The 144179-nt window shown below is 36.4% G+C and overlaps 2 protein-coding genes and 1 long non-coding RNA gene across 11 annotated transcripts in view; 2 read left to right on the top strand and 1 right to left on the bottom strand.

Annotated features, from left to right (window-relative positions):
- The first annotated feature begins 33745 nt into the window (after positions 1-33745).
- INIP (INTS3 and NABP interacting protein) lies at positions 33746-84753 on the top strand. 8 transcript variants are annotated; one of them, XM_007498149.3, is made up of 8 exons: positions 33747-33985; positions 35283-35367; positions 36483-36555; positions 37484-37558; positions 50036-50067; positions 79162-79264; positions 80327-80417; positions 84008-84753. In XM_007498149.3, the coding sequence occupies exons 4-8, from the start codon at positions 37506-37508 to the stop codon at positions 84101-84103; spliced, it is 375 nt and encodes a 124-aa protein (XP_007498211.1). In that variant the 5' UTR covers positions 33747-33985; positions 35283-35367; positions 36483-36555; positions 37484-37505; the 3' UTR covers positions 84104-84753. The 8 variants fall into 8 exon arrangements, with proteins under 8 accessions (XP_007498214.1, XP_007498211.1, XP_056662597.1 ...); XM_056806616.1 differs by lacking the exon at positions 50036-50067 and having other exon boundaries at positions 33748-33985; XM_007498151.3 differs by lacking the exons at positions 33747-33985; positions 36483-36555 and adding an exon at positions 36359-36404.
- Positions 84754-97799: 13046 nt separating this feature from the next.
- LOC107649582 (uncharacterized) lies at positions 97800-120519 on the top strand. Its single transcript, XR_008913734.1, has 2 exons — positions 97800-97944; positions 120197-120519. It is a non-coding gene; the product is annotated as an uncharacterized LOC107649582 (long non-coding RNA).
- Positions 120520-143868: 23349 nt separating this feature from the next.
- The window catches only part of KIAA1958 (KIAA1958 ortholog), a 238271-nt gene continuing 237960 nt past the window's right edge, over positions 143869-144179 (bottom strand). For both annotated transcript variants that reach the window (XM_056806615.1, XM_016423852.2), the window contains one exon: positions 143869-144179. This exon is cut by the window's right edge and continues 1169 nt beyond it. The gene's annotated coding sequence lies outside the window, so the exon portion shown is untranslated.

Here is a 144179-nt window from a genome sequence, read left to right as displayed (position 1 = left end):
TGAGTTTCCTGACAGCAGGCATTCTGACATACATTTCCATTATTTCTTCTTGAGTAGTTATTATTCCAGCCATTATTGTTATTATTCTAGTTATTATTGTTGTTCCAATTATTTTGCCTATTAAATCCTCCATACCTGTTCAATTGTCTGTAAAACTGACCTCTATATCTACATTCCTTTACAAAATGACCGATTTGATTGTAGAGGAAACAACATTGGGGACCTGATCTTATATCCCTTGGCTTATAATAGTTGTTACTAGGTTTCATAGATCTTAATGCAGCCACTGCCTTAATTTCTTTAATCTCACTTTCTCTAGCTCCTCTGACATTGCCATCCCTCTGGTGCAGGCTCACATCACCTCATACCTTGATTACTGCAATAACCTTCTATTGGGTCTGCCTGCCTCAAGTTTCTCCCCATTCCAATTCATTCTCCATTCAGTAATTAAAATAATTTCCCTAAAGCACAGGTCTGTCCATACCACATCCCCTACTCAATAAACTTCTAGTCGCTCCCTATTGCCCCCAGAATCAAATACAAAATGTCCTATTGGCATTCAAAGCCCTTCAAAACTTAACTCCCTTCTGCTTTTCTAATCTTCTCAATACATCTTATTCCTCAGCGCATATTCTTGAATCCAAAGACACTATCCTCCTGGCAATTCCACAAACAAGACACTTATTCTCTCTGCTCTAGGTATTCTCTGGCTCTCTTCAATGCTTGGGATTCTCTCCTTCCTCATCTTTGTTGCCTGACTGCCTTTGATTTCTTTAAGTTCCAACTAAAGGAATCTTCTTCTTCTGCTTCTTGTTTTTCTTCTTCTCCTCCTCCTCCTCCTTCTTGTTCTTCTTCATCTTCTTCCTTTTCCCAACTTTTTGATGTCTTCCTTCTCTTAATAATTTCTAATTTATTGTATATATAGATTTGTTGTATATATTTGTTTGTTGATTCCCCCACCCTACCCTCTTTACTATAAGCTCCTTGAGGTCAGGGATTATTGTTTACCTGTCTTTGTATCTCTAATGTTTAACACAGTGCCCGGTACATAGTAGTGGCATGGGCACCATAACCCCAAAACTCAGGCAAACTGTAAGCAGGGAAATTCCTTTGCTCCCTTTTGTCCTTGTGACTCCTAACCCAATAACATTTGATAATTCCTATAAAACCCTGAGATTATTATCATCCTTTAGATTTGAGATAGACATAGAGATGCACCTCCAGGCTACACCTCCATACCATCCAGTTGTATCTCAAGTATCCATCTGTCCCCTAAACTATGAGGGTCTTCAGGCAGACCCTGGTCAGATGACCAACCTCCCCCTCCGCCACCAAATGCCTGAGTGTTTACCACATATCCTCACCATGACACAGCATCACATCTCCACTGTTGTAAAGAGTATAAAATCCCCAGAATTGATGGCACCTGGAGGACAGCTTTTCCATCTATGCTGTCCCCCCCAAGGGGTAACCTTTCATCTTGCTATTCCACCTATACTATACTCCTGGTCATTCTCAATATTACTTTATAAATTAATAAATTTCTCCTTTTATTTTTAAGCTAACTTTTGGAGTCTTGCATTCTTGCAAAAGGTATCCTTCTTAAACCCCAGGGGTTCACCTCTGCACCCCACAACAGTAGTTGCTTATTAACTTACTACCTGCCTGGCACATAGGAATCATTTAAAATAAATACTGGTTGCCTGACTAATTTAAGATCACAAAACAGAATTGAGAAGTCAATGCTCAGTGAAAAATTTAAGAAAGTGAAGTTTCCTTCTTGGCAGAATCCAAAGATGTCAATCTTCTGGCCTTGGTACAAAGCCCAGTTGGGTGAAATTTCTCTTTGTTAATGTTTTTATCCAAGGATTGGTTACAGCCTCTAAAGAGAGCATTGTTTATTTCTTTGGCTTGTGTAACCAGTACTATGCTCATTTATTCTTTGATTATTGATGCATTTTACGTTTCATTTTTTCACAACAATACTGATAAATTAGTACAGAACTTTTTTTTGAGAAGTTCAGTGAGCTATATGTTTTTCTTATTATTCCTGTGATAATAAAGACCTTGTAAAGGAAGACATGGTTATAATGTGTTGTTGTTGTTTTATAATTATATATCATGCACTCCTACTTGTTCATAGTTGTCTGATTCTATCTAGGACTATCTCCCATGATAAAAAAAATTAATGAATTTTAAAATTAAAGTAATTAAATATCTAGATCTGAAATGCTTTGTTCTTGAATATTATTCCTGTTTGGCTGATGAGCAAACTATGAAGTCCATTTTATCTAAAACTTTGACACATGACAAGTATTTAGTCAAGGTAGTTCACTGAGTAGCATTCAAAAATGAAGAAAATTAGTTTTCATAGAAAACATGTTGAGATGAAGGCCTGGCTATTCATTTATCCTAGAGTTGTATAATTAGTTGCCTCATACACTTGTTCTTTTATCCCTATATTTAATGTTGCTGTAAATTGTTTATAATAATATAATTAGTACAAAGCATATCATTATAATTCTGGCCATTTTTTAAACACCATCATGGTAAAACACAGGCAAGTCAAAGCAAGGCAAGTGATGCAGAGATATTTTTGTTTATATCAGTTTTCATTCTGGCCTTTAGTGAAATGTGTGGGCAGAAGTCTATGAGACTATGAGTCTAAGTAAGGCCTGTTAAGGTGAATTCTGGGCCCTTAGTCCCAAGGGGGGTGAAAATGCCTTGGATTTACCTACCTACCTTGGCTGTATCACAAAAAGACACTGTATGATTAAAAGACAACAGTAAAAGTGCCAACCACAGTCCTTAAGGTAGTCTGAGTTACAAGGAATCAGATCCATTAACATCAAATGAAACATGGCCCCAGGCCTCAGACACTAAGCAGGTTTTGTTTTTATAAAGGGACCCTGAAATCCTTATAGGCAATGGTTTAAGAGCACTTGACATGAGAATTCCCAAACCTCAATAAAACAAAGCAGATTCACAATGACAGTCTCTCTGTCAACATTCCTCCCAACTGGTACAACATGTACTTATGCCCAACTCATACTTGTGTTATCAGGATTTATCCTCTTCTGCTTTTTAATACAATAACAGCTTTATTTCATGACATCTCTCATATAAACGATATCTCAAAACAACACTTCTAAACTAAATGAAAGGCAAAGACAAAAGATATTTTCAACTAAAATTCTGAATGATATGAAGAAATGCAAGAAAGAGATTCTGAGAAAATAGATTGTGCTAAATAAATGGTTGTTGTCAAATTAAGTTCTAATGTTTATGCAAAACATATTTTTGAGTATATACTAACATGTCAAGATAATTTTTTTGCACAGAATACACACTCAATAAATGTGTAACATGAATATGAATGAATGATTTTTTAAAAAATCACCTTTTCTTGTTACACATAAGTACTTTAGAGATGTTTTGACTTAATAGCATGGAAAAAAATTTAGAAGAATTTTAAAAGTCAAAGCTATCCATTGGCAGATCCAAGTGCAAAGCCAAATTCAATAAAACTTTTCTTTTGTGAAATGAGAGAGAGACTGGCAGATAGAAAGACAGACCACAGAGAGAAAGTTAGGGGGATTCCATCATTTGGAACATTTGGAAAAGTATATTTTAAAATTATAAAGCCTGTCTTAAATCAGTGGCTAGAACTTCAATAGAGATTTGATATATTTGTTCCCTGAATCATATACAATTATGGGTTTCTAATGGCAACTTCATGAATTTTCATCTTGAATCATATAGTCAGAAGCAATTGGCATTTATCCATTTAACTCACCCATTTCTAAAAACCACTAATGTGATCTCTGAATACCTTTTCACTTCAAAGTACATCTCTCAGTACTATGTTTATGTTCTTGCTTTGCAAAAGATGATTATGTATGTTGCTTAAAAATTGCCTATAGGACAAATTTCTTTACTGTAAATCATTTTCCTTTGACTTCTATGAACAAATGTTTAAATATCTGTTTTCTGTCTAACATTTTAATGAGAAAGAACAGAACTAAATGAATTAAGCTGAAATATGTATTTGTGATAAATATCTTCAGGGATATTATGTATGTATGGCTGATACTTCCCAAAGAGCACCCCTCCCAGACGCCAAAAAAGATCAGAGATTGGAGAGCTAGCCAGAGCTAGGGAGTTTCCAACTGGGATGTTTTCTAGTTCTCACCAATTCAGAAGAATGATGAAATTACTCAGTCCCTTGGGAGAGGAGATGGACTTTGACCTTAAAAACTATCAAAGAATGGCATCCATGTAGGAAAAGCTGGGAACCAAGATAGAGGTCTAGCTGGTATCTTAATGCTGAACTTTTTTTTTTTTTGGTGGGAGGGAATGGGGGAAGGCAGGGTAGCACTGGTTCCTTCATTGGAGTAAGAGGAGTCCTAAGAATGGTAAATAATGCTATCCAAAGGTAGAGCAGTCTGGAGCTGCTAGTGCCAGTCAGACATGAAACATCAAGCAACAAATTTGTTGGTGAGACTGATTTAACCTTTCCTCTGCTTTCTTCTGGGGACAGATAATCCAAGAACATTCAATCAAAGAAGCAGGTGAAAGGGTGAACAAGCTAAGACTTAAAAACATTTTTTTCCTTTGCCCAGAAAAGCTGTGCTTCTGGGTTTTAAAGTAGAGTGCTCCCTTTGGGACTATATTAAGTCAATTCCAACTTATATTGGCAGGTAAGGTCCCCAGAGGGTGTCTGTACACTCTTCCAAATCTCTGAATTCTAGGCAACTCTAAGGGAGCCGTCATTCACAAGCCTCCATCCAATGTGCTCTCCATTGATATGAGGGAGATTGACTCCCTATTCAGTCAGACTGGATATAGAGCAAACTCTTATGGGTTAATCTAGAACTGATTAGTTCAGAAGATTTAACATGTTCCACTTTTCTGACCATTTTTTAGGCAGCTTGGTGGTCCTCCCCTCCCCAGGGCTCACCACATTGGTGCCAGACTTTGCATGGAAAACCTAATTGGCTTTAACCCTACAAGCAGCTCAGAACTTCTGAACTGAAGCAATTCCTCATTCAGTTAGTAAATATTAAACATCTACCATGTGCCAGGCACTATTACTACATACTAGGGATACAAATACAACAAAGACAGTACCTACTTTCAAGAAATTTACAATCTAATGAGGGCAGACCACAAAAAAAAGGAGCCAAAAAAAGGAAGGAGAGGTACCCAGCACAGGGGCATGATGGAGAAATCCAAAGGAGTGCAGCTAGGGAGAAATGAGGAATCTTAGCCTCCCCTTTGTTGCAGGGATTATAGGGCTTTGCCCCCCCCCCCCCAAGCCCCTTCCCACTGCTGATAAATTAGATACAATTAGATCTTACAAATGAATATTTACTAAGAGGTACAGTATGTGAACCTTAAAAAATTCTCAGACCCTACTTCATAAGGTTAGGATTGTGAACCTTAAAAATTTCCCAGACCCTACTTCATAAGGTTGGGTTAAGACCATTCCCCATTCCGACCATTCTCCATTTGGGCAGTGAAGGTACTTGAGCAGGAATGTGAGAACTCTACTTCACCATACTTAAGCATGCCTTAGGGGAAGATAAAGTTGTAAACTCTTTGCTGAACAATGAAAAGTACTTAAGCCCATACTTATAGTAAGACAAAAAGTTCTTTAAGCCATGCCTATTTTTGGATATAATACAAAAGGGTGCTAAGTACCTATAAAGGTCAAGCAACTTGTGAATTTACAAGGAGCAAAGAGGTGAAAACTTACTCAGAGATTCTAGTCTACTCAGGTGTGAATTACTCAAAAAATTAGTCTACTCAGGTGTGAACTAAGAATGGTCTGTCCTTTGAAAAACGTCTACTGTGATTGGTAGATGGAAGAATTTAGGGGAGGAGACATAGGAGAAAATTCCCTTTAAATAGGAACTCAGATTCATTCAGAGACATTCAGATTCAGATTGAGGATTGAGCTGGTGGAGTCAGCTGAGATGAAGCTGGCCTGGTGTCACTAGAATCCTTGCTTGAACAGATCTTTTGGTGAGTGATTAAGGACTGACTGATCTTTCTCTTAAGGCTTAGGCCTGCTGCCCTGGGCCAGCCTGCCCTTTTCTCATTATTTCTTTTTTCTCTCTTTCTCTCTTTCTTTAATTCCTCATTGTATTAATTAAAATCTCTATAAAACTCAGTTGACTTGGGTATATTTAATAATTGGGAATTCTTCCCTGGCGACCACCTTATATATTGATTTAAAACAAGACACTGTAGTGAAAACATATTTTCTGCGGTCACAATTTACTCATCCACTTTTATATCTATTACAATTTATATCCTCCACTATTTTAATCACTACAGTTTATGACAACCAACTATTTTAACTATTACAAGTAAGAAGACTGGGCATAAAACCAATTTCCCCAAAGTATGTTCACAAGTACATACAGAATCCAGGGGAATGTGGGCTCAAGCATAGAGAGCACAAATGGCAAAGAAATAACCCATATATCATGATTATTGGAAGTCTTTTTCTTCCTTCATAGAGTTCTCTGCTTAATTGCTACTCTCTGCTGAGCTCCAAGGGTTGGGGTCCTTGTAGCATCCATAGCTATACTTTTCTCTGCCCTGAGAAGGACATGTTTCCAGAAGCCACCTTCTCTTAGATGGCCTAGTTTGTCCTTTTTTAAATCCTGGATGGATGGATTGTTTCTCATGATCATGGCGAGGGAGGGTTTGATACTCCTTCCAAGGCACAGTCTGTTGCTTTCTACCTAGTATAGTTACAAGGGTTTATTTCCTCCAAGCACAAGTGAAGTTCGACTAGATTTTCTTGCATATATATATATATATATATATATATATATATATATATATATATATATACATATAAGCTCAAAGTATGTTAAATTCTTTCAATAATGCCAATACATTTTCCTATATTTTGTCATCTCTTCATATCTCTGATTAATTGATTCTATGATTCAATCAAAGAAGCTTTCATACATGATAAAGTTATCATTTCATTAGTTATATCAAATGGGTTGAGGGTATATGACATCCTTTTTACAAAAGTAAAACAATGTCCCTGAAGGAAAGTGAGTAGCTAGGGAAGTCTTATCCTGCAGATAGGAGTGGAGTGTTCTGGTCCCTAGGCTAATGGCTGACAATCAGGACGATCTTGCTTTGAGAGAGAGAGAGAGGGAGAGACAGAGTCAGAGACAGAGATACAGAGATAGAAAGAATCAAAGAGACAGAGACAAAGAGATAGAGAGAAAGACACAGAGACAATAAAGTCAAATAATTACTTAACAAGCATTTATTATGTATATACTATATGCCAGGCACTTTGCTAAACACTGGAGAAAGAGTTAAAGGTGATCAACTACAGATTCAGAAGGGCATGTAGAACACCCCTTTCTTGATGTTTTGTTCATTTTTTGTTCTTAAAAAAATGAACAGAAACAATGAACAGTTGTATAACACTTTACATATTGTATTTGATCCTCAGAACAATCCTAAGAAGTAAGTGCTACTAAAATCTTCATTTAACAAGTGAGAAAAACTGAGGTTTAGAGTTTAAATGATTAGCAAAGGGTCACTTAACAGTACCTAGCTAATCAGAGTCTGAACCAGCATTCAAACTTAGTTTTTTCTGACCTTAATCCAACATTCCACCTATTATGCCATGGTTTTTCCCTTCCCCTCTATTTGTTTAAGAAGTAACTTATTTGTTCATTTTTTTTTCTGATACTGAGTTATTTAAATAGATTTTTGTCAATCTCAATATCAAATATTTATGTGACTATTCAATTATTTCCTTTAAGTTACTAGTTTTGTTAGTATAAAATTGGGAAATGTCCTTTTCAGTTGTGAGTTCTCTTTTTTTTTGGACGAGAATTTCAATTCTATTTTATTCAAATTTAACAAAACCAAAACAAAACCAGCATTCTTAGATATAAAGCAGAACAGAAAAAAAGATGATTACATGTAAAACTATGTACAGCTTACTTTTTTTTATTTTAAGAACATTATAAATTCAACATGTAATTTTAAAAGCTATCCATTTTTTCTGTTTCCTTTAACCTTTTCCATTCTCTTCTGTGCATTTCCTTAAAAAAGCAAGCAAAAACAAATCTTTCATTGACCTTCTTTTCTTTCTTTCTGAGGGATAATTAAAAAATTTTTTAACATTATTTTTTATTTCATCAATTTCAAACATTATTCCTTGGTTATAAAAATCATGTTCTATTCTTCCCTCCCTTCTCCCAACCCCTCCCATAGCCAAAACGCAATTCCACTGGCTATTACATATGTCTTTGATCAGAACCCATTTCCACGTTGCTGGTGTTTGCACTAGAATGAGCATTTAGAGTCTACATCCCCAACCATATCCCGTTGACCCATGTAATCAATCAGTTGCATTTCTGTAGTGTTTCTACTCACACAGTTTTTCCTCTGAATGCGGATAGTGGTTTTCTTCATAGATCCCTCCAAGTTGTTCAGGATCAATGCATTATCACTAATGGAGAAGTCCATTACATTCGACTGTACCACAGTGTATCAGTCTCTGTGTATAATGTTCTCCAGGCTCTGCTCCTTTCACTTTGCATCAATTCCTGGAGGTCATTCCAGTTCACATGGAATTCCTCCACTTTATTATTCCTTTGAGCACAATAGTATTCCATCACCAACATAAACCACAAAATCTGTTCAGCCATTTCCCAATTGAAGGGAATCCCCTCATTTTCCATTTTTTTTGCCACCACAAAGAGCGCAGCTATGAATATTCTTACACAGGTCTTTTTCCTTATTATCTCTTTGGGGTACAAACCTAGCAGTGCTATGGCTGGATCAAAGGGCAGACAGTCTTTTATTGCCCTTTGGGCATAGTTCCAAATTGCCTTCCAGAATGGTTGGATCACTTCACAACTCCACCAGCAATGCATTAATGTCCCAACTTTGCCACATCCCCTCCAGAATTCATTACTTTCCTTTGATGTCATGTTAGTCAATCTGTTAGGTGTAAGGTGATACCTCAGAGTTGTTTTGATTTGCATATCTCTTATTATAACAGATTTATAACATTTTTTCATGTGTTTATTAATAGTTTTGATTTCTTTAACTGAAAATTGCCTGTTTGTGTCCCTTGCCCATTTATCAATTAGAGAATTGTTTGATTTTTTTTGGACAATTGGTTTAGCTCTTTATAAATTTGAGTAATTAGAACATTGTCAGAAGTTTTTGTAATGAAGATTTTTTCCCAATTTGTTGATTCCCTTCTAATTTTGGATGCATTAATTTTGTTTGTACAAAAGCTTTTTAATTTGATGTAATCAAAATTATTGATTTTACATTTTGTGATTTTTTTTGAGTTCTTCCTTGGTTTTAAAGTCTCCTTTCCCAAAGATCTGAGAAGTATACTATTCTGTGTTCACCTAATTTGCTTATAGTTTCTTTATATTCAGGTCATTCACCCATTCTGAGTTTATCTTCGTGTAGGGTGTGAGATGTTGATCCAAACCTAATCTCTCCCATACTGTCTTCCAATTTTCCCAGCAATTTTTATCAAATAGTGAATTTTTGTCCCAAAAGCTGGGGTCTTTGGGTTTGTCATAGACTGTCTTGCTGAGGTCATTTACCCCAAGTCTATTACACTGATCCTCCTTTCTGTCTCTTAGCCAGGACCAAATTATTTTGATGACCACTGCTTTATAGTATAGTTTGAGATCTGGGACTGCAAGTCCTCCTTCCTTTGCATTTTTTTTCATGATTTCCTTGGATATCCTTGATCTTTTGTTCTTCCAAATGAACGTTGTTATGGTTTTTTCTAATCCATTAAAAAAGTTTTTTGGTAGTTCAATGGATACGGCACTAAATAAGTAAATTAATTTGGGTAGGATTGTCATTTTTATTATGTTAGCTCATCCCACCCATGAGCAATCAATGTTTTTCCAATTGTTTAGATCTAGTTTTAATTGTGTGGAGAGTGTTTTGTAGTTGTGTTCATATAGTTCCTGTGTTTGTATTGGCAGATAGATTTCTAAGTATTTTATATTGTCTAGGGTGATTTTAAATGGAATTTCTCTTTCTAATTCTTGCTGCTGAAATGGGTTGGAGATATATAGAAATGCTGATGACTTGTGTGGGTTTATTTTGTATCCTGCAACTTTGCTAAAGTTGTTTATTATTTCAACTAGCTTTTTGGTTGATTCTCTAGGATTCTTTAAGTAGACCATCATATCATCTGCAAAGAGAGATAGCTTGATCTCCTCATTGCCAATTTTAATACCTTCAATTTCTTTTTATTCTCTACTAGTGTTTCTAGTACAATGTTAAATAATAGAGGTGATAATGGACATTCTTGTTTCACTCCTGATCTTATTGGGAATGGTTCTATTTTATCCCCATTGCAGATGATATCTGCTGATGGTTTTTGATATATACTGTTTACTATTTTTGGGAAAGGCCCTTCTATTCCTATACTTTCTAGTGTTTTCAATAGGAATGGGTGCTGTAGTTTATCAAAGACTTTTTCTGCATCTATTGAGATAATCATGTGATTTTTGTTGGTTTGCTTGTTAATATGGTCAATTATGTGGATGGTTTTCCTAATATTGAACCATCCTTGCATTCCTGGTATGAATCCTACCTGGTCATAGTGAATAACCCTTGTGATGACTTGCTGGAGTCTTTTTGCTAGTATCCTATTTAAGATTTTTGAGTCTATGTTCATTAAGGAGATTGGTTTGTAATTTTCTTTCTCTGTTTTTGACCTGCCTGGCTTTGGAATCAGTACCATATTTGTGTCATAAAAGGAATTTGGTAGAACTCCCTCTTTGCTTATTCTGTCAAATAGTTTGTATAGTATTGGGATTAGCTGTTCTTTGAATGTTGATAGAATTCACAGGTGAATCCATCAGGCCCTGGGGATTTTTTCTTAGGGAGTTCTTTGATGGCCTGTTCAATTTCTTTTTCTGATATGGGATTATTTAAGAATTCTTTTTCTTCTTCTGTTAACCTAGGCAATTTATATTTTTTTAAATATTCATCCATATCAACTAGTTTGGCATATTTATTACCATATAATTGGGAAAAATAGTTTTTAATGAATGTCTTTATTTCCTCTTCATTGGAGGTGAGCTCTCCTTTTTCATCTATGATACTGTTAATTTGGTTTTCTTCTTTCCTTTTTTTATTAGATTGACCAGTACTTTGTCTATTTTGTTTGTTTGTTTTTTTTCAAAATACCAGCTTCTAGTCTTATTTATTAGTTCAATAGTTCTATCACTTTTGATTTTATTAATTTCTCCCTTCATTTTTAGGATGTCTAATTTAATTTTCTTCTGGGGGTTTTTAATTTGTTTGCATTCAAGTTTTTTGATTTGCATGTCCAATTCATTGACCTCTTCCCTCCCTAATTTGTTAATATATGAGCTCAAGGATACAAATTTCCCCTGAGTACTGCTTTGGCTGTATCACATAGAGTTTGACAGGATGTCTCATCATTGTCATTTTCTTCAATGAAATCATTAATTGTTTCTATCATTTGTTCTCTAACTCACCGATTTTGGAGAATCATATTATTTAATTTCCAATTAATTTTTTATTTGGCTCTCCATGTACCCTTACTGATCATTATTTTTATTGCCTTGTGATCTGAAAAGGTTAAATTTATTATTTCTGCTTTTCTTCATTTGTTTGCCATGTTTTTATGAACCAGTATATGGTCAATCTTTGTGAATGTACCATATGCTGCTGAAAAGGTGTATTCCTTTTTGTCCCTATTTATTTTTCTCCATATATCTATTATCTCTAATTTTTCTAAGATTTCATTCACATATTTTACCTCTTTCTTATTTATTTTTTTATTTGATTTGTCTAAATTTGATAGTGGTATGTTCAGGTCTCCCACCAGTATAGTTTTACTATCTATTTCCTCCTTCAATTCTACTAGTTTCTACTTTAGAAATTTGGATGCTATACCATTTGGTGCATACATGTTGATTAGTGATATTTCCTCATTGTCTATACTCCCTTTTATCAGGATGTATTTGCCTTCCCTATCCCTTTTAATCAGATCTATTTTTACTTTGGCTTTGTCAGATATGATGATTGCAACTCCCACCTTCTTTCTATCAGTTGTGGACCAATAAGTCTTGCTCTAATCTTTAATTCTGACCGTGTGAGTATCTACTCACCTCATGTGTGTTTCTTGTAGAAGACATGTAGTAGGATTTTGGATTCTAATCCACACTCCTATTCATTTACATTTTATGGGTGAGTTCATCCCATTCATGTTCAAAGTTATGATTGTCACTTGTGAATTCCCTAGCACTTTGATATCCTCTCCTAGTTCTGTCCTTTCTTCTTTTGCTATATTCTTTTAAACCACTGGTTTACTTTTAATCAATCTCCCTAATCCCCTCCCTTAATATGTTTCCCTTTCTGGTCCCTCCCTTTTTGTTCCCTTTTTGTTTTTTTAGAGTCTGCCAAGTTCCCTCCCCCCTCTCCTTCCCTCCCTTTTTGTACTCCCTTCCCCCCAGTCCCCTTAGTTTTCCCTTCTCACTTACCCTGTAAGATAAGATAGAAGTCAACATCCCAATGGATCTAGATGCTCTTCCCTCTCAGAATTGATTTCACTGAGAGTAAGGTTTAAGTATTACCTATTAGCACTCTCTTTTTCTCCTTATAAGAGTATTCTTCCCCTCCCCTTCCCATGTGTATCTTTGTGTGATAAAGATTAACCTATTTATTTTATTTCTTCAAGTGTCTCTTGGTATCTTATTCAATTCCCCCCAGGCCATTTTTTTGCATATCATTTTATAGCCTTTAATGCCCCAATCTTTTCCTATGATTGATTCTTCTAATTACTATAATAATGAATGCAATTTTTGAGAGTTACAAATAACATTTTCCCCATATACTAATATAAATAATTTGATCTAATTGTAGCCCTTAAAGAAGAGAGTTTGAATAAAAAGAAACATTTTTCCTCTTCCCCCTCTCTTTCTTATTTACCTTTTCATGTTTCTCTTGATCTTTTTGTGTGGATATCAAATTTTCCACTTAGTTCTGGTCTTTTCTTTATAAATACTTAGAAATCTATTTTGTTGAATGCCCATACTTTCCCCTGGATGTATATAGTCAGTTTTCATGAATGTGTGATCCTTGGTTGAAGACCCAGTTCTCTTGCCTTTCTGAAAATCATGTTCCAGACCTTGCGGTCCTTTAGTATGGAAGCTGCCAGGTCTTGTGTGATCCTGATTGGTGCTCCTTGATATCTGAATTGTCTCTTTTTGGCTTCTTGTAGAATTTTCTCCTTTGCTTGAAAGCTTTGGAATTTGGCAATTACATTCCTGGGAGTTGTCTTTTTGGGATTTAGTGTAGAGGGTGTTCTATGAACTCTTTCAAGGTCTATTTTGCCCCCTTGTTCAAGAAAATCAGGGCAGTTTTCATGGATGATTTCTTGTAGTAAGATTATTTGTAGTATGTTTGATACTTGTAGTATGTTTATTTCTGGCTTTTCAGGTAGACCAATGATTCTCAAATTGTCTCATCGTGATCTGTTTTCTTGATCTGTCATCTTGTCATTGAGATATTTTATGTTTTCTTCTATTTTGTCAGTCTTTTGACTTTGCTCTATTAATTCTTGCTATTTTGCAAGATCATTGGTTTCCAGTTGCCCAAATCTGGTCCTTAAGGCATGATTTTCTGTTCTAATCTTTTGGTTTTCTGCTGTAATCTTTTGAATTTCCTTTTTAGTTTGGCCTATACTGATTTACATGGCTTCCAGCTGTTTCTCCAATTGGGAGTTCTTGTCCCTCAAACTGTTATTTTCTCTTTGAACTATTTCCCACTTTTCTTGCCAAAAGATTTCTATCTTTTGGATAAGCTCCAATTTAAATTCTTCAAGAGCTTGTGGGCAATTTCCATTTTTTGAAGGTTTTGGCATTGTTTGAATTTCCTCCTGTATTTCCTCTGAAGCCTGGGTTTTTCCTCTGTAAAAATTTTTGAGAGTCAATGCCTTCTTTTTGTTGTTGTTGTTGTTGTTGTTTTGTGTTGTTTTGTTTTGGTGGTGGATGGAGTTTGAGGCTCCTGGGCACAATTTGCTATCACTACGGGGGGTTTTTCCTTCCCTTTTTAGTCAGAAATCTGAGTGAGATCGGCAGGCTCTCTGTGTATGGAGTCAAGGAGCAAGGATTTTGCCTGACGCAAGCTCTCAAATCTCAGCAGCTTCTTCTGTTCGCTGCTCTTCTCTGTGCCTCCTTGCCAAGAATGTCCATGGTCTGTGCTCCCCAGTCCGCCAGGGTTTCAGGTATAGCTTCTGCTGTTCACTGCCCTTCTCTGCGCCTCCTTGTCGAGAACGCCCACAGTCTACACTCCCCAGCCCGCTGGTGTTTCAGGTGTGACTGCTCTCAGGGGTAGGACCTCGGTATTTTTAGTTACCTCCCAAGGACCTAGCAGGGCCCCTTGCTCACTCCAGGGGTGCCCTTCCCTCACTTACTGATTCTGATGCTCTCTGGCTCTGACTCTGGCTTTGTAGGTGGGGTGGGAGAGGGCAGATCAGCTCACCTTTGGGTGGGAGCTTTTTCACCCCCTTATAATGTGGATATGCCCAAATCCCACATACCTTCAATGCTGCACTCTACTGTAGAGTCCCTTCGTTCTTATGAAAATGGCTTTTTGGGTCTTTTGAGGTAATCTATATCAGTGGGTCTGAGGAGAGGAAGCATCCTGCTTCTAGACTGCCGCCATTCTTACCCGGAAGTCTGTAAGTTCTCTTTCATTTTGATATGAACAATTTAGTTTTCTTCTTTCTTTTAAAAATCAGATTAGCTGACTATTTCATTACTTTTTAAAAATCTGCCACTAGTTTTATTTATTAATATGATCTTTTGCTTTCAATTTGATTGATATCTTTAATTTTTAAAATTTCTATTTTGTTACTTGGAGATTTTAAAATTTGTTAATCAATTTTTTAATTGAATGACCAATTCTTTGATTTGTTCTTTCTTTTATTAAAGAACGTGTTTAGAGATGTAATTTTGCCCCCTTGGAACTGTTAGCTTATCCCACAAGTTTTGGTATTTTATCTCATTATTATAATTTTCTTTGATGAAACTTTCCATTGTTTTGGTAATTTTTTCATTGACCCAGTAGTTCGTTAGACATAGGTGAGTCTCTAATTGTTTTTCAATTCTTTCTTTAATGACCTTTTGGTCAATATGATTTTTATCACATTATAATCACTAAATTATGTTTAATACTTTTTTATTTTCTCTATTTTTGGTGTGGTCTTTGTATTCAGATATATGATCAATTTTTGAAAAGGTGCCATGTAAAGCTGAAAAGTATATAAATCCCTTTCTCTTCTTATTTGGTAAATGCTAGAGAACTATCTCTAGTTTTTCTAAAGTTATATGAAAGTTCTTAACTTTTTTCTTGTTTTTCTCTTAGATTTATCTGGATCTGAAAGGGAAACATTAAGATCCTATCACATAACATTTGTATGACCCAGTGGAATTGCATGTCTGCTCTGGGAGGGGGAAGGGAGGAAGGGAGGGAAAGAAAATGAATCATTTAAACATGGAAAAATATTTGAAAATAAAAAATTATGGAATAACCTCCAGGAATTGATGCCGAGTGAAAGAAGCAGAATTAGGAGAACATTGTACACAGAGAATTATACACTGTGGTACAATCGAATGTAATGGACTTCGCTATTAGTAGCAATGCAGTGATCCAGAACAATTCACAGGGATTTATGAGAAAGAACACTATCTACATTCAGAGGAAAAACTGTGGGAGCAGAAACACAAAAGAAAAACAATTGCTTGATCACATGGGTCAATGAGGATATGATTGGGGATGTAGACTCTAAATGATCACCCTAGTGCAAACATCAATAATATGGAAATAGATTTTGGTCAAGGACACAAGTAAAACCCAATGGAATTGTCCCGTGGCTCCAGGAGGGGTTGGGAGAGGGTTAGGGAAAGAACACAATTCTTGTAACTATGGAAAAATATTCTAAATTGACTAAGTAAAATTTTTAAAAAATAATAAAATTAAAATAAAGAAAAAAGATTGTTTCACAGTTTTACTAGCTATTACTCTCTCCAGTTCAACTAACTTTTCTTTTAATTATTTAGACATCATCCTAATCACTGCACATATTAAGCATTCATTATCTATAGTACCTTTAAGCATAATGCAGTATCCTTGCTTTTTATCATGTCTACATTTACTTTTGTCCTATTTGAAATCACAGCTCTCCCCTCTGTTGTTTTTTCTTTTTTTAGTTAAGCCAAAGCATAATAGATTTTGCTCAGTCTTACATTTTAACTCCTTGTGAATATTTGTGATTTAAGTATATTGCTTGTAAACAAATATTGTTGGATTTACTAATCCAGTTTTTTGCTCTCTTCCATTTTGAGTTGACAATTGATTGTTAATTGTATATTTCCCTCCATCTTGTTCTCTTGTGCTTTTTCCTTTTTTTTGCTTCTATTTGCCCTTTTACAAATAAGAAGGTGGTAGAATTGAGGGAATTTACCTGACACTTAGGATATTATTAGGGAAACAGCCTGTTTCATCCATGTCAAAGCTTTTCTATTTCCCTTAGCCCGCCCTGATCCAAGGTTATTCCTTCTTCCTTTCCTTTTAATCTGTGATATTTAAAATGGTTGAAGTCTTAAACTGTAGTGAGTTAAAATGGTGGAAGATATAAATTGTGATAGATATAAGAGAGGGTGAGTAAATTTGACCGCAGAAATATGTTTCACTACAGTGTCTTGGTTTTTAAATCAAATATAAGGTGGTTGCCAGGGAAATATTCCCAATTATTCAAATACCCAAGTCAATTGGGTTTTATAGAGATTTTAATTAACAATACAATGAGTAATCAAAGAAAGAGAGAGGAAGAAAGGAATAAGTATGAAGGGCCTCAAGCCAACATGGTCTAGACCTGAGTCTTAAGAGAGAAATCAGTCAGTTTTTTAACACTCACCGCAAGGTCTGACTAAACAAGGATTCTAGTGACACCAGGCCAGTTCCATCTCAGCTGATTTCACCAGAGAGCCATCCAGCCAGAGACTGTTCCAAAAGGCCTCTCTCCAGAGCCTCCAGAGGGACAGAGTCCCCTTAGAGGAGCTCCAGCGAGAACTCCTTAGAGATTGTCCTCCAAGAGCTTCCCTTCTCCAGAGCCTCTCTCAAGAGATTCTTCCCAAGCGGTCCTCATCAGAGATCCTCCAAAAGGAATTCCTCCAAAAGGATCTATCCTCAAGAGATTCTGCTTTTTCTTATATAGGGGTTTTTCTCCCATGTCACCTCCCCTAAGTCCCTACATCTACCAATCACTGTAGACTCTTTCGAAAGGACTGCCCATCTAAATTCCTGCTAAGTCGACCAATCTCCTCAGTAAGTCTGAATCAGAAAAAATGCTGCTGTGTCGACCAAATCTTCTCAGTAAGTCTGAAGGAGAGAAAACACAGCTGAGTCAACTAATTTCATCAAGAGAAAACTTGCCTGACCCTTTTAGGTATCTAGCATCCCATTGTATCAATTCTAAAAACAGGCTTGGCTCAAAGAACTCCTTGCCTTATTATAAGCATGGGTCCAAGTACTTTCATTGTTTAGCAAGGAGTTTTTTTCCCCTAAAGCAGTCTTAAGTACAGTTGGAGTAGAGGTCCTCCCATTTCTGATCCTGGCGAGTTCTCACATCAAAATGGGGAATGTTTCTCAGTAGGTAATTTGTTCCAATTAAGAATTCCCTGATGGGGAAATTTTTAACATTCACAAGTCTGAGAGATTTCAAGATTTACAAATCTCCCTTCACCTTCTTCCCTTTCCCTTGAAGTTTGTTTCATATATTTCTATTCCCTTAACTATCCTTTCCTACCCTTAAACCCTCTCTAAACCTTCCTTGTCAATTAACCTTTGTGCATGTGTCTCTCTATAATTAAGTACACTCTTCTTTTATGTAATTCCAATGACAGTGAGATTTGTGGGATATCCATTCCCCAATCCTCTCTCCATATTCTGCACCAGTATTATGTAATTTTCCTCTCCTTCTCCCTGTCTTTCACAATACAGTTCCCTGTCCTTTCTTTTTTGACTTCTCCAAGGATTATTAAGACAGAATCCAATTACCCTTAGACTCCCTGTCATTTCCCTAGAATATACTCTCTGAATACCTTTTCAGGAAAAAAACTAATAACTTACATGGGATACATTCTTAGATTATTGCTTCCACCACAAGAATACAGTGGTTTCTGAACATTCTGACTCTATTAATGTATTATCTAGCTTTGCAAACTATTGTGTCACACTATTAATTTATATGAAGCTTGCAATCTACTGAAAACCTCAGATTTATTTTAGGGAGATTTGTTTTTGTCTACTGCATTCCTTATCCTGGGCTTGTACAATTGCCATTTGGAACCCAATCATAACATTTTTATATTTATCCCTATTAAACTTCATCTTACTTGAGTCAGGACATTGTTCAACTCTGTTGAATCTTTTGAGATCCTAACTTTGACATACAATGTATCAACTATCCTTTCCAACTATCTCTGTATTGGAAAGGATGCCATTTTAGTGTTTACTCAAATCATTAATAAAAATTGCTGATCAAGACAGTATATGATAAAACCAAAGATCTCAGCTTTTGGGACAAAAATCCACTATTTGATGAAAACTGCTGGGAAAATTGGAAGACAGTATGGGAGAGATTGGGTTTGGATCAACATCTCACACCCTACACTAAGATAAACTCAGAATGGGTGAATGACCTGAATATAAAGAAGGAAACTATAAGTAAATTAGGTGAACACAGAATAGTATACTTGTCAGATCTTTGGGAAAGGAAAGATTTTAAGACCAAGAAAGAGTTAGAAAAAAATAACAAAATGTAAAATAAATAATTTTCATTACATTAAATTAAAAAGGTTTTGTACAAACAAAACCAATGCAACCAAAATTAGAAGGGAAACAACAAATGGGAAAAAAATCTTCATAACAAAAACCTCTGACAAAATTTATAAAGAGCTAAATCAATAGTACAAAAAAAATCAAACCATTCTCCAATTGATAAATGGGCAAGGGACATGAACAAACAGTTTTCAGCCAAAGAAATCAAAACTATTAATAAGCACATGAAAAAATGCTCTACATCTCTTATAATCAGAGAGATGCAAATCAAAACAACTCTGAGGTACCATCTCACACCTAGCAGATTGGCTAGCATGACAGCAAAGGAAAGTAATGAATGTTGGAGGGGATGTGGCAAAGTTGGGACATTAATGCATTGCTGGTGGAGTTGTGAAGTGATCCAACCATTCTGAAAGGCAATTTGGAACTATGCCCAAAGGGCAATAAAAGACTGTCTGCCCTTTGATCCAGCCATAGCACTGCTAGGTTTGTACCCCAAAGAGATAATAAGGAAAAAGACCTGTGCAAGAATATTTATAGCTGCGCTCTTTGTGGTGGCAAAAAATTGGAAAATGAGGGGATGCCCTTCAATTGGGCAATGGCTGAACAGATTGTGGTTTATGTTGGTGATGGAATACTATTGTGCTCAAAGGAATAATAAAGTGGAGGAATTCCATGTGAACTGGAATGACCTCCAGGAATTGATGCAAAGTGAAAGGAGCAGAGCCTGGAGAACATTATACACAGAGACTGATACACTGTGGTACAGTCGAATGTAATGGACTTCTCCATTAGTGATAATGCATCAATCCTGAACAACTTGGAGGGATCTATGAGGAAAACCACTATCCGCATTCAGAGGAAAAACTGTGGGAGTAGAAACACAGAAGAAAAACAACTGCTTGATTACATGGGTTGAGGGGATATAATTGGGGATGTAGGCTCTAAATGATCACCCTAGTGGAAACACCAACAACATGGAAATAGGTTCTGATCAAAGACACATGTAAAACCCAGTGGAATTGTGTGTTGGCTATGAGAAGGGGTTGGGGAGGTAAGGGAAGAATATAATTCTTGTAACCAAAGAATAATGTTCTAAATTAACTAATTAAATAAAATTTAAAATAAATAAATAAATTAAGATTGCTGATGAGTACAGGGCCAAAGACAACTCCCTGAGTCATTCCACTATTGATACCTTTCTAATCTAACCCCCATTTATTTATTCCTCAATATGTATATGAAAAGACAGCTGGATTTGGAGTCAAAGCTTAGCTCTGCTATATATTATTATTATTATTTTTTTAATCCTTACTTTCTGTTACTAAATATAATTTCTAAAGCAGAATAACAATAAGGGCTATGCAATTGGAGTTAAGTGACTAGCCCAGTCACATAGCTAGGATGTCTGAGGCCAGATTTGAAGCCAGGTCTGACTCCAGAACTGCCGCTGTATCTTTTGTGCTACCTCTCTGCCCCTGACATTTTTTATTGATGTGAGCTTGGCCAAGTATGATGTATTATCTCTGAGCATTTTTATCCTCATTTATGAAGTGAGGAGATTGGACTTTGATGACTTTTGAAGTTCCTTCCAATTCTAAATCTGTAATCATTTGAGTCTCCTCTGAAGGTCCAATTATGCAGTCAGTTTCAAATCCACATAAGTGTAGTACTGCTCAACCCATATCTCTCTTTCTTAACTACTATACAAAACACTTTATCAAATGTCCATGTCTGTGGCATTCCATTGATTTAGTAATTCTGTCAAATGAGGTTAATTTGGCATGACCTAATTTTGATGATCATTGTTTTCCTTCCTAAGGGATCATAAACCATTCCTCTTTTCCTTTTTTGGAAAGTGGGACATTTGTTTATCTCTTGGCTTGTGGTGTCTTTGCTATTCCCCATGATTTTTCAGACATCATTGACAGTAATTCCACAATTACCTGCACAAATTATTACAATAGTTTATCTGAGCTTGGCCCCTTTAGTAATGGATTCTACATTTCTGCCAGGAATCTGCTATTTCAAACTTGATTCTGACCAATAAGGAAAAACAGAGTTTTAAACTAGAAATGCCTGAGGTCTTGGGAAGAATTTCCTAATCTTATTATTTTCAGAATGAACAAGCAGTTTTCAAATGAAGCAATCAAAGCTATCAATAATCATATGAAAAAATGTTCTAAATAACTTTGTTAGAGAAATGCAAATCAAAACAACACTGAAGAACCATCTCACACAACAGATTGGGCAATATGACTATAAAGGAAAGTGATAAAAGCTGGAGGGGATGTGACAAAATTGGGACACTAATGCAATTTTGGTGGAGTTATCAACTGATCCAAAATTTTCTGAAGCGCAATTTGGAATTATGTCCAAAGGGCTATAAAACTATGTAATACCACTACTGGGACTGTGTCCCAGAGAGATAATAAAAAAGGAGGAAGGACTTACTTGTACAAAAATATTTATAGCAATTCTTTTTGTTGTTGCAAAGAATTAGAAATTGAGGGGATATCCATTAATTGATGAAAGCCTGAAACAAATTTTGGAAATTGTTGATGATGGAATAATATTGTGCTATAAGAAATGATAAGCAATATGATTTCAAAAAAAGCTGAAAAGATCTACATGAACTGATACAGAGCAAAATAAGCAGAACCATGAGAACAGTGTACACAGTAATAGCAATATTGTATAATGATCAACTGTGAAAACTTGGCTACTCTCAGAAATGCAATGATCTGAGACAATTCTGAAACTTATGACCAGGGAATGCTATTCAGGTCTGGTGAAAGATCTGTAGAGTCAGATGGATGCAGACCAAAGCATACTATCTTTCACATCAGTGTATTTATGGTTTTATTTGGGGGTTTTGGTTTTGTATGAGTGTGCTCTTAAAGCAATGATCAGTTATGGAAATGTGTTTTTCATGATAAGACAGGTATGGCCACAAATCAAATTGCCATCTCCCAGTTAGAGAAAGAGAAGGGAGGGAAGGAGATGGTTTGGATCTTATAATTTTGTAAAATGTAATTTGAAATTTATTATTACATGTATTTGGGAAAAATAAAATATCTTTGATTAAAAAATAATTTTAGAGAGGGAAGCTGGGTGGTTTAGTGGATTGAGAGACAGACCTAGAGAAGGGAGGTCCTAGGTTCAAATCTGGCCTCAAACATTTCCTAGCTGTGTGACCCTTAGCAAGTCATTTAACCCCCATTGCCTAGCCCTTACCACTCTAATATTTAAAATTGTGAGGCTGTTTGTAGCTTAATAACTTTATTAAATCAAAGTAGTAGTAGTAGTAGTAGTAGTAGTAGTAGTAGTAGTAGTAGTAGTAGTAGTAGTAGTAGCAGCAGCAGCAGTAGTCATTGTCGTTGTCGTGGAGAGAGAGGGAAAGGTAGGAGAGAGGTAGAGTGATACTTAGCTTTCTTATCTATTGGCCGCCATAATGGGCCTATATCTGCAACCCAGCAACAATCCCCTCTGTTCCTCCATGTGCAGACCAAAGACCTCAACTTCCTGCTGGTCTCCGTTTATAAGCTCTTTTCTCCACCCACTAACTCTCACGTCACATCTCAGCAACCAATCAAATTTTCATAATTTGCCTGGGCCACCCAGGGGAGCAGTGCCTGTGGAATCAGTTTCCTTTCTAGTTGGTTCCTTGATTCTTTAACTTCCTCTTCTGAGGCTCATCTATACCTGAGTTTACTCAGTGGTATTTGACTTCCAGTTCACTGAGAGAAGATGTTAAAAAAAGGGCAACATTGGAGAGAGAGAAATTTGCTTCCAACATCACTCTTCTGCCTTGGAACCAATACATAGTATTGATTCTAAGCAAAAGGTATTAAAAATAATAATGATTTTAGAAAATGTTTCCTCTACCACAACTATGAAGTCAGAGTACAAGTACTTTTGCCTCTATATCATGGGGATCTAGATGAGTTTCATGTATTTTAAGTGTTGGAGCCAGACCTCAGACCTGACTCTAAATCCTGCTCAGATTTCATTTCAGGGAAGTGTGATCTAGTTATTGGAAAAATAGATTTCAAAGAGGTCAAAGAAAAGATAAATAGAATTCCATAGACAAAAACTTGACTGGGTAAAGTAAACCCAAAGATGTGTTACTTTAATGTACAAAAGTCTGGAATCAAAAACCAAATGTTTCTGGTGAGAAAGAAGAGAAGAAGCTATACTAATTTGAAAATACAGAGAATTCATCAACCAAAACAGATGAGTTAAAGTAAAAGAAGTTATTTGAGGGTAAGTATAAGTACTGAAATAATATTAGAAAAGTTCAGTAATAATATCGGCTCATATTTATTTAGTAATTTAAAATCTTTACATTACTTCATATATATTATTTTATTTAATAGGATCATAGATCTAAAACTAGAAGAGACCTTAAAGGCCATCCACTCTGGACCCCTTGTTTTTATCTATGAAGAAAATAAGGTCCTAAAATTAAATTAATCTCCAAAATGATGGATGAAGTTGGAGAAGGTCATCTGATGTATTTAGATTCAATATAAGAAAGTTATTTTCTAATGGAGCATAGACTCCAGTGCTATTATCCCCAACCCTAATTTTCACTTATAGCTTAGATCCCTAGGGAGTAGTTACCTCTTCTCTTTTCAAGGTGCCAAGAGGTAATCATGAGGAGTTAGGGTTTCTCAAAAATAAACTGATTATAGAACTGAGTCATATTTCTAAAAATAAGAGCTATTTGCCAATTGATAGTCAAAGGATATAAACAGTGTGAAGATTAAATTTAACTCTCCCCAATTATAACAATGAAATTACTTAACTCTCCCCTGATTGTGAAGATTAAATTGTAACTCCCTGACTCTTTTTAGAACACCCTACTTAAAGTTGAGTATGGAGATCTGCCCACTTTTAGATCTAATCACCAAAAGTGTAAACATCCCACTTAATCATTGAGTGGGAGGTCTGTGACCCACGTGTGCAATAGTGGATGACAAATCAGAATCGACTGACTGCCTTCTGGGCAGTCCTAGAGCAGAGTGTGTGAACTTTAGATTACTCCACCCTACTTAGTCTAACAAAAATCAGGAAATTGTGAACTTTAGATTACTCCATCCTATTTAGTCTTACAAAATCAGGAATGTCTACACCCATACTTAAGGATTAAGTATTTTAGAGGATGGCCTATGCCAGACATATGCTAGCAAATGACAAGTCAGAAACAACTGACAGATCCCTGGGCTGTCCCAAGTCAAGCCTAAAATATCATTGGTATATGTGAGCCACAAGAAAGTGATGTAAAACCGTCTATACATTTTGCGTCACTTCCTCTCTCTGGCCTCTTGCATGGTGGAGAGGTGGCTGCTGGCTGCTGGCTGTGAGTCAGCATCTTGGGGTGGTGGCTGCTATTGTCTGGTTTTTAGTGGTGAGTTTTCCTTGATACCATACTGGAGGAAGCCTAGTAATCTAGTTCAGTGAGGTGTCTTTTCTGAGATATCTCTGAGTTTTAGGCTGATTCTTTCTATTTTACCTTCTAAACACTATCCACTTAGAAGCTTCTAATCTTCAGAAAACTTGTGGCGGAGGATTTTGAACTCCCCTGGCACAGGTCAGGCAGGAGAAATCCTATACCCTGTCCCTCTTTCTTCTTGATTTCTTCCCTATATATTGATTAAACCACCATATATTTCCAAATTGACTTGGGTATTTTTATTTGGGATATCCCCTGGTGACCAAAAATTAAATTTAGATTAGGTCACAACCCTAAATTATCCTTACAAGTGTAAACTGTGATTAGCAGATGTAAAATTAGGGGAATACACAGGAAGTGATGCAAGAGAAAATGTCTTTAAAAGGGAGTGATAACTTCCTGAAGGAATTCAATTTGTCATGCTTTCGAGTTGAGGTTGGTGAAGAGGGGGAGAGTTAATTAATTTCATTGTTATAATCAGGGGAGAGTTAAATTTAATCTTCACAGCAGGCAGTTTTCAAAAGAATAAACCAAAATATCCATAGTCATGTGAAAACATACTCTGAATCATTATTGGATAGAGAAATGAAAATTAAAACAATTCTGAGTTACCACCTTGAACTTATCAGAAATGACAAATGCTAGAGGAGTTAAGGGGAAAATACATTCAATAATGAGTTCACTAATGAACTGACAGAATGGTGAATTGGACCAATCATTCTGGAGAACAATTTGGATTCATGTCAAAAAGGCTTAAAGGTCTGTAATCCAAAGAGATCAAAGGAAAAGGGCCTATATGTACAAAATACTTCTAGCAGCTCTTTTTGTGGTGGCAAAGAATTGAAAAATTGAGGAGATGCACATCAATTAAGGAATATCTGAATTACTTGTGGCTTATGATTATGATGGAGTTGTTTGTCCTTCATTTTTGAAGTGGACCACTAACATCATACGGTGAAATGGCTTTAAGTGAGACAGGATTGCACAAAGTCATCAACTTAACTCTCTCTTCCAGAGTCATCAAAGTCCAATAACAAGACAAGAAAACTGATGATGGCCTGGGATGTGGTGGACAACCTAGACTTCTTCAATGTATGATCACCTCCAAAGCCCCCTATAGCACCTGCTTCATCTGATTTTTTGGAACAAATTATTCTTATCCTCCCAATCCACTAAGAAAAGTTTTCACATGCTTCAGGTAGATACCATCCTAACTCCCAGACAGGTTTGAAGCCTGTCATTTACCTTCAACTTGATTTAAATGGCATATGATTGTGACAGATTACTCTTTTGCTATAAGAAATGACAAGATGAGTGGTTTCAGAAAACCATGGTAAGAACTATATGTGAATCATGATGCAAAGTGAAGTGAGATCTAGGAGATCATTGTAGCAATAATGTTGTAATGATGATCAACTTTAAAAAACTCTATTATTCTGATTAATGCAATGATTCCAAGACAATTCCAAAGGACTCATGAAGAAAAAAAAGAGAACTGATGAACTGAGTGCAAATTGAAGTATAATTTTCTTACTTTATCTTTCTTGATTTTTAAAAATATGGTCAATACATTTTATATGATACAACTTCCATATGTATAATTTATATCATATTGTTTATATCATAAACAAAATGGGTATGAGAATAAGTGTGGGAAGGAGTGGGATGGAGGGAAACAATTTAGAACTCAAAATTTAAAAAGAAAATAATATTAAAAATAATAAAATGTAGAAATATAATGATTTCAAATATTGGTTAAATCAATTATTTATGACCATGACTGTATGATTTATTGTGCATTATCACAATATTATGATTCTTCCTGTATTTAGAAAGCAAATGTTAAATTGTAATGATTTCTGGCCTATATAGAATGAAGTGTCACAATAGAGAATTAACTTTCCATCTGTGAATTAAATATTGCATTTTTCATGCTTTGAAAATCTGTGATTTTAAACTATCTTTCTTTAATTATACTTCCTGCTTAAGGCAGTTCAAAATTCAGCTGTCCTCCCTTGAGTATTTTTTTAATCCTCCCCATGACCAGCATTTGTAATAGGGGTTTAATAAATGCTTTTTAATTGATGTCTCATGTTGTTCTCCCCATTGAATCCTCCTTCTCTTATGTCCCCTTTCTTCTTTTATATTCCATTTTACTTACAAAATAACTCATTCATTTCCATTTTAATGGGAAATTCATTTTGCCATCCTTCTGTCCACTGCCCGGCCTCTCTTTTCCACTTTCCTCGGACAATCCTCCAACTTAAATATCCCTAATCACATCATTGACCAATTAGGACAATTCTTCTCTCCTCATTTATTGCACTTGAATCTAACACCTGGTCACTCTAAATTCATTCAGTGCCATTACCAGATAGTAGTTAAATATTGCTAAATGCAATCAGGTCAAGAAGGTATGCAAGAAGCCATGAGAGAAAAGAACTGGTCTCTGCAGTTGCTAAATCCCTATCTATCTACAACTTATGCCTATCTATGTAAGTCCTTTCATGAGCAGGGAAGTTTGGAGTCCCAAATTCTATTTGAGAAAATTTACTTTGATCCAAGCTATTTTTTTTTTGAGTCAGTAACATCAAATTTTCCTGGGATCTTAGCTGGCCCTATCTGAATATATTCTTAGGATTATCAGTCTTCCACTCTTCCTATCAGATTCCCTTTTCTATTCTCAGTTCTGTGAGTATAAATATGGTCAGAAGATGTAGATTGAACCTTGGAAGCTTTTTAAATAGCTCCTGTCTTAAGGAAAACAGCTGAACTGCTTAAATATTTTTATCAAATGTTCTTTTCATTGGAATTCTTCCTAAATATGTGAGAATTGTCTTATGTTTAGCCAATACTGTTTCTTCAAATTATATTGAAATTTTCTTTTAGGTATAATTTGTGGATGCTCTATGCTTTAGTATAATGACATTTTTATAATTAATGAGTTTTATAGAGAGCTTACAAAATGATCAATATAAAAATATTTTACATGATTACATATGTAAAATCTATATCAGATTGCTTACTGTCTCAGGGAGGGGAATTGGGAGGGAGTGAAGGAGGGAGGGAGAAGGAAGGAGAGAATTTGGAACTCAAAATGTTTAAAAATGAATATTAAAAAGTTTACAAATAATTGGGGAAAAATAAAATATTATTTTTTATTACTTTAATGGATTTTTATGGAGATATCTTAGATGATCTGTCCTCCCCCAACCAAAAGCCAGGACAGTTCCTGATACTTCCTAATCAGTTCTCTAGTAGGGCTATAATAATTTCAGGTACATTTAATCTTCTTGAATAATTTTTATGAGAACTGTGACTCACAAGTTTTTATTAAGCACCTACTAGATACCAATGCTCAATATTGCCTTCTACAGGAGATCTTTCCTGGTTCTCTTCTTCCCTTCTCTTCCCAACTTCCCATATAAAACAATTAATAATAATAATAGCAAAGATTTATATTTAGCTCTGTTTATGAAACTTTACAAATATCACTCTATCCTTGCAATAATTCTTGGAGTTGGATTCCATTATTATTTTTCATTTTACAGTTAAGGAAACTGAAGCAAAAGCTAAGTGACTTGCTTAGGGTCACATAACCAGTATGCATCTGAGACTATATTTCACCTCAGGTATTACTGACTCTCCAGTCCAGCTCTCAATCTACTGTTCCATCCACCTGTCTAGTTACCCTGTTTCATATATCTTGTCTCCCATCTTCTCAATTTAGAATGTAAGTCTTCTGTCATCCTCTTGGGGAATGGTTAAACAAATTATGTGTAATGGAAGGGGAAGTGATTGAGTCACCTCATATCAACTGATTTTCCCCAAGCTTGAAGAAAGAGAGAGGCTGGTAAGAGAGACAAGGTGTTAAAGTATTAAATATTTATAGTTTTGTGAAGTATAAGGTTCTTTGGAAAAATTTAACGAGAATAGCTAGGTATTGACTGGTTCTTTTGGCTCTTTAAAAAAAAGCAAGGTTAACTCTTTAAGATTTTTTTTTAATTAAATTAATTTTTTTCATGGTTACGTGATTCTTATTGTTTCCTTCCTTTATTTCTTTCCCATCCCCAGAGTTGAAAAACAATTAATTCCACTAGGTTACACATATGTTATCACTCTGAATCTATTTCCATATTAAGAAACCAGAGGAGGTGGCTCTGAGGAATGTTACTTCTGGCGACAGAGAAGAGAGCAGCACTTGCTCTGAGGAATGGAACTGTGGAGGGATACAGGTCCCAGGAGCCCAGCCCTCAGCCCTAAGAGATGCTGCCTTTAGGGGGGTGCAGCACAAGGAGGGAAAAAAAAACATGGAAGCACCACAGTGAGGGAGGAATTTGTTAATTTCACCATGTATATATCAACATGCACTCTGTGTGCCCACTTTGACTGCGGACACTGTATCATAGTGAAAAAAAAAACAATAAAACAAAAACATTCCCGAGATTTAGAGTGAGATTTTGTTGTTCTTGTTCTTACTATGATAGTTAATTGACTAAAGGTAAATATTAAAGTATATGCTCAGGAGATAAAGCTTTAGCAGTTGGAGCTGGAGTATGATGATCTTAAGAGGTAAGGGCTGTGCAAGTACACCAGAGGGATCACTGCTTATGTTCTTCTTATTGTCTCCCTTCCCCTCGATTTAGAATGTAAATCCTGTGTCATCCTTTTGGGGAACAGGTAAACAAATTATGGATGGCATATGGATATAAGGAAATGTTATGGTGCTATAAGAAATGCTGAAATGGAGTTTCAGAAGAAACTAGGGAGATCTTTATGAGCTGTTGCACAGCAAAGAAAGGAGAAACTATATAAATTTGTACTATGATAATATTGAACTGAAATAATGTAAATATCAGTGGATGGTTGTTTTGGGAGAAGTGAGTTACCAAGCATTGATGGTTACTTGATACCTACTGTGAGGATAAGCCTGCCAGGCCTATCCACGGGCTCAGTGCACTTATCTGACTCCAGACTGGTTTAAAAAAACAAAGTCAGGGTTTTTTTTTTTTTTAACCATGGTAAGCAGGACAGGAGGATTAGGGAATAGGATGCCCTGTTCTAAAAAATTCCAGCTATAACTAACTCCCCCCCTTTCTAAGGTCCTTGCAAAGGGATATCTTCGTTTCTTCCAGCTCCTTAGATCCCTTCACTGATTCTCTAAAAATCCCCTGCTGTCTGACTACCTGACTAAAATTCTCCCAAATAAGTTTTGGCAAGGTATATTGTTCTTTGAATCAGGTAAGTTGACCCTTTATCTCAGGGATCAACCCTGGCTGGTTAGGCCCAAGACGGCTGTAGGCTTGCTGGTCTTCCTTCACTGGCTGGAGGGACACAGAACTCAGAGTAGCTGGAAACAATCTCTCAGGAGACTGTAACACAAGTAGATGGCAAGGTATGACCAATGTCAACAGGATACCAGAACTGGTGGCTTTGGCTTCACTAGTTAGAGATCCCTTACTTCAGGCTCTCCCAGAAACAGGAAACCAAAAAGCTCCTGGCGTCTCTCTGTGGGCCCTTTTCTATTTCCCCCCTTCTCCCCCCCTCCCCTGCAATCTAGAACACAGTCTATACTGTTCGGGGGTATATGGTAAGTTCAATACACTGATCTCTATGAAAAATCCTTTCTCTTGCCTGTTTGCACCCATTTCTCTCCTTTCCTTATCATAAGGGGGAATTTTTTTTTTAACACTCTAGAACTCTAATCAATGCAATGATAAAACTCAGTCTACAGAACTAAAAATAAAGCCCACTATTTACCTCAGGCCAGAAAATGCAGAGAAAAATACACTTTGGGGCAAGGCTAATGTGGGAATTTGTTTTGATGTTTTGATATATGTTTATGATGAGGGTTTTGTTTTTCTTTTCCTTCTTTTAGGTTCAATTGGGGCAAGTAGTAGGAGAGACATTATAAATTCACATAAAAACAAATACATTTACTTTTAAGATGTAAATTCCCTTCTGTTGTGCTATAAGAAACAATGAACAGGGTGATTTCAGAAAAAGCCAGAAAGATCTACATGAATTGATCTATAGTGAAATAAGCAGAATTGGGAGAACATTGTATGCAGTAATAGCAAGATTGTATATGATCAACTGTGAAAGATTTAGCTACTCTCATCAATACAATGATCCAGACCAGCACTGAAGGACTTAATACAAAAAATGCTATCCACTTCCAGAGAAAGAACTGCTGGAGTCTGATAGAAAATAAAAGCACACTGTTTTCCACATTGTTTTATTTGGGGGTTTTGGTTTTATATGAGTATTGTCTTACAACAGTGACCAATGTGGAAGTATATTATGCATAACAAGATATGTATAATCCAGGAAAAATGTAATTTCTATTAAAGTTTGGATTTTAAAATATGTTTTTGTATTCTCAGTGCCTAGCACATAGCAGGAACTTAAATAAATGATTACTGATTGAAAGTCAGCATTGGACAAAGCCCTGGGGATGAATACAAAGACAGAAATTAAACAGTTTTTGGCCTCAAGGAATTTCCATTACCAGAAAATGTTCACCTACACACAGTCTCTCTCTCTCTCTCTCTCTCTCTCTCTCTCTCTCTCTCTCTCTCTCTCTCTCTCTGTCTCTCTCTCTCTCTCTCTCTCTCTCTCTGTCTCTCTCTCTCTCTCTGTCTCTCTCTCTCTCTCTCTCTCTCTCTATATATATATATATATATATATATATACATATATACACACAAATATGAGTTAATAAGAGCACAGGGGAGTTACTACTAACCAGAATGGTAGAGATTAATCAAGAAAAGTTTCCAAGTGGCTAGGATGGTGTTTGAGGTTAGGGTTTAAAAAAAAAAATAACACATTAATATTCACTTAACTCTAGCTATGTGACCCTGAGAAAATCATTTAACTTGTTTGCCTCAATCTCCTTATTGTAAAGTGGGAATAATAATAGCACCTCTCTCCCAGGGTTGTTGCAGGAATAAAATGAGATAATTTTTGCAAAGAGCTCTGCAAACTTTAAAGTGCTATATACATGCTATATTATTGTTATTATTTGCACTTCCTCCCTTCCTCCCCAAAACCAAAAATCCTTGTAACAAATATGCATAGTCAAGCAAAACAAATTCCCACATCAGTTGTGTGATGTGTTTTGTTTTTCCATTATGAACATTTGCAAATTATTCCCACTTTCAGAGAAGGTTCTTGTAATGAAATAAAACATTTAAGTAAAACCAGTAATACAGTAACATCATTTGAAAGTACATGCACTTCACATCTGTAGTACCCCTCACCTATTAAAAAAAAATGAAATCTTTTCTCTTTCTCTCTTTCCAAAAGTGTAAATAGAATTTTGTACCCCTGAACTTCATTTCTCAGAATCCCTTTTCCTTCATCCCCCCATTGTGTCCTTATGTTTTGATGATGTTTGTATAACTCCGTCCCCCTCTCTTTTTCTGCCTGTACAGTCTGGGAAGCTTCTCTTTATTAAGGCTATCACTTACCTCTACTTTAAGTTATTGTTAATAAATCTTATAAAATTATAACACTTGGAGTATTGGATATTAATTTTAATCTTATACCACTCTATTATAAAAAATAAATACATGTTAAGCATGTATAGTTAAGCTAAACAAATTCCCTCAGTAGCTAAATATAAAAATGTCTTATTATACAATCTAAAACCATCACCTTTCTGTAATAATGAGCATGTTTCATCCTTGGTCTTTAGCATGAATGGTCATTGTGTTGAGTTCTTAAAGCTTTCAAAGTCAGAAACTAAGAGAATACCCCTTAATTGAGGAATAACTGAGTAAGTTGTGATTGTGTTATATGAAAATGATGGAATACTATTATGCTATAAAAACCAAGATAATAAGTGATATTATTTTATTTTAAAAATTTATTTATTTATTTTTTAAAGGATATTTTCCCATTTTTACATGATTCATTTTCTTTCCCTCATCTCTTCCTCCCCCTCCCCCATCCAACAGGTAATTACATGGGTTGTACAAATGTTGTCACTTGATACCCATTTCCATATTATTCTTTTTTGCCATAGATTTTCTTTAAGGCCTAAACACCAAATTACATACCCATAATACACATAATGATGTCATATGTTTTGCTTTTGCAAGAAATAAGTGATTTTAAAAAACATGAACTTAAATGAACTGATGCAGTGAATTGAGCAGAACCAGGACAATTTATACTGTAACATCAATATTATAAAAATGTACAGTTTTGAGGACTTGTGTAAACTGATGGAAGAATGAAATGAACAGAACCAGATTTATACAATGTCAACAATACTATTAAAGCCAAAAATATGTCTCATTCTTCACATTGATTTTGGAATGAATTCTGAAACCAACAAAGATTCTAAAAGAGGGAAGTGAGGATGGTCTGCCATCTCAGATTGATTCTGGGACACTGTCCCCTAATCAAGCAATTATCTGCAGTCCCTGGTGGACTAAGCAGTCATAACTCAAATGGCAAAAGGGCAAACAGAGAAATCCCTCAAGGGCTAATAAGATCTGCCTCTATTGCTGTTCTGATAACTATCATTTATAGAGCCTTTTAAGGTTTACAAAGCATTTAATACATATTGTCTCCTCTTATCCTTAAAAACTATCCCCATTTTGGAGATGGGGAAACAAATATCGAGACTAAGTGACTAGCCCATTGCTAAGTGTTTAAGGCATTATTTTAATTTAGATCTGGGCCTGAAGTCTAGAAACTCTGAGTTTAAATTCAACCTCATGCACTTTACTAGCTGTCTGATCCTACCAAGCTGCTTCACCTGTTTACCTCACTTTCCTCATGTGTAAAATGGAGATAATCATAGCACTTACCTCCAAGACTTGTTGTGAGGGTCAAATGAGAGAATAATTGTAAAGTGCTTAGCAGAGAATCTGACATACAGTATTATATTTAACATAGTAAATATTACTATATTTATTGTTATAATTTTATTAGTAGTATTTGTATTAACTATGTCTATAGTTAAATTAGCATAATAATAAATGTTTTATACACAACGCTTATATGTGTTAGCTGTTATTATTTTTTATTATTATTCCCGATTCCAGGTCCAGCTCTCTGCGCCACCTAGCTGCTACTTCTCGCAGGTAAACATGCTGGTTACACGGAGTTCTCTAAGACTGAGGCCAACAGAGCCTGCCGCAGCTCTCCTCTTCTATCCCATCCTGGACCATCATTTAGCCCTAGGATTCTCAGAAAATATCACACGCCTATAACTACCAAAAAACCTAACAATACTAACTATTGTCAAATGAAATAAGTGAGGTTGTGAAAACCATATTCAAAGTATCGCGTGTTTGCGTACGTACGTGCATGCGTAGGAACGTACCTACGTGACCTCGCTCGCCTCCGTGCGGCACGCGGTCGTCCGAGAGGGAAGGGGCGGAGGACAGGATATCTCTTGTCCAGTTGTTGCGACGGTTTCCGTTTGGAGCCGGAAGAGCCAGGCCGGTGGCGGGGCTGAGGGACTGGAGAAGCTGAGCTGGGCTGAGTGGAGGGGTCGGGACTTGTCCCGGCGTATGCAGAGCCGTAAGACCCTCCAAAATCTGGCTCCCCAAAGAGCAAGTACTCCGGGGCTTCGCCGCGCACCTATTTGTAAGTAGGAAATTGTCCCTTTTCGCTCCTGCTTGGAGTTGATATCATTTATCACGAATTCTTAAAAAAAAAAAACCGCTCCTCGGGGAAGGAAAGGGGTGTGTGGGTAATAGAGTTGAGAGTCGGAGAAGGAATTAAAAGCGGAAAACGCCACTGTTTATTTATCAGTAATGCAGAACTCGTTCCTTGGGTCCTATCTGTGCCCCAGGTCTGCCCCGTGTGAGGAGGAGGGAAAAAAGCCCCAAGAAAGGGGCTTGGAAGCGTGCCGCTTTGACGGGCTTTGTCGCTGTCCAAAGGGGAGGATAGCAGAAGAACGTCCCTCTAGAGTGAAAGCTCCTTGAGGGCAGGCACTGGTTTCTTTTCTTTGTGATGCGGATATCCCGTATAGTGTCTGGTATGACTTTAGAGCATAATTAGTGCCAATTGAATTTGCGCTCACTTTGCATAAATGTTATTGACCATATAAAGGAATGTTTGGAGGATGAATTTGTTGGACCCAGGGAGGAACACCATGGACAGTTAACCCTTTTCTTCGCCCACTGCATAATAAATGCTTGTTGACTGACAGTGGTGGTGCTAAGGTTTAGAATACTAAATATAGAACAATAGCAGTTCTTTGGGGGGAACGAAAGATGTAAGCAAATGCCACCTGATGAAAGACTTATAGCTGCTTGTCGTTTTAGAGTATTAAATAGTACACTTACAAGAAGATGTTCATGGTAAAGGATATAAATAAATGCCGTATTTTAAGTGATAATAACTGTTTAAAGAGTAATTGGCAATTTAGATATAAAATAGTACAATTCTTACTACTAGATGTTCAAGTCGAAATATCTAACTAAATGCCAAGTGATAAAATACTTGTAGCTGCTTAAGTGACAGACTTTTCCTGATCAGACTGCAGCTATTCAAAGGCCTCAGTTTTGGGGCAATGTGTGAATGAATGGGTGGACGTTTGCTTTGCTGGTCCCTCCCTCATTGACCAGAAGACTATACTACCCTGCACAGATGTGCATTAAACTTGAGCTTGCTGAATATCCTCAAAAAAACCCAAATAAGTTTTAATTGTCTTTACATTCTTTATAGCCAATGAAAAGTTTGGGTGAATGAATAAAAGTTTTGTTGAATAGGATCTCTGATGTACCTAAAAAGCAAAACAAAACCCAAAACACCAGTCCACAGAACTGCTATTGTTGCAAAAGATTAAGCAATTAGTGGTCATTTAAATGAAGATAAAGGAAAGCAGATCTGATGCTTACAGTTGCTGAAGTATGACTTCTTATATATTTATTTACAGGATGTTCTAAACCTAACTGCCTTAATTGCTATTGAAGATAATTAAACAGCAAATACGAGCATGGCAACAAATCCCCCTGGACAAGGTAAATTCATATTTGAATCTTTCTATGTATATATGAGTAAGGGGAAAGGGTCTTAGAATTTTATTTGTAGTCTAAGATGGAAAAAGGCAGAGCAAAGTAAAACTGCACTTAAAGCTGACTTAGTTTGTTATACCAGGCCCCCTAAATATTGTGACATTATATTCAGTGTCTGATGACCCACTTTTATCTATGGGCTAAGAATGTTAACTTTATAAATCTTTAAGTTTGTGGCAGAGCTAGGATTTAATGTTTTCTGTTTGCAAACCTAGCTGTTTAAAGAAGATAATTTTGTTATTAGGCAGCATCCAGAACCTTAGTATTACTAATCTTTAAACTCCTACACATATATGACCCTGTTTTTTTTTTGGGGGGGTTGCCTTTCTTTGAATCCCCCCCCTTTCTTTGAATCACTGTACATAGCACAGTGCCTAGCATATAGTAGGCACTTGATAAATACTTATTCAGTAACTATTGATTGACTGAATCAAATAGACATGTTCCTTGCTTTCAAGGAGATATATTCTAATATGGAAATAATCCATGTGAAAATAATTCCTAGAGATAAATTACAACCTAAGGTTTTTATGACTAATTTTCTTTACTCTCCTTCCCCATTTGTTATTATTATTATTTTTAGGGAAAGTATATTTCTGGATTTGAAGGGTAAGAGCGAAATAATATAGGTTTAAAATTGTAATAATTTCTCAGTGTATTATTTTTAACCTTTGGAATTTTGGTTCTAATCTGAAAAACAAAAGAAAAATTTCTGCCACTTTGGACTTTTCATTTGGAATTTCATGAATTAGTTCAGCCACTTATTTGAATGCCACTTTACATATCGTTCAAGTCCTTATTGTAACCCTTCATATTAATTTGATGTTATTCTTTATAATCTTTATCCTTTGTCATCAAGCATTTTGGGGATATTTCAACTTCCTGAATGTATACTTTAATGTTAGGCTAGAAGTTCTCAATTTTTGTGTTTTAATAGACCAAGGAGCCCCAGTGGAATGGTACAGGGAGATTGGAGAAGGAGGGTAAGAGGATAAGGATTTGTTCATACATAAATTTGTTCACCTTTTATTCCCAAACCTTTTCCCCTTTGCTTCTCTCAGACTAGACATCCGGTCCAAGAGCCAGCTACAAGATAATGGTCATAGAGAAGGAGAGAAAAGGAGCAGGTATAAGGTAAAACTTTCTCTCCTGCTCCTTTTCCTTCCGAGGTCTTTGGGCCTGGTAAAAGTGATATTTGGGACCAAAGATATGGAAATCATTATTCTGTTGATGTGAACATCAGGGTTTATTTGGTGCTGGCTGAAACTTTATTTCCTTTTTGATGTCTTGTGATTTTATAGGATCATGTATTTGCATTGTAGTTTTAAGTCGAAGGAAGGTTTGGGGAGGGTAGGAAGATGATTTTTTACAGAATATTCTATTCTGACTTTCAAAAGTCACTTGTTTGCTTGTTCTATAAATGTGTATATCTACTTCAAAATGAATTCTTATGAAAAAACAAATTTACTTTAAAAAGATTATTAGTTTATCAAATCATTCATTTAGATTTTGGGACTGCCTTGTGGCAGTGTGAATTTATATTGAGTTTTTGTTTCAGTCTACTAACGCCCCAGAATCTTTTTCATATAATTATTGTCCAGTCATGTCTTCCCCATCTTAAACTTACAAAGTTGATTTTTTTTTAACCAAATGGTAGGACTTTACTTTTTTCCCTATTCAACTTTTTCTTACTGGATTTGGCCCGCCATTCTAAACCTTTTGAGATCTTTTGGGATCTTGATTCTCTTATCCAATGTATTTACTATACGTTTTAGCACCATGCCATTAGCAAATTTGATAAAACATGCCATATATGCCTTCATTGAAGTCATGGATACAAGTGTAGCACAAAGAAGGCAATGGCTAGAATCACCTTCCTTCAGGTTGACATCATTACATTAATCACTATTCTTTGGTTGGGTCATAAAGAACTGTGGTGAAAATTTGGAATTATGAGGAGGGTATAGAAAAGGGGGTGGAAAAGCTTTTGATTGAAGGGGTTGGTTGGAAAACTCATGACAAGATGTGGCAGTTTTCATTCTGCGATCTTGGTGTCTTGTAGATTATGAATGACGATTTAGCTCATGACCAACCCCAGGAAGAAGTCATTCAGTACCAACCAAACTGTTCTCAGAAGGTAATTAAGAAAAAAATCATGTTGTAATATTGTTTGGAGAAATGATAGGCAGAGCCTAGATAAAATAGTTGAAACTTGGTCAACTTACCTTTTGTAGAATGTTATTGGGTTATCAGCAGAGTGGTTAGAAATTTAGTTTGTCGTTAGCTCTGAAATAAACGTGATGTTTAGGTGAAACATTGAAGCATTAGTTGGATAATTATTTTGCATTTTAAAATTTACATTGGTCATCAAAACATATACTAAATGCTATACTGAGAAGTAGTAGCCGTACCATTATAACACACCAGTATAATCAATGTTATATCAGTTAATGTTGGCATAGAGTAGGGAAAATTACTGCTTAACTATCTTTGAATTGAAGATGACAGCTTAATTAGGAAAAGCTAGAAATTTTAGGACAATTCAGTTTTTGCCAACACTTGCATCAATTTTATCAACTAATTATAAAAGTTTATTTTGCTTCTCTTTCAACTTCCTCTTGGAATCAACATTGAATTATCAGCAATGTGAAGAATTTAGTGGGGTATATTTTATCCCCATTCATTCAAGTTTCTCCATCACCCTGCAACATACACAGCACCAGCACATCCTGGTCCCCTGGTAGTGCTTCTTCACTTTGAGTTCTTGTGACATCAGAAAAGAAATTACTTTTAATATAAGCCAAAATGAAGCTTAGTTAAAAAATGCAAATCTACAGATGAAAAAAAAATCATGCAAAGCATTTCAAATTAAAATAAAAAGAATTTTTGTTTATACTTTTTCCTCCATTAGTAAAAATAATTGAAGATTCACTATAATTTCAATTCATACTCATTGTAGTTTTTTAAAAAATATTCACTCCTGGTTCAAAAATATTTTCCTTGTCCAATTTATTATGATAATACATCCTGTTAATATATTAGAATTTAAATAGCATGTGGTCTCCAGTAAAAATGGTAGAAAGAGAAGGTAAAGGGAAGTCATATTCATAACAATCTTTGTATTTCCATGCCACTCCAGATCTGTTATTTATTTCAGTATGAATTATAAATTTCTTAACATTTGAGTTATTTTCTGAGTTTCTTTTTTTCTACTTTCTGGGTATAATTTGATTTTTTTAGATGTAACAATTGTTATTTGTTTCTTTTGCCATTTTAGACATTTTATCTGGTTCTTAATACATTTTCCTTTTTTTTTTTAATAAGACATCTATTAATTCTAGCATCAGTGGCTTGATTTCTATCAAATTCTTTTATTACTGATCATGATTTTCTTTCCAGTGTTAAGGTGTCATTTATCCATTTTAAGATGTCTAAGACTATTTTATGTCATTTTTCCCCCCATTTGATTTTCTTTTTTAGCTTTTTCAGATGTTTCATAGTATTTTTTTCATTTTATCAATAATCTTCCTAGCTCTACATTTTGGCTAATTTTGGCTCCTTGTTTTTCTGAGCTGTTTTTTCTTTTTTTCCATAGGGACTAGGTCAAGCAAGATACAACAACTTTAGGATTACTGAAATCCTGAATAATTAAGAAAAAATCTGAGTAATATATAATCTAGAAATTTATTCAATAAAAATGTTCAGTTAAAAAAACAAGAGATATAATGCAAATAGGGACTTGAGAGCAGAGAATTTTAAATTAAAATCTTCTTGATAATGTACTTGGTAAGGATGAATGAATATTCCATAATGAGGACAGACCACTCCAAGAAGAAAGACAGATTTGGCATTCCAAAGGACATTATTCTGAATGATAATAGGTTTTACTAGGAGAATAGATCATTTAGCGAAACCAGAATATGACACACATATACATACATTTGTCCATGCATGCATATATATGTACACACACACACACACACGTTAGAAATGAGTCATGAATTCAGAATTATCTGTCCAGCAAAACCAAATATTTGTATATCACCAAGTATTATTTGAAGATAAGAGATAGATACATGTGAATCTCATAAACTTTGAAGAATTCACAAAAAGCTATGTCTAGCCCCTTGAAAATTAGGCAGAAAAATACATTATTTAAAACAGATCTCCCTTTTTAAATAAGGATAATCTAGTTGGAAATTAAATTAAAAAACCTTCGGAGTAATTTTTGACTAAGTCAATGAATATTTTAGATAATTTTTGAGATAAGAGATAGAGAAAAGTGAGGAAGGGGGAAAAGATACAATAATTACAAAGCAAAACTCCTAAATTTTGAAGAGATAATCAAGAGTTGAAAAAACTTACATAAGTGGCAGACTGGGAGCACAGAAGATAGAGTGCCAGGCCTAGAGTCAGGAGTACCTATATTCAAATGTGTCCTCACATAGTTCCCAACTGTGGGACTTTGGGCAAATCACTTAACCCCATTTGCCTTGACCTTGCCACTCTTCTGCCTTAGAACTGATACTAAGACAGAAGGTAAGGGGTTTAAAAAAAAAAGAAGAAACTTAAATAGGTAATGGCCCAGATATTTTGTTTAGAGTTGTTTTATTCAATTTGCAATAAATGTTAGTATGAATAGGAAAGATTGTATTTCTTTTAATTGAATAGTATTTGAATAAAGAATGGTAGAGTAAAAAGTAAATTTAAATAATTGTCATGATGAAATTGTAAATATCCTGAAATCTCAAAGAAAAAAGGTCTCTGTAAGAACAATTTTTAAACATACCATGACAATGATATGTAGTAAACATACTTGTTATTAACTTACATAGCTCTATTTTGAAAGGTTGACTTAACATTTAATACCTTTGCTAATTTGTGAAAAATATGAGTGGCATTCATGCTAATGGACAAAGGTAAGGTGAAATCAGAAAGCATTAAGGGGATGAATAAGAACATCATATAATGCTAAAAGATTTCATTCAAAATGAGAGTATATCAATCTTAAATGTATTTGGACCTAATTGACAATGAAAGAAAAAACTTACAATATTATAAGAATAAATAGATAAAATTTCCCAACATTATATTATTAGTTTTTAACACTCTATCTAGGTGTACCCAACAAAAAAAATTAAAAATTAGAGTTACTAAAATACTACACAACCTAGATCTATCAGGCATATATAGAGAATACAGTGAGACAAAAAATTATTATATATATATCTATTTTTGGAATTTTATTACATATCCTATTACATAGAAGAATGGGTAAATTTAATTAAAAGAGTAAAAATAAAGCTAGAAATGAGTAATACTGTGAGTAAAATATGGAGGTTCATGTGGTAATAACTAAATCAGTACCTTTGTTAAAAAGGAAATGGTAAAAAACCAAATTATAAGTAATAATGGCAATCTAGATATTGCATATTACAATCTATAAGACTCAAAACTATAGTAAGAGACCAATCTATAACAATTAAATACTAAGAAAGAAATCTTGTTAGTTGATTATACTTAAGTTTAGAAGAAAAACAAAACAGTATTTCAGCAAAAAAAGATAAATAACAAAGATAAGACCAGTGATTTCTCAAGTTGAATATATATAAACATTTAAAGCTAACCAGAACCAAACTTTTTAAAAAGAAAAACAGAATTCATGAATTTTAGCAGTCTAGTAAGAAACAGAATAGAGAATGCAAATTACCAAAATTTTAAAGAAAGAAGAGAAAAATATGTCAAGAAAATTAGAAGTTGGCTAATTTGGTTATGTTTGTAAATTTCAGAATTTAAAAATTTTAAAGAAATGGGAGACTTTTTAAAAAACAAAAACTATAAAAATCAACATAGAGGAAGTAGATTCCTAAATATAACAATTTATAATGAATTATTAGAATAAGAATAAATTTATGCTACCCTGCAGAAAGGCTCCAGAACCAGGCAGAATCACAAAATGAATCTACCAAATTGTTAAAGAACAAATAATTATTATGTAGTAGAATGTTTGAAAACAGAGAAAAGTAGTAGGCTTCCCAATTACTTCTCTCAGATGAAATGGTTTTAATAACTAAAATTGAAAAAGAAAAGACTGAAAGAGAAATTTACAGGGTATTTTCAATAATAAAATTTGGATATTACTGAGGACAGCAGAAGAATTAATCTTCTGGAGTGGTTCAGGAGGGCCAGAGTCTCATGCTCATTCCATAATCACTCTTGTGACAGTCACATACCAAAATTATATAATTTAAGCACTAGAATATGTTTTAGTTGGATGACCTCAATGACCAAAAGAATCTTTGTCATAACATGCCTAACAAGTGACTGTCCAGCCTGCACTTGAAGACCATTCTACTTTTGGGCAGCTCAAATTGTCAGGAAGTTTTTCTTGGTGTCACCCTTAAATTGACCTTTGCAACTACCCTGCATTGCTCTTCATTCTCTCCTCTGGGGTGGAATAGATCAAGTCTAACCCTTTCTCCACATGACAGGCCCTCTCATATTTGAATACAGCTATCATGTCTCCTGAATTGTCTCTTTTCCAGACTACATATGTTCAGTTCCCTCAACAGTTCCTCATACAAGAGGTCAGAGAAGGGATCAAGCATTCATTAAATGCCTATTTTGTGCCAGGCATTGTGTTAAGTGCTTTATAGATCTTATCTCATTTAATTCTCACAACAACCTTGTAAGGTAGGTGGTGTTGTTATCCCTGTTTTACTGTTGAGGAAACTTAAGCAGACACAAGTTAAATAAGTGGCCACAGGTCACATAGCTAATCAGTTTCTGCAGTTAGATTTGAACTCAGGTCTTCCTGACTCTCAGTGCTCCATCCACTATGCCCAGTGCTCTACTATGCCACCTAAGTGACATGGATTCAAGGCCTCCCCAACCTATAATTCTTTTCTGTATGCTCTCCAGTTTCTATTAGTGTCCTTCTTAATATGTGGTGCCCCAAACTGAATGCAGTACTCCAGATGAGGGCTGATGAGAACATAGTATATTAGATTACTTCTCTTCCTAGAAACTGTGCCTCTCTTAATCTGCCCAAAATCAAATTGGGTTTTTGGCTTGCCACATCACATTGCTAACTCATATGGAGGTTATAGTTCACTGAGACTTTCAGGTCCTTACCAGAACAACTACTATTTAACCATGCCACTTGTGAAATTGATTTTTTTATATTAAGTGTAAAAAATTTTTTTTTAAATCTCTCTTGAATTTGATCTAATTGGATTCAGCCAGTGCCCTAGCTTTTTGGATCCTGATTCTGTTATCCACCATGTGAGCTCTCCCTCCCATCTTAGTGCCATCCATAAATTTGATAAGCATTCTACCTAAGCTTTTCTACATGTCTGATAAAATTTTAAACAGCATAGATCTTTGGGGTACTACTCCTTGGAGAGCTCTTACCATATTGACATTATATCTCACAACTACTTTTTGAGTCCAGCCATCCAACTAGTTTTGAGTGCATCTGATTATAATATTATCTAATCCATTATCTGACCTCTTTTCCATGAGAATGATACTTTATGAGAAGGCTTTTGCTAAAATCTAAGAAAACTATATCTACAACATTTCCTTATACTAGTTTAACTTTTCTATAATGAGGAAATGAAACTTGGTTTGGTCTGACCTATTATCAATGAAGCTATCAGATTTTTAAAAAACTATTACTTCTTTTTCTAAATATTTGTCAACCATCTCTTTCCTGATCTAGAATTTTCTCAGGAATAGAAGTCAGATTCATTGGTCTGTAATTTGTAGACTTGGTTTTATTTCCTTTTTTGAAAATCATGTCCACCTTTGCCCATTTTTAAGGTATCTTTCCTGTTTTCTATAATCTTAGAAATTTCAGATAGTCACTCGGCAATCATACCTGCTATTTCTTTCAGACCAAAGTATATATAATTCATGTGGTCCAGATTGACTTGTATTCATTAAGAGCAGTTAAGTATTCTCTTACTAGCTCCTTATCTTGGACATCATCTCTGACATTTGTTTTAGTCTTGACATTTCTAGGATAAAGAACAGTCTCCTTTGTAGAAAATATAGGAACAAAGTAAGAATCAAGCAGCTCCCCCTACTGTCTGTTGCCAGGAAAAAACATCCTATTCATCTTACACTTGGGCCTCTGCCAATGAAAATGCTTCACTTTCCCAAATTTATTTAAAGATTTTATGTAATATAAAACAAAATGCCAAGATTTCACTTAATAGAATTAGACAAAGCTTTAAAAATTAATATGAAATTTATATAGGCAAAATATGCAGTGGAACTCTGAAAAAGAGCATAGATGGAGAGGGAATTGTATTGCCAGGTTTCAGAATATAAAAAAGTAATGATTCAGTTCAATTCACCAAACACTATGATTCTGCTTTAGGTAAGGCACTGTGCTAGTGTCTAGGGACACAAAGACAGCAGATGGTCTTCAAGGAGGTTATATTCTGTTGATAAAATTGTCTGTTACCTGCAAAAACATAGAAAAAGATCCATAGGAAAGAATAGAGAAACAAGACCTAAGGTAATATAAGAGATTAGAGTTAGATAAATTAATGATTTTCAAACATTGGGAAATGGAGTCATCTGAAGAAAAATATATGGGAAAATTGAATTACTGTATTAGATCCGTATTTCACAACACATACTATTAATAAACTATCTGGATCTGTAATATAAAAAGAAACTCAATAAAATAGAAGAAAAGAATAATATCTCAGTTACAAAGGGGGAAAAGTTTTTTTCAAACAAAAGAATTTTGGAGACAAAATCAATGTTTGGAATATATACAAAGACAGATCTTTTTTGCATTACTCACCTACTCAAATGTTTTTGTGATCTTATCAATATGAATGTTCCTGCTGTTGATATAGAAGATTATTGCCCATCCAGTGCAGCTTTTTAGCCATGCCCTCCCATAAGTTTACTAATAGAGGTTTACTATGTTGAAATCTTTCACTTTCTTTTGACATTGTAAAGATAGCAATGAAGCTCATATTCTGTCCAGCAGTAATTCTTTGTCTCAGCACCTGAGGAGCCCATCTTCCTTTTTGTTCATACATTTTCAATAATATCCTTTACCCCACATCTTCACAGTTATTACATATTACAGTCTGCTCACACCCATCATGAATCTCTTCATTGTCCTCTGTTGATATTGTTTTAATTCTTCAAAGTTAAAAGTGTTCCATGAGTTGGCATCCATATGAGTATTGTATTAAAAAGATGAGCCCTTGTTTTAGGAAGAAGTTTGGAGTCAGTAAATTAGCCCTGCAATTTTCCACAGGCAGACCAGGCTGCTTTTTTCTACCTGTTTAATTCTATGCCCAGTTGTGAATTTTGTATGACAAAAAGCAAAATTCCTAAAGTGTAAAGAAAAGAAACATTGAGGAAAATATTTGCAATAAATAGATTAAAGATCTAACATCCAGGTCTTATGAAGAATTGATATTCATGTTTATATAATGTGTATATGCTTAAGAGTAATGCCATCCATTAGAGAAATGGTCAAAGAATGTGAACAAATCATGTTTGAGGGAAGAAATACAAAGTTTTTTCAACCATTTCATTATATAAAAAAAGAACAACAAAAAAGGACCAGGTATAAAATCATGGGCTTGGTTTTTTAAGCATCTATTAAATTTAATAATATAGAAACAAAACTGCCAGTTGTCTCCTAATCTTTTTGTTTTATTTGTCTAATGTTTAATTGTTCTTTCTTTTCATCTATACACATTCATAGTCACTAACCCCCCCCACCTCAGAAGCCCACCCTTTTTGCAAATGAGCATAATCAAACAAAACAAATCAACACCTTGAGCATGTTCCAATATGTAAAGCTCATTCTGTCCCTTTATTCTGCCATCTCTGTTGAGAGCCAGTAAGCATCTTTCATCATCAATCTTTATAAATCATGATTTTTTTACTATAAGATTTCTGTAGCCTTTCAGAGTTGTTTAACTTTACCTCATTAAAGTAATTATGTAAATTGTCTTAATTCTACTCATTTAACTCTTATCAGTTCAAACTTCCCAAGTACAATTAATAACTAAATGAAACATAATTGAGATTTCTTAATCATAGAAATCCAAACCAAGATGAACTTAAGAGATCACATTATACTATTTAGGGACAAAATAGAAAGTTATTCATTGTTACAAAGGCTATAAGAAATTTGGCACTTTAATTCTTTTTTGTACATAAAGGGAGGGAGGAAGGGAGAATGGAAAAATGGATGAATGGATAGATAGATTTCCTATTATGTGCCAGACACCAATGCTAAGCACTTTACAAATTTCTCTTGTGATCCTCAGGACAATGCTCTGATAGACCCTACTGTTAATCCCATTTAAAAGTTAAGGAAACTGAGGCATAGAGAGGTTAAGTGACTTGCTCAGGGTCACACATTGTATCTGAGGTTGGATTTGTATTTAGATATTCCTGACTTCAGACCTGGAACTTCATCCACCAAACCATGTAGGTAGGATAGATTACTATAGATTTTTTTTTTTAACACTTGCTTTCTGTCTTAGAACAGCACTATGTATTAATTCGAAGGCTGAAGAATGCTAAGGGTTAGGCAGTAGGGGTTAAGTGACTTAAATCCAGGGCCACATAGCTAGGAAGTATCTGAGACTAGATTTTAACGTGGGACCCTTTTTCTCCAGGTTTGGCACTCTATTCACTGAACCACCTAGCTGCCCCACTACAGACTTCTTGGAGATCAATCTGGCATTGTACCTTGAATGTCATAAAATGATTATACACTTGAACCCAGCAGTCCAAGAATATTATAAAGAGTATTAAAATGAAAAGAAAACAGAGACCAACATATACAAAAACATATCATAGTTATTTTATTTGTATTACTGAATATTTGGAAGCAACCAGTAAATTCAGCTATGAAGAAATGACTAATTAAATTATGGCATATGGATTATTTTTTTTTTTTTGCAAGACCTGTAATTTTAATAGTGTGGGCAGTTGCAACTCTTCTAAATTACTCATGGTCCTGAAGCTATTGTTTAACATGTTCCTAAGATAACACTTGTCTCCAAGACTGCCTCTGTCTGTTCCTTTGTGGTATAAAAATAAGAAAAAGAACAACAGTGTGGAAGGACTTAAATGAAATGAAAACTAAAAGCATAAAATCAGCATATATAGTGACTATACTCATTTTAACGGAGACAGTACAGCTTCATAAGTACACAGCCAGATTCACAAAAGAAAACAGAACAAATTTATAAAAATTTTGTTTAAAAGCCTGCTTATAGGGCTATGTTGGCAAACCGATGGCACTCATGAGGCTATTCCCCTCCCGCTCTCCACCATGCCTGAAGACATTTCTCTCATGTCCTTCCCCTCTGCCCAGCAGCCCAATGGGAGCACTTCTTCCCTCCCCTGTCTGGGATAAGGGGCTAGCTCACGTGTGACGTGCAGTTTGGCTACTTGGTCTCCAAGAGGTTCGCCATCACTGTTGTAGGGCTGTTATCTTTTCTTAAAATGTAAGTAGTTTAAATATTAGGTTTTAATGGAAAGTTTACCCTGTGGTCTGATTGTTATTATTTGTCAGGAATTTATATTTATTTAAATAAAATTTATCGAGTTTATATTTAACATAACATTTGCCTAGTTTTTGTTCTTCGGTAAAGACTTTCATAACCAGTAGGGGGAGCCTATGGTACATTTTATAGGACTCCTAGAAAATAATTTTTTTTAAGGTATTTGTTATTTATCAGAATCTTTGACAAGTTGTACCACATTTGTTTTAATATATTAAGCTATTTTGTATATGAAGTTTTAATATGGAATTTGGTGAATAAATTTAAACAAATTTATATTTATATCCCCAATACTTAGCATGGTGCCTGTTACATATATAGGTTAGGTGTTTAATAAGTATTGACTGACTGAATATTCTACGTATCTCAGAAATGATTATCATAACATCTGTGTGCAGAGAAAGCAAAGAAATTACATGATTGTTAGTTTGTTTTTACGGAGTAATTCTTTATGTTTTATTTTGACTCCCTATTGCCTCTAGGATGAAATATAAAGTGTTCAATTTCTTTTAAACCCCACCTGATCTCATTTTACATTATTCCCCTTTCAGCACTTTGTGATTCAACCAAACTGTTCTTTCTGTTTCTTGCCCATGACACTGCGTCTCCTGCCTTTATGCTGTAGCACTGGCCATCTCTCATTCCTTCCTTGATTTTACTTCCTTCTTATCTTCACCTCATTGAATACATCTTTTTTTCTCAGGTGCAACGTAGGTAACAGTTTGTACATGAAACATTTCTTGAACTCCCTTAATTACTAAGTATTTTTCTTTCCTAATTACCTTGTATTTATTCTCTTTCTGTCTCTTATTTATTCTCTTATTTCTGACTCTACTTATGTTCTTATCGTTTTCCCCATTAGAATGTTGAGAGTAGGGATTGTTTCATTCTTTTTATTTGTAGTGATGTCCCCTGCACATAGTGATAAATGTTTGTTGATTGATTCCCCCACCCCCACCCCTCCGTGTTTCCAGGTCACAGTTGCCTCCCCACATGCTGGGGATCTGGGGTCATCTTGCAGACATTTGACATTGCAAAATAAATCTAGGATCCTTTGTAGAAATCTATCATAAACGTTTGAGAACTAGAGACTAATTTAGGAAAATCAGAGTCTTAGGAATGGTTATAGAGAGTAGAATAGTTAGTGAAAGGCCTTCTTCTAAACACTTTTGGATTCTCATCCCAGGAATTTACTACCTGGGTGCTATAGGGGAGATTCCTGCTTTGATTGTGTTGTTGGATTAGATGACTTATAATATTTCATTTTTAAAATTCTGTGATGATAATAAAGATGATAGCATACATTTTAAGGATGGGGCACAATTTATCTTTCTTCTTTTCCTCTTCCCTTGGCAGAACTAAATCAGAATAGCCTCATTGTACATTTCTGGAGTAGTTTAGAATTTCTAGGGAAGCCTAGAATTGAATACTCTGCTCCTATTTAACCTTTAGAATCCTAATGTGTGCCTTTCTCTGAATACCAACTTGGGTATGGCTTGCTGAGGCTTTCTTAAGTAAACTTTGGTACCAACTGCATTACCCCTAATGATACTGAGTCTCTGAAACAGAACCTGAATAGTTTCTGTTCAGCTGAAGTCCTGTAATCAGTTGACTTTTTGTAACAAATAAAAGAAAATTGAACATGAATGGTAGCTCTTAGAAAGGAGGGAGGGGGGAGTATATACATACTTCTATATAATGTTGTTTTTAATGACATTGTTTATTATACAGTCAGCATGCATGGTAGTAGATACTATGTCCATATAATAAGATTTAACACTACATATATTTATATAGAATGCAGTCAGTCTGTGAATTAATTTTAAATTCTGGTTGGTGAGATAGTTCTTAGGAAAGACTTCCCAAGTACAAGGCAGTGGTGCTGGGGCTTCTTGGTTTGGTAGAAATTTCTGTCCCAGGGATAGTCTGGAACTTTGCTTTATGCCTGGCCCAGGACCTATAGCAAGAAAATTATTGGTTTTCCTGTGAAAGATCTGAATTAAAGGTGTGATTTCTGATTCTTGCTAGTTGTATGATCAGGTTCAAGCTTCTAAGGCTCAGTTTCCTAATCTGTAAAATGGATATGATAATATTTATACTTGTATCATAGGATTGTTGTGAGGATAAAATTAACAAATGTATATAAAGTGATATTCATATAATCTACAGTTTTTATTAATAGTATTTTATTAATTATTATGGAACCACTTTTAAAGCTATCATGGAGCCAAGTACTGTGGTGTACCCCAAGTACCCCAAAGCCTTTTGAAGTCCAGATTTGTTATTCAAACCTTTGCTATGTGTTATATTCATTTGAAAACTTTTCATTTAGCATTTTTCCTGCCAGTATAATCATATTTTAGTGATTTAGTGAGATTCAGTATGGATATTTCTTTCTCTTAATATGTCTTGGAACCCCTATATGCTATTTTATCCTGTGTGATTCTTGAATGTATCTTTCTGTAAGTCCTTCACTGGGGATTCATCTAGCCCCCCAAGTGCTACGTTGGAACTTTCATCCATTGTCTCTCGTTTCCAATACATTGTTAGCCCTTTCCTTTTTCTTGTCATACATGTCCTCAATTATGTTTTTTAAAATATCATACATTGAAGACAGATCAGTGATTTGAATTTCTGCTGATGAACCAAGAATTTACCACAATTTTTAATCCTTTGTATTTTTGTAACATGATTTACCTCTTCAGAAAGGCAAATGGAAAGATAAAGAAAAGGAGAATGGCAGGGGATAATTTGTTATTGATCAGCAAAAGCAAAGATAGATTTCTGGGGGAAAAACTGATTTGTAGCTCTCAGGTTAAAATGGATGTCATAGGATTCTGAGCTGCAAAGGGTCCTTAGAAATCATTTGTTCCAATCTCATTTTATGGCTGAGGAAAAAAACTAAGGCCTAGAGAGATTAAGTGACTTGAAGGAAAAAGGGTCACTGCAAAGAGTGAGACTAATAAATGTAGAAATGAAGATACTCTAAATACAAAATAGGCATTGTTTTTACTTATGCTTTATTAAAAAAAATATTTTTTGGGATATAGGAAATCAGTGCTTGAATCTTGGCTGCAAATGGGTAAGTGAAATATTACTGCATTCTGTCTTACAGACTTGTGGGATAGAAATTTATTGAACCATAATACAAGGGCCTATTATGAATTTATTCATTTATTCTTGATTACTCAACATTTTATATACATAGATTTTGGTATTTTCTGATTTGAATTTTTTTTCTTTCTACCAAAAGTTTAACTTTCTTCCATTTTTTTCTCTTTATATTTTTGGGGTTTTGTTTTGTTTTGTTTTTCTCTTCTTTTGATAATTGACTCATGGTACCCCCATAACTCAACATTGCATCCTGAGCTGAACTGGATGTTTTTTAACACCCGCTAATTAGTGGATTTAGAATGTTAAAAGAAAATCCCAAATATTCAATAATAATAAATCCCCCAAAATCTTTGATTAATTTGTCTGAATAAAAACAAACATCTTTTGTGATATATTTAATTGACAATATTTGATATAAAATATGTAGTACTAAAAAAACTATACTTAGCTAAAGGGATGCTATAAATTTTTAAAAGAAAACTGTTAATAGTATTGTATGATCTTTATTCATTTGTATAGTTAGATAGAAAATTTATATACATGATAGTTTGTTGAATTAAGATTTATTAGTGGCACTGATATTTGCTATAAAGTGAAAATTTAAGTCTATTCAGAGTCGACTTGTCAGAGGTGACATTTTTACATAAAACACATAGACCAGAATTCTGTTGTGGAATCAGTATTTCTGTAGTTGTTTTGAATAGCCTTCATATCATTTTTGCTCATTGCTAAACATGATATTTTTACTACCATTATAATTTTTTGTGCATATGCAAAGATAACTTGCCATAACAAAAATATTTAGCAGTAGGAGACCTCGACATTCCCCCAAAACCCAGGGTAAAGAATCTTTACCGGTTTCAAGCAGGTATTGTTTAATTCTATATGTTTATACAGTGGCTTAGCACAATGCCTAACACATAGTAAGTGCTGAATAGATAATTGTTGGTAGATTGATCCACTTTCAGGAATACTCATTCAATCATTCTCCAAGCTGTTGGTCTGTCATCCTCCTTCACCCAAAATCTAATCTTCATCCAACCTCAGGCCTTCTTTTATTTGGTATTGCAAATTTTATTTTCTATGTTGAAAAAGCTTCTGTTAAGATGTAATACATTCCAACAAATCTGGATCCTGGGAATATATGGTTATACCCAGGATACTGGGATTACTCTATTTACAGAGCACTATGACCCAGTATGCACATAGTAAACTAATTTTACAGGCTTGAGAGTACCTGTTTCTGAACATTGATTGTCCTCATTATTACTTCCTTCCTCATCAAAGTTCACTTTAAGGGCAAGCTCAAATTAGGCACACCTGCTCATAGCCTTTGTCATCATAAACTCACACTGCTATTGATTGTCTCTTGCTTTCACACTAGTGTGGGGAGGGGAGTGGCAGTTACCTAACCATGCCTTTTCTACCTATTAGAAACATCAAGAGCATGTTCCTTTATCATCTAGTGGGTAATTAACAATTATGGATAATTTAAAATCTTCTTTGCCTCTGCACAGAAGGACCTCCTTCAGATTTTATTAACAGTAATTTCAATCAATATTCCAGAGATTTTAGACATATCAGAGAATAATTATTACTTCAATGAAAATGACCAAATGACCATGTTGTGTGGTACTCCAGTGTTTCTTGCCAAGTCAGAGAATAAGTTATTGCAGCAAAAATACCTGATGTACCATTTTTTCTCATCTTAGAACAGATGCCTGAAATGAAGATTTCCATTCTTTCTGAACAAAAGTAAAATGTAATTACATTTTTAAAAATAGTTTCTTGAATTCATTCTTTCCTTTGTCCACTCCCACTGAGATTACCCTGGATTAGTCTGTTATTACCTCTTGTTTGTTCTGCTCAAATAGCCTTCAGTGACTCCCACATCCATTTCATCCTATTTACTTTCATTTTTTAAACTTTAATGCCTCTTGTATCCACATGGCTTATTCATTTATTTATTTTTTGCTTGTGGAGTAAACATCTAAATTCTTGTAGCCTGGTAATTAAACTCCTTCACAATTTGGCAATAGCCCATCATTTCCACCTTATCTCTCACTCTCACCCTATATCCATACTCCTTTCTGTCAGTGGCTCATCACCTCACACCTTGTCTCAATTCATTTAACTCTCTTCATTCCAATCCGTCCTCTATTCTGACCTTCACGTGAAGCTCTGACCATGTCATCTCCCTACTCAATAAATTCCCCTCCTCTCCCCATGAACTCTTTGATCCAATGAATTCAGCCTCCTTGTCATTCTTCAAACATGACACTCCCTCTCCTGATTGTTTTCAGTGTTCAGAAACATTTCCCTTCCTCATATCTGCCATCTATCTTCCCTAGCTTCCTTCAAGTCTCAACTCAGGTCCTACCTCCTGCAAGAAGCCTTTCCTCATCTTTCTTAACTTTAATACATTCCCTCCAAGACAACTTCCAATATATCCTATGTATATCTGTTTTGTATATAGTGTTTGGTGTGTTAGCTCTCCTTTTGGACTATGATATATTAAGAGTACAACAGAGAGTGTTTTTTTTTCTTTTTTCTTTTGTATTCCCAGTTGTTAGCATGGGGTCTGGCCTCTAATAGGTATTTAATAATTCCTAGTAGTCTTTCCAGGTGTTGTGAGATAATGGGTGTAGAGCATTTGGCACATCTTCAAGCACAATATAAATGCTAATTATTATGATTCTCATCAGCCTCCTGTCTGTTGATGATTTCATTCCCTGAGCCTTCTATAGCACTCTTGTTCAAGCAATTTTTAGAGAGCATTACAGGGGTGTACTGGTGATGATAACTTTTGAAAGAAATGTGTATCCTCACCCTTTTAAGTTGTATTTATAACATTTCCTTGAGTTAAGAAATCAATAAAGTAATACATTAAGTCCTGATTTGTAGCAATTACTGATTTCTTTTGTGTAAATGATCACCTTGAAATTTTATTAAATGCTCTTGTAAGCCTGTTAAAGCTGGTTTCAGAATATTCATGCTTCTATTATTCTCATACTCATAACCAAACTGACTTTGGACTCTTCACCAAGCACACCTTCCTCTTTCCTGTTTACATGCATTTGTCTATGGTATTCTTTTCTTCTGGAAAGTCCCTCCTTCCATTCCTCTTTTTTTCCCTATGTCTATCTTTCAGATCAAAAATCTGTCTTTTTATAATATTATTTTAGAAGACTTTTTTCTTTTAGATTTCATAGACTCTTTATATTCCTTAGAATTTGAAAAATAAATGACTACTCCACATTGAAAGGCAATATTTCCCAAGTTAGAAGGCACCCTTTGTTTCATAGTATAGCAGAGTAGGTCAAGACAAAAGATTTTTAAAAGATACTTTTAGGAAGAATGCAGACATAAGATGAGTTTACAACTTTGAAAAGAAATTAAAAAACTTATCAAACAGAATAATGTACCTTTATTGCAAATCTTTGTGACTTGGGCACTATTGAGACTCAAATTAGAACTTTTACAAGCTTTTGAATTTTTTTATTTTTTTATATTGTTCACTATGTGTAATACTGTTAACAATGCCTGTATACAGAAACACATAAAGTTAATAGTTCAAATTAGCACTCAATTATGAAATTAATTTTTCTTAAGGAACTAAATGGAAAATTAGTTACCAGTACCAGAATTTTAGAAATAGTTTTTTCTTTTGATCTGTTAAAATTTTTTATTGTGTGTACTTTGTATAAAGTATTATTTAGCAATATGGGACCTAAAGAGGGATAAAATGTATTTTTTTGCCTTAAAGTAATTTACAATTCATTTGGAAAAATAAAAGATAGCATGTAAGTGTACCATGTTTGTCTACCTCTCTGTCAGTCTGAACTTTATTCTCTTACCCTCTAATACTAATATCCAATCCAAGAAATAGCTATACACACATATGGAAGCCTGTTGATCAGAGACTTGGAGATCTAGAATGCTCCCAAAATCTGAGATTGTGACCTGTATAATTTAATATCACTGACATAGAAGTTTCTTAGATAATTCTTCCTAGATCACCACATTTCTTTATGACCATACTTAAAGAGTATTGATTAATAGATTGATAATATTCTGGAGGGAGTTAATCTAATAGAATGCATTGAGGATCTGGCCTCGACATTGTTCCAATCGGTAATTTATTAGTGATGTGAATGAAGTCTGAGTTGCCATGCTAATCAAGAATCTTTAAAAAAATAAAAATTTATTGTAATTTTTTTCATTTATATAAGCTACATTTCCCAGTATATCATACCCTTTCCAAGATAGCCATCCCTTATAATAAAGAATTGTTATAAAGAAGAAAATATTTCTATGCTGATCAACTTAATAAAGATTTGAAATAGGAACATATAATAGGTTTATTTGGTAACAGAATCTGGATTTTTAATTTAAAAAAAGGTCTTGACAGGTTAGAACCATGTTGGCTCTATGGTACATATGCTGGAGGGAGCTGCCTCCCTCCCCCTCTCCACCATGCCTGAGGACATTTATTTCTCTCATCATCTGCCCCTCTGCCCAGCAGCCCAAAGGGAGCATTTTCTCCTTCCCCTGTCTGGGTAAGTAGGGAGTGGCTCTCATGTGGTGTGAGGATAGCAGTTTGGGCACTCAATCTTTAAAGAGTTGGCTATCACTGGGCTATAGTCATGATCCAAATTTAATAAAATGTAATAGGATAAATATACGGTCCTACTAGTGGATTCAGAAAATCAACTGTGTAAATGCAGAATGGGTAACTGGGAACATATATGCCTAGACAATAGTTAGGAAAAAAAAGATTTGATTATTTTTTGTTTTTTTAATTAGAACCCTTACCTTCTGTCTTGGAGTCAATACTGGGTATTGGTTCCAAGGCAGAAGAGTGGTAAGGGCTAGGCAATGGGGGTTAAGTGACTTGCCCAGGGTCACACAGCTAGGAAGTGTCTGAGGCAAGATTTGAACCCAGGACCTCCTGTCTCTGGGCCTGACTCTCAATCCACTGAGACACCCAGCTGCCCCCACACTTGATTCTTAGACTGCAGTGCAAATTAGATAAGTCATGATTTGCTCACCTGCAGTATAATCTAAGAGTACTGCAGTACTATGCAAGAGGTATCACTAGATGAAATATACAACAAAATATATACTCCAGAAATTCTCACCTTTTTAGAGGTAGAAATATATACATAAAGTACATATAAAATAAAAATTTGGGTGAAGAATGACTTGTTGCTAAGGTGAAGGTTGGGTATAGGATGTCAGGAGCAACTCTGGTAGGACATGGCACCTGAACTGAGCCTTAATAGGAACTAGAGATCTCAAGAGATGGAGCTGAAGAAAGCATTCTTGAAATGGAAAATGCAAAGGCATAGAAATGAGAGACAGAATATTTTGAAAAGGGGGGTCATTGAGTAGACTGTTTGGTTTAGAACATCAGTTGCCTGAAGGAGAGTAACATGAATTGAGTCCAGAAAGGCAGTTGGGGGCCAGATTTTTAAGGGCCTTAAATTCTTTATTTAGAATATTTTTCCATTGTTACATGATTCATGTTCTACCCACCCACTCCACCCTCCTTCCTGGAGCTAATAAGCAAATCTACTGGGTTATACAGGTATCATTGTTCAAAACCTATTTTCTTGTTATTCATATTTGCAGTGGAGTGATCTTTTAACATTGAAATCCCTAGTCATATCCCCATTGAACTACGTGATCGATCATATGTTTTTCTTCTGCATTTCTGCTCCCACAGTTCTGGATGTGGATAGTGTTCTTTTTCATAAGTTCCTCAGTGTTGTCCTGGTTCATTGCATTGCTGCTAGTAGAAAAGTCTGTTATGTTTGATTGTACCACAGTGTATCCGTCTCTGTGTACAACATTCTCCTGGTTTTGCTCCTTTCACTCTGCATCAATTCCTGGAGGTTTTTCCAGTTTGCATGGAATTCTTCCAATTCATTATTCCTTTCAGCACAATAGTAGTGTTCCATCACCATCAGATTCGACAATTTTTTCAGCCATTCAAGGGCATTAAATTCTTAACAGAGCAGTTTGTATTTTAAATTAGAGGTAACAGGAAGCTATTGAAGCTTCTTGAGCAGGAGAGTGATATAATAATAGCTAGCATTTATTATCATTTTGAGGTTGGCAAAATGATTTACAATATTATCTCATAATTCTCTTTTACAGATAAGGAAACTGAGGCAAGCAAAAATTAAGTGACTTGCCTAGGGCACACAACTATTAAGAGTCTAAGATAGGATTTGAACTCAGGACTGACTCCAAGTCCAGTGTTCACCTGTACTACCTCGCTATGATATGGTGACATTTGTGCTTTAGTAGTTAATTCATCAGTTCTGTAGGATGTATTAGAGGAAAGGAAAGAACAGGAAGGCCAATTAATTACCAATTATAATAGCCTTAGTCAGGGATGGCTAACCTTTTAGAGAGGGATTGCTGGGCCCCAGCCCTATCCCAACCCTCAGACCAAGTGCTGTGCTGGCCCCTCCCCCCAATCCTGTGCCATGCCCCTTCCACCCCCACATGCTGGGTACACTTCCACCCAACCCTTCCTCCATACTGGGGAGGAAGAAAGCACTCCCACTGGGCTGCTGGATGGAGGGGTGGGTGAAGTGAGGAATGTCCTGAGTGAATGTAGAGAGGGGGAGGGAAGTGGCCTGAATACTCTGATCCCCTCCAGTTCTTCTGCCTGTGAGCCACTCAACCCCCCCCCCCCCCCCCCCCCGTGCATTCCCATTGGCTACTGGGCAGAGGGTGGGAATGTGAAAAGATGTTAGGCACAGTGGAGAGGGGGAGGGGAACAGTTCTGCCAGAGTCCCTCAGTTTTCTAGTAACAAACTGGTAGGAGGGAGGGAGTGGCTCACAGAGCCACTTTGGCATGCATACCATAGGTCTGGGTGGTGATGTTTGTTTGAATGAAGAGAAGGAAGCAGATATAAAAGATGTTTTGGAGGAATACCTCACTGGACTTGACAACTTGATAATCTGAAGGATGAGGGAGGGAGAGACCAGTATTACTTTAAGAAAGGAGTTCTTAAGACTTTTTGTGTTTTAGACTCTGACTTAGAATATTTTTAAATTTAGATTTACAAAATAAGATATATCTGAAAACAAAATATACACTGAAATACAGTTGCTGAATTTTTTTAAGTTCGTTCCTTGCTCCAAGGTTTCAAACCTAGTGACTATAAGTTTGGTATTGCCCTAAATGAAATAGAGGAAGTGGATTTAAGAGGGAATATGAGTTATTTTTTAGACATGTTAAGTTTGAAATATCATGGAGTATACAAATGAAGATGTCTAGGAGGCAGTTGGTAATGCAAGACTGGAGCTCAGGAGAAAGAAGGAAGGGGAGGAAAGGGAAACGTTTATTAATAAATTAATTTATTAAGTACTTAATCTGTGCCAAACACTCTGTTAAGTACTTTACAGATATTTGATTCTCACAACAACCCCGGGCTTTAGGTGTCACTATGATCTCTATTTTATAGTTGAGGAAGCTTGGACGTTAAGTTAGGTTAGAAGTTAAGTGACTTGATGAGCCTTACACAGCTAGTAAATGTCTATCCATTGGGTCAACTAGCAACCTCAGAAAAAAGAGGATATGTAGATGTGGGAATCATTCACATAGGTATAATAATTGAACCCATAAAAGCAGAGAGAGAAAATTTAAGTGGCTGTTGTTTATGTCAAAAGTTTTTCTCAAGATTATGTTCACTATAAAAAAAATTTAACATAGTACAGAAGAACACTTGAGTCATGAGAACTATGTTCAAATCCTAATTCTGATGTTTGCTATATCTTCTCTGGGCCTCAGAAAACTCAGAGTTCCTTTATGGCTCAGAACCTATGACCTGATGGCAACTTGGGATACTCCGCAGGTATAAATAGTTTCTACATAGTAAGAAATAAGTAATTCCTTACATGGAACTATCACTATGGCTACTTCTTACACTGGTACAAATCACAATTCTATGATATTTCCTACTGTACAATTTTTGCCCATGGTTTTCCATAAATATTTCATGAGGATCCATCATATTGTAAATCTTTCTATAATTCTTATTTTTAGTGAGGAGAATGGATAGCATTGCAGTACTTGGACTGTTCATCTCATCTCTCACTCTTGGTTCATGACTGACAAGCTTCTTTTTCCAGTTATATAAATATAGATGTACATAGATATATCGCCATATACAAAAAATGTACTGGACTCAGAATTGAAAATAAGGAGGAGATTAAGCTGGATTCATTTAGGAAATTGTGAAGCTCTCTTAATGATTCCAGGCAGTTCATACTGTTGCATGTTACCCAAATGGAAATGGAAAAATGTATGGTAGGTATAAATAGGTATAAAGCATTTTACCAATAATATGTTGTGTATGGGAAGTGGCATAAAAAAAAATCACAAAAGATAGGGATAGATACATACATAGATAAATAGATAATTTATCTTTGGTGGGGGGTTTTCTGGGTTATACATGTTTTATCACACAAAACCTATTTCCATGTTGTTCATAAGTCACATTTGATTTTTGTCTTTGCTGATTTTTATGCCACTAGTAACCTGAAATTCTGAGATAAAAATTCAGTGATTTGCATTCATATATGTAAGACCATCAGCTAATAAAGAGATAGACTTTTTGATAATGTGAGTTGCTTGCAATCATTAAGAGTACAGTTTCACAACTGAGATCAGCCTAATCTCTTCGTCATTTTCAAATATAAACCAAATTCATTGTTCCTTTACACACACCTGTCCAAAGTGTCTTTACTAATAGATGAATTTAATAGCTGCCTATAAGGTTACTTGCCCACCCACCCACCCCCTTTTTTTTTGTTTCCTTGTAACTATTTTGCTTCAGCAAAACTCTTCTATGAATGGTTGATTGTCATTGTCTTTATGATTTTCACTTTCCTTTTTTTTCCAGAGTTGACAGCTTGTAATTGCATATTGCATATTGAGCCATTTTGCGGAATATTGAGGAACCCAGTCCCTCAAGCTTGCAATTTAGGATTCATCCAGGATTCCTCATTTCACCCTTGCTACAATCTCTCAAATATGTCCCCTTCTCTTTTCTGACACTGCTTACCATCCTGGTGCAGGTCCTCATCACTTCATGACTTGATTACTCCAATAGCCAGCATGCCTCAAATCTCTCCTTGCTCCAATCCATTCTCCATTTAGTCACTAAAGTGATTTTCCTAAAATGTAGGTCAGATCATGTCACCTCCCTACTCAATAAACTTCAGTGACTTCCTGTTGCTTCAAGGTAAGAATACAAACTGCTCTCTTTGGCATCCAAAGCCCTTCATAATCTTAGCCCTCTCCTATCTTTCTAGTCTTCTTTCCACCTTACTCCCCAACATGTATTCTCCAATCCAGTGACACTGGCCTCCTGACTATTCAGTGAACTAGCCACTCCATTTCTCAGGTCTGCACATTCTCTCTGATTTTTCCACCATTGAAAAGCTTTCCCCACTCAATTCCAACTGCAAGCCTCCTTGGCTTCATTTAAAGTCCAACTTCTACAGGAAATCTTCCCTAATTCCTCTTAATTTTAATGCTATCCTTTTTTTTTTTTAGAAAAAAAATTGTAACTTATTCTTTATCTAGGTTACTTTGCATATATTTGTTTTTTTGTTGCCTCCATCATTAGATTGTAAGCTCCTAAAGGGCAGGGACTATCTTTTGCCTTTTTAAAAATAGATCTACTGCTTAGCACAGGGCCTGGTACATAATAAGAGCTTAATAAGTGTTTATTGGTTGATTGAAGGTATCATTTCTTCTAATTCATTACCAATTTTGAACCTTTTTCCAACTAGTTGACGATTTGCCTACATATAGACAACTTATTGTATCTGTCTTCATCACTTATTTGATATTCTATAATCATCATCTAGAGCACCTTCCATATTTCTTCTTAAAGAAAGTATTCATGATGTTTAGACTTGAGGCCTCTTTTATTTATCTTAGATTTTTTCTGATAGTTTTTACCCTTTCCCCCTAAGCTTAATATCTCATTGAATTCACAGGGTATTTTGACTTAGATCAGATAACTTTGTCAAGTTCATTATCCAACAAATTTTAGTATACATTTTTTACATATCTCTATAATGATCTGTTTCTTCATAATTCTTGTGAGCAATGCTAGGCATGATGATCAAAAATTTTATGAAATTATGTTTCTTCTATTCTTTAGACATGAAAAAAAAAACAATTCTGCTGACTCCTTTACTGGCCTTTTTTACAGAGAAACTTGGTTTTCAAAATGTGAACATAAATGTGGCTCATTTCCTTAGGGCATCTGCCATGGGATCTTTGTTTAATAACTATTAAAAAAGCACTAACACTTAATACCTAAATGTATATGATTCTGTCCCCTTTTTCTGCCTACCTATGACCTAATGTTCGGGAATCAGGAATAAGATAAGTCTTCATAATCTGGCAACTGAGTATTTGATAATTGGCAAGGCTGATCCTAAGATAGAAGGCATAATTTGATTCTTTGTTTTCTACCTTAAATAGAATCTTGAATTCCACTTCCATTGCCTTGAAAAACCCAGGGTCAAAAAACCATATGACATAGTGGATAAAGAAACCAATCTTAGAGTCAGGAAAACTTGTACATTCCTGTTCTCAATGCCCTAGGCAATTAAGACTAGAATTACAGAGTAGATGGTCATCTATATACTGGAAGGGAAAATTTCCTTATCAACAATTTCTCATACTGATGAAATTAAAGGTCAAGTTTTTTTTAAAAATAAAAAACATTAGAAACCCAAAAGTTAATAACTCCATGCCATTCTATGGTATATGAGTAGGACTTCTATTGAGAATGTTCTACTTCCTCTTTAAATTCAGAATTATTCATTTATTATTCACTTAATACTAAACTTTAGTGTCTTAAAAGATATTCTGACTTTGGGGGTGGCTAGGTGGTGCAGTCAGTGGATTGAGAGCTAGACATAGAGATGGGGGAAGTCCAAGGTTCAAACCTGGCCTCAGATACTTCCTAGCTGTGTTACCTTGGGTAAGTCACTTAATCCCCATTACCTAGTTCTTACCACTCTTCTGCTTTGGAACCAATACACTGTATTGATACTAAGATATAAGGTAAGGCTTTTAATAATTTAAAAAATAATCTGATTTTCATCAGATTATGAATAGGAGAATTTGAAGGATAAATATCTATTAAGATAGTGCCAAGAATAGTTGTTGTTTTTTAAACTAATAGCAGGAATTTGTTATGACACTATGAAATCTTTCTTTTAAGAAAACTAATATTAGGATAGACTTAATATCAACTCTTAAATTTTATGTGTAATTCATTCAACTAGTTTATACAAGGAAATGGTGGAAGCTTATTAAAGAATGTAAGCTTTAATATAGATTTATATAATGAGCAAATGGACATTTTAAAAAGATAAGAATATTGTGTGCACTGTTTTATTTTAATGAGTTCAAATAACATTTTATGAAAGCTAACTTTAAGCCAGTTACTTGCATGGGAATGTCAAAAGAATTCTTGTTTTGTATGAGCAATATATTAAGTTATCTCTGTCTTCAACACCCCCATACTGCTAAGAATGAAAGAAGGCATGATTCGTCGTGACAATTTTTAATGAATATAATCACTTTGGAGGTGAAGTCTTTGGAATATTTCGCATTCATGTGAGTAACAGTATGGCATAGTAAGAAATGAGGTTTTATATTTAAAAGTAAAATTGTCTGTAGGGATTTTCATCCTGAAGCTGTCATCAATGGTATTGACATTTAACCGTAGTCTTTTTATTTCTTGCTATTATTACTCCCTACTTTACCATTTTGGGAAAATCAAAAGAAATATCTTATGTAGTTCATTCTATAACTTTTGTGTGCTGTATAAATGTAAACTATTATTTTAAAATTAAATATTGAAAGAATAGTCATAGTGTAGGGAAATGATAATCTGTCTCTCTTGGATTTAAAATGGAATCTTGTGGAAAAAAATCCTGCCATTTTAGAAAGTAATGCTTTCTATATCCTGTGATTAAAGCTCCTATCCACTATCTATCTTTAAATATCCAAAGTTTGAAACAATGTGTAGTTGCCCAAGTATCATATATAGTTTGATAGCTTATAGTTTCTGCTCCTTTAAAAATTGTGATTTCTTAGATTCATATTTAGATATTAACATCTGAAAATGAGTGTGATGACTAGATTTTAATCTTCTTGAGGTCAAAGATTTTATTTTAATTGGCACCAAAGAAAACTCCATATGTTGAGTTTTTAATAAATAATAAATAAATGTGATCATTTGAGACATATTGTAAGCCATCTAATTGATTATATAATAAAATATTTAGTATTTTATTAGCTTACTAATTGGTCGGTCCTTGAGTTTTTCCTTTCTTCACTCCATTTTTTCATATACCTGCTTACTGAACAGGTCTAATTTTTGCCACTCCCTTATTCAGTGATTTTCAGTGGATTTTAAAAATCCTGTTGTCATGAGATTTTATAATACAAAGCACCTTAAAGACCATCTAGTCCAGAATTCCCCAAACTTTTTACATAGGGAGCCAGTTCACTGTCCCTCAGACCATTGGAGGCCTGGACTATTAAAAAAAACTATGAACAAATCTATATACCTCTGTCCAGGATGGCAGAGGCTGCAGCGCTGGCTGTGGTGGGCCTGGCACACGTTGCACAGGCCCATCCCTACCACCACTATAGCGGGCAGCAGTATACACAGTGCGGAATCCCCTCCCCCAGATCGCCGCTCACCATGCTGACATCTTCCATTGTGCAGCCACATAATCCTTTGAGCAGCGCCTCATTCTTGTTCAGTTACTCTCAGAATAAGGTGCCACACAAAGGATTATGTCACTGGAAGTAGTGCTGTACGTGAGTGGCACTGTGCTTTGCGGCACTGCCACATACAGTGCTCCTCTCACTGATCACCAATGAAAGAGGTGCCCCTTCCAGAAGGCAGTGGGGGCCAGATAAATGGCCTCAGGAGGGCACATGTGGCCCTCGGGCTGTAGTTTGGGGATCCCTGATCTAGTCTAACCCCCCTTATTTTACAAATGAGTAAACTGAAGCTCTGAGAAGTTACGTGATTTGTTTAAGGCCACATAAGTAAAATAGTTGGAGTTTGAAGCCTGGTCTTTTGACCTCAAACCCAATGATCTTGGATTTGAGTTTGCCTAGAGCATGTCTCCAAACTTTTTGATTATGTACTTTTATCAGTAGAACATTCTTGAGTTTCTTCCTTCCCCCAGTATTTGCATTTATTTATTTTTAGGTGCTTTTTGTCACTGGTAGAAGTTCCTCACCAAGAACTTCCTACTCTGAAGAAATAGTTCCACTTAAAAAATATCTATCTCTTGTACTAAATAATTGTGTATATTATAAAACTTATGTTAAGAAGTAGACATTGGCAAAGGGATAGTGAGATGATATTTGCCCCTAGAGCCAATAGGGAGTCAGTGGAGTTTGAATAGGGGAATGACCTAATGCTGACTTTGGCAGCGGTGTGGAATATGGGAAAAGGTGAATTAGAGAACAAAGAAATCTGATGCTACAAAGTTACAAACTGGATTTGGCGACTTGGATTTGAATTTGTGGAGTGATATAGACAGGAAAAATGAGGGTGACATTGAAGTTATGAACCTTGGTGCCTGAAAGCATGGCTTTACATTTGACAATAAATAGGGAAATTTAGAAAGGGGGCAAGTTTTTGACAAAAAATAATGTAATAAGATCAGTGATGATGTTTATAATAGCCCATGACAGCCTGCTTATCTTGTACAACACTGTCCCACTCAAAACAGCTAGTAGGGTAAGGACTTACTATCTAACAATAAATGCTGTGAAAATTGGACAGCAATCTGTCAGAAATTGGATTTAGACCAACATGTCACACCCCATATACTAAGTTCAGAATGAATACCTGACTTAGATATAAAAGATCACATCTTAAACAAATTAGACTATCACCCTACAGATCCATTCTGTTGACAAATCTTTGTTTTTCTACCCTCAAATTAACTCATTGAGCCTTTTTCTGTGCATACAGTTTTCTTATTGGATCTCCCATTCTAATCTATCTTCCACACATCTACCAAATAAAGTTCAGGACTAATTATGTCACTTTCCTACTCAATTTCAGTGGCTTCCTTTTTTATTTGATTTTATCCTTTTCTAGGATCAAATATTGTTTCATTTTTATCTCATTCTCTTAAGAGTTCATATTTTTTGTTTGAGCTTTATAATGTTCTTGTAATATTAGAACAGTAACACGTGTAGACTTTTAAATAAGTAAATACACATACATTGGAGGAGTTTGTCCAGAAGTTTTCAGTGATGCATAACCAATGGTGAATGACCAGTCAAGTTTGAATAACATTGGTTGCAGTGTTGGCAAAACTTTTAGAGATTACATGCCCAAATTACACCTTCAAGATACTCAGTGGAAGGGTAGGGCATGTGAACATTGTCCCCAGGTGTGGTGGAGATGAGGAATGGAGCAGCCCCTTCCATGTTTCTGGGGCATGCCCCATCTTCGCTAACAAGAAGGGTCTAGAGGATGAAACCTTAACTGTATATTTAACTTACCTCTTACCTTTTATCTAACTGTGTTTCACATTACTTATGCATTATACATTTCAGACAAGCTAGACTGCTCGTTTATCCATCTCATGATTCCCTGTCTTTCTTCTTTGCTTTTCCAGGTCATTCCCCATGCCTGAAATATTAAAACTTACGCTCCAGAGCATATTTTTTCTTTGAAACCTTTCTCAGTTGCTCAGCTAAAAATTATTTCTCATTCAAATTTTTGTAGAATGCTCTGGGTCTCTGTCCTTGTTTCATTCTATTTTGTATCATATTTAAATACAATGTACATATTCATTTATGCACATTTCTTATTCCACTCCTTCTCCCAGCTGGTTTTTAAGCTCTTTGAGTAAAGGATGTATTGTTTTAATTTCTGTAATTCTAGAATATTCCACATATTCACATTCATATAAATACTTGAATTAAATTTCATTATTTTCTCCCATAAGATGTCATATTTTACATTATTTTAATTTTATGTTCTTATACAAAGTTAGGATGAGTTAGTAAATGATTTGTAGAACTTTAGATGTAGAAGGGATTATTTAATCTAGCCATTTAAAAAAAGGTTACACCTGGTGCTTTTTAAAAAATAAGCTACCAAAGAAGAAAAAATTTATTAAGTTACAATATTATTATTTTTTTTTACAATTACAATACAATACAATAAAAATACAATACAAAATATAATACAATATTTATATGTAATACAAAAGTAATGAATCTATTTAAATGTATGTTTAGGTATGAAAGATAAAACTTTGCTCTCTTTGCTAATAATAGAATTGCCAAATGGAATAGTTAAGTAAGAAATCTAATACTCAGGGTACTGGTAAGTTAATATAATTCCCTAGGTAAGTAAATAAATAAATGGACTACATTCTCCATATTATAATTATATCCTAAAGTTGAACCTAAAATTTTCTATATATTTTCTTAATAATTGTCAGATGTCTAGAATTTGCATTTATTCATTGTAAATAAGACAAGCATTTTGGATTTGGCCAGTGGGGTGATTTGCTTAGCTTGACTATGTATATTTTTTGGTAGAATTCCTTTCTTCCTTTCTTTCGGTCTTCCTAGCTTTTTTTTTCTTTGCTTGAGTGGGAGGGAAATGAGAAAGAGAGAAAATTATTATTATTGATAAATAAAGTAATATATTGTTTTTCTTTATGTGAGGAGTGAGCTATGTGCTACTCTCAAAATATGTTTCTCAAAAATCTCTGACTGAGCAATGCGGTATTTCCAAGCATGCTAACAAGTGTGTCATTCCCAGAAACCCCTATCCATGACACCCCACCCCTGCTTTTGCTGAGCCGCAACCCCTCTTAGGCTGCAGGTGTTTTAAGTTATGGTTTCAGGTGTTATAAATTGTGGTTGTACTGTTTTCTGATTGGGTAAAACCTTTTCATTAGATTGTAAGTTTTGGCTCACCAGCTTCTGGAGAGCAGACAGGGAAGGGGGGTGGGTAGGGTTTGTGGTTAAAGGTCTATAAAAGGCTGACTTCAGCCATAAGAGGGTGCACTTTGCCCATGATGTGCCCTTTCTCATGAGAAAGAAATAAAAGTTCTGTCCCTTCTGTTCATGCCTTCTGATTCTTGAATTTTCATTGTGAGGAGGTAATCTACATGAGAAGTAGTCTCCACCCCCAACCACACACATTTATATACATTAAAAAAAGAAAAAACTTGTTGTAAAGGTCTTCAATTGGCAGCAAATTTTTTATCCATTTCTATGTCATTTATGGCCTACAGTTTATTGGTGATCTCTTTGAATTGATTGTGGAATTTTTAAAGATTTATGTTTGTAAAATAATTTTTACTAAAAATTGATAAAATCTATTCTTATATGCTCTGAGATATTTTAGTTAGATGTTCAACTAACAAGCCAACTGGATTTTCTATAGTGTTAAGTCATTATTTAAAAGATTACTTTGCTTAGAAATTCATGTTGCATTGTGCTTTAAAATGAAGTAGATAGCAAGTTTAATATAAGAATGATTATGACTTTTCAAAAATTAATATTGACTTGTTTAGAAACACAGATTCATCTATTCATCTGTTTTTGTTTTCCCAGTCTAGTTTATTAGTATATTAAGATTTATGACAGTTTTGGAGTTTGAGATATCTCATTTTCATCTTTTGACTTTACAAGTACCAATGAAAAATAGTTATGAATTAGATTGTGTAGTTTTAATGTTTTTTAAAAATCAACAAATTCTGAATATGTTGAAAGTTCTTGGACATGATACAATACTCTTTTCTTCTTTCTTTCTTTTTTTTTAAACCCTTACCTTCCATCTTGGAGTCAATACTGTGTGTTGGCTCCAAGGCAAAAGAATGGTAAGGGCTAGGCAATGGGGGTTAAGTGACTTGCCCAGGGTTTCACAACTGGGCAGTGTCTGAGGTCAGATTTGAACCCAGGACTTCCAATCTCTAGGCCAGGTTCTCAATCCACTGAGCTACCCAGCTGCCCCCTTCTTTTCTTCTTTCTTAAACTGCTTTTTATTGACTTTAAAATTTTTTTCCACATCATTATTCTCCTGGGTACATACATATCTATGGTTTAAGAAAATACAGTGGCAACAATATCTAAATTTATAGTTTAGTCGAAACAGTTTTATAAAGGAATTTTGATCCTTATTTATGATGATTCATATTCATAATCTTTAAATCCTTAATATATGAAGAGGCTTAAAAGTAAATGAACAACTTCACATTCATGTACAGCCCTGGAATATTTATGTAAAACAGACTTCTAACTACAAATACATAAATAAAAGTATCATTAAAATAGGCTTTAGTTCTAATTTCAGAGACTCATAGAACATTCTTAGAGATTATTAAGCAAGGGATTATGAGGGCAGCTAGCCACTTCAATTTATAAAATTATAAACAAAAAGGGGGTAATTTCATTATATTCCTGATGACTTCATTACAGGAAGTCCTGCTCACCAGTGAAACATGAATATGATTAGAGTGGAGAAGAGGGAAGGAAATTAACTGTTCCATAGTTTTAAGTTAGCAATCAACCTTAAATTCTATGTGATTTCATGTATAAAAATTCAACTCTTACATGTTACCCAACATTTCCTAATCTGCGGACTGTTCTCATACATAAGCATTACTTTACCTCCAACTACCTCCATAATTTTCTGTCCATACTGGCAGTGGAACCCAGATGTTCAGATGAGACCTGTAATTTAAATAGCTCAGATCAGGCCATTATGCTTGTTCTGATACATATTTATCTATTTATAAGTGAATTAGAAACATTTCTTCAGCAAATCCACAGCAGACATTTATAAGTACCAACTATGTACATGGTACCAGTAATACATAAGAAAAAATGAAATAGCCCCTTCCCCTAAGGAGCTTATGCTTTATATTGCATTTAATGTTTTAAATTAAGGTAGTCAAGTGAGAATAGTATTTTATATGACATTCTGCATGCAAAAGAATTACTTCTGTTAGTTGCTAAGTTCCCTGAGAATAGACAGGATCTTCCCCCCCTTCTCCCAGTTCCTTATGCAGTAATAACACATTAAAGTAACTTAAATTAGTTTTTAAAAATAAATGTAGTATTTGAAACATTTATTTTTAAACAAATTTTGAAGTTAGAATTTTTTCTCTCTTGTCCACTCATTCCCTACTCATTGAGAAGGCAAACAATTATATATGTGAAATCATGCAACACTTTTCCAAACTATCCATGCTACCAAAAAAAAAGCAAGAAAAATGAAGGGAACAAAAAAAAATGCTTCTTTCTGCCCTCTGACTTATCAGTTCTCTCCCTAAACATAAGCCCCTCAGAATTGTGTTAGATCATTGTATGTATCAGGGCAGCCAAGTTTTTCATATTTGATCATGCTTATGATATTGCTATTACTATGTATATTGTTTTCTTGATTATTTTCCTTTTTCTATCTTGTTAACCAATCTTATAGGTGTGAAGTGGTACCTTAGAATTGTTTTAATTTTGTGTCTAAAATGGCTCTTATTTTTATAAATCTTACACAATTCCCTATATATTTGAGAAAGGAAGTCCTTTTCAGAGAATGTTGGTTTTTTTTCCTTCCTTCCTTTCCTTCTTTCCTTCCTTCTCTCTCTCCCGTCCTCCCTCCCTCAGGACCCTCTTCCCTCTATCCCTTCCCCTCCCTCCTTCCATCTTTACTCCCTTCTTCCCTCCTCCCTCCCATTCCCTTCCCTAAGTATTGGTTCCAAGGCAGAAGAATGGTAAGGAGTTTCCCACAGCCACACAGCTAGGAAGAGTCTGAGGCCAGATTTGAACTCAGCAACTCCCAACTCTAGGCCTATCTCTTGAGCTGCCTAACTAACCCCCTGCTTTCTTTCTAATCTTGGCTTCATCGATTTTGTTTGTGCAAACCCTTTTTAATTTAATGTAATCAAAATTATCCATTTTACTTCCCATGATTCTTTATGTCCCTTGTTCAGTCATAAATTCTTCCCTTAATCATATATATGACAGGTAAAATAGTCCATGCTCCCCTAGTTTGCTTATTATTATTACCCTTTATGTCCAAATTATTTGCCCATTTTGACCTTATAATTGGTAAATGGTATGAATGTTGGTCTATACCTCGTTTCTGCCCAGCTACTTTCCAGTTTTCGTCAGAGATTGCATTCTTATCCCAGAAGCTTAGATCTTTGAGTTTATCAAACAGTAAATTACTATTGTCATTTATTTCCATGTATTGTATACCTAGTCTATTCCACTCTTCCACAATAAGTTCTCTACAATTGAATTGGCAATTTAAAAGTAGCACTGAGGAAATGGAACATTAAGTAGAAGGAAACAAAAGGGGCAGACAGTTCAGACATATTCCTATAAGGAGCATAGCTTTATTGGTAGTTGGAAAGGATACCCCAGCATGCACTTGCTTTCTTGACTTTTCTTCAGATTTAATGCTATTGATCACTCTCTTGTCCTTAATATTCTCTTCTTTCTAGGTTTTCATAATACTGTTCTGTCCTGGTTCTTCTGTCTTTCTGACCATTCCTTCTTGGTCTTCTTCGCTGATTCTTCATCTAAGTCACCTCTGCTAACTATGGGTGTTACATGGGGCTTTAAACTAGGCCCTTTGGATTACTTCATTTGATATTCTTATTAGTTCTCATGGATTTAATTAACATCTTTGTACAGGTGATTTTCAGATTTATTTTTTAAATATTTTAATATTTTATCCTTTCCTGAACTCCAGTTTAGCATCTCCATCTGCCCATTGAACATTTCAAATTGGAGGTCCCATAAACATCTTAAATCCAACATGGCTAAAACAGCTCATTATCTTTTCCCTCAAACCCTCTCTCCCCTTCTAACTTTCCTGTTGCTGTCAAGATTACCACCATCCTCCAAGTCACCACTATACCCCATCCAATCAGTTTGCCAAAGGTCAAATTACATTTCTACATTGTGTCCTCTCTCATACTCCTCTCTGTCACTGCCATTACCCTGTTGTAGGCCCATATTATCTCATACCTGGACTATTGCAGTAGCCTGCTGGTTGGTCTCTTCTCCAGTTTATCCTCCTCTCAGCTATCAAAATTAGCTTTCTGAAGTGCAAATCTTGACTAGTCACCTCTAGTAAGTCAACTCTTGTGGTTCTAGGTTCTAGGATCAAATTAGAAATTATGTTTGTCCTTCCCTCACCACCCCCCCCCCCCATTACATGTATAAACAGTTTCCAACATTTTTTCAAAGCATTTTGAGTCTCAGATCCATCCTCTCCCCCCTCCCCCCCCCCCATATCGATTTTACAGGTGTAATCAGGTAAAGCATTTTCACATATTAATCCTTTTGTGGAAGGAAACTCAAATATTAAAAAAAAATTTAAGAAAGTGAAAACGTTTGCTTTTATCTGAATTTAGGCTCTGTTCTATTTCTCTGGGAGGAGATGGCTTTTTTTAATCATGAGCCCTTTGGAATAATTATTGTTCATTGTATTTCTGAGAATAACTTCTTATTCACAGTTATTCATTGTAAATATTCCCGTCACTGTATAATCTTCTCCCGTTTCTGCTTATTTAACTCTGCTTCAGTTCATATAAGTCTTTCCAGTTTTTTCTGAGCTCCTGTTTGTCATTTCTTACAGCACAATAGTATGTAGTATTCCATTACAATCATGTACTATAACTTACTTAGCCATTCCCCATTTGATGGTTATCCCCTCACTTTCCAAATCCCCCTCGCCAAAAAAAGAATTGCTTTAAATCTTTTTGTACATATAGGTTCTTCCTTTTTTTTTTTTAAATCTTTTTGAGATATAAGCCTAGTAATATTTTTATAGCCATTTGGGCATAGGTCCAAATTATTCTCCTGAATAAATGTCAGCTTACAACTTCCCCAACAATGCATTCCTGTTCCAGCTTTCCCATATTCCCTCCAACTTTTGTCTTTTTCTTTTTCTGTCACAATAGCCAATCTCTTTCATGTGCAGTACATTACCCCATTCTAGTTTCCTTTCTCATGCCTTAATTCTATTTTATAACATCCCATAATATTCAATTCATACCCTTGCTCTTTGTCTATGTATACTCCTTCCAACTGCCCTAATGACAATTTTTTTTTTGGCATCATAAGATTCATCTCCCCACATAGGGATATACACAGCTTAACCTTATTGAATGTCTTTTGATTTTCCTTTCCTGTTTACCTTTTTTATGATTCTCTTGAGTCTTGTATTTGAGAGTTAACTATTCCATTTGGCTCTGGTTTTTTTGTTTGAAAGTCATCTATTTCATGGAATACCCAGTTTTCCCCTTAAGCATTATTCTCAGTTTTGCTAGGTAAGAAATTCTTGGTTGATGTCCTAACTTTTGCCCTCTGGAATATCATGTGCCAACCCTCCAATCCTTTAATTTAGAAGATGCTGTCTTGTGTTATACTGACTGTGATTCCACAATATATTTGAATTGTTCCTTTTGGCCGGTTTGCAATATTTTCTCCTTGACCTGGGAGTTTTGGAATTTGTCTATAATATTCCTGGTAGTTATCCTTTTGGGATCTCTTTCAGGAGGTAATCAGTAGATTCTTTCAGTTTCTATTTTGTCCTCTGGTTCTAGAATATTCAGGGTAGTTTTCCTTGATGATTTCTTGAAAGATGATGTCTACGTTGGCTTTCAGGAAGTGCAATAATTCTTAAATTACCTCTCGGATTTATTTTCCAAGTCAGTTGTTTTTCTCATGAGGTATTTCATATTTTCTTCTATTTTTTTATTCTTTTGACTTTGATTGTTTCTTGATGTCTCATGGAGTCATTAGCTTCCACTTGTCCATTTCTAATTTTTAAGACATGATTTTTTTTTTTAAACCCTTACCTTCTGTCTTGGAGTCAAAACTGTGTATTGACTCCAAGGCAGAAGAGTAGTAAGGGCTAAGCAATGGGGGTTAAGTGATTTGCCCAAAGTCACACAGCTGGGAAGTGTCTGAGGTCAGATTTGAACTTAGGACCTCCTATCTCTAGGCCTGACTCTCAATTCACTGAGCCACCCAGCTGCCCCCAAGGCATGATTTTCTTGAGTGAGCTTTTGTACCTCTTTTTTCTTTTGGCCAATTTTACTTTCTCTAGTTTTTTCCTCAGTGAAATTTTATACCTTCTTTTTTACAAAGGGCCAATTCTGTCTTTCAAGAAGTTTTTTCTCTTTAGTGCTTTTTTTTATATTTCCATTTGGTCAATTCTACTTTTTAAGCAGTTCTGCTCTTTTGATTTTTGTCCCTCTTTTACCAATTGACCTATTCTGTTTTTTAAGGTGTTAATTTTTTCAATATTTTTTGGTGTCTCATTTCTTTTCCCAAGAACTCTTTGATTTTTAAAATCCTTTTTAAATGCCTCCATTCTTTTTTTTTTTTGGTCTTGAGAGAAATTCCTACTTTTCTTGGAAGCTTCAAATGCAACACTATTGACTTTGTTGTCTTCTTGTGAGTTTGAGTCTCCCCTGTCACCAAAATAACTTTCTATATTGAGTTTCTTTTTTTGCTGTTTTCTCATTTTCCTACCCCTTTCTTTTCTTTTAGTTTAAAAAACTGTTTTAGTTGGGCTCAGTGACTATAGTGAAGGGAGCATTGTTCCAAGCTTCAGGTTCTTTGTGCAGTTGCCTTCAGATTTCAGTCAGCAAAGGGGTCCATGTCAGTTGTCTGACACCTCTCCACCCCTCCCCTGCCATTATTTTCTATGGATGTACCTAAAACCTGTTGCCTTGGTGGGGCCTGCCCTGGCACGCAGCACTGCACCTCCACCCTGGTGCACTAGATCCTTCATGCCAGCTTTCCAAGTTGTTTTGGGCTGGAAAATTACTTCACTTTTTCTTTTTGTAGGTTATGCTGCTCCAGACTATGTTTTGAAGTATTATATCATTTCTTTTTGGAGGATAATTTGGTAGAAATCAAGTGGGTCCCTATACCTTCTCTACTTTCTTGGCTCTGCCCCCTTCAGTAAAAGTCCTCCTTAACCTGGCCATTTCCTACCTTTTCGGTCTTCTTATATATATTATACCTCCCCCAACTCCCACATACTCTGTGATAAAGTGACATTGTCCTCCTTGCTGTTCCTTGCAGTAGATGCTCCATCTCCCAACTCCAGGAATTTTCATTGGCTATGCCCCATGCTTGGAACTCTCCTTCCTCATCTCAGGCTTCTAGCTTCCCCGGCTTCCTCAAGTCCCAATTAAAATCCCACTTTGTAAAAGAAGCCTTTCCTGAATCCCTCTTAATGCTAGCGCCTTCCCTCTGTTGAACATTTCCAGTTTATTCTGTATATAGTTCGTACTTAATTGTATGTTGTGTCTCCCTTTAGATTGAACTCCTTGAGGCAGAGACTAGCTTTTTCTTTTCTTTTCTTTTCTTTTTGCATCCCTAGCATTTAGTGCAGTATCTGGCACATAGTAAGCACTTAATAAATGCTAGTTGATTGACAGAAAGTTGATGTGAAGATCAAAGGAGATTTTGCATGTGTGTGTATCTCACTGTAATGCTCCTTGTACCATTAAAATATTAGCTGTTACCTACCAACAGTAACCCTATCCTGGGAAAAATTACCTTAAATTTATTATGATGGGACTGGTGGTCATGTTTTAAATAAAACATATATGTAAATAAATATCACATAACAGAAATGGCCAGGACATTATTACCATGAAATATAACTATAAAATAATTATGCTAATTCCACAAGCCATATTTAAACTAGCTCCTTATCGTAGACTTACACTTTTTATGATGTAATCATAAAATTATATAATTTGGAGAAAACTCAGTAGTCCAGACTACACCTACCAAACAGTCCTCTATGACATACCCAACAAATGGTCATCTAGCCCTTACTGGAAGCCCTTCAAGGAGGAACATCTCTTCAAAGTAGTCCATTCTACTTTTTTTTTTTAAACCCTTACCTTCCGTCTTGGAGTCAATACTGTGTATTGGCTCCAAGGCAGAAGAGTGGTAAGGGCTAGGCAATGGGGGTCAAGTGACTTGCCCAGGGTCACACAGCTGGGAAGTGTCTGAGGCCAGATTTGAACCTAGGACCTCCCATCTCTAGGGCTAGCTCTCAATCCACTGAGCTACCCAGCTGCCCCCTGTCCATTCTACTTTTGAACGGCTCTGATTATTAGGAAGTTTGTTCCCTAACATCAAACTCAGATTTCCCCCGTGGCAACTTGCATCCAATACTCCTGGTTTTGCCTTTTGGAGCTAAACAGATTAAGTCTAATCCCTCCTCTTTGTGATAGACCTTCAGATTTTTTAAGGCAACTATCTTATCCCCTAGACTAGAGTTTCTCTTCTTCAGGATAGACATGCCTCGCTCTCTCCTTTAATCCTCATATATCATAATCTTATGGCCCATCACTGTCTTGGTTGCCCTCTTCTTCTTGGTTGCTCTCTATTTTATCACTGCCCTTCTTAAAATGACACCCAGAATTGAATGTATTTTTGCCCAGGGCAGAATGCATATGATCTTTTTATTGTCGTTTCTGTCATTTCTGCTGTGTGTCCAACTCTTCATGACCCCATTTAGGGTTTTCTTAGCAGACATATAAACTACCACCTTATTAGCAGTACCTCTTTTAATGCAGCCCAAGATCACATTTGCTTTTTGGGTTTTGCCCGACTTTTTGCCACATCACCCTACTGATTTTACTTTGAATTTGCAGTCTAGCGATAAATGTTTTTCAGACAAATTTAGCTATTCTTCCCCTATCAAGTACTTGTGAGGTTGATTTTTGAACCCATGTAAAACTTTTGTATTAGAATCTAGCCTTTTAGGGTTGTTTTTTGTTTTTTAATTCTGACTCTGCTAGCTATTGTTTGTTTTTCTCTGCTTTGTGTCATGAATAAAAAAAAATATTGAGGCATTACTATGTGGCAGGCACTAGGCTTAAGTTCTGCGATACAAAATCAAAAGTCCTCCCTTCCCCCCAAGGAGTTTATATCTTAATGGGAGAAGATAACTGCATGTAGGGAAACAGTAGTCAGGGAAGGGTGTTTTGGTATAGAATGTCCCAGGAAAGTTCTTGGTAGAGTACTAGGTCAGTTGGTGGGTACTTTCTTTCATAAAGCAAGCATATTGATTTGATTACTGTTGCCTGAAAAAGTGATGCAGTAGATGTCAAGAAGATGGCCATGGTGATTTCCTCCATTGGTGAGCTCCTGTCTGCAAACCTTTGAGGGAAGGCTCAGTACCATCCATATCTCACTTTTCTCCCAGTTCTGAGCTTGACTTTCCAGACTTATTCACCTTGTTCCTGCCATGTGTTCCTTTCCTACCACTGCCCCCTTTCTGTTCCTTTTTTATGTGTTGTATCTTCCTCCATTAGATCTTAATTTTTTAATACTGAGTTTTAATATTTTTAAAATCTAGAACTAAAGAATATTGGTAAGGCAATAATAACTTCCTCATTTTACTTATGAGTTTTTGCAGTTTACTTCTTGGTGGTTTTTAAAGTGCTCTAGGAGAAAAAAACCAAGTTTTAGTGAGAACAGAACCTTTTCCATGGGGCCAGAATGGATAAGAGTAAATTTGCAAAGGCAGAAATGTCATTTTCATACGAAGAATTTTTTTTGCATAATTTCATATAAATTGAATTACTTGAACAATTTCATTTATGATCATATGAATATTGTTGAAATACTTTTAATGTAGCTTTCTTAATTGTCCTTTCCCTTTTTGATGTGCTTCAATACTTAATTTCCAACTGTGGTAATTACTGAGAGTACTCTCCAAAACCATTTTTCTCAAAATTATTTTCAGGAAAATTGATATTCTTCAGAATATCACTAGTTTCTAGTGTAAGTGTTTTGCTGACCAAGCTTTAATTTAGAAACCATTGAATATTTTTTCTGGCTGTGGTTAAAGAATTTTCTATTTTTATTTTTGATTCACCTTTTTTTTTTTCAAAATCTCTAAAAGTATGTGTGTATGTTCCTTGATCTTTTTTTTTCCCTTTCAGTTAATAGGATCATTCATCAGACCCTTCATTTTACAAATGAGAAGACAGAAAGCCACTTTAAAGATTATTAAAAAAAAAAACTGAGGCTGAGAAATGTTAAATGGCTTACCTTGGATTGTATAACTAATAAATGTCTGAAATAAAATTTGATCTCAGATCTTCCTGATTCCAAGCCCATACATCTATCTACTTTTATTTTTAAAAGGCAGCTTATTTGGAATTATGCCTTGACCTCTAGGTAGATCCTACTGCCAAGCATATATCTTTAAGAAGTCAAAGATAAAAAAGAATTAATATGTGACAAAATATTTTTAGCATTACTTTACTGCAGTAACAATGAAGTAGGGAAAAATACATATTCATTGATTTAGAATGGCTAAGCATTTTTAGTGAGATTTTCACTATAAATAAAATTAATTCAAAGGATACAGGAAGGCACAGAAGTTGATGCAACATATAAAAATGTTTCCAACAAGTTGACAACAAAACCCAAAAATGAATGTTGGGTAATTATAATGTCCAACCCTGAAAAGGTTTCTGTACTGGTTTATATATGCTTGTGAGTTAGGTTATTTAGGCCGCCTTCTTGACTTTTTGATCTTTCAAACTCTTTCTTGTATTCCCAATCACATTTCCTAATCTCCCTTTCCCTTTCCTTCCTTTCAATGACTGGGCAGAATCAGTGTCTGCAGCTCATTGTGGGCAGGATTTCATCATTGCTTTGCAGGAGGGAACCAGCCATAGCTATAACCTGAAGTAAAAACCTAAAGGTTGCTTATGTTTATGTTCATTGTACCTGTGTATAAAGTGAGTTGGGGATTGAGGTTAAGGATACTATTTCTCTGATCTTATTTCATGAATTTTTGCTCTTTATGATATTTCTGTTTGTATATTCAACTCTAATTCCTTTAGATAGTACATAATCTCCACCTCTCCTCTTTGCTTCCCTTTTTTTTACATTTTCAGTTGGAAACATTTGTAGAAAATAATTTATCTTATTAGTCACGTGATTGTCTCCCCTTCTCTACTTTTTTATTAAAATTTGCATAATTGTAGAACTCCATACTGAATAGAGTCTTCTAATAAAGGTCTTCATTGTAACTGAAAGATTACTTCAGAGTTCCTCAGCATTGCATTTCAAGTAGTAGTATTCTTTTGATTATTGATTAATAACAGCATTTGCAAAAAAATTTAATTGAATAGGTAAGAATTATTTTCTTAAGCTGAGTTATTTCAACTCTCTGGGTCTCAGATGCCTCATCTATAAAGTGTTGTGGAGAGATCTAAATCTGTGATCCTATGTCTATGATATAAATCACTTTTCAATTAAGACTGATTGCCCTAAATGAACTGAACAATTAACAGCATTAATAAATATTAATAAAATTAATAGTTTGCTTCCTAGAGGCAACCCGGATACCATTTAGTTCCATATTTGTTGAAATTGGCATTTATTTGATTGTTATAAAGACAAACAAAGACTCAAGGAAGAACAAAATTAAGATTTAGTCTTCAAGGAGTTGGGAAAGAGGATTGTGTTTTACCAACCTCCAGTCATGAAATCATAGAATTTAACATAAATTTTTTTCATTTTAAAATTTCTGAATTTAAATAACATATAAAATGAGCATTTTTCATATTCATTGTGGAATAGAAGCAGATTGTACATGAAACTACAAATCCGTTATGTAGACCTTGCTTTTTCTTTTAAACATGGAATATCTTCAACATAAACTTTCAAAGCTGTCTGCTTGTCTATGATTCCTTCTGACCTTTCTTCTGTTCTCAGATCTGGGGGAGTGGTATCTATCTCTATTCTTCCTCTCTTTTCCCACCCTCTGCTACCCAGTTGGAAAAAAAAAGAACAAGACCTTTGTAACAGCTATGTACAGTCAAACAAAATAAATTTCCCACATACTAATGTCTTTAGTCCATCAGCTAGCTCCCTTTTAGAAAGTAGGTACAATGCTTCATCATGAGTCCTCTGGAACATGACTGATTATTTCTTTGAGGAAAGTTCTTAAGTCTTTCAGAGTTGTCTTAATAATGTCATTACTATTTAAATTGTTTTCTGGTTTCTGGTTATTTCATGTTCACTTTATACAAGTCTTCCCAGATTTCTCTGAAACTGTTCCTTTCATCTTTTCTTATGGCACAAAAATATTACATTACATGAATATGCCATAATTTGTTTAGCCATTCCCTAACTGATGGATTTCTCTTAGTTTCCTGTTCTTTGCCACTACAAAAAGAGATGTCATAAGAATGCTATTCACACCTAGAGAAAAAACTGAGAGTAGAAACACAGAAGAAAAGCAACTGCTTTATCTCATAGTTCAATGGAATATGATTGAGGACTTAAACTCTAAATGATCACTCTATTGCAAATATTAATAATATGGAAATAGGTCTTGATATATGTAAAACCCAGTGGAATTGCTCATTGGCTATGGGAGGGTGGTGAAAGGAGGAGAGGGAAAGAACATGAATCATGTAACCAAGGAAAAATATTCTAAATTAATTAAACAAATTAATTTTAATAATGGGGGAAAAGGAGATGTTATAAGGACTTTTGTACATATAGATCCTTTTTTTCTTTCTCTGATCCCTTTGAGAGTGGGGAATAGGGGATAGATCTAGTAGTGGTTATGGAGAACCAAAGACACAAATGGCATGATTGCTACCTTGGTGATTAAAACTTACAGAAAAACAATTTAACTTAAAGAGGAAAGTTTATATAGTAGAGGAGAGCAGAGAAAAGCACCATATATGTACATGTAGAATATATGTCTAAGTTTTATAACTGAAATTGATAAGAAATTATACCTCTTAAAGAAAGAAAACATAATACTTGCCTAGGGAAGGCAAGTTTAATATAAATAGAGCCAACTACTAGAGTAATGAATTCATCACAGTGTCAAAAAGAGTAGAGGTTTTAATATCAAAGTTTACAGGTGGCCTGGGGTCATAAAACTGAAATTTTCTTATTCCTTATTTCCCCTAGGTTTTCAAAATAAGAACCGAGTAGCAATCCTGGCAGAACTAGACAAGGAGAAAAGGAAATTACTTATGCAAAACCAATCTTCAACAAATCATCCTGGAGCCAGGTATTATATATACTTGTTGGATGTCGGTGTGTGTCAAAGTCTGAAACCATGATCTACAGTAGGTTATTGTGATCCTTTACAAAAATCAAAAAAATTCTTGTTTTTTAAGAAATAAGATGCTATGTTTAGCACACAGTTGGTTTTTTTTAAAACCCCTACTTTCCATTTTCTAACCAATCTTTGTATTGGTTCCATGGCAGAAGAATGCTAAGGGCTAGGCAACAGGGGTTAAGACACTTGCCCAGGGTCACACAGCTAGGAAGTATCTGGGGTCAGATTTGACTAGGCCTGGCTCTCAATCCACTGAGCTACCTAGCTGCCCCAACCACACAGATTTTTAAAGAAGGAATAAAGAATATACACACACTTGTGTGTGTATGATTGGTCAATTTTTGTGAAAAGGTCCATTGTTCTGGTTAATTGCCCTTCAGTAACCAATGTCTGTTGAATTTTTGGTTTCATTGATTGGTTTGGGTATTTTCTAACCATGTTCCAGGAATACAGTATTTTTGAGCTTTTTATCTCAGACAGTTGCATGATGGGAGTTTTTCCTCCAGTAGAATTTGAAGAAAAGTTCATCACATTTTTTTCTACTTTACTAGTTTCCTTTTCAGAAGTGAAAAGAGTTTGTGGGAATTTAGTCATAGTCACTATAATAGAGATGGTTATTCAGGTTGCTGAGAAAGGCTCTACTCAGTCTTTGGCTTTTATTCCTAATAGATCACCATTCTTCAGCATCTAAATTCTTTGTCATAAATTCAACTTAATGCGCACAAATAAATATGTTATTTTATTCTATCTGAATATTAGAACTACTCATGAACTGCTTTTTAAAAATAATTTCAGTAGAGTTAGTGATAATTTGAAAGCCCATAATTTCATGTGGTTTTGATTTCATGACCACACTAACATTAACCTGGTAAACTAGGGGAAAAAATCCTCATCCTGAAAAGAACTTTTGCATCCCCACACAAAACAAATCAAATGTAGTGAAAAAATGCAGTTTGTGAATCTTAATTCTTTGCCTCAAAAGTAGCCAAGTTTTGTTTTGTTTGTTTTCAGCATTGCCCTCTCCAGGCCCCCCCTTAACAAGGATTTTCGTGATCATGCTGAACAGCAGCATATTGCAGCGCAGCAGAAGGCTGCTTTACAGGTGAGCACTTGGATCTCACTGGACTTGGGGCAGGGATCATTCTTTAGCATGTACCTTCGACTTAGGTGGGATACTCAGAAAAAGACCATCAGCTTATGTAAAGTCCTTTATCTTTCATAAATGTTACTTACAGTCTGTAAGTCTGTTTCTGGTTGCTTTTCTGCTTGTACTTTCCCCAGATTTTTAGGGTTTGTTAAGTAATTTTTTCCATTTGAGGTTATAATTCCAGGAGCTCTATTGATGTTAGGCCCAAAGGACCTGTACCCGGTTATACATAATACTTAATAACAATAAGTAACATTTATATAAGTTATTTTAAGGTTTGTGAAACACGACAAATATTATCACATTGTTCCTCACAACAACTCTGAGAGGTAGATACTTTTACTACCCTCTTTTACAAATGAGAAAACTGAGGCAAACAGAGATATAAAATGTCTTACTCATGGTAAAACAGCTAGTAAGTGACTGAGGCAGAATTGGATTAGGTCTTCTGGACTCTAGGTCCAAGACTATCTATTATCACTGAGCTACCTCAGTATTGCAATAATAAAAGTGTCTTTGGTTATGGAGATGGAACTGTTGCAAGGCAACATGATATAATAGAAAGAGAACTAGATCTGGAACAAAGGACCACAGATGACACATCCCCATTCCATCATGTAACACTTCTGTGACCGTAGGCAGTTCTTTGGACCTCAGTTTCCTCATTCATCCCTTCAACTCTAATCAATTATTCTATGATCCTTGAATTTCACTGTCAGGTGGACCAAGACGTGTTGCATTTAGCAAACAGGATATTTTGAGAGTTCACAGTACTTATGTGAAAGGAGCTAACTTCAAAACTAAAACAGGAAATGTGAACAGTAAATTTCTTAACAAAATTGTCAGTTAAATTATAATCTCTATTACTCTGTGACTTTACTATTGTGGTTTGATTTTTTTAAAATAGTGGTTTATAGCCTATTCTTTGACAGATGTTTGAGAACTAATTCTTAGCAGAGATTGAAAAGTAATATTGAATCATAAATTTTATTACATCTGTCATTATTTTCAAAGTAATAAACTGATATTATTTAATGTCACTTTGATCTCAGTTAACTTAAGGTGTCCAGAAGCCTTAGATAAAACTCTGTATTTAAAAAAAAATAAATGTATACTTCTCAATGTATATATGATTGTATAATTCTTAAACTGTTTTCAATTTCCCTAATTTTTGTCCCTTTTTTTGTAGGAGGATCTAAGAATAAGTCCTTCCTCTTTCTGGCAGTAATCTCATTTCCATTCTAATCTTTTTTTAAACAGGCTATTTTTTGCTATTTAATTTTTCCATTATTCCATATTCCTTAATTTAGTGAAATAATGTCTTTCAATTGATAACTGCTGAATAGCATTTTATACTAGAGTACTAGTTCTCGAATTAGGGAAGCTCCATTAATCCTTGCTCAGTCATTGACTAGCCCAGTGACCTCTAATAAGTCATTGACATTAACAGAAATAGTAAACAAGTACCTTTAACAGAAATAGGAAAGTTTGGTAGAAGGGGATGAGGTGGAGGGGGCAGGGAATGATGTTCTGTTTTGAACATGTTGAATTTGAGATGCCTCTAGGACATTGTTTGAAATGTCCAATGTGGTGTGGTACTAAGCTTCTGATCAGGAAAGAGATTGAGATGTGATATTTAAATCTGGGAGTCATCTGCATAGAAAATGATCATCAAACTAATGGGAGCTGATAAGGTCATCCAGACAGTGTGGTGATAGAGGAGGAGAGCCCAGAACAGAACTTTAGAATATATCCACAGTTTGATGTGATATGGATGAAGAATTAACAAAGGCAGGGCAGCTAGGTTGCTCAGTGGATAGAGCCACCAGGTCTAGAGTCAAGAAGACGTGGGTTGAAATTTGACTTCCTACACTTTCTAGCTATATGACTCTGGGCAACTTAATCCCTATTCCTAGCCCTTGTGACTCTTCTGCTTTAAATTGATACTAAAACAGAAGGTAAGAGGAGTTGTTTTTAAAGAAATAGTAGAGGAGATTTAGTAGAAGTGGCCAGACATGTAGATAGAGAAGGAGAAGAAAATAATGTTACAAAAACATGGAGAGGAGAGGATTATTTAGGAGGAGACTGTGGGCAGCAATGTCAAATCCATTAAAAAGGTCAAGAATAATGAGGACTAAGAAGAGACATCAGATTTGTTAAATTGATAACTTTATACAGAACAGTTTCAGCTGAGAGATGAGGCTGGAAGCCAGAACAAAAGATTAAGCCTATCTGAAGCAACCAGTAGATTAGGAGATGCTAAAGACCGAGGGAGAGATTACAGACAGACCTCTCCCTAATTTTCAGAATCATCACTTTTCTGCTTATTTTGTTTTTTTTTCTACTACTACATTGTTTCAGGAAATTTGCTGTGCAAATCCAGAATCTTGTTAAATGAACTCAGGACTGACTTGCTTCACCCCAGAGGTGGTACTACAGGATCTGTGTTTTTTTAGAATGTCCCCATTTTGAGAACAAAGCATATATGCTACTACTTTGGGGTAATTAGATGAGTACTTAGTTCAGCTGATTAACATTATGACTAGATTGCAACATGACTGCTGTTTTTTAAAAATTTTATTGGCAAAATAAATATTGCTTTTAAAACTTTTTTAAATAAAAACTTTTGATAAATTCATTTTATTTTTAAATAAAAACTTTTAAAACAAAACCTTAAAATATTCTTTTATTTTAGAAAGGATGAGGGTTTTTTTTTTTCTCAGCTAAAAAATATTATTGGGGGACAGCTAGGCGGTTCACTGGATAGAGAGCGACGCCTAGAGTCCTGGGTTAAAATTTGACCACAGATAGTTTCTAGCTTTGAGACTTCTGGACAAGTCACTTAATCTCCATTGCCTCCCTTTTACTTCTTTCCTGCCTCGTAACCAAGAGACAGTATTGATTCTATGACGGAAGATAACGGTTTAGAAAAAAATGTTATTGATGGCTTTACCATTGTCACTTCCTAATACTCCCACTCTCCATCCCTCTCCTCTCTCATCTCCCACATCTCCAAAGCCTTCTTGGTAAGAAAAAGTTAAACAAAACAGACAGCAGTGGCTTTGACTGTATATAACATTCTGTACTCAATCTACCACATCCCTACTGAGAAGAGAGATGGGTGTTTCATCATCTATTCCTTTTTTTAACCCTTCCCTTCCATCTTAGAATCAATACTATGTAGTGGTACCAAGGCAGAAGAGTGGTATGGGCTGGGCAATGAGGGTTAAGTGACTTGTCCAAGGTCACACAGCTAGGAAGTATCTAAGATTTGGGCTGGCCCCATCATTGATTCTTTAGGGCCAAGAATGATTATTATATTGAATTTGAGACTACATAACTACTATTATACAATTTTTTGGTATGTTTTGGTCATTGTTTCTATTGTTCTTCTAGTTAGTCTTTCCTCACTTTTATTAGTACATCACCATTTTAGTTCATACTAGTCTTTCTGTGTTGTTTTTTTAAATTCCTCATATAAGACAAGTATTTTCATCATGTTGGTGAGAAATTCTCATTGTTAATCTTACCTTTCTTTTTTCCAGCATGCTCACGCACATTCTTCAGGATACTTCATAACTCAGGACTCTGCATTTGGAAATCTCATTCTTCCTGTTTTACCTCGACTTGACCCAGAATGAAGGAAATATTTGCAATGGGAAAAATAGCTTTGTAAAATGAACTGCCAAAGTTACTATCATTCTGATTCACTCTGTGCTAAGAAATGACTCACCTTTTTTTGTGTGAGATTTTGTATTTTATGCCTTCTTTTAAGAAAGGCTCTTTACATCTATGCAGGTGAAATGTACATAAATGGTGCATGTTATCCAGTCTGTAACCATACTGTAATGCACTTCATTTATTTATACCAACATGCTTGACTCCCTTAAATATTTTTTTTTACTTTTAAGTAGGATGAAGTATACAATAAGACCAGGCTAGAAAATAGAAAACCTACATAAGGTACTTAACTTGAAGGAATTGCCATTTTCCACTCTAAACAAATAGTGTTGGCCATAGAAAACATCATTCTTCTTGGTGTTTTATCAGACTGTTATTATTAACGTACCTGTTGAATTCATATTCTTCAACATAATTGGTTTAGAAAATAGTCCCAGAATCTTTTATGTGGCCTCATCCCTGGTTTTCCTAATCTCAATTTTAATCCTAGAAGAGAGAAATTAGACTAAATTACAAACTAATATTATACCTTTTTTTTAGTATTTCTTAAATATGAAGCTTATGTAAATGATGTTAACACATATGATATTAAAAGCTGCTGTGACAATAACTTTGGTGTTATGCTCAAGAGTTGTATATTATGTTATTTATTAATGATATTGTCATAGGACCTAAGTCTCAAGTTCCAGTTGTAGCTTAAAATTTAGTATGCCAACTTTACCTCTTTTCTTCTTAAAGGTAGTCATGAAAATTAAAGCAAGATCTTTCTGCAGGATTTTGTAGAGTAGTTTGAGCAAAATTTTCTTAGTGGACTTTAGGTACCTTTAGAATTCTGGCATCCATCATTCTAAATCCCATATTTCATAGTAAACTGGGTAATACAGGGAAGTTCAGTGACTTAGCCAAGGTTACACAGTTAATATGACCTATCCAATATGCTTGCTAGGAAAGTGTGGGAAGCTGAGTACCTTTATATGAGGCTATCTGAATTTGCTGTAGCAAGATCTGAAACAGCTCTTGAGCTCCCTTTTTCAAGTAATTTTCAATTCTTGAATCCAAACAACATGGATCACTGAGTCATGTAAGAGGAATAATCTGTGGCAGTGGAACATAGAAAAGTTCAGTGATGAACCAGGATTCCAATTCATGACCTTAGTTTTAGCCCAGGATTCTAACCAGCTACAAACATTTCTGTTTAGGTAAAGGCAAGGAAATAATGGCAAGTCCATCAACTTATTCTTTTTGTTTAATAATTCAAATATTTCAAATAAATTTAAAAGAAAACATGTCATTATATTCCAGGAAGATAATTAGGTATGGAAGATGGCCAAATGTGGATCCTACCGATGGACCACTCTTCATTGTTCAGTTTTGTTCCTTTCCTTCTTACTAACCTCCTTCTCAGCACAGGATCATGTTTTTAGAGCTGAAAGAGACCTCAAAGGTCTTCTGGTTTAACCCTCTCATTTTGTAAAAGAGGAAACTAGAAGTTAAATGACTTGTCCATTGTCACACAAGTTATAGATGGCAGAACTCCAATTCTGGTTCTCACTCTTAAGGTACTTCCTTTCCCTCCCATTTCCCTCCCCAAGAAAACTCCCACTAAAACATGCTCAAAAGTAGTCTCAGCTATTGAAGCTGGACACTCGTTTTATATATATGTATTTTTTTTTAATGTAATCTTCTGGCTTTCATCATTTTTCACTCCATTCAGATATACTTTTGGGAGGGGCACTGATAACCAGGCCGCAGGCCTTACCTCAAAGTACATAAACCAAGAGGCCCATGTTGGGTGGTTCCACAGTGCCAAAGGCTCCTAGCCTTTGCCCTCATTCTCCTTTTTATCTGTTCGACCACTCCTGAAATAGCTATTTAACTGCCACCACTGCCTCTCCTGCTCCTATTCTGTCCACATGGGAACATATTCATCATGGCCACTGCCTTTTTCCGTTTAGGATCAAAACCACCCAGATCAACATTCTGCCTGCCACTTCATGCCCCCCAGTGCTCTCAATAAAAGTGCAGGCACATGCTCCCCTTTGTACCTGTACCCACCCACAATGGTGGAATTGGAAGAGGAAACCTTTCCATGGCAGGGATATGGTGACTCGGACATTGCCTTTTGAATTGGGAGATCTCCATTCAGGTATAAGCTCTGCTACTTACTACTTAGTTAATTCTGAGGCAAATCCTTCCATTTCTCTGGGCCTCAATTTTTTCACATGTAAAAAAGGGCTGGATGAGATCAGTTTTTGGACTTGATCTTGAGATCAATAAACTTTTTGTAAAAATATCTTGTTAGTTGTATTCAAATATAATTAGTTTCAGAGGACTGGGGTGGATGATGAGTATTAAGCACCTACTGTGTGCAAGGCACATTGCTTTGTGCTTTGCAAAGTACTAAGTGCTTTGTAAATACTTCTTATTTGACTTTCAGAACAATAACCCTTTGCAATTGTGAAAATCTTTTGCAATCCAATAAATTTAGTTTTATATGTTTAATAAAACATTATTCTGAGAAGAGTCCTTGTCACATGCATATTAACTTAACCGTACCATCCTTTCCTGTTCTGTATCTTATGAAGTTTGGTAGCAGGCGCATTTGTCATCTCCTGTCACTCTCAAACTGAACCAAGCTCCGACATCTTTGTTAGTTTATACTTTTGGTTGCTTTCTTTGTATGTGATTTTTTTTTTGGCCTGTTTTGTGTGTTTAATCTCTCCCATTAGGTTGCAGGGAATATTTCTTCTAGTTCTTAACAATTCCCCCCAGTACTTTGCACAGTGAGTATTTATGAGGCATTTGACTAGAAGACTGATTTGGTTTTTTTCATTGTTTCCTTTGTTTTTCAGTCATATCTGCCTCTGTGACTTTGGGGATTTTCTTGGCAAAGATACTGGAGTGATTTGAGCAAATGAGGTAAAACTTGCCCCAGGCTCATACATCTAGTAAGTGTGATTAACACTTACTTGAAAGTGGAAATAAAAATTCAAATTGGATCTTTCCATGGAATTTTGTATTTTGAGCAAAATTTTCTTAGTGTTCTCTTAAGTATTACCTTAAGTATTTAGACATTCATCATTAATTGAAAACCTGTATTTTAGAGTAAACTTGAGCATGCAGAGAAATTCAGTGACTTATCCACGGTCATAATAATATGACTTCTTAGCCAGCAATAATGTTTTGAAGAATTAAACTTTGCCACAAGAAGCATAAAGCACTTTCAAATGTAAATGTATATTCTTTAATACACACTGAATGGACATGGACCTAACAGGATGAATTAGTTGTTAAGCTTGACTTCTTTTCTCTTTGATGTGGTGTCTGTGATCATTAACAATTTGGCCAAATAAATCTATGGCATTCTTTCTGAATTTTACAAAAGGATTATATTAATATCCAGAATTTGAGGCTGTTTTTAGTTGCTTCCCTTTTTCATTTTCTTCATGAGATATTAGAGCCTTTGATAAGAAAAAGAACTCAATGCATGATTACTAGCTTAAGTCCCTGTGCTTAGAGTTGTAAAATTAGATTTTAATCAGTAGTTTCATGAAGTTAATTATTATTTTACAATAAAGAACAACTAAAAATTGTATGACTGGGCCCACCTCTCCATATTTGAGGATGGTAAATGTCCATTACATTCTATGAGAAGAGAGGGGAAGACAAAAGTTATTTTTGAAGTTGTTTCTTTGGCCTCTCACTTTTATTCTTTTGACCCTTATAAACATTTTATTTATTTTCTATGGATGCAGACAGAAGTAGCAAGGTTGTAATTGAATTAAATGGTGTGTCTTTTGATAAAATTTTATATTTTGTATATAGTTCCTGTACTTCTGCAATAATTATTTCAGCCAAAATTGACTTTAAACTACGAAGCATTAAAAGAGACAAATTAAGACATATGCTAAAAATTTCTATTCAAAATTAGATTGTATCAGGAATGAAGGGAGGAAGGGAAAGAGGGATGGCTGAGGACACAAATAACAGTTTTTAAAGACAGTCAGTCCTTGTTGTAAAGGAGCTTACATTCTAATAGGGGATGAAAACATAGAAAAGGGAGCTGAAAAGAGGATTTAATACCCAGCACATGAGCATGGTTTTGAAATCAGAGCAGAGCCAGGAGAGGAATAAAATCTGACAGGCTTGGGCCTCTCCACCAAATGGAGACCATAAGAGGAACTTGCCTATAAGAGAAAAGAGTCAGCTTGGTAGAGACATATTCCAGTGTAAGAAGATATGGATTATTTAATGTTTCAAGGCCAGGAGGCTCTAAGCACTGAGCTGGGAGGCAAAGGAAGGCTGGCCGGCCATTCAATTTTAAAATCAGTAAGGCTAATAATGCCACAATAAAATAAATAGAAAAAAGTATCTATCTTGACCAAGCAGGTTTTATCAGTGGAATGAGAACATTAGGAATCATAAGATAAACAAGGATCACATGAACATGTTAGATCTCTTCGCTTCATTTCCCTTCTCCTTTGACAAAATATACCCATTCCTTTGTTTAAAAAGCATTAAAAATATAGAAGAAATAGAAAGATACTTCTTTACTAAAAAGTATGAATTTAAGATCATGAGGTAATATATATTTTGGAAAAATAATACAGACATTCCTAATTGGTGAAAAATAGGGCTTTTGTCACTTTTTGACACAATCTTGGAAATATTAGCCATAACACGAGGGCAAGAAAAAAAATTTAGGGAATAAGCATTGACAATGAAGATGTTGATTTCTCTTAATTTGTAGATTATATGATTTTAGCTCAGAAAATCCATCAATAATAACATATTGAGCTTTTAAAAATAATCGTTAAAATTTTTTCTAATTATGTACATCTGTGATTTCTCTTTTTAAAAGTTAAATTTCTCAGTGGTTTGTCCATTACATTGGTCTTTTTTTAAAAATGAACTCTTAATTTTCTTTATTTAAAAGATATTAAAACATTTTTAACCTAACCAAAAATATTGAGAAATAATATTTTCTCTATCCTAAAATCCTTTTCAGAGATACACCTTTAGAAAAGTGGATTTAACAGAAATTAAAGCCTTCCTCTTAGGGAAAACGAAGTAGGGATGATAACCAGACTGACTTCTGTCTAGATCATTTCATTGCCACTTTGCCCCTACCCTGCCAAATTATAGATGGTGGCATGATCCAGTTAAGGGCCCTGCCCGATTGTCTATTCAAGGATTAAGAAATTAATCACCGGAAGAAAACTCTCAGTCCTGGAGGAAATTCATCAGGGAGGGAATCTAGCAGTTCATCTAGTTTTAGTCGATTGTGACTATTTATTGTTCTGGAATGTGAGCCCCAAACTTTAGTTTAACATAAAAGCATTAAAACTTCAAACATCGTAATACTTTGGGGATACTTTTGACTCGTCAACTACTCCTAGAAGTGTCACCTCAAATTTGAGACTCCAAAACTTGGCTTTAAAATAAAGAGAAATGTATTAATTTGGAAAGTAACGTTGAATCTGACCAGGAGACAGCATAGGTGGAAGCCTGCCTCCTAGGTGGAACAGCATGGGTGGAAGAGCTGCTCCTCAGGAGGACAGCCAGACAGCATGAGTAGAGCAACCTGGAGGGTTGCTCCCAGAATGCCTCAATTCTGGGGGTTTTATTTTCTTTTACAGCAATGAGTTCACAACTTCGGAGCCAGGGGTTGAGGAGGAGGTTTGCCCAAAGGCATGGGGGTGGTTCTCCGGATCTGGAGGACAGATGGATGAGGTGTGTCTTTGTCCATCTCAAATCAATGGGACAATCCCAGGAGGATAATCCTCTCAGGGTCAGATGTTTTGTGTCAGGGAGCCAAGGAATCTCCCTGATTATAGTTAGCCTGAGTTTCTAGGGGTACAATGCCCATGCCACCATCTCTGCCTAGCTCTCCATCCCCCGAGCCACCTAGCTACCCCCAACCTCTTCTAATTTCAAAGAACCCTCTATCTTCTTACTGCCATGCAGCAGCTGCTATGCCAATCCATAGTTCCTTTCTAAAAATGATACAGGGATCTTATTTTGTTTTTCATGAGCAAAAAGAGATGAAGTATTTTATTAAGCTTCTAATAAGACAGTGATAGAAGACCAGTTATCATAAAACAACACAAGGTATCATATCTACAGGGATCTTTTTAAGTATAAATTTTTTTAAAAAAGAGTTTAAGTTCCGGATTTTTATGTAAGAAATTTCATTTCTCTATCTGTTAGGATACAGCCCTAACACCACAGGAACAGTGTTTCTCCAGAGCCTTCTATGTGACAGAGTAGATGGAGTAGCTCTAGAATCAAGAAGACCTAAGTTCAAATCCTGCCTCAAACACTTACTAGCACATACCACATTTTTGTTGTTGTTGGAATGCTTTACACTTTCTACAGAATAGAAACCAAAATAACCTGGTATATAATTATCACAAATAAAGTCCTGGTGGGGTTTTTTGCCCATACACACAAAGTATTATCTAAAAAATGTCTTCTTGTAGCAATTGGGGCTTGCCACCCCTGTGCAGCCTGAACTGTAACATTTAGGGTAGTAAAATACCTCCCTCCTAGGATTTTTGTGAGGAGGAAATGAGGCAATATGTGTAAAGTCTTTTGCAAACCTTAAAACACTAAATGCAAGTTATCACCACCATCATCATCACTACTGCCACAGGACATGGCAATATGGGGTTATTTTTCATTGGTTTCGTGAAAGCAGCACCAGATGCAGGATGGATGCCCACGTGCAATGGAGGAGTGCCTGGAACCCATTACCAGACACTTTTAGCACCCTGAAAAATATAGCAATGGCTTTACTCACAATTTTTCCCTCTACGTACTTTTGTGAGACCTTATTCTCAGTGTTAAATAATGTCAAAACCAACAAAAGAAACAGATTGACAGATTAGTAGGGCTTGCTTGGGCTTAAGGTGTACAAAATACCAACCTTCAATTGAAGAGTTAGCCAATGAAACTCAGCAACAAAAAAGTCGCTAATAGGCAGGTTAGTTAAAGAATTCCCTGTCTCCTTCACTTATCTTAGTTCATGGCACCCCACACAAGTTAAATAATATCAAGAACAACAAAAGAAACCAACTGACAAATGAACAAAGAAGTCACTAATCAGGTAAGTTAAATAATTAGTTTTTGGTTTATTAAATAGTTATATATTACAATTATACATTTTTGTTATTTAAACTACAAATATCGTGAAATTATGGTTTTTTCTCAAAGTGACACACCACCCAAGTTATGCTCAGTTTGGGGGAAAATTTTGACACATCAGGCTCAAAAGGTTGTCCATCATTGGTCTAAGTAGACATGAGGTTTTTGCCTTGGGAGGTTGGAGCCGAGAGAGAATTACAATGTTGTACTCTTTGCTACATAAATTGAATGCTTCTGATTGTTACCAGGATTTTATTTGTCAAATTAAACTTGGAGGTCCTGGGTTCAAATTTGGTCTCTGATACTTTCTAGGTGTACGACCCTGGGCAAGTCACTAAACCCCGTTTGTCTAGCCCTTGCCTTTCTGTCTTAGAGTTGCTACTAGGACAGAAATTAAGAGTATAAAAACATTTTTAAACAGTTTTAACTATAAATAGTTATCTCGGTGACCATGAACAACTTAGATCTTTCACAGAGTTTTCCCATGGATGAAGATGAGCTGAGCCAATGGTGGACTTAGGATAAGTTTAGATTTGAAGCCTGGGATATTGAAGACTGAAACGAAAAGCATATTAAGCCTGAGGGGAGTCTTTTGGGGTCCTATATTTCAAAAAAGTTTTTTTTATCTTGGATGTTGTTCCATCAAGGAAGTGAAACAATGGGGTATGTGTCAGGCATGAATGTCCTTCGGGCCTCAAATTTATAGAATGTGTATTTTTTTTTTGCCCAATCCTATACTTTTAAGACTTTTGACCAAATTTTGTTGCCGCCTTCTTGTGATCATTCAAAAATTTGGGCAAATTCTTACCAGAACTTGACACTTTATAATTTTTCTTCTGACTGTTTAAAAGTGCTTCATCTTTTTCATTTTGAAATTTGTTGTGTCTTAGAGACTTGAAATGTTTAAGAAAGTTGTTTTTTTTTTTTTTTATGCTGGGGTTCTATGGATTTTGAGCAATGGTGCCTATTGCCCATTTGGGAACTTTTTCTTTTAGTTATATCTTCAAAATAGGGACACAAGTTTCACTCCTACATACACACATACCTTTTTTTATAATATCTCAAATAATCTAATATTCAAACTTCCAAATTAATCTTTCAAGTTTATTACTTTAGCCGGACTCTTCATATTGATTTTTGAGGTCTCTAATAATCTGGGCTTGTTCTTCAATCTTATTCTCATTATCTATTGATTTTTTTTTTGCTTGCCTACATCTTTTCAGCTTTTTGGTGAATGAATGGAAGACCATTGATGTTTTTACTTCTTTGCTGCTCTGTATTTTTATAAGTTGCTCCTTCATCTCCTTCCTTGCCATTTGGTTAACATAATCAGAATCCTATTTTAGTTTCTTTAATGCATTTGTGATTAATTTTATCTACTGATTCTGTTTCAATAAGCTGGGATTCTTTCTGTTCTTGAGTTAGTTGGGTTCTTTTATAGTGCAGAATGTTTCTTTTGACTTGCTCATTATCTGTCCAATCAGCTTCATTCTAACTCTGCTTTTTCAGTTTGCTGTGTTATCTTTATCTTTCCTCTTTTTCTCTTCAGAAGCAAATGACTGTGGTTTTGGATGGCACTTCCTTTTCAACTAGACAGTAGCCAAAGGACAGTCTGACTGTAGGTCCACTGTCTGTAGCTTGAGTCTCTCCTGGGTTATTTGTTGCAGGGGCTCTGTAGACCACCTCTGCTGCCTGTTACTACTCATCGCTACTTGTCCTCTGTCCCTGCAACTTGGGAAAAACGTGGAAGCAGTTGTGATTTCAATTTCGACTTCCCACTCTAATTTTTCCATCCTTTAGTTGGGGAAGACCGTGCCAAGAAAATAGAGTGACTATAGGAACATGTTGCTGTCAGTAGTAGAAGCAGGTCAGATTTCTCCTTTCTAATTGCCTCCATAGCCTTTCCCAATTCTCCTTTATTTTCAACTTTTCCCTCTGAGGTCACCTCCCATTTATACTGTAGCTATGTCTTGCATGTCAACGGTGATTTGCGTGTTGTCTTCCCCATAAGAATGGGAGCTCTTAAAGGACAGAAATAGTGTTTTTGCCTGTTTATGTACCTTTGGTGCTTAGCAAAGTGCTCGGCATATAATAAATGGTTGGTGATTGACTATCACTATACATTTCTATTTTAAATAAACTGTTTTTTAAAAAAAACTTTTATGGTGATTTAGAATCTTTTTCCATGGTTACAAGACTCATGTTCTTTCCCTCTTCACCCGCCACCCCCTTCTATATCTGATGCACAATTCCACTGGGTTTAAGGTATCATTGATCAATTTCCATATTAAATTTCCATATTAAAATAAACAATATGATATCATGTAATAAATCCTGACTGGTCTGAAGGAAGGGGATTCAGTTAGTGGGACTCCTTCACAGGCTGGACCTGAACCAGCATTGGGAACTATTTGCAAGTTAAAGGGGAAAGAATTATTGCCTTTAGGAATTGGTAAGGAGGCCCTTTGGGTATTTCGTTTTGACTTACTTTTGTCACTTCTCCAAGCCCTGGAACTCAGTTTTTTTCTTCTGTAAATCAGGAGGCTAGACTAGGCTAGGCTTAGGCAGCTCATGGCTCTTTCTACCCTCCCCTGATGTCCTTCGAGCTCCAGAAAAAATCCCACCTCCTGCCAGAAGCTTTTCCCCTCTTCCTCCATGCTAATCTCTCTGAGATGAACTCGAATGGTATCTACGTATCTTTCCCCACCCAGATTACATGTATGTACAGTTTTAATAATTGTTTTCTGACCTTTTGCAGTCCATGTTCTCTCCTGCTCTCCCAACCTCCCTCCCTGAGAAGGCAGGTACTATGCCATGTGTCATACCTATGTTTGTCATGTTGTGAAAGAAGACACATTTCACTTTTACTGGAGGAAAATTCATTAAGGAAGTGAAGAATGGCGTGCTTCAATGTGTATTCAGCAGCAGAGAGCCTTTTTCATTATGAATTCCCTGCCTGTATCCATGCATTGCTGATAATTAAGTGAAGTCATTCACACTTGATCATTGAACATCATTATCATTATTTAAATCTTTCCCTCCCAACTTAGGATCAATACAGTGTATTGGTTCCAAGGTAGAAGAGTAGAAATAGCTAGGCAATGGGGGTTAAGTGACTTGTCCAAGATTACACAGGTTGGAAGCCGCATTTGAACCCAGGACCTCTTGTCTCCAGCCAAATAACCACCTAGCTACTGTGAATTTAGATTTACGCCACCCTGCTTAGTCTTTAGAATTTTAGCAACCAGGAATGTATACACCCCCACTTAAGGATTAAGTGTGGGGGAGAAAGGTCTGTGACCTACATGTGCTAGAAAGTGACAAATCAGAAATAATTGACTGACCCCCTGGACTGTCCAAAGCCAAGTTTAAGCCACCATTGGTACATGTAAGACACAGGAAGTGATGTAAAAAAACTGCCTTTATATTTCACATCACTTCCTGTGAGAGAGACTTTTGTGGTGGAACTTGGCTTGGCGGGTTGGAGCGTGGGACCTCAGACTGCTTCCCTGAGACGACCACATGGTGAATGTTAACGCTGACTCCCCTTTTCCTTAGCACTTTCTGGAGGCACTAGCCTCCAGGAAGGCCCCTCATCTTGGAGGATGCCTCGTGGCTGGAAGCTGAGCTAGATTTAATCTTCTGGGAAGGCCCCTTGGCTGAGGCCTTTGAACTCTCCCTGGCTCAGACCAGGCCTGTGCAGATCTTCTTCCCTTTCTCTCTCTCTCTCCCTCATTCTTAATTTCTTCCTTCTATTGTAAATAAACCACCATAAAATTCCATCCTGACTTGTGTATTTCATTGGGATTTAGAATTTAAATCCCTAGCAACCAACCAAAAAAAAAAAATATTCAGTCTCAACTCTAAAATTTACCCTTAACACTACCCCTGGATCAACATCCATTATTGCTGTTACTGTGTACAACATTCTCCTGGGTCTACTTTCTTCCCTTTGCATCCCTTTGTATAAATCTTTCCATACCCTCTGTAGAGCACCCTAGCTGTCCACATGTTGTCTTTCCCGATTAGACTGTGCGTTCCTTGAGGGCAAAGGATGTTTTTGCCTTTCTCTGTACCTCCAAAGCTTAGCCCAGTGCCTGACACAGAATACATGTTTCATAAAGCTTGTCGACTTGATATTCAATCCTATGACTCCAAGTTTAACCTACATATACTAAAATAGGGTGATTCCATTGCCAGAAATAAAGGCATATGGAGAGAGAAGTTTGGGATGCCCTGTTCCTTGGGAAGGGTACAGAGTTGGACCAAGCAGAGGGGAATGAGACATGTGGAATTTGAGATGGTAGTGAAACATCCAAGTACAAATAGAAATAGGGTCTTAGAGATCATCTCATGCAACCTTCTCATTCTACAGATGATGAAACACACACAGAAAGTTGAAATGAATGGACCAAGACAACAAAACTAGTATAAGAATCCAGGTCTTCTGACTCTTTAAGTCCAGTCCTACTTTCACTAATCCACACTGGATAGGTGGGGCCAGAACTGAGAAGAGAAATCAGGATTCCAGATCTAGATTTATTTTTTTATTTTGAATTTTTTTATTTAATTAATTAATCTAGAATATTTTCCATTATTACATGATTCATGTTCTTTCCCTCCTCTTCTCCCTCCCCCCTCACATAGCCAATGTGCAATTCCATTGGGTTTTACATGTGTCACATCTAGATTTTTAAGAATCATTCAGAGCCAGGCCTAGAGATGGGAGGTCCTGGGTTCAAATCTGGCCTCAGACACTTCCCAACTGTGTGACCCTGGGTAAGTCACTTAACCCCCATTGCCTAGCCCTTACCACTCTTCTGTCTTAGAACCAATATACAGTATTGATTCCAAAAGGGAAGGGAAGGGTTTATTAAAAAAAAAAAGAGTCATTCACAGTGTGAATGGTAGAAGTCATGAGAATGGCCCTCAGTCTATCTGGCTACATGACAAATTTTCTCCTATTTAAACATCTTCTTTCCCAATGTCAAGATCACATGAAGTATGCTGGCCAAGCAAACAGGGTCAGGGCAGGGCTCAATATTTGCTGAAAATTGGCTCTTAACCCCTGGTGATTTTCCCCAAAGGGTTAATATTCAAATTTTCACATTTCTAAAATGTCACACATGTTCTGTGCAACTATTAGAAGGCTCCCATAAAGAATAACACTTCTTGCTCCAGCAGGCATTGTTCTGTTCAGGCCAGTAATTATAATATTCCATCTGAAACAAAGGCCCATCTTTATAATACCCATATTCAGCCTTCGTTGTATGGCTCTGAGTCATGTCACCCTTTGGTTGCTGAAGAATTAAAATAAGGATCACTCAGAGAGCCATGTAGAACCCGTGGAGGGTTTGAGCAGTTTGTAACACATACCAAACTAGGAACTGGCAAATAGAACCAGAGAAAATTATGTCATCAAAGAAATGCATAAATATAAGCGGAGATAGATTGGTTGTGTGGTGAGAGTCAAGGATGACCACTGGACAGCCTGGGTGTCCTTCTGAGGTCAAGGAGAATTGCCAGCATGTTGGGTGGCTGGATAAGAATGACCCAGGATAGGCTGTGACTTGCATCATTGGAAGAAACATCTGCATTGATACAATCACAGATCCATTTAAGTAATTATAATATTGGACATATATAGAGTGCTTTATGGTTTTCAAAGCACTTAAGCATATAATCTCAGGCCTTAGAAGACTCCTGGGATGTAGGTACAGTAATGTACTCTCCTTATCCTAACATATCGATCAAGCCTACCTCTTCGGAGACTTAGGGGAGAAAGCAATTCATGACACAGCAGAAGGAAAGCTGGAAAGAAATCCAATTTAGAGATGGAAAATGACTTGGACTAGGGATGCTAAAGAGATTGAAATCTTGCTTCCTTATTGATCTCATCTCCCCTGACTTCAATTATAAACTCTATGTAGATGATTCTTAGATCTCTTATCATCCATCACCATCTCTGACCAGAACTCTGGTCCTGTGCTCCATTGGCTTGTTGGAAATTTCCACCTCGAAGTCAACGTGTCTAAAACTGAACTCATCTTCTTTCTCTTCCTATATTTCCTTCCAACTGTCCTATTTCTATGGATGGTCCATCCCTCCTCTCAGTCATGCAAGCTCCAAGCCTCAGAATCACCTCTGATTCTTTCTAATTCCCCTCCTACTCCCATATCCAACCAGTTGCCAAGTGCCATTAATTCTGTCTCCATAATACTTCTCATTGGGCAGCCCAATGGCACAATGGACAGAGTGCTGAGCCTGGAGTCAGGAAGAGTTGAGTTCAAATCTGACCTCAGATACTTACTAGTTGCATGACCTTGTGGGCAAGTCACTTAATCCTATTTGCCTCAGTTTGCTCATCTATGAAATAAGCTAGAGCCCAAAATGGCAAACCACTCGAGTGTCTTTGCCAAGAAAACCAGAAATGGTGTCACAAAGAGTCAGACACAGCTGAAGTGACTCAACAACAAATACTTCTCACATTCATCCTCTTAACTTGCATCACACGCACACACCCACACACACCCTGTTTAAACATTCATCTTCACTCTGGTCTGCTGATTCTACCTTCACACAACTGCCAGAATCTTCCTCAAGCACAATCTAAGCATATTGACTTCTGGACTCAAAAAACTCCAAGGATTATCAGGTGCCTAGGGGGGAAAATGCAAACTCTCTGCAATGTCATTTAAGGTCCCACATAGTCTGTGCTAGACAATACAATAGATTCAGAATCCAGAAGACCTGAGTTATAATCCTACCTTAGATACTAGCTGTGTGACCCTAAGCAAGTGTTTTGACCTCTTTCAGCCTCAGTTCTTGATCTGCAAAAGAAATAATACCAGCATCTATATCACAGGGTTATTGCAAGGATCAAGTGAGAAAACACTTGTAAAGAGCTTAACAAACCTTAAAGTGCCTTATAAATGTTCTATTAACAGTGGTTATTATTATACACTATGTACCGTTTAAACATCCTGTGGTCTAGCCCTGTGATTTTTTTAATTGAAATTTTTTATTTAATTAATTAATTTAGACTATTTTTCCACTTCATGTTCTTTCCCTGCCCTCCCCAACCCCTGTAGCTGACACACAATTCCACTGGGTGTTACATGTGTCCTTGATCAGAACCTATTTCCATGTTGTTGGTGTTTGCACTAGGATGATCGTTTAAAGTCTACATCCCCAATCATATACTCATCGACCCATGTGATCAAGCAGTTGTTTTTCTTCTGTGTTTCTACTCCCACGGTTCTTCCTTTGGATGTGGATAGTGTTCTTTCTCATAAGTCCCTCAGAAATGTCCTGGGTCATTGCATTGCTGCTAGTAAAGGAATCCATTACATTAGATTGTGCCACAGTGTATCAGTCTCTGTGTACAATGTTCTGATTCTGCTCCTCTCACTCTGCATCACTTCCTGGAGATCGTTCCAGTCTCCATGGAATTCCTCTACTTTATTATTCCTTTTAGCACAATAGTATTCCATCACCAACATATACCACAATTTGTTCAGCCATTCCCCCAATTGAAGGGCATCCCCTCATTTTCTAATTTTTTGCCACCACAAAGAACTTACTAGCCCTGTGATTTTTAAAGTATGATCTGAGGTCTCAAAAATGCTTTTAGGGGTCTTTTGAGATCAAAAATAGTTTCCTAATGATCCTAAAATGACATTTGTCTTTTTTCACTCTCACTCTTTCACAAGTACACATGACCTCTTAAAGCTTTAGCTGTAAACATGAAAACCAAGTTAATATCTCATTGGTAGAATTGTACTTTTGCCTTACAAATGGATAAGACTTGTTGGTTTTGTTGTATTTATTGAGTATCAGCCCTGGTTAGTCATCAAAGAAAAATCTTATATGTGGATGCTTGACAACAAACACAGGTGGTGTTGGAATGTGCCAACTTTTTTTTCAATCTTGAGATTTATCCCGAAATAACCGTGTTGACATTTGCACTGATGGTACAAAAACAAGAGCAGGTCAAACTTCTGGCATCTTAGCATGAACCAAGGCAGTGACACTAACCTGAACCAGTAATCACTCGATATTTCACTGCTATCCACTTGCAGAAAAAGAATTAATGCCAGTTTCACTTTAAAATATCCTTAATTAATTATGGTATGTGATGGTGATGGAATACTATTGTGCTATAAGGAATGATGAACAGGAGGATTTCAGAAAGAGCTGGAAAGACTGACATGGACTGATATGAAGTGAAATAAACAGAACCCGGAGGATGTTGTACACAGAAACTGCCTTGTTGGATGATCAAATGTGATAGACTTTGCTACTCTCAGCAATACAATGATCTAGGACAATTCTGAGGGACTTATGAGAAAGAATACTCTTCCCTCCAGAGAAAGAACTGTGGGAGTAGAAATGCAGGTGGAAATGTGATTTTTTATTTTAGTTTGTTTGGGTTTATGTTTTGGGGTTTGGGTTTTATATGATTATTCCCTTACAAGAATGAATAATATAAAAGCATGATTTGCATGATAATATCAGAATACCACAGATTGAATTGTTTGTTGTCTCTAGGAGCTGACAACACGAATCACATAACTTTGGAAAACTTATGTGGAAATTTACTAAAATAAAATAAAGACAAAACATAAAAAAAATCCTTGATAAAACAATAAAATAATTAACATCATTAAATTTTAACCTTTGGCACATTAAAAATGTCTTTTTTAATATTCCATATAAGAAAATGGAAAGTATGGCCAAAGTACCACCTAGAGTCTCAAGATTGTACACCTAGGATGGGATGTGGGTGGGAGTGGTCTAGCCTTAGTGGGAACTTGTAGAATTGACTACATATAAAATAGAATGCTAGCATTCCTGAGTGTGCCTGTATGGGGACTCACCCCTCGCTATTCATTTTCCAATGGATAAATGGTCAAAATGTCTCAAAAGAATTTTAAAGAGAGTCCCAAATCATTAACAATAAGACAATTCTTAGATTTCTCCTCACACCCAGCAATTTGACAAAGATGACAAAAAACGGGACTAATCAACATCAGAGGTAATACGAAAAGATCAGTCCATCCATTCTTTGTTGATGGAGCTAAGAATTGGGCCAATCATTCTAGAAGGTGATTCACAATTATGCTAAGAAAGTGATTAAAATTTCCATACCCATTGACCCAGAAAGCCCACTACTGGGCATCTATCCCAAGGAGGTGGAAAAAAAAAACAACAACCAAAAGAAATGTCCCATACAAACCAAAACAGTCATTGCAGAACTTTTTGTGACACTAAAGAACTGAACACTAGATATTCATCAGCGGAGAAATGTCTAAACAAATAATGGTACATGTGTATAATTGAATATTACTTGGAAACAAAGAATTCACAAGAGACATTAGCACCCAAACAGGAAAGTTGTTCACATATGGAAGAATGGAAGAACTGAACAGGAAAGGACTATGTACACTGGTAACTGGAAAGAACCATAACAAAACCCCTTTGAAACAGAAAGCTGTGTAATTATAATGCCCTGATGTAGAGATGAGACAATTCGCTCTCTCCCTCTTTTACAGGGGAAGGTGTGGAACACAGCACATCCTGTTAGACTTGTTTGGGGTGTTGGCTAGTTTTATCAATTCATTTTCTCTTTGGCTACAATGGATGGCTCACTGGCCAGGGGTGGCAGGGGAAATAGAAAATGAAGGAGGTTTTTCAAAGTTATTCATCAAAATTAAGATTTTTTTAAAAAAAATCTGATGCCAACACAAACTTAATGACATGTAAACACCCATGAATAGAAGGATGGGGACCCCCCAAATTAAAGGAAATTAGAATAGGCTCAGTGAGTAATGCAAAAGTAGTTAAACTCACCTTTAGATGTTCATAAGTCCATATGATGAAGTCCAAATATTCCAATGGTGAAAGTATCGACTTTATTCAGAGGACCTCTGCTCTAAATCCATTTTGAATGATTCTTGTCTGTGTGACTCGGTTTCTTCATCTGTAACATGAGAGGGTTGGACTAGATAGTAAGGATGACCATTGGTGCTAACCATCCTCCTTGGTTTGGAGAATGATTGCAGCAAGTGTGTGTGTGTTTCTCCTATAGTTTCTATTTCATTTCAATGGAATAGTTTGGTAAATCAGGAGTTCTCTCTTTTTCTGGTATATTATTATTTCTTTATTGTTCTTTTTAAAAATGCTATTTCATCAACGTAGGCTCTGAGATCCAAACATAATGGATTCTTTGTGTAATTGCTGTTAATTTATTTTGCCACTAGATGACACCCCTGCCACGGCAAGAAGAAAAACTCACATTCTACAAAGCACAATGGGAGAAACAGACATCTTAGAGCAGTTAAGTGATTTAGTCAGGATCCTTTAGCTAGGCAGGGTCCCACCTAAGGACCACATGGGACCATCACAGGGTTAGAGCTGCCAAAAGGATCTCAGGCTCTCTCTAGTGGAACCATGTCATTTTCTAGATGGGAAACTACAGGTCCAGGGAGGTTAGGAGACTTGCCCAAGGTCACACGGATAAGTATCAAAGGCATCATCGTCATCATTATATTTCCTTATAGCACCTACTATGTGCCAGGCACTGTTCTAAGCGGTTTAAAAAAATATATTTCATTGGATCTTTACAATGACCCTGAGAGGGAGGAGCCATTATTATCTCCATTTAAGAGTTTAGCAGAGGTTCAATCATTTCCCCAGTAATTAGCCACAGCTACAAAGTGTCTGAGGCTGGATTTGAACCCAGTCTTCTGACTTCAGTTGTCTGTGCCATGTTGCCTTCCTAATTCTGAGTCTAAGACTAGTGCTCTTCCCAGCACTCATCTTGCTTCTCCCATTTTAACTGCACAGCCCAGCTTCCTTTATCAAGGATGTCCTAGGAAGAAGGAAGCCATCATTCGTTAAGCGCCTTTTCTATGCCAGGCATGATGCTAAGCACTTTACAAATATTTTCTCATTTGAGAGAAGATCTGGTGGGACAACCAAACAGATGTTCCTGTCCCTTCCTTCCTCTCCTCTCTCCCTTCCCTTCCTTTTCCTCCCCAATTCTTTCCTTTCATTCTAAAATTAGAATTTCAATTGCACTAAATTTGGAGGCATCTGGGTGCTGGACTTGGAGTCAGGAAGACCGGAGTCCAAATTCAGCCTCAGATACTTCCTACTGTGGCACCCTGAGTAAGTCACTTAACCATTGATTGTCTGGCAAAAGGATCTACTAAATCCACTAAAGAAGGAAATGGCAAACTACTGGAGTATCCTTGCCAAGAAAATTCCATGGATAGCCATGGTAATGGAGTCACAAAGAGTGGGACAAGACTGAACAACTGCAACAAGTTCAACAGGGGGCAGTTAGGTGGCTCAGTGGATTGAGAGTCAGGTCTAGAGACAGGAGGTCAGGGGTTCAAATTTGGCCCTAGGCACCTCCTAGCTGAGTGACCCTGGGCAAGTCACTTAACCCTCATTGCCTAGCCCTTACTATCATTCTGCCTTGGAACCAACAGACAGTATTGATTCTAAGACAGAAGGTACAATTATTAAGTACCTAACATGCAAGGCATTGTCCAAGGTACTCCCAATACAACACAAAAATAAAGCAGTCCCCACTCTCAATGAGTTTATATTCTACCAGAACAAACAACATAATTAAGAAATATTCAAGTAGTGATAATTCTAAAAACAAGGTCATAGATAGAATATCCAGTTTATAATTTGTTGAGGAAAGGACATAGCAATTTTACTAAAATCATAAAAAGAAAATCTTGTTTTCTTCTGTTCCTCCTGCTGATTTTTCTTGTATATATTTTTTATTGTGTTGCTCTTGGTTTTTGTTTTTTTTTTGCATAGGCAAAATTGATGTGTTGATTACTCTGATTTTTTCTTTTTTTGCTCTTCATTACTTCTTATTTCTAGCTATATTTCTTTATATTCATTTTATATATTTATTTTAATATATAATTTATATTTATATATTTTAATAAATTAAATAAACATTAATAATAAAAAATAAAAATTAAATAATATATATTTATATATATGAAGAATATAAATATATAAGTATGCCTTGAATATAAATGCTTATATATTTATATTCTTTTTCATTTCTTACATTTCATGATGCCATGAAGTATTGTTATCCACCTAATCATTGGATTAGTGGGTTGTTTCCAGTTTTTTCTCTTACAAATAAAGCAACTGTTAAATATGTGTGAACATACAGGCCCTCTCCCTTTAACACCTTTCAGGTATAGTCTTAAGTGTTAGAATAAATGGGACAAAGGACAAAGCTTTTGTCAGATGTTCGCATATTGCCTTCCAACGAGTCATACCCATTCACAAGTCTACCAGTAGTCTAATAGTGTGTCTCTTTCTCCACAGCTCTGCCAACATTTTTCAAGTACTTGAAGGCAGTTGTCATAACACCTCTAGACTGTCTCTTCTCCAAACTAAAAGGTCCCAATTCCTTCAACAAATGACCTGATGACACGGTTTCAAGTCTTTTCCCAATCCTGGCTGCCTTTCTTTAGTCATGCTTGTAGATGTGTCAGAATCCTTCCTAAAATATCATTTCTAGACCTTGTGTTTTAGGGACAAGTCTGTCAGAGCCAATTTTTATTAATTTAGACTAAACTAATTCTTGACATTTATTATGACTGAAAAAGATCAACTGAGTTCTTCTATGCTTTCAAAAAATGCCTCTAACATAAGCCATTTTGGAATTACAATTTATAATTTTGCAAATAATGAGCACAATTCAAAAAATAGTAACAAATTGTCCACTTGATCTCGATACTCCATTTCTTAAAACCACTTGGTCTTTCTTGGTCCACTCTAAGTCAGGACTTCTTAACGTTTTTTATGTCATGGTCCCAGTTGTCCATCTGGTGAATGGACTGCTTAGTAGAAGAATGTTTTATAAATGCATTACAGAATTTAAAAAATTACAGAAATTAAGTTGAAATACGGTTATCGACATTTTTTTTAAAGATTCACAGATCCTAGGGTAAGAACCTCTGCTCTAACAATTCTCCTTTTTCACTTGTTCAAAGGTGAACGAACTCCAGAAATACTTCCATGGACGGAGGTAATCAAAGACTCCTTCCTTCTCTTTTTCTGACCTTCATCCTAATAACTTCAGGGATTTACCTAGTCCTTCCTAGGCTGATCAAGAAAGAGGGACTTGGGATACAGATAGAGGGATTCCAAATTCATTGGGCTTTTTATTAAAATGATGTAAAAAAAGATTTCAGTCCAGGACATTGCTTTAAGACTGATAATCATTCAGTTTGTGTCTAAAGGATTCAGATTAGGATACTGGGAAAAATGCTTAAGATTTTTAAAGAGAGAGTTCCGTGGTAGCTTCAAGAATTAAATATTACACTTCAGTTATGGTCTGACCAGGGTGAAGTCCAAGAGGATGATCACCTGCCTTGTTCTGGACACCATGCATCTACTGATGTAGCCTAGGATCACATTAGATTTTTTGGCTGCCATGCCATACTTTTGACTCATGTTGGTCTTGTAGTTCATTTATATCACTAAGCTTTTCCATACAAACTTTCACCTAATCACATTTCTCCAATTTCATTCTTATGTGGCCTATTTTATTCAATTTCAAAATTTCATAACCACTTTCCATATATTCCTATTAAATTACATCTTATTTAATTAATCTCATTGTGGCAGTCTGCCAAGATATTTTTATTTTTATTTTCTTAATCGCCCTTACTTTCTGTCTTAGAATTAATATTGTGCATTGGTTCCAAAGCAGAAGAGCAGTCAGGACTAGATAATGGGGGTTAAGTGAATTGTCCAAGGTCACATGGCTAGGAAGTGTCTAAAGGCCACATCTGAACCCAAGATCTCCCATCTTTAGGCCACCCAGCTGCCCACACCAAGATATTTTAGAGCCTGACCTTGCCACCCATTATATAGTATCTCTTCTGTCTTTGTGTCATTTCCATATATGATGAGCATGCCATCTAGGCTTTCATACAAGTCATTAATAAAAAGGTTCACTGTCAAAGGGTCAAAGAGTACTCTGGTCCTCCACTAGAGAACTAAAGTGTTCTACATCAATGAATATTTTTTGGGTCCATTCATTCATTCATTCAATTTGTGCTTTAATGTAGGTATCTCCTCTCTGGTAAAAGGAGTTTCCTCCCTGGGAGTTTCTGGTGCCAGTGAATCACAGGTCCAATTAAAAATAGCAACAAAAACAACCTAGTCTATTTGATGACAGTACATCAGTAGTACAAGGAACACACAGGCACCGGACATAAAAAGAAAAAGGTTTTGGAGGGACAAGAATATTCCCTTTGCAGAATTCACTTCTCTGAAGTAAGAGATGAACCCTACTCAGCATTATGGCCAATAAAGCCAGATCCTAATTTGTGCAAGTCATTGATCATACAAATATGAAATGTGGACTAAAAAGCATAATACATGAGGAATGACTAGAAGAACTATTGATGCTTAGCTTGATTAAAAAAAAAAGATTTGGTGGGGGGGAAGATGTCATAGTGTTCAGTTACCAGGGCTGTCCAGACTTGGAATGATTCCTGAGATGAGTCCATTAATCAGTTACCAGGTCTTTTTACCAGAGGATGATGTATGATGCTATATTTCCCCATATTTTCTTTTTAAATTTAATTTCCAAATAAAGATCCTCCTCTCCCTCTCCCATATCTTCATTCCTCTCCATTGAGAAAGCAAGAGAAGTAAAACCTCTGTTATTAAACATGTATAGTCAAATTCCCACATTGGACTTGTCAGAAAAGAAATTCAGGCTGTACTCTGAGTTCCTAGGAGGTGGGAGCTTATCTCTCTGGAATTGTGGGTGGCCATTGGGCTGCTAAGAGTCCCTAAGTCCTTCAGACTTGTTTGTCTTTACAATTTTTCTATTATTGTATACGATTTTACTTACTTCCCTCTGCATCGGTTCATTCAAATCTTTCCAGGTTTCTCTGAAACTATCCCCTTCATCATTTCTTATAGCACATTAGCATTCCATCATATTCATATAGCACAACTTGTTCAGCCATTTCCTAATTAGCGAACACCTCCTCGGTTTCCAATTCTTTGCCATCCCAGGAATATTCTATATTCTCTCATTGTTTTCAACCTCTCCTGCTACTCCTCATTTTTCTCCAAGTGGATTTCCTGTCTCAATTTCTCTTTCCTGGTCTGCTTTTTATTGAGTTCTTTAGCTTTTTGATTTTTTGCTTTAAAACTTTCTCAACTATTCAAAGAGAAGATCTTGGTAGCGTTCTGTATTTCTGAGGGAAAGGAAGTGTGGACATAATATAACCGAAAGGAGCCTTCTCTCTTTTCTATATACATCTTCATTTCCTTCTCTGTTTCTTCTGCCCTCTTTCCTCAGTAGAAAGACATTCTGGCTCTCTTCTTTGCTGGGTAAACCACCAGTGACAGATGCCAAGGGCATTAAACAAAATGTATTTCAGCAATGAACAAGGGATCCCGAATTTCTCAAGGGATCCCGAAGAAATAAGGATGAGAAACAAAATTTCCTTCTGGGAACATTTACAATAAGCTCAGCTGTGGAAATGTTTCAAGACATCCTCATGGAAGCAATTCAACACATTCCTAATACACTTAACTACAGTAATGATGCTTTAGTCTTTGGCAAAATCCAGAGTAGAGCAACTCTCTTAGGACATTAGATTAGCTAAATCTCATCGATGACAAATATGGCTTAGGAAAGTCAATACTGCACTTTTTGTCCTTGAGGAGAGGGCTGGAGAATCAAAGGATGCTGGTTAGCCTGTCCTAAAAGCAGAGAAGGGATGAAAATGCCTCTTTCCCTGCCTTTGCTCTTCTCTTAGCACCCATGCGACAGGCTACACCAGGGAGCCTAACCTTTTTGATTATGAGGACCTCTTAAAAAAAAAAACAAGTCCTCACCTTCTGTTTTAGAATCAATACTAAGTACAGAACAGCAATAAGGGCTAAGGCAATGGGGGTTAGTTAAGTGACTTTACCAGGGCCACATAGCTAAGAAGCATCTGAGTCAAGCCTTCTCCTCTCCAGACCTGGCACTCTATCCATTGCCCCACCTAGCTGCCCTAAAACAAATAATAGATTTTGCACGTATGTATATTAGGATAGGGATAGGAACTGAACTTGTGATTCCATTGGCATTGGGAGCTCCAATGAGTAATTTCTTCCACATTAAGACAAATATGAGTTAAAATTTGACCTCAGAATGGCTGGATGATACTGAGCAAGTCATTTAACCCTCTTTGCCTCAGTTTCCTCATCTGTAGGAGCTGGGGAAGGAAATGGGAGACAACTCCATTATCTTTGTCAAGAAAACCCCAGATGGGGATCACAAAGAGTCAGACATGACTAACAACAAAATGATTTGTTTTATCCACAAAAGGCATGGATGCTTATTTATCACATTGAGCCACACTTCATATTTTGTTGGAGTTAGAGATCAAAATGACAATGCTTGATGTGCATCTGGATTTGCAGAACTTTTGCAATAACCATTTGGTTTGTGCAGGGGGTCATTGCTAACAGATTGGAAACCACTGCTCTATCCTACATTTCTCGTATGTTGCCTTGTAATTTCTTCTTGTATATAATATCTCTTGCCTTCCAAAATAGTGAGAGAGCTCCTTGAAGACAGGGATTGTTTTTTGATTTTCCCTCCTTCCTTCTCTTTCTTTCCTTTCTTCCATTTCCTTTCCTTCTCTTTCCTTCATTTCCTTCTCTTTTATTTCTTTCCCTTCTTTCTTCCTTCCCTTCCCTTTTCTCTCCTTTTTTCTTCCTCCTTTCCTTTTCTCTTTCCTTCTCTTTCTTCCTTCCTCCTCCTTTACCTTTCCTTACTTCCTCCTCTCCTTTCCTTCCCTTCCTCTCTCTCCCTCCCTCCAGTCCTTCCTTCCTTCTTTCCTTTCTTACTTTAACTTCCTTTCTCCTTCCTTTGCTTTCTCTTCTTTCTCTTATCTTCCCTTCTTTAGGATCCTTGCTTTCTCTTCCTTTTCTTGTCTTTCCTTTCTTCCATTCCTTTCCTTTTTAATACATAAGTACACTTGAGCAAAATAAATCTACAAACTGACCGTGCTTAAGCCTCACTCCACCCCTCTAATCCACCATTACTCTGCTCTGAGGCAGAGACAATGCTTTGCCATCAGTCTTCTGAAGTCATGATTAGGCATTTCATCGGTCAGAGTTCAGGAGTCTCTGTGTGGCTCCACATTATTTTTCCTTCGTGGGCAAGGCCAGTTGCAAGATCTGGCAAGAGTTTCTTCATAGGTCTAGCAGGGTAACTATATTGTTATTAATGCATTATTAATGCAGCAAGTTTATTTAAGAGGCACAAAAAAAGGCCCCATGACTACTTGGAAGGATTCTTGGGATAATCTACATACAAGAAGACCTCATTTTACATGAACTTGACATGTTCAAATTTAGGGATGCATGATTGGCAATCAAAAAAATAAATGTAGAAAAGCACATAAATAATTTAATTATTATATAACAATATAATTAAACAATTTATTAAATACAAATTTAAAAACTTTATTATTCACTAAATTCATACCATCTTCCCAAGTTGGATAAAGTCTTTCAGCAATTTGGGCAGTCATGCTCATTCTCTTTCTGAGAAGTGTTAGTGTCGGGTGCTACACTGTTTTGAGCCCAACATTAATTCTTGCATCGGTCTTTGTCTGGAGTTCTTGCTTGTAACAAACCCTTTCCCCATCAGAGTGGTGCTTCTCTTTGTTTCATTAACACTATTTAGTTATGAATAATGACCCCAATACAAGAATAATGATGCTGGCAGCTCTGATAAACCTAAAAAAGATCATAAAGTGCCTACGTATGTTTGTATAAGAAATTCTTATTAAATAATGGGGTTCACTATAATGCATATTGTTTTTAAACTCTCACCTTCCATCTTGGAATTGGTTAAGGCAGAAGAGTGGTAAGGGCCAGGCAATGGGGGTTAAGTGACTTGCCCAGGGTCACACAGCTGGGAAGTGTCTGGGGTCAGATTTGAACCCAGGTCCTCCCATCTCTAAACCTGGCTCTCAATCCACTGAGTCACCCAGCTGCTCCCAGGAGATTCTTAATTGGTGGAGAGAATGTTGACTTGATGCTTCCTGTCTGGGTGGGGGTCTTGGAAACCTAGATTATACATAGGAGGTATTCTTGGTCTCAGATGTGAGTGAAACTGGGTGCTTCTCGAAGTCTCTCCCAGTCTTTTGGTACTGGGGCTCTTCTTCAGGCAGAAGTAGGAAGTGATATTTTCTGGTGTGAAAGAGTCCCAGCAGCTTCCAGGGGAGCTCAATTTATTCTCTAAGAGGGCAGCTTTGCCTCTGGGAAAACCTGGCTCACTCAATGGCAAGACGAGGTTTAGAGAGGAGATTTCTTAGCTCGCAGTGTTGAGCTCAGTGTGTTAGATTACATTGGCTGTCTTCTGCTCTTGGCTGGCGAGAGCAGTACATAATCAAGATTAGTGTTTTCCCTGCTGGCAGTACGCCAAAGAGGGTTTGAAATGATAGGCTTGTTAATGAGAAATGAATGGCTGGCACACTCTGATGTTATCTTAACACAACCACTTCTGTCAGTTTCATGGCATTTGGAGCAATAGTCGAGGGTCCCGAGACTCCTGGGAGAATCCCAGGCATGGTACCATCTGGACCACAAGGGACATTTCCAAAAAGTATGGTTTGGGGAAAACATCCAAGTAATCGGCTGCTTGTCGACATTCCTTCAGATGAACGTTCCCAAAAGAGCAGATTTCCATCCACGTTGTCAAACTTTCCTCAGTCCCAAATGGCTCAAGATAATTCCTGATCAAGTTGTGATAATTTTCTGTCGACACAGAGCAACAGGGCAGAACATTTCCATTTTTTTTTCATTCTTGGAAAGAGGAAACAGTTCCCAGTTTTGAAGAGGATCCACATATAGTTTTCCAGCATACGTAGCCTGACACAGCTTTGGATGTCAAATAATTGTGCAAGTACCACAGAAAAAAAACAAAACAGAATTTGGAATTCATGGAGCTTGGTTCAAATTCTGACTTTACTTATTATCACTGTGTTCTTGGGTAAGTCACTTTTAATAGTAATAATAATGATAATGATGAGCACTTAACAGTTTTATAGTTCCTGCTATGTGGCACTGTGCTAAGTGCTTTATTGATCCTCAATCCAACCGTGGTGCTGCTATAATTGTCATTTTACAGATGAAGAGATTGAGTCAAACAGAAATCCAGTGACTTGTCCAGGGTCATGTAACTGAGACTGGATTTGAATTCAGGTCTCCTTGACTCCAGGTTTAGAGCTCTACTCATTGCATCACCCAGCTACCCCCACTTTTCCTTCCTAGATCTCAGTTTTCTCATCTATAAAATGCATTAGACTAGATAGTCTCTAAGATTCCTTTGGGATATGATGTGCTGGGTTCTTTACACAGGCATTTGTTCACCAATTGATAAGACTAAATAACTGCCCAACCCTGGTGATGAAGTATAAGGAAAATATTCTGAATTAGAGGCAGACAGCATTCCGAGTTACCAACATTTTGTGGTTATTTTTTGCTCAGTCGTTTCAGTTGTGTCCAACTCTTTGTGTCCCCATTTGGGGTTTTCTTGGCAAAGATGGTGGTTTGCCATTTGCTTCTCCCACTCATTTGACAGATGAAGGACCTGAGTCAGATTAAATAACTTGCCCAGGATCACACACATCTAGTAAGTGTCTGAGGCTGGATTTGAACTCAGGTTTTCCTGACTACTGGCCTGATGCTCTGTCACCCCAATCCCTGAGACCTTTGATTAGACAACTTCTAAATGCTATTCTCATTAGAGAAGATAGGCCATTTAGTCCAAGCTATATGCATACAGGGATGTCCCCTACTTCTGTGGTTACTTCGTAGGATTCCAAATTTCTGTTAAAATTCAGTTCAAGCCTCCCACCCCACCTCATGTGCATGAACCCTTCCCTGATGCCCCAGATAGCAGTACTTCTCTAAATTTCCTTAAATTTATTTTGCACATCCAATCCAACTTCAGAAAATTTCCTGGTCTGTCTGTCTGTCTATCTGTCTTTTCCTTCCTCTTCCTCTCTGTCTCTGTCTGTCTGTCTCTTTTTCTGTCTGTCTGTCTCTATCTCTGTCTCTTCAAGTCATTGAAGTCCAGTAATAAAACAAAAGTCAGAAGAACTGGTGATGGCCCAGGTTGGCACTTCAATATCTGACCAAGCTCTAAGCACTCCATGGTACCAGCTTTAGTCACCTTCATGGCCACTGGAACAAATTGTTCTTCTATGTCCATTCCTGGGGGGCAGGAGTCTTCACTTGCTTGGGCTAGAAAACAAGTTTGAGGACTCTTGGTTACCAATAGCTATGCTACAGCTTTTTGGAGCCACAGGTGAGAGTTGGGTAAAAGGGGGCCCACCAAAGGTGGATGACCAGAGGTGCTAGTCCTTCCTGAACACTGCATATTATTCTTCTATATTTCTATTGTAGCATATGAAATTTCTCCCTAGAAAATGGATGCCTCTTGAAAATGTGGCTATTTCTTTCATGTCTTTGTACTCCCGGTGACTTTACCCAGCACCAGGCACATTTCAGGTGTTTAACAAAAGTCTGCTGATTTTTGATCAAATACTAAGGATGACTTTTTGTTTTTAATTTCACTTCACCTTTGAATACCCTAGGCAATTCTATGAGATTGTAACTTGCAGAAAGGTATTGATTGGCTTTGGTAGAGGAAGTTTCTTTATCTGAATGTCCTAGGTCCAAGGGTAACTTCATCACTTTCTGGTCATAATTCCAAATTCCTCTCCAAAATGGTTGGATTAGTTTGCAGATCCACCAACAGTGTATCAATTTTTCCACATTACCTCTAACATTTGTCTTTTTGCCCTTTTATCATTTTAGCCAGTATGATAGGTGTGAGATGATATCTCAGAATTGTTTTGATTTGCATTTCTCTAATCAGTAGTGATTGAGAGTACATTTTAATATACCCATATGTGGCTTTAATTTCTCTATCAAAAAACAGTCTGTTCATATCTTTTGCCCCTTTATCGATTGGGAGATGGCTCTTATTTCTGTACCTTTGACAAGTCCTACATATTTTATATATGAGATCTCTGAGAAACTGTCTAGAAAAATTTTCCCCCAATTTTCTGGTCCTTCTTGTCTTGGCTACATACAGAAATCTTAAAATTTAATGTAATCAAAATATCCATTTTACATCTTGCAATGTTCTCCTGTCTCTTGTTTAAATTGACACATTGCCTATCAGATTTATGGATAGGTAATGTGTTCACTGTTCTAATTTACTTGCCATATCTCCTTTTATGTGTATGTCATGTATCCATTTTAATCTTATCTTGGTGAATGGTGTAAGATATTGGTCTATACCTAGTTTCTGCCAAACTACTTTCCAATTATCTCAGCAGTTTTCACCAATAGTTAATTCTTATCTTCAAAACTTGGATACATTTATCAAATACAAGGTTGCTATAATCTTTTGTTAGTTTGTTATATGCCTGTTCTGTTCCACTGATATCCCTTTTTATTTCTTGGCCAGTGCCACAAAGTTTTGATAATTATTGCTTTATAATACAGTTTAAAAGATGGTACTTCTAGACCTTTACATTAAAAAAAAATGAATTCATTTGATATCATTGATACTTTGTTCTTCCAAATGAATTAGTTATTTTTTTTCTAGTTCTATAAGTGATTTTTTTTATCATTTAATTGGGATGGCATTGAATAAATAGATTAGTTGAAATGGGATTGTCTTTTAAATTATATTGGTTCTGACTAGTCATAAGCAATTAAAATTTCCCCAATTATTTAAATCTAAATTTCTTTGTGTAAAAAATGTTTTATACTTATATTTGTGTAGTTCTTGGATTTGTTTTGGCAGGTATACTCCCAGGTATTTTGTTCTGTCTGTGGTTATTTTAAATGGAGTATCTATCTATCTCTATCTTTTCTTGTAGGACTTTGTTAGCTATAAATAAAAGTGGTGATGATTTATGTGGGTTTATTTTACATCCAGCTACTCTGTTAAAATTGTCAATAGTCTCAATTAACTTTTTTAGTGGGATATCTAGCATTTTCCACATATACTATCAAATCATTTGCAAAAAAGAAATAGTTTTATTACCTCTTTGCCTATTCTGGCTCCTTCAATTTCTTTTTCTTCCCTTATTGCTATTCCTAGCATTTCAAATACAATATTAAATAACAGGTGATAATGGGCATCCTTGTTACACTCCTAATCTTATTGGGAAAGCTCCTAGTTTATCCCAATTACAAATAATACTTGCTAATGGTTTTATTTAATGGTGTTTATTTAATTGTTAGTGGTTTTATTTAAGTGGTATCATTTTAAGGGAAAAGACCATTATTCCTACATTTTCCAGTGTTTTTAACAGGAATGAGTGTTGTATTTTGTCGAAGGCTTTTTCTGTGTCTATTGGTATAATCATGTGATTTTTGGTATTGATATACTCAATTCTGTGGATAGTTTTTCTATATTAAACTGTTCTGGCACTCCTGGCATTAATCCTGTATGGTCCTGACAAAATGACTTATTTTTACACAGCTTTTGGTATCACATATTTGCGGTTGGAAAGGACCCCAACTACATCTAGGGCAGCAATTTTTAATCTGTGGTCCATGAAATTGTTTTTTTAAGATTATCATAATTATATCTTAAAATGATTGATTTCCTTTCTGATCCTATGTGTTTCATATATTTTATTTTATTTATTTTAATTTTTATTGAAAAATTTTCCCGTGATTACGTTTTTCATATATTTAAAAATACTATTCTGAGCAAGATCTAAAGGTCTCATCAGAGTGCCAAAGGGATCTCATAACAGAAAGAAAATCGAGTTATAATCCAAACCAACCCCTTCATTTTACATTTGTGTAAAAAGTCCTAGTGAGAGTCATAGGCTAAATCCAAGGTCACTAAGGTAGAAATTAATATCCAGATTCTTGGACCCAAGCCTAGTGCTCTATTCTAGATAGCGACAGCTAGGTTGACACTGAGTTAGGAAGACTTCAATGAAAGTCAGCTTTAGACCCTAGCTCTGTGACCCTGGACAAGTCTCTTAACCTGTAAAATGGAAACAATAAACACCGATCTCCCAGGGTTGTTGTGAAGATCAAATGAGATAATAATTGCAAAGCACTTAGCAGCACAATGCCTGACACATAGTAGGCACTTTCAATTCCTTCCTTAGCCATTCAGTCTAGAAGAAGGCTCAAAGAAAGATCATAGGGGCTGGATTTTCTAAAACCTACATTGCAAGGGGGCAGCTGGGTAGCTCAGTGGATTAAGAGCCAGACCTAGAGATGGGAGGTCCTGGGTTCAAATATGGCCTCAGACACTTCCAGCTGTGTGACCCTGGGCAAGTCACTTGACCCCCATTGCCTAGCCCTTACCACTCTTTTGCCTTGGAGCCAATACACACTATTGATTCCAAGATGGAAGGTAAGTGTTTAAAAATAAAACAACCTACCCTGCAGTCCTTTTAGTATAAGATTGAATGTAAGTGAGAATGATTTTTTTGTAGCACTTGCCCAACACATAGACAAAGGGGCAATGCCTATAGTCTAGGAGTATTGTTTAAATTCTCTTCTGTTCCCAGTTTCTAGTAGCAGAAAACTTCTCTGGATGAGCAGATAACCCTAGTGGACCAAAAGGCAAATAGTCCAATAGGAGTAGGTGGGTTCATTTGGAAATGTTTTTCTGACTTAATCATCAGCTTGTACATTTACTGGTTCTTATTATTCTAAAAATGAAGGAAATAACAGGAGACGGCAATATGTGTCCCACTATCTAATGGGACAATTAAAAATTTTGAGAGAGTACCTTTTGGTGAGAAAACCAATACATTGATTAGGCTGGCAGTAACTAACAAATTAATAATCTATCATCCTCTCAATAGTCAAAGACCCACCCCAAATACCCTCAAACAGGCCTATAAATACAATTTGGGAGCTCATTATTCAGCCCCTCTCTTGTAAACCTTAAAATTTCTTAGACTTATAAATGTTGGAAATTTCACCATTGGGAAATTTCATACTTGGAAAATTTCATACTGATAGTGGGAACTCTATTGGAATGTGAATCCCATTGACAAGGGAGGTTCCTCTTCCTCCCTTCTTAAGATTACTTTAGGACAGAAACCTTTTGCTGACAATGGAAAGGGCTGCAGCATAGATCAAAATTTAATTATTCCAATCTCCACCCTATTCAGGGTAACAGGATTTAGGAAGGGCTGTAGCAAAGGATCAAGATTTAATTATTTGAGAATATGACCTTCAACAGACATGTGCAAAGCCACAGACCTCTGGGTGGTCCTGGGTTAAGGTAGAGCCACCATTGGCACAGGGAAGACATGGACAGTGATTGGTAGATGTGAGAACTGAGGGGAGGGAACTTGGATGGTTTCCTTAAAGATAGCTGGGTCTGAGGACTAGAGGTGGTTGGTTGGAGAGGTTGTGCTCTGAGAAGCTTGCTCTGAAGGAAGCTGAAGGTGGGGGCCTCTGAGACTGTTTCTCCATTTTGGTCACGTGAGTAATAGGGACTGATCTCCTTTCTTTGCCCCAGCTATCTAAGGGCTTGGGCCTTTTGGCCCAGCCTAAACAGAAGGGGTATTTAAGCCCTATTCCCTTCTCTCCCCTTTCTCTCTCCCTCTCTCTCTCTATCTCTAATACCTTTCTTCCTCCTGTTTGTAATTAAACTCCATAAAAGGTTGACGGCTGACTTGAGTTTTCATTTAGGAATTGCATAGCTGAATTCCTTGGCGACCTTAAATTAATATATATCAGTCTTTAAGTGATTTCCTTGTCACACTCTTGAATGTCCCAAGACATCTCTAATTGGTAAATAGCCAATGGGGAGGTGGCCCATCAAAACTCTAACCCTCCCCCCTGGGTGGGCAGTTCCGTGGTAAATGTTCTGTAATCAGCGATAACTCCTCGTCTAAATGGCTCTTATTTACTGGACAAGATGGACTTCATTATCTCTCTTTTCTATTTTCCAAGATGGGGGGCAATGCAGGAGGGGGCAGTGGCATTCCTAAGAACAAAGGGATATGTACAAAGGTCAAAGAACTGATGTGAGCCTCCAATTCAAAATGCCAATATAGAAATAATTCAATATATGTTAAAAATAAATCTCACGCAAAGTGAAGTAAGCAGAATTGGGAGAACACTGTATTCAGTAACAGAAATACTCTAGGATGATCAACTGTGAAGGACTAAACTATTATCAGTAAAACAAGGCTTCAAGATAACCCCAAGGGATTCATGATAAAAAATGCTAGCCACAGCCAAAGACAGAACCGTTGGAATCTGACTGCAGATCAAAGCACGCCATCTTTCACTTTGTTTCCTTCATGAGTTTTTTATTGTAAGTGTGATATGTGTCTTCTGTCACGGCATGAGGAATATGGAAATATGTGTCGCATGAAAGCGCTGGTATAACCTATATCTGACTATTTAATGCCTCAGGGAGAGCAGGAGGGGGGAGAATCTGCATTGCAAAATGTCAGAAAACCATTGTTAAACATCATTTCTAGATGCAATTGAAAAAAATTTCAAAGTTAAATTTAAAAGAAAAAGAAAAAGAAAACACCTCCTCACCCTGCTACAGCCAGTCACAGGATTGGTTTTCACCAATATTGACTCACACTGACCTGTGGAGTAATGACTTTACAGGATATAAGAACCAGTAAGCATCCTTTTGTATCCCTTTATAAATTGGAATTTCTAGTGCTTCTCCCTCTTAGATCACCTGGTACCTACTCCGTATGTATCTTGTATATCGGTATTCAGGTACATATGGTTTCCCCTAATTCCATGAGAATGCAAGCTCCTAGAGAACAGGGAATAGTTTTGCCTTCCTTTTTTAAAAAATTCTAGATTTTAATAAAAACAAGTATTTCCATTATACAAAGAAAAAGAAGATTGTACACAAATGAAATCACAAATCTACTATATGTTTCACTTTCTTGTCTTCAGCTCTACATAATAAATCCCATCCACAAATGTTCCAGTCTCTCCCCACCCTCTCCACATCACAGAAGGAATCATCTGGGAGACCAACATGTACATATCAATTACATCTTTCATGTTGCTCTTTTTGGCTTGCTTTCCAGAGGTAGCATTCTCAGTTTATTCTTCTAGCATTAATCCCATGGCTGTGTAGAATGTTCTCCTGGTCCTACTCATTTCATTGTTCATTATCTTGTATAGTTCTTTCCAAATTTTTTTTCCCTCAGCTTGCTCATTGCTTCTTCTGGCACTGTTTTTGCCTTTCTTTATATGCCCACTGTTTGCTACAGTACCTGGCACATAGTGGATGTTTAATAAATACTTGTTGATAGATTGGAATACTAGGAATGGAAGAAATGGATGATGGAAGAATTTCAAGAGATTTGAAAGATGATCTAATTCTCAGTCATGTGGCTTCCCTCTGCTCCCACTGTTTTAGTAGAAGAATGGGGAACAAGGTGACAAAGAAGCTCAGAATCTAATTGTGAAGATGGGATTAACTCTCCCCTTGCCTACTTTTAAATTTAATTGTAAAAAGCAAATACATCCATACTTAGCCAGGAGAAGTCCACACACTACTTAGTAAAGAGGTTTGAACCTTTAGAAGCAACTGACTCCCCCCTTGGGCAGTCCTAAGTAAATTTAAAGATTACAATTGGTCCCCTAAAGTGGAGGAAGAAACAGGAAGTGATATAAATAAAGGTCTTTAAAAGAGGTCAAAACTTCCTGTCACAAGGTCTTCAGGCTCTTTCAAGGCTCTGGAGGCTGGTGGAGGACCTTCTTCAGGGTGGACCTGGGACTCTAGCATTTGGTAAGACAGCTCTTGGATCTTCCCCTTTGGACTACAGTGGGTGAGTGAAAAGCTGACTCCTTTCCTGGTTTCTGGAGAGATTAGTTTCTAGAGGAGGCCTTGTGGTTATTCACTACTGGGGCCTAAGGCTAAATAGCCCTCTGGTAGAGGGATAATTAGCCCAGCCTGAGTTGAGCCAGGCACCAGAGAAACATTTAGACTGCTTACTCTGCCCCCTTTCACATTTCTCTATTTTCCTCTTTTGCTCTATTTTATAAATAAAGCCAATAAATAAAAAGTCATCTTGACTTGAGTTATAATATCAGCAACCACATTCTCTTATATTTAGTCAAACTATATTAATTTTATCCCCTACACAATAATCAACCAAGTATTGATTAAATACCTACTATGTGCCAAGGTTGGAAATAAAAATGCATAGGCTGAAATAAAACCTCCTCATGAGGAACTTAGATTCTAAAGGGGGAAAAAAGCAAGATCATATAAAAATATAGAGGACACTTGTGGATGGGATTTATTATGTGGATATGAAAAAAGGTAAACAAAATATATAATAATAATATAAGTTTAATGAACACAAATACATATGTATGTATGTATGTATGTATGTATGTATGTATGTATGTCCATACAAGGTAGGTTGGAGGCAAGAGCATGACCAGTTGGGAGATAAGGGAAGTCCTCATGCTTAAGATGGAGCTCAAGATACATTTAAAAGGAAGATAGTGACTCTTTGAGACCAAAGTAAGGAAAGAGACAGGAATGGACAGCACAATGGCAAGGAGTTAGGAAGAAACAGAGAAAAAGTCAATATGACTGGACTATAGACTGTGGGAGGTGGAATGTTGTCCAATGAGTCTGAAAAGATAAATCTTGGTTGGATAGAGCTTTAAAAGCTCCAAGGAGGGGGGAAGCATAGTGGTTCAGTGGATTGAGAGCCAGGCCTAGAGATGGGAGGGTCCTGGGTTCAAATGTGTCCTCAGACACTTCCTAACTGTGTGACCCTGGGCAAGTCACTTAACCCCCATTGCCTGGCTCTTATTGCTCTTCTGCCTTAGCACCAATACATAGTATGGATTTCAAGATGGAAAGTAAGAGTATTTTAAAAACTCAATAAAGGAGTTTATATTTTGCCCAAAAGATATTAGGAAGTCACTGGAGTTAAATATCCTTAAGCAAAAATACTCTGGCAATTGTGCTAATTTTGAATTTGAAAATATAAAAGCCTGCTCTTTTCCCTAATGGCATGTCATGGGATACTAGGAGTATCGATATATTATTTATTTTTTATTAATTTGTTTTTATTTTTTTGTTTGTATATTTGTTATTTTGTTATTTTCCTGAATTCCTCTGCTTTGTGTGCCTAAGGCTAGTAAGCCACTTACCCTTGTCATGGTTCTGCTCAAAGTTACCTACATTTTAGGCTATTCACAAACATCACATTAAGGGGCAGCTGGGTCGCTCAGTGGACAGAGAGCCAGGCATGGAGTGGGGGTGGGGGTGGGGATCAGTAGCTTCAGACACTTCCCAGTGGTGTGACCCTGGGCAAGTCTCTTAACCCCAATTGCTGAGCCCTGATCACTCTTGGAACTGATACTTAATTTTAATTCTTAGGCAGAAGGTAAGGGTTTTTTACCTTCCCCCCATTAAGTTAACTGTTGGTCTAGATCTTAGGCGGATGAGAGAAGTTCCTTCTGGGATGTTGGTGGGGAAAGGTCAGGCTTCCCGGTAGAGATGATCCAGTCTGAGCTACCTGAAATGTAGCTAAAGCCGGACAAAGATGTCAACAGGCAGAAACGAGTGCCGGGTCAAAAATTCCATCCGCTTTTTCTTTGGTGAATTCCAGAAAGCAAATAATATACCGTGCCTGTATAGAGTGTGTGCAAACATATGTATATATTTATAGAGGGAGAGCGATAGAGTTTCATAAAACATATGCTGTGTAGCCAGAGAAATCAGTCTCTGCCAACAGTGATATTGATAGCTCTACTTACACACATGCCTGTGTTTGTCTATTTCTCTCCCACAAACCCAACAGAAAAAAGGGAAATAGGAAGAAAGAAAAAAACCAAGAACACCGAAAATAACGATGCCGTAAGTTTGGAGAACACTCACACCGTTATGCCGTTTGTTCCGTACAGTAACCCCCTGACGATCATTACAGGGGAGACACTCATTTGGAAAAGGAGGAAGCCAAATTTCAGGGAGGGCGAGTGATGTGCCCAATACCAACCAGTTTGACAGTGGCAGAACTGTGGCTCCTGATGGCAGGTCGGGGTTCTTTTTGCCACACCACTTTTCTGCCTTTCTGTGTCTTCTCCTTCTTGTCATATTGATACGAAGAGTGAAATGGTAACTACAGCTATTGATTGGTTTTTTTTTTGTAATATTCATTTTTTTAAATGGTGACTTCCAAATTCTCTCCTTCCCTCCTGCCCCTCCCCGATCCACTGAGATCAAAAGCAATATGATATCAATTATACGTGTGAAGCCATGCAAAACATATTTCCATATTAGCCATGTTGGAGGAATAAAAGAAATGCAAGAGAAAAAAGTGGAAAAAGTACGCTTCAGTGTGCACTTGAAGACTTTTTAATGAATGCAAAGGAATCGGAATTGTGTCCTCTTCTGTCTGATGGCCCCGAAAACTCCTGAAAAAGCAAGGTCAATAATTATGGGAAGCATTCTACACTGCGCCCCATCGTCCCACGGAAAATGCAAGGGACAGAGAGAACCTTTGCTGCTTCTCCCCTGCTGAAGTATAATATTGCGATTGCCAATTAGCAGCAGCTCATTAATCTTCCCCATTTATATGTTACGTATGGGGCCTCAATTAGGCATTTAATGCCTTAATCCTTCAATGTTCCAAACTACCTCCAGGCTTAGAAATCAGAAGGAAATCAAAGCTTCAAGGATTTTTCAATTTGCATCTTTCTGCCACATGCAAACCCAACACCACATTTCACTCTCCTTTACCTTGTCAGCCTGGAACCTGTTTAAGGGAGCGAGCGATTGGACTCTGTTCTAATAGAAGGAAGAAGGAGGAAAGGGCAGTCTAGTACCCTGATGGGTAGCCTGCCACTTCCCATGTGATCGCACCAAGAAAGGGCTTTTCTCCTGCAGTTTACAGTGTATGTATGTGGAGTGTTTTTGGTTTTTGTGTTCAAGGCTTGGGACCTTTGTGGGATGCCAGTCACTACGGAGCAGGAGCAGGGGTGCTGAGCTTTTTTGTGGGCATCACAGACATCTCGGATGTGTGGGGATGCTTACGGTCTGTCTCTCCCAGTTTGTTGCCTATATTTGTAGTTGGAGGAAATGCCAAATGGGTTCTAAGTCCATTGGGGAGTTCCCTTGGCATCCCGATGGTTTTCTTCAGACAATTCCCACGTTGTGTCCTCAGGGGTGCTGTTTCCCTCATGTCTTTAGAATTTTATCCTTGGAGTTTCCCAAGCTGACTCTGCATGTCGATTTTAATCTAGGGGTCCTACTTATATCTCCTCTGAACACTCTCAAGTCTGTTTGAGCAAAATCGAGGGTGTATGTTAGACTTTTCTGCGTGTTCCTCTCCTTCTCAATCACAAAATCGAGGTGGGAGTTGTCATTTTGCTCCAAACCAGTGAAAATTAGATTCAGGATTGAATCCTCCCCTCTCCCCTCCATTCCCTTGTCTTTTGAAGGATGGAATCCTCTTTGGGGCAAGTCAAAAAGTTACTAGCTGGGGGACAGCTAGGCAGTTCAGTGGATCGAGAACCAGGTCTAAAAACAGAAAATCCTGGGTTCAAATTTGACCTCAGCCACTTTCTACCTGTGTGATCCTAGACAAGTCATTTAACTTCCATTGCCTAGCCCTTAATGCTATTCTGCCTTGAAATCAATACATAGTATTGGTTCTAAGATAGAAGATAAGGGTTTAAAAAAAAGTTACCTATGATCCAGCCATAGCACTGCTGGGCTTGTACCCCAAAGAGATAATAAGGAAAAAGACTTGTACAAGAATATTCATAGCTGCGCTCTTTGTGGTAGCCAAAAATTGGAAAATGAGGGGATGCCCTTCAATTGGAGAATGTCTGAATAAACTGTGGTATATGTTGGTGATGGAATACTATTGTGCTAAAAGGAATAAATAATAAGGTGGAGGAATTCCATGGGGACTAGAACAACCTCCGGGAAATGATGCAGAGCGAAAGGAGCAGAACCAGGAAAACATTGTACACAGAGACTGATACACTGTGGTACAATCAAACGTAATGGACTTCTCCATTAGTGGCAATGCAGTGATCCTGAACATTCTGCAGGGATCTAGGAGAAAAAAAACACTATCCACAAGCAGAGGACAAACTGTGGGAGTAAAAACACTGAAGATAAGCAACTGCTTGACTATAGGGGTAGAGGGGACAGGAATGAGGAGAGATTCTAAATGAGCACCCTAATACAAATACCAACAACATGGAAATGGGTTTGAAGCAAGGACACATGTGATACCCAGTGGAATCGTGCATTGGCTAGGGGAGGGAAGGTGGGAGGGGGGGAGGATAAGAAAAGGATCTTTGTTTCCAAGGAATATTGTTTGAAAATAACCAAATAAAATAATGTTTAAATTGGGGAAAAAATAAACATAAAAAAAAGTTACTAGCTACTATATTTTAGCAGAGAATTCCAGCACATATGTAGATATTTGGAGTCTTATCACTATAGCAGGAAGCTAGGCATTGCAGTGAATAGAGTATCAAGCCTGAAGACAGGAAGACCTGCCTGAATTCATCAGGTTGCAGATATATACTATTGTGTGATTCTGGGCAAGTCACTTAACTCTGCCTCAGTTTCCTCATCTGTAAAATGAGCTACAAACCACTGCAATAATTTTGCCAAGAAAACTCCAAATGGAGACATGAAAGTCTGGACATGACTGAAATGACCCAACAACAAAAATAACTATACCATGCGTTGGTGCCAGGCTTATGACTTGTGCCTCAGTTTCCTCAACTGAAAAAAGATAATTAGATCTGATGATCTCTAAGAACATTATGTTTTCCCCAATACCTCATCTACTTTCCTCATTCTGTCCAGATCTGTAGTAGATTGTGATAGCGGAACTGGGTCTATTTCTCCTTCCATTGACTTTTACTCAAGTGCTCTCTATGCTAGATTTCCTCACATGGGCATATCGTGTACATGGTGCCCTTCCCCTTTCTTATCTTGTTACTTTGGATAAGGTACACCAAAACCAAACCATATTCCAGTCATGGGATTCATTCCACCAAATCTCAATGATATCTATGAGATTAGATTTACCTGCTTTGTAGTAAAACCTTTTGTTCTTTTTATTTGTGTTTCTTTCCTTAGATTTTGTCTCCTGTGAAATTCGGCGTCCAAAATGATGTGCTTCTTTCACTGTAGCTACATGATATCTATCAGTGTAAGTGGATATACGCAGGCAGCTTTCTCCATCCTTCATCCTTTTTAGTTTAGAGTCCTTTGATTAGATTTTCAAGACACACAGAGAACCACATTTCCCCCACTCCTTTCCGGAGTAGGAGTCTGTTATCTCTATACTTTAAACCATGGTCTAGAAATCCATTCTCAGATACCACTTTTTTTCGGCACTGATGATGCCCCAAGTCAATTTTTCTCTTCTATATCTCTGGCCCTCATTGAACAATTTTGAAGAAAAGACATCCCGTGTATTTAGAGTCTTCAATTTCTTGCCCAAGACTCCATACTCCTTTTTTTTTTTTTAACTTTCACCTTTTGTCTTAGAATCAATACTATGTATTATATTAGTTCCAAGGCAGAAAAGTGGTAAGGGCTAGGCGATGATGAAGTGACTTATCCAGGGACACACAGCTAGGAAGTGTCTGAGGCCATATTTGAACCCAGGACCTCCCTTCTCTATATCTGGCTCTCAATCCACCACCTAGGAGTCCCCAAGACTCCATAATCTTTGATGATTTCTTAGTTCCTTCTGGAAGCATAATTTGCCCCCTGATTGTGGGTAGAGAACTTCTGCATTTACAGGAGATTAAGGAGTGAAGAGGAGAGATGCTCAGAGGGAGAGGATTTGTAATGAGTGCAGCTTTGGGATTGACTTGAGAAAGTGGGTTCGAGAACACTGGGATAGGTGAAAGCAGGGGTAAGCCTCTACAGGGGCAGGGACCCCTGAGCAAACTGCAAGGCTTGCTGTGAAACTCCAGCATGAGCATCCTAATGATCATTTGGGGTTAGGACTTGTGACTCTATTGACTATAATACTAATATCAGATTTTTATACAGTGCTTAAAACTTTTTTTTAAGTTTGATTTTCAAAGCAAATTCTTTTATATTATGGCAGCTAAGGTGGTGTTGGGTCTCATCAAGAACGCCTGAGATCAAATGTGATCTCAGATACTTGCTAGTTAAGTGACCTTGAGCAAGTCACTTAACTTCTCTTTGCCTCAGTTTCCCCACCTGTAAAACAAAGATAAGAATAGCGCCTGCCTCCCAGGTAGGTGAAGCTCAAATGAGAAAATGATTATAAAATACTTAGCACAGTGCATAGCACACAGTAAAATTAGATCTGGCCATCAACCTGTTTTGCTCCTCATTCTCTGGATAACCTTAGACAAAGCACTTGGCTCTCTGCACCTCAGTTTCCTCCTGAGGGTTTTAGACTGGAGGATCTCTAAACTTACTTCCAACTCTTAAAAAAATACCCTCTAATGCAATGGTTCTCAAGCGTTTTAGTTTCAGAATTCCTTTACTTTTTGCATATATAATATATGTGTGTATGTATATATGTATATGTTTATTTACTTGCCTGCTTTGTAGTTAAAACCTCTTGTTTGTGTGTATACATATATACAAACGGAGAGAGAGAGAGAGAGAGGGAGAGAGAGAGAGAGAGAGAGAGAGAGAGAGAGAGAGAGAGAGAGAGGGAGAGGAGAGAGAGAGAGAGAGAGAGAGAGAGAGAGAGAGAGAGAGAGAGAGAGAGAGAGAGAGAGAGAGAGAGAGAGAGAGAGAGAGAGAGAGAGAGAGAGAGAGAGAGAGAGAGAGAGAGAATATAGCATATATAGATCTTTGCTCATGGTTGGAGGAAATGCTAAATCAATTCTAAATTCATTGATGAGTTCACTTTACATCCATATTGTTTTCTGATATATATACATATAAATACAAGCAAATATATATATATATACATATATATATACATATTTACATCTGTGTGAAAAAATAAGGTAAGTGACTTGCCCAGGGTCACCCAACTAGTAAGTCAGGAATGAGTGTCTCTGCCTCCAGACCTGGCACTCTCGCCACTGGCCACGTTAGTAGGGAAATAAGGGCTAGCGGTGCCCAGCTCAACACCCGAGAATCCCTTCCACGGCTGGCATTCCCAGACAGCATTAATGGAAGCACAGGTCTGTTTTGTACACTTCTGCATTCGTGAATTTAATATGCAATGGCAGTCACTTGAACTTGCTAGAAGGGAATTGTTTGACCGGTTTTGGTCATGAGAAAAATAAATAAATTCCAAGCAAACTGGCTAGAATTCAAACAGAATTCAAATAATCGTCAGCCCTTCTGCTAGGAGCTATTAATGGCTACAGAACCCAAGAAGATGAGCCATGCCCTGCAGGGCGATGTCCTGGAAAGATCACTGGACTGGGGCTCCAACCTGCTTTACTCCTTTTCCTCTGGGTAGCCTTGGATGAAGCATTTGGCTCTCTGCACCTCAGTTTCCTCATCCATCCATTAGAGAGCTGGACCAGATGACCTCTATGCTTACTTTCAACTCTAAATAAAAAGACCTTCTCTTCCAATGGCTCTCAAACTCGAAATATGGGAATAGGCTGAGAGGTGCAGGCAATGCCACATCCCTCAAAGTCTCCTGCCTATGAAGGTATCGTCGCCCAGCATCACTGGGATCTAGACAAGAACTCCCTCTTTGACACATCAAGCAAGTAATTCTATAGACTAGTGTATAAATACATCCTATTTCTAGTTCTTGGGGAATTTCCCAGTTGCATCTTTTCTCTCCTCCCAATCCTATATTTCCCCTGTTGACTGGCTGCATTTCATTAGCAGCATTTGACCTGGTACCTTGGACCTGTGTCTTGCTCTTTCTGGGATCTGTGAGTGACTCTGGAGTCCTCCATTTTTGAACTTTCACATTTGACAGCCACCAGAGCTAGTCCTACAATGATCTTTGAGATGCCCAGTTTCACAGCAATGATGTTTACGTGGATAGAGGAAGGTGCTTTGATTTCATTGCAATCACGGATTTGCATTACCTCTCCATTCCTTGGGAGATGACCTCCCCAAGGTGCCAGAGCTGAAAAACTCCATCCTCTGGTGGTTGGCTTGGCAATGGGCATCCTCGAACTTAGCAAGCTTAGATATCTATTCTGACGTTGGTACACCGACATCTTGGAACTCATGATTTCTTCCCTTTCTCATCTTCTTACCTCTTCATCTGGCTGCCTGGAATAAGATACTTCTATTGACTCCAGATTTTTCACTGGCTGTTTCCTACACCTGGAATTGTCTTCCTCCTCAGCTCTGCCTCCTGACTTCCTTGGCTTCCTTCAAGTCCCCGATAAAATCCCACCTTTGACAAGAAGCTTCTTCAAATCCCACTTAATGTCAGTGACTTCCGTCTGTAGATTCTGGCCAGTTTATATATCTGTCCTTCTAGGGCTTTAATAATACTATTTCTACATCTCATTTGTAACATCATGCATTCTTCTGGAAACTAGGGAACTAGCACCACTGTGCTGTGGTGTGAGATCAAAGAAAATATATTTATGTATATCTTATTTGTACAGAGTTGTTTATAAATCATTTCTACCATTAGATAAGAGTTTTTGGGGGAGGTTAAGTGGCTCAGTGGATTGAGGAACAGGGGATTGTGGGTTCAAATCTGGCTTCAGATACTTCCTGGCTCTATGACCTTGGGCAAGTCACTTAACCCCCATTGCCTAGCCTTTACTACTCTATTGCCTTGGAACCAATAAACAATATTGATTCTAGGATAGACGGTAAGGGTTCATTAAAAAAAAATAAAAGGGAGCTCCTTGAGGGCAGGATAAATTCACTTTCTTTTTCCAGCTTTCTTTGTATTCTCAGCATTTAACAGAGTCTGGAACATTCATTGTAGGTATTTAATAAATTCTTCTTGACTCGAATTTCCATCTACTAGGGTCTTCCAGAACAAGCAAACTACCAACAAAGCCTTTAAAGCCCTAAGGCTGCCTTCACACCTTGAAGAGAAGGGAAGAATAAGCATTTATACAGGACCTACTATGTGCCAGGCAACATTCTAAGCACTTTAAAAATACCTCATTTGAACTCAGAGACATCAAAGTAGGACTTTCATGAAAAAAGTAGAATATGTTAAAACGGGAAAATATGAGCCAATAAAGTAAACTAATCATTTCTCAAGATCATTTTAGGGTCTGATTTTTTCCACTTGGGTAATTATAATTATTCTTTTATTATATGTGTATGAAATGTAGCTCTTCTGAAGGGGCAATGGCTTGGTGTAGCCATTCAAGACATCCAACTCAACTCTAGAAATATCTTATAAATGATATAGTATTAAAAATAATTTAAAAAACCCCATGGGATAGGAAATTGCTCCAACAATTTCTATTGTACAAGTACAGGAAGGAGGAGATCGTCCTGGCAGAAGGCCTTTAGAATGAGCCCTGGAGGTTTTAGGAGATCATTGTTGATGTTTAGTTGTTTCAGGTATTGCCTAGCCCTTACCACTCTTCTGCCTTGGAACCAATAGACAGTGTTGATTCCAAGACAGAAGATAAGGGGTTATTTATTTATTTTTTTAAAGATACAAGTTCCTTGAGGGCAGGATAGCCTCTCACTTTCTTTTTTGGGCTTTCTTTGTATTTTCAGTATTTAACAATGCCTGGGACATGAGCATTTAATAAATTCTTTCTGACTTGACTTCTATCTACTAGGGTCTGCCAGAACAAGTGAGCTACTGACATATAAAGTCATGTTGGACTCTTCATGATCTTATTTGGGATTTTCTTGGCAAAGGCACCAGAGTGGCTTGCCATTTCCTTCTCTAGGTCATTTAAAAATTTTTCAATTGTTTTAGTCATGTCCAATTGTACCCTTTAGCGCCCCCCCCCCCCGGTTTATTTTATGAATGAGGAAACTGAGGCAAACTGGGTGAAATAACTTGCTCACAGTCACATAGCTAGTAAGTGTCTGAGGCCAAATCTGAACTCAGGAAGAGGAGTCTTTCTGACTCTGTCCACTGTGCCACCTAGCTGCTCCAAACATTCACGGTCTCATCAGGAGATCTGGCTCCTAATCCCAAGTCTGCCACTGACTAGTGCTAGGTTTGAGCTCACAGAGTAAACTACTTTCCTTCCACAAAGGAGCAAAAAACACCGCTGAATCCTTCAACTATTATAGAGCATCTTTCTCTTTGCCTCATAAATAACAGGAGAAGAGGGAGAAAGGCTCTTCGGACTGGACCTCCATTGTCCCAACGGTGCAATATCCCTCAATGTCCCAGTTGTTAGCATAGGGTCTGGCACAGACTAGGCATTTCTTAGACCCTCAATATATTGCTTTGGGTTCCAGCACTGCAGAAGAGAAGACTCGAGAAAGAGACTTGATGGCTCTCTGCACGTATCTTAAGGACCTCCCAGTAGAAAAGAGATTGGCCTTGCATCCTCAGGGGAAAGAACTTGGAAGGATGGGGAGAAGATGCAGAGAGCGCTATTTTTGTCTCAATCTACAAGAAATTGTTAAGCCAGCACCATCTTTATCATCTCAAAGAAGTGCTGAGCGCCTAGTCAAAAGTAATGTTTGAACAAATGTTGGATAACCCTCAGTTGAGAATGTGGCATTGATGGGAGGTCATCTACTGCAAAATAATAATAATAACAAAATAATAATAATATATGCTAAAACTGAGGGCAGCTAATCTTCCCAAGTTAAAATTCCACCTCAGACCCATACTAACTGTATGACCCTGGGCAAGTCACTTAATCCTGTTTGCCTCAGTTTCCTCATCTGAGCTAGAGAAGGTAAGAGTAAACCACACCAGTATCTTTGCCAAGAAAACCCCAGTTGGGCTCATGAAGAGTTGGAAATGATTAAAAAAAAGCTGAACAACAAGAAAAACTGACCAGTGGATGTCCTTGAAGTTTTCTTCAATGTCTAATAATCTAAAGAACTGAGATTGGAGAGAGGGATAAGGCAATACTAGATCTTCATTTTTGTCCTTTCCTTCATTGGGGAATAATACTGTAGTAATGAGACTGTTGAGTCAAATGGTATGGGTAGTTTAGTCACTTCTTAACGTAAGTCCAAGCTGAAAGCCAGAAATGTAGAGAGACTTCTTAGCTCCACAAATAATGTATCAGACGCTAATGTAAGAAGCGGTAGAATCATGAGGAAGATTGATGATGGGACAATTACTGAAATGTCTTTCCATTTTGAAATTCTAATTATACTCTCTCTAGAAACTTTTGGAGGAATTTTTGTCTTGTATTTTCAGTTTTTAAAAAGATAGATAATAGCTGGTTGATGTCTGGTCAGTTTGAGAGGTCGTCCACTCTTTCTAAAAACCAAGAATAGGGGAGAAGTGGGACACACACTCATTTGAGCCTGCCTTAGTGAATTCAAGTGAGATCATGTAGGAAAGGGACTGACTTTAACCATCCTCCTGTTTCCCTGACTTTTCAAAATGAGAGAGAGAAAACATTTTGCAACTTTGCATAAATGTCAGTTCCAGGAAGTATCAGAAGACTACAACATGTTCAGAAATATGCAAGGTGTTGCTGTTTGTTCTCAAAGACATGGGCTAGAACACGCATAATGGCTAAACCAGCACTTCATCCGAGTTCCTCAATAAAGTTGACGCTGGAAATTTGTGAAAAAAACTTTTAATTTTTGTTTTAAAAAATCTGGATAAAGTAGTCCAGTTTTGTGTACAAAAAAGCCCCCCGTCCCAGAACACCTTGCAAATTGTTTATAGACTATACAGAAAATAGATTGTACAAATGCTTGCACGTTCAATCACACACGTGCATGCGTGAGCACACACAAACACACATACTCGCTTGAAGTCGTTACTAAATGGTTTGGAAAGAAAAGTCATGTATTGTACAACAGGATCATCGACTTGTCCGCAAATTTCTTAACAACATTCAAAATGACACATTTCCAGTGTATTAAAAGATAGATATACATACAGATATGCCATTTTTTACATCTTAAAAAAGTATTACACACAGAAATGATATATGCATTGGGACGTTTGACATTCTTATGGAGTACGTGGCCAATATTTTGGAAAATAAAGCCATATGTAAAGGATGAGTTCAGTTTTCAACCAAAAATGTAGCTTTTTTTCATATTTATCCAACAGATTTCTTAAAAAGTCAAAGTAAAGTGAGAAAAGGTTCAGAAAAAGTCCTATATTGCAAATTACCAACTAGAGGAGCTCTCTTGGAAAAAGAGCTTTGCTGTGCACAGTGCGACCCCCAACCCCAACTCCATCAGGGTCCTCCATCAGCCAATGGCTAACGGCACCAGAAAACCAATCAGCAATTTGCTCATGGGTTAGGAGATGGCACGCTTTGAACTTGAGGTTAAAACTACGTGTAAATTAGGAGGAATGCATATCTCAACATGGGCAAATACACATCCTCACTCTTGCACCTTGTTATAAAACGTTTCTATCACTTGTGCCCTCTCTCCATCCTCCTTTTCAGCTGTGACTCAGGCACAAATCAGTTATCATGAATTACTACAGAACATTACCATTAATTAATGTAATTGTGTATTTTAAGTTGTGCCAATGAAGCTTCGTTCCGGGTCATAGTTAACTTGGCATCGTGTGGTTAGGTCAAAGAAGAGCATCTTTTGTCTTATCCTCTTTTATTTAATCTTAATTCCAACATAATATAAAATGAATTATCTTAAAAATCTGAAAACTATCGATATTTTAAAATATCTGTTTTATTTTAAAACAGATTAAATTTTTTTCTTTATTTTTTAATTCTTTCTTTTTTAATTCAATTTTTTTACATTTTTTGAAAAACTTACTTAGTCAATTTAGAACATTATTCCTTGATTACAAGAATCATATTCTTTCCCCCCTCCTCCTACCATTCCCGTAGCTGATGCACAATTCCACTGGAAAACAGATTAAATTTTTAAAAAATAAAACAGATATTTTAAACTGTTTATAAATCGTTTATAAACAGTTTATAAAATAAACAGTTCATTTTATAAACTGTTTATAAAAAAACTGTAATTTTTTTAATAACTAGAAAATGTTTTTTTTTGGGGGGGGGAAGTCCTAGATATTCTTCAGAAATAAAAATTCTGACACCTAACCAAACACTGACACAATTGATTTTATGTTATTTATTGCTTAATTTAAAGCAACCATAGTGGTGTTACTGGAAATTGAAACTGGAGTGGACATCTACACTATGGAAGAGGTGTCACAGTGTGAAAGAATGGAGTAGTTAAGTAAAAAATCCCATTTTCTTGAGAAAAGACCATTCTTATTTATTTCAAGTGTAATCCAGTACAATAAAGGAAACAGTGTGGGGAGCTAGTGGCTCAGTGAATAGAATATCAACTCCAGGGATGGGAGGTCCTGGGTTCAAATGGGACCTCAGACACTTTCTAGCTATGTGACTCTGGGCAAGTCACTTAACTCCAATTGTCTAGCCTTTTCCATTCTTCTGCCTTGGAAATAATACTTAATATGAATTCTAAGGGTTAAAAAAAAAAAGAAAGAAATAGCCCTAGTCTCTTAACACAGATACAGGATACAGGAGTTTCTGAAAGTCAGTCAGCAACATGATCTCTTTACTCCAAAGTTCAGGACAATGGATATGTTCTCTTCATCATTTTTTGAGGATGTTCAGATCATTCAACCTATGCATAGTTCTCCATTGCCATTTAGCTAGCTGACAATCTCTACATTCCTAACCCTACATATCCTAACCCAACTGACCACACATTGTTGTTTTGTTTTGTTTGAGGCAAACAGGGTTAAGTGACTTGCCCAAGGTCATACTGTAAGTGGCCAAATCTGGATTTGAACTCAGGTCTTCCTGACTCTATCCATTGTACCATGTAGCTGCCTCCCAGATGATACACTGTTATCAGGGTTGATTAATATTTCCAGTCAAGGGAATTCTTGCTCTGACAGGTGAAACTGATGGATACATTTGAGACAATTATTCTTTCTATTGTCAAAAAAGGCCAACCCCCTTCCTCTGGGGTTATTAGCACCAATCACATCAGAGGGAATTGAGCAATAACCAATGGATGAGCTTCTGTCACCCAAGGATCTCTCTGACAGAGAAGGAAAATCAGAAGATTTACTTTGATAAAATATTTTATCCATTTCTGGGATCATTGTCACTCTAAACTTTTATTATGATGTGACTGCCACTGGAAATTTATTTTCCCTCTCCAATATAGTAAATTGCTTAAGTTAATTAAATACCAGGTCAACACAATTGATCATTTTATGTATCTCAAAGCACCACTAGGGATATACTGCCTCAGTGCAACATTTCCTTTTAAGAAGATTAAGTCCCTATTTAGTGGTTTTTATTGTTTTCTTTTCCTACAGAGTTTCAATTGGTCTGATGTGTGTGTATGTGTATGTGTGCCACGTTCTGGGGGACCTGGAGTAAATCATTTAGCATCTTTGGGCTTTAGTTTTCTCATGTGTAACATGAGAGGACTGGACGAGATGATCCCTAAAGTCCTTTCTAGCTCTAAATCTATGACCCTTCCGAAGGAGGTCATTGGATGAGATGAAGTTGTAAGGTCTGTTCCAGCTCTATAATTTGAGGAATCACAGAAAATGAAGCAAAACACTGAACTAGAATTTAAAAAATAAGGAAAATCTGCTATAAAGCTTTGGTCTTTTAGTCTCTCTCTCTGCCTGTCTATCCATTTGTCTCTGTCCATCTGTCTCTCTCTGTCCATCTGACTGTCTCTCTATCTCTTTCTCGATCTCCCCGTCTATCCCGCTGTCTTTGTCTATCGGTCTGTCCATCCTTCTGTCCCTCTCCCTCTCTCTCTATTCATCTCTCTTTCTCCCTCTCTTTCTCTCCTTTCTCTGGCTCTCTCTGTCTCTCCCCCACCTAGCCGGCATCTGACAGTTACTAGCACTGAAAACCCAGGCGTGGAATCCTGGCATGGTGCATTTAAACAGAGCCTCTCCACAGCCACTTAAAGGGATCTCCAAATCCTGTAGCTGATTTTAATCATGGAAAGTCCTTAAAACAAATACTTGAGGAAGAATTTTTCCCCTTGGAGGGAAGCGAGAGGCAGCACAGTGAGTCTTACTGTCAGGAAACCCTGGGCAGAAACTCCACCTCTGACCCATAGTGGCTAAGAGCCTGGGCAAGATGTGTGGCCAGAGAGTAGCCCCACACAACTCTCTTGGGATGTGGAGAAGCTAATCTGCATTGGCAAGGGAGTTTCCTCACTGGGAGTTCCTTACCCCAATGGAATCCCAAGCCTGACCCCTTAAAATGAAGGGAAGGGAGAGGGAGGGAAAAGCAGCCTCGGTTCATAGAGCAACGACCAGGTCTGCAGGGTTCCTATTCATCGCGGGGTATACAGACGTGCCGCCTCGTGTCATTATTTGGCTTCATCAAAACACTGTGAGGCAAGACAGCATTCCAGGGTACATATGCACGATGTGTCCAACTCTTCTGCTAGAACGATATGTAAAGGCAACTAGGTGGTGGAGTCAATAAAGCACTGGACCTGAAGTAAGGAAGACCAGAGTTTATATCTGCCTTCAGACACTTATAGTGGGACCCAGGGCAATTCAGGGAACTTCTCAGCCTCAGTTTGCTTATCTGTAAAATGGGGATAATAATAGCACCTGCTTCCCAGCATTGTGGTGAAAGTCAAATGAGAATATTTGTAAAGCACTTTGTAAACCTTAAAGCAATATATAAATGCTAGCTATTATTTTTTTTAACCCTTACCTTCTGGCTTAGAATCAATACTGTGTATTGGCTCCAAGGCAGAAGAGCAGTAGGGGCTAGGCAATGAGGGTTAAGTGACTTGCCCAGGGTCACACAGCTGGGAAGCATCTGTGGCCAGATTGACTCAAGACAATGCTAGCTATTACTATTATTATTAATTTATTAATACCCAGGTAGCAATATAGCAAATAACAAGCACAGTGATTTTTAGGGGAGGTAATGTCGCTGGAATCCAGATAATTGCCAGCTTTCTAGTTTGTACCTTGGGTGACTGGTTGCATTAAATTATAGTGGGGCTTGGTTAGAGTATGTTAATAATCTTATTGTAAAAGTCTTACTTGTGGTGACATTCCATGAGGTATGGCTGTAAACTATGCTAAGGATAACACCATTTTGAGATCATTTACAAACATTAACTTTGTTGTAGGTTTTCTAAATATGAGATCCTTATTTAGTGACCAAGAAGTAGACCTATTACTGATGAAAGTGAATTCTTGCTATAAAAGAAATCAGTATACAAAAGGAAGTGGCAACTAAAGGGAAGGATAGCTTAGAGGTCCTCCTGGGGAGGGAAATAAAGGCATTGTGGGAATGGATTTTAATCATGCATCCAAAAGATAACAAGAAACAACATTTCAGGAGACTTGATCATCTCATATTGCAATGCTCAAGATGAACTCTGGTAAAAAAAATTTTTTTTTAAACTACCATGAATATAATTGTTATTTAGGTACCAACATGTGTTAGAGAAAATAAGAAAATGGAGAAATTCTCTCCATTCTTCAGTATGACCTTCTAAATTTAATCAGCATACATTGTTTTACTCAGTAACTCAAATCCAAATGGGAACACTGGGGAAGATAATGAAAAATATGGAGGAAAGTGATTAAGGACTAAGAAAAGAAAGAGGACAAAGGCTTTTAGAATATATAGCATATAATCCTGCCTTCATCCTGGGAGACTTACATACACACACACACACACACACACACACACACACACGCACACACACATACACACACACCACACTCACACACACAAGAAGAATTTTTCTTTCTTCAAGACGAAGGTATACAAAGGTGTCTGACTTAGTGGCTCCCACATGAATTACGTTGTGTTAGGAAACAACTAGTTACTAGTGTGGAAATTATGTCTGAATCAGCACCTGTATAAGAATCAAACTATTTACTTGTTAGGATAAAAAATCATGATCAAAACTAAATTAGAAGAAAGAATAAACACAAGACAATATGACCTACATTAAAATAATTTGACCTAGTTATTGACAATGAAAAATGGGAAAAAATAAAGTAACAGATACTGACACAGACTAGTGTCATTTCCAAAGGAAGTTTACATTCATCCATTGCCAAAGCATGAATTCCAAAAGACTCTTAAAACTTTCTCAGCCAACAAATACTTGACCTCCTTGCCAAATGGAAAAATATGCAGCTGGAGGCAACATAGTTTTCAAGTACAAATTCATTTGTAAAACCTAATGGAAAAAGGGCTAGGCTAATATAATAAAAATAACAATATTACCTAAGTTAATTTTTTTATTCAGTGCCATACCAATCAAATCACTAAATGATTATATTATAGACCTAGACAAAACTTATCTGAAAAACAAAAAAGGTCAAAAATCTAAAGGGCAATAGTGGAAAAAAAAAAGCATAGAGGAAAGAGCTTCCCAGCCCTATGTCTTAAATTGTATTATAAAGTAGTAATCATCAAAATGATTTGGTACTCATTAAAAAAAAGACAAAAGTCAATCAGTAAAACAAATTTGATATACAACATATTAAACCAAAAGAACATAGTATTTGATATACCCAAAGCCTCAGCTTCTTCTATTTAACAAAAACTGCTGGAAAAACTAGAAAGTATTATGGCAGAAATGAGGTTTCAACCATCATCTTGTAACATATACCAAGATAAATTTTTAAATGTATGTTCTAAAGGCCACATGATAAACAAATTAAAGGAATAAAAAAGAAAACATCTATTAAAACAATGGATAAAAGAAGAATTCATGACCATGAAAAGGATAGAGGAAATCACAGAAGATAAAATGCACCAATTAGGTCACGTAAAATAGAAAAGGTTTTGCAGAAACAAAATTATTGCATTTAAAATTAGAAGGGAAATAACTGGGAGAGGGGAAAGCTTTGTGACAAATCTCTGATAAAAGTCTGATCTCCAAGATATATCAGAAGTTGGTTTAAATTATGATACATGGAAAGAATAGTCTATTATTGAGTCATAAGAAATGATGAAAAGGATAGTTTCAGACAAACCTAGGATGATTTGTCTGAAATGATGCAGAGTGAAGTGAGCAGAGCTGGGAGAATATTTACACAATAATAACATTGTAAAGAAAAGCTACTTTGAAAAACATAAGAACTCTGATTAATCCAATAAACAACCTTCATTCCAGAAGACCAGTAACAAACTACTAACTTCCTGATAGAGGGAAGGAACACAAGATGCATAATAAAACATACATTTTTGGACATGAAGTCAATGTGGCAATTTACTTTATTTGATTATGTCTATCTGATATAAGGATCCTATTTATCTTAAGGGGGAGAAATGTTGGGGTTTTTTTCTTCTTTCCTACTGTATGAAAATGCTCATTTTATTTGGTATTTGTTAAGTTTAGAAGTGAAAAGAATTTTTAAAAGAGAATAAAAAAACATTTCAACTACAAAAAAACCCTATGGAGTAGGAATATGGAAATTCATATGAACATTATTTCTTCATAAAAGAGAGACAAATGGTTGAAGGAAAATTTAATTAAAATCTTGGTGGGAGACTCATTTAAGGCAGATTCTCCCAAAGACATGCAAGGATAAAACCAGAAAGAATGGAACAAATGACTGAAAAAAAGGAAAAGATCTGTAACAAGCATTTCTCTCCATCAATGCCAGAATTATACTCTATCATCAGAGTTTTCAGTGTGCAGTATGAAGAAGTGAAAATGGTACTAAAGAAAATAAAAATGGGAAGACTAGCTGAACTAGACCAAATACATATAGAGGAGGTCTGGGCAGGCAGCACCACAACTTTGTGGGCACTGAGGGATTAATTATCAAGATATTTGAAGAGGGAAAGATACCAAACTTTGAAAAAAAAAAGATTTTTATTACTTTTTTTAAAAAAGAAAATTAAGAAAATTCCAACAACTCCCAATCCATATACATACTTTCCCATTGCTACTAAATCATTTTGAGCACATATATATCCAACTTAGTCCTGATGAAGGCACTTTTCAAATGATAACCTATAGCAAATCTTTAGAAGCTCATAGTTGACTGAAAATGAAAAGGATAAAAAATTCTCACTGTGATTATTGTTTGTTGACTAAGGAAAAGTATTGTATTTAGCAGAACAAAATACTTCTTAAAGGCTTTCTTCCAACAAGTAGTCCCATGCATATATTAAGACCATATACAATTTCTTGAAAGATGCAACCATATCTCTAATTTGGTCTTTCAAAAGGACAGGAAACAACCGGTAACAAGAGCTTTAATATTGACATAAACAAGGCATAAAAGTGGGAGACATAGGTTCAAGAAAGAGACTTACATCAATGGTGTCCAGTTTAGAGTCCAATTTGAAGGATTTCCTAGAAAAGATGAGGTCCTCCAGATGTTCCTGCTTATAGATGACATTATGTTGATTGAATCAAAGCCCTGGGCACTGCAGAGGTTCTTAAACAAGATCAACAACCACTCAAAATAATTTGTCCAAACTATGTACCCTGGGAAGAACCAAGTGGATAAGGATGCCTATCAAACACAATTAGATGAACAACTTATAGGGCTGGCCCATGGGTACAAATGTCTTGAACAAGCAGATACTGGAGTCCAAAATTGAAGAAGCAGAGATTGGGATGAATCCCATGTAGGAAATTTCATAGCGTTTTTAATTACTCTAAACAAGCTACCCCCTGAGAAAAAGGCTTAACTTTTTCCAACATCAGTATCTTTCTGATGATGCTGACTGAATGGCTGGTTATAAAACATAGAAAAGAACTGAGGTGGTTGGTCACCTGAAGGGAAATGGAGACAAATGAGGGAAGTAGGCTGCAGCATATTATCAAATAAGTGTGAAAGTGAGGGGTAACAAAAAGACTCTGTGCTCTATTAATAGTCACATAATATCAAGAGAGTAGAGTCAAGCACCCAGTATATTGGGGTTAGATCTCCTGTGGACTATTTATGGGAAGATAAAGACAAGAGTCACAAAGGGATAAGAAGACATGAAAAGACTGCGATTTGTGTCATTTGAAGAGGTAACTAGTTGGTTCAGTGGATAGAGCACTGAACCTGGAATCAGGAAGACCTTAGTATAAATCTGGTTCCAGACATTTACTGGCTGTGGGATCCTGATCAAGTCACTTTACTTCTGTTAGTTTCTTCAGTTATAAATTGCCAGAGTTGTTTTAAGGATCAAATGAGATAATATTTGTAAATATTTAGCAGAGTGACTGGCAAATAACAGGCTCTTAATAAATGCTCCTTTCCTTTATCCTTTTCTTCCTTCCTTCCTTCCTTCCTTCCTTCCTTCCTTCCTTCCTTCCTTCCTTCCTTCCTTCCTTCCTTCCTTCCTTCCTTCCTTCCTTCCTTCCTTCCTTCCTTCCTTCCTTCCTTCCTTCCTTCCTTCCTTCCTTCCTTCCTTCCTTCCTTCTCAGAAGAAGCATGCTCACATTGATGAACTCACCAATTGATTAAAGGTTTGAACTTTTAGGAGAAACTGGTCCCTTTCATCTTGGTACAAGATATATAATGATTCCATTAAGAGCAGTTCACTCCTTCTAGAAAGTATGAATCCTGGTAGCCAAGTTAAATATTTAAAACACAAAATAAACTAATAAAACCAGTTACATTTACCATAAAGCACTTAGGAGCATATTCTCATCTCAGTAAGAGGGGATTTATTCACATAACTGCCATTAACGGTAATGGAAACCGTGTGTATCAAAATGAGACTATAACCCTTAGGTTATAATAAAGATGATTGATTTAGACAGGGAAGTGCAACAAATAACTTCAATTAAGAATGTTGACTGAACAAACAAATGCCTTCTTTTTCTTTTTTTTTTGGAATTTAATATATGCCTTTAACAGCAACTGCCCCAAATCATAATACTCTGTCATTTAAAATACATAGCTATATAATGTACATATGTGTATGTGTATATATACATATGAATGTGAAATATCTCAGTCATTTTTTATCTGACTGCAATTTAGATTAACTGACTTTCATAGTTTGAGGGCTTAACTTGGACCGTAAATTGGAGAGCCAGAGGAAGAGATAAATAGACCTTACTTTGATGTCTTCCCTGTCTTTATTCCTTGAGAGTCATGTGTAGAGAGAATTAGTGAAAGAGACACCAAGGCAGCTGGTCACAGACAAAGAATTTCTCAGTTCTGAAACATGCAATACCGATGCCCACCTGACATCATGCCCCAGGCACCATTTCAACAATCTGGAGTCAACTCCGAAATGCTCATTACCATTAAGGAACAACAATAGGACCAGTGTCACTATCACAATAAGAGCAAGACTAAGATTTTGGTTTCTAGAGATAAAATGAAGTGTAAAGACCACCCTACCAATTTTTTAAAAAGATGTCAGATGTCATCGTTTTTCTCTAAAAAGAGGATATGTATAAAGAATAGAACAACGAACTAGGAGTCAGAAGGTCTATATTCAAGTCCCGAGTTTGCTACTAAAGATCTGTGTTACCTTGGGCAAGTCACTTAACCACTTTGGGCCCCAGTTTCCTCAACTGTAAAATGTAGGAATTAGTCTTAATGATCTCTAGAGTGTCTTACATCTCTAAATACATGACCCAAACAGCCTTATTTAATGCAGTAGAGCAATTTCTCAACAAATTATGATTTTAGAGTGGTGCCTCAGGCACTGAGGAGTCTTTAAAGTGGTTGGACAGCTAGAATTTGGCAGAAGCAGGACTAAAACCCAAGTTTTCCTGACTTCCTGACTCCAAACCTAGACCTCTATCCACTAAGATGATCCGATTATTTTTAAAGGGAAATCATTCATGGTTGCTATAAATAAAACCAAGTTAGCAAATTCATGGGTACAACTACTTCACAGTCTTTCAGATCAAATGCCACTTCTTTGTAAGGACAGACTTATTGATAGTTAAGATCTAAGAACAATAGAGTTAATCACCAAATGCAGTCAGGATGACTAAATACCACCATGAACTTTTCCCTTTCTTTAAAAACATTTCTTCTTCCAACTTTACTTACCAATGGAAATTCTTTTGGAAAAGCCTTCTGGGGCCTTTTCCTGACATTTACCTGAATCTGAGATACCAGGGATGGGCTATTTAAAATGCTAGATTAGATCTGACACGTCAGCTCTTGGTTCCTAAATTTAATTGCTATGAGTAAAGCACAAGGGCTTAAAAGGGGCCAAAATCTGTTTTGCTTTAAGAGCAGAACCAAAAGAAATAAGTCTTTTGAAGTATATCAGTTGAAATTCTATCATCTTTGCCATACAAACACTGCAGAGGTAAATTAGATTCTGAGAAAAAACTAGGGAAGTTAGAAAGTCCAGTATGAGGACTGATTTCCTTGTAGATCAATCTCTCGCTGAATGTGTTGTTATTTCCCTACCAGTGTATAAACTCCAAGTGCACAAGAACTATGTCTTATCTAACTTCTAGAGTGTTTTAAACATGGTAGTTATTTATAAGTATTTGCTGAATTAAATGGAATTTAATTTGGAAAAGTCATGGATTAAAACATATATTAATACTAGGTATTCTGAAATGAGCCTTGATAATATGTATTGTGCAGGAAATTACTTCAGCCCATCTCAAAACCAATATGGCAATCTGTTGAGAAGTTAGGGAGTAGACAAACCCATGCAGCAGCAAGACCTTTAGGATGTGACCAATCAGCCATTTCTCTCAAATCTGATTATATCAAAACTATAATTTACTAGTTGAGAATCACTGATATTTATTTTCTCCTTCAAGGCCAAGAATACCAAAAATGGGTCTTCCTGGGTTCAGGGAAGCATTTCCTTCTTGGAATTGTCCTTTCTGAGGATAGAAGAATGGTCATACTATCCCCTCAAACCAACTTTTCCTTCTTTGTCCTTGATGTTCTTCTACCAGAATCCTCTGAAGACTGTATGGTCTTGTGAAGCCAATATGGTGGAAAAAATATTCTCTTTCATCCTCTTGGAATTATAACATTTCTGAATACTGAGGGAGCAGTTATATGCACCTACATTTTTGCATGGCAGTAGAGTCTGGTCATTTCTTCCATGGAAATAAGCAATAAATTTAGGATACTAGATGCAATTCTTTCATTCTACCAAGGATGGCAAAACCCATTATCTTCCCTTACATTATCCCAATAATTCCTACTCACTTCAGAAGTCCTTTGAATGGATTCTTGGTCTCCAAACAGAAGATTAACAAACATAAGACTTTACATTAATACTTTTTTAAAACCCCAATAGAATAACTTTGTTCCAATAACAAAGCTGGATTGATGATTCCCCTACAGAAACACCATGGTACAGTGAGATCAGTAGTGAACATAAAGATGATGAATAAAAGCTACAAACCAGAAAGGGAATACAAAATTAGGACTATCAGAGCTGTTCCTTGAGATGAAGATAATGTTAGAAAAGATTCCAATCCATTTTAGTGAAAATCATGCCTTGAAAAGAACAGGGCCTCTTTAATTTTTCTACTTTCCAAGTTAAGAGTGCCCTGCGACACTAAGATAGAGGGTACACAGGTTATTGTGTGTGGTCCATAATACAACCAGAATAAGTCAATTATAGAAATGACAATTTGTCCTTTCCTGGTAGGAAAAAAAATCTATTTTTTGGAAATCAGTATCTTCTGTTATTTTATAAACCAAAAGGAAAGTGGAAATAAGAAGAAAAAGGAAAGAAATTCTCTTATGAAACCAAATCTAAAAAAGTTATACTAAGGTGTGCCTCAGTACAGTGTATGGTACTTACTTACATGCTGAGTGTTGAAGAGCACTTGCTGGATAGTTGCAAATTTGATTGCATTACAAATTAGATATTCTCCTAAGGTCATATTCTGTGATTCAGAATTCTAACAGACAATGTCAGTGGAGGGGAAATTTTAGCTCTCCTGGGCAAAATAGACTTCAAGTAAGAGTCCAGTGAATCAACACCAGCTTAGCTAAATGTGAGTATACTCATCACCAGAGGATTGGCGATCAGGAGATTTTTTTTCTTTTTTTCTTTGTAGTTACAGAAACTCATGAAGAATCAACCATTAAGGGTGGAGAGGTTTTTGATCAGCGACAATCAAGGGCATGCCTCTACACTCTTGTAAAAGCATTTTAAATACATATTGATAAAAGCAACAGAAAATGCCAAAGTTCATCTACATTCTAGGCAAAGAAGCTATTAAACTCAATTTGTTATCCTAAAAGGAACTGAAAGGAGAAACAATATTCAACCTCTAAGGGATCATTGGCAGTGGTGGCTGGGATTTTTCTCTTGACAAAGCAAGAGATCCAGTGAATGACTCTTTCAAGTAAGGACATGATACATGTCAAAATAAGATAATTTTAAAAACCTACACATAACTCAGAATACGTTTTAAATCCCTACATAAGTAAATAGCTTTTGGAACTTTAATCTGAGGTTACAAACAATTGTACAATAATTTAATCACATAAGTATGTAGTAGTCTGCCTCCAACGTTAAAAAAAAAATCACTTGAGAAATGATTACCCAAATCTCTATATACTTCCATTCAATTAATTGCTGGCCTCAAGCCAGAATTAAAAGTTAGAAAACTCTCTAAGTGTTTATATTAGCCTGTGATCAGCTTGATTTCTATTCATGTGATGCAAATTCCAATGTTAGGAATAAGCTGTCACAATGCTGATCTCCTAATTTCTGCCTCTGTTTATGCCTGGCATGCTTGAAGAGGGAAATGAAACCACTATATCCCAAGCACGGGTGCCAGCCGGGAAGGATGAAATAACCTTTCTTCAACATGCTGGACTTTTACAAATGAAGAGCTTTCAAGGCTGTTTATTTGGCACGCTTGGGAGTTTGTTTGTCTAGGGTTTAGGGTTTTGTTTTGGTTGAGTCTGAGAAAGACTTTTCACGCATACATGGATCCAGTGTAAATGACCACATGTTCAAAAACACAGCCATCTTCTTGACCCCCAAAATGAATGACCACTCAAGAGATGAGTTCACATGGAAATAACCTCCATGTGATACTAAGAATGAAATAGGCACTTCTCCTTCGTAAGCTCTCAGGCTTTGATCACAGATCCCTTACTCTAAGCTGCTATCATGGGGAGAACCCGTGACAGCACAGAACATATATTCCATTGGAAATATTGTTCTCAGAAGAGTCTTCTTTGTACATTAATCTTTTGTCATAAAAGTGTCTGGGCTGCCAGTGGCGAGAGGGTCCCTGCTACCATGGAGAACAGTGGGGGCAGGGTCCCACAGCAGAGCCTCAGGACCTGCCTCCTATCAGCAATGCTGCTTGCTCTGCAGAATGAGGTTATCCATCAACAAAATATAAAGGAGTGTCAAGTACAATTTTTCTCTGGGAACCATTTAATGCATCTGCCTCTCTCGGTTTCCATTTCCTCTTTGTATGTGTGATTTGAAAGAAATGTGCTTTCTTTGTAACATCAGAAAGCTACTAGGCTACTGGGATTTTTTTTAATTGTTAGTTAACTAGTTTCATTTGGGAAAAAAAGCTGTGCAAAAAGGCACTATATAAATTGATTCCCTCACCCTTGGAAAAGTCTTGCTTGTGAAATGATATGCATCGTCTTAATAATAATACCTTGTACTCTTATACATGTTTGGATAGGATATCCTCACTTCAAACAGCTGTTATGATTTTTTTAAAAAGGCAAAAAAAAAAAATAAAAATGAATAGCAGGCTATGCAGATTGTCATTAAGCCTGATACTGAGATGCACTCATCTTCTTCAATATCTTGAATTGGTCCTGA

This window comes from Monodelphis domestica, chromosome 7 (assembly GCF_027887165.1).
Source record: "Monodelphis domestica isolate mMonDom1 chromosome 7, mMonDom1.pri, whole genome shotgun sequence".
Lineage (NCBI taxonomy): Eukaryota > Metazoa > Chordata > Mammalia > Didelphimorphia > Didelphidae > Monodelphis > Monodelphis domestica.
The sequence above is the reverse complement of the archived record's forward strand: the minus strand, read 5'-3'. Positions and strand labels throughout refer to the sequence as shown.

What these genes read in the sequence shown, in the direction of transcription:
- INIP (XM_007498149.3), top strand. Translation starts at nt 37,506, where the DNA reads ATGACCAACCCCAGGAAGAAGTCATTCAGTACCAACCAAACTGTTCTC. An exon ending in AACCAAACTGTTCTCAGAAG is followed by an intron (nt 37,559 to 50,035) that starts GTAATTAAGAAA and finishes TTTGGGATATAG; the next exon opens with GAAATCAGTGCTTGAATCTT. An exon ending in TGAATCTTGGCTGCAAATGG is followed by an intron (nt 50,068 to 79,161) that starts GTAAGTGAAATA and finishes TATTTCCCCTAG; the next exon opens with GTTTTCAAAATAAGAACCGA.